Raw genomic sequence first — 144,179 nt, forward strand, 5'->3', positions numbered from 1 at the left:
TTTATTTGGGGCTCCGTAAAAAATTTCGCTTTTCAAGCTAATACAACCCTGTAGCGCGTTAATGAATAATAACGCTATATCTCTTTATATCACGCTACATAATTTTAATATTATACTTGCGTAACTTAATCTGAGCTGAGCTAAGTTTAAACATAACAGCCGGCGGGGTCTCGGAGGTCTGCAAAGTTGTTCCCGTAACCCCGCCCAAAAGCGAGCGTCGGAACACCCCAGGGGTTTTAGTCCGTGCGAGTCGGACATACCCACTCGGCCTCTCCCGGGCCGGGTGGGATCCCTAACGGATTTCCCCTGGGTTAAAAAAAAAAAAAAAAAAGTTTAAACATAACAGATATGTATATCGTAATAGACCTGTACCGCTGGCTATATTTTGACCCCTAGGTTATAAAAATATTAAAGTCAATTCTGTTTTCGCTTATGAATACTTTGTTAAGATGTAAATCTTACATTTTGTTTTGTGTCATATATATAATTTGCTTTTCTAGTAATTTGTTATTTTGTGGTAATTATTTTTTATTTTGAATTATCTTGGAGAAAAAAATATTCGAGAGAAAACATGTAACTGTGTTGCATTTAGGATAGTGTTTTTAGTGTGAAAACATAGTTTGTGTCAATTACGTCCACTGCAATCTGATACTATGTCATAAAATTCTAAATGACACAAAAAAAAATTAGAGTTAAAAAAAATTACTTAGGTCGAATTTAATCGTTTAAATAGGTCCATTAAATGATTTTGTGTCTTATTAAGGCATAGCTTCATAAGATATTTGATGATTTTGTTGTAACAGGCTGTCACCGTTACAAAAGAATATTAAAGATATTAGAGTTTACATCTTATTAATTTGAAATGCGGGATAAATAAGATGTATGAATTTGTGTCACTTGCATCCACTGCATAAACAAATATTACAAAAATATTATTTGCGTTCAAACGAAGCTAGCGGGCGGTCTGAATGGGCAACGGAGGCCGTGCAGGGTGGGGCCGCGGCGTGACCTTGCCGTACGCAACGCATGTTTACTTCGCCTGTGCGCCAAATTAACGGAACTTATTCAAAGAAGTTACGCAAACAACACAACAACAAGCAACAAGCAAGCAAAGAATGCGTCGAATTATCTTTTACCTATTTAAATCTCATAGATATTGTACAATGTCACCATTATGCAAAAGAACTGTAAGTACATGTTTGATTTGCGAGCGAGCTGGCAACATTGCGCAGGGAAATCTTAAAAATATCGCGTTTACGTGAACGCCACATACATTTGTGACAGTGATAGGGAAAAGGTACCACTAAAGTAAAATTTGGTTATAAATACCGAGACTTTCTTTCATTCTTTGATAAAAAAAATTGCTATTTATGCAACAAGTGCGGAAATCATCTTTACGCACGTGTATCATACAATGTTTTACTATGCATTGTGCGAGTAAATAAAAAAACATGTCATGGCAAATAAGTTTAATTATTAAAAGGAGTGTTTTAAATCGACACGAGTTGCGAATTACCTATTCGCACGTGTATCGTACGTTTTACAGTACATATGGCCCTTTAAACTTTCGACATATGCACGGTAAGTGCTCTTTTCCGCACTAGTGCGAGAAAGTAGCACCATATGTACTGTAAAAAAAAATTGAAAACAAAAAGCACTAGTGCGGAAAAGCAGTACTTTCCGCACGACATGGCTCCGTAGGAAACGCACTTTTCGAGCACATGCATTGTAAAAAAATATATAGGACTGTATCTCCTAAACCATGCGTCGTAGCGCAAAAATAATAAAATTTTCGTTCCCCTTTATGTAACCCAAAAGTAATACATGAAAAATACAATGAAAAAAAAAAAGAAACAAAATCTTTATAGGGCTGTATTAGCTGTATCTCCTATATCGTGCATCGTAGCGCAAAAATAATCAAATTTTCGCTTCCCTTTAAGAAGCCCCTAATTAAGATTTAAAAACGCAAAAAAGAAAAAAAAGAGGAAAAAATCTTTATAGGGCTGCATCTCCTAAACCGTGCATCGTAACACAAAAATAATCAAATTTTCGTTCCCCTTAAGAAATCCTTAATTAAAACTTTAAAAAAAACCAGGAAAAAAAGTTTATAGAGCTATTATTGCTATATATATAGATATAATATCTCCTAAACCGTGCTTGGTGGCGCAAAAATAATAAAAATTTCGTTCCCCTTTATGAAGCCCCAAAGTAATATACTAAAAACACAATGAAAAAAAAGAAAAAAAATAACAAAAAAACTTTATAGGGCTGTATCTCCTACACCGTGCATCGTAGCGCAAAAATAATTAAAAAAAATCCCTTTAAGAAACCCCTAATTAAGATTGAAAAACGCAAAAAAGAAAGTGGAAAAAAAATCATTTTAGGGCTGTATCTCCTAAACCGTGCGTCGTAGCGCAAAAATAATAAAATTTTCGTTCCCCTTTACGGAACCCCAAAGTAATATACAAAAAACACAATGAAAAAAAAAAACAACAAAAAAAATCTTTATAGGGCTGCATCTCCTAAACCGTGCATCGTAGCGCAAAAATAATCAATTTTTCGTTCCCCTTTAAGGATCCCTTAATTAATACTTAAAAAAAAAACAAAAAAAAACAGGAAAAAATCTTTATAGAGCTATATCTCCTAAACCGTGCGTGGTAGCGCAAAAAGAACAAAATTTTCGTTCCCCTTTACGGAACCCCAAAATAATATACAAAAAACACAATGAAAAAAAAAACAACAAAAAAAATCTTTATAGGGCTGCATCTCCTAAACCGTGCATCGTAGCACAAAAATAATCAAATTTTCGTTCCCCTTTAAGAAACCCTTAATTAAAACTTAAAAAAAAACCAGGAAAAAAAACTTTATAGAGCTATTATAGCTATATATAGTATATATATAGATATAATATCTCCTAAACCGTGCGTGGTGGCGCAAAAATAATAAAATTTTCGTTCCCCTTTATGCAACCCATAATTTATATTTAAAAAAAAAACGCAAAATTTTAAAAAAAAAACTTTATAGGGCTGTATCTCTTAAACCATGCGTCGTAGCGCAAAAATAATTTAAAAAAAAACCCCTTTAAGAAACCCGTAATTAATACTTAAAAAAAAAACAAAAAAAACCAGGAAAAAAAACTTTATAGAGCTGTATCTCCTAAACCGTGCGTGGTACCGCAAAAACAATAAAATTTTCGTTCCCCTTTATGCAACCCATAATTTATATTTAAAAAAAAACGCAAAATTTAAAAAAAAAATCTTTATAGGGCTGTATCTCCTAAACCATGCATCGTAGCACAAAAATAATCAAATTTTCGTTCCCCTTTAAGAAACCCTTAATTAAAACTTAAAAAAAAACCAGGAAAAAAAACTTTATAGAGCTATTATAGCTATATATAGTATATATATAGATATAATATCTCCTAAACCGTGCGTGGTGGCGCAAAAATAATAAAATTTTCGTTCCCCTTTATGCAACCCATAATTTATATTTAAAAAAAAAAACGCAAAATTTAAAAAAAAAAACTTTATAGGGCTGTATCTCTTAAACCATGCGTCGTAGCGCAAAAATAATTTAAAAAAAACCCCTTTAAGAAACCCGTAATTAATACTTAAAAAAAAAACAAAAAAAACCAGGAAAAAAAACTTTATAGAGCTGTATCTCCTAAACCGTGCGTGGTACCGCAAAAACAATAAAATTTTCGTTCCCCTTTATGCAACCCATAATTTATATTTAAAAAAAACGCAAAATTTAAAAAAAAAATCTTTATAGGGCTGTATCTCCTAAACCATGCGTCGTAGCGCAAAAATAATAAAATTTTCTTTCCCCTTTATGCAACCCATAATTTATATTTTAAAAAAAAACGCAAAATAAAAAAAAAACATTATAGGGCTGTATCTCTTAAACCATGCGTCGTAGCGCAAAAATAATTTAAAAAACCCCTTTAAGAAACCCGTAATTAATACTTAAAAAAAAAAACAAAAAAAAACCAGGAAAAAAAACTTTATAGAGCTGTATCTCCTAAACCGTGCGTGGTACCGCAAAAATAATAAAATTTTCGTTCCCCTTTATGAAACCCCAAAGTAATATACAAAAAACACAATGTAAAAAAGAAAAAAAAAAACAATAAAAAAATCTTTATAGGGCTGTATCTCTTAAACCATGCGTCGTAGCGCAAAAATAATTTAAAAAACCCCTTTAAGAAACCCGTACTTAATACTTTAAAAAAAAAACAAAAAAAAACCAGGAAAAAAAACTTTATAGAGCTGTATCTCCTAAACCGTGCGTGGTACCGCAAAAACAATAAAATTTTCGTTCCCCTTTATGCAACCCATAATTTATATTTAAAAATACGCAAAATTTAAAAAAAAAATCTTTATAGGGCTGTATCTCCTAAACCATGCGTCGTAGCGCAAAAATAATAAAATTTTCGTTCCCCTTTATGAAGCCCCTAAATAATATACAAAAACACAAGAAAAAGAAAGAAAAAAATAATAACAAAAAAACTTTATAGGGCTGTATCTCCTAAACCGTGCATCGTAGCGCAAAAATAATCAATATCCGTTCCCCTTTAAGAAGCCCCTAAACCTAATTAAGATTTAAAAACGCAAAAAAGAAAAAGAGAAAACAATCATTTTAGGGCTGTATCTCCTAAACCGTGCGTCGTAGCGCAAAAATAATAAAATTTTCGTTCCCTTTTATGAAACCCCAAAGTAATAACAAAAAACGCAATGACAAAAAAAAGAAAAAAAAAACAACAAAAAAAACTTTAGGGATGTATCTCCTAAACCGTGCATGGTAGCGAAAAATAATCAAATTTTCGTTCCCCTTAAGAAGCCCTTAATTAAGATTTAGAAACGTAAAAAAGAAAAAGAAAAAAATCTATATAGGGCTGTATCTCCTAAACCGTGCGTCGTAGCGCAAAAATAATCAACTTTTCGGTCCCCTTTATGTAACCATTAATTTATACAAAAAAAAACGCAAAAAAAAAGAGTTTTTTTATAGGGCTTGATCTCCTAAACCATGCGTCGTAGCGCAAAAATAATTAAATTTTCGTTCCCCTTTATGAAACCCCAAAGTAATATACAAAAAACACAATGTAAAAAAGAAAAAAACAATAAAAAAAACTTTATAGGGCTGTATCTCCTAAACCGTGCGTCGTAGCGCAAAAATAATCAAATTTTCTTTCCTCTTTATTCAACCCTTAATTTATATTTTAAAAAAAACGCTTTCACTAAACTGCTGTAACTCGGAAACTTAGAATCCACAAAGGGGACTTTACTAAATTATGACACATATTAAAGCCTGACCAGTAATATATGATCATTGTCAAGAGGGCGCTGTTCATTCTCATGTATAGGGTGACAGTTCAGTATAGTATGAAAAAATATTGTATTTAATGAACATCATCATCAATGTAATTAATGTTGCTTGCCACGCTTAAACATAACAAAAATCACAATAAATTGCGTCTTAAAATAAACTTAAAAAGTCTACTAAAAATCGAAACAAAAGTAATTTTTAAGTCGCTGTTGTGACATTCTCAATCAAAAGGTAGGTACCACTTTGTCGTTTACCATAAAGACGAAATTTGATTATATCTTTATACAAATAACCTGTCAGAGAAAGTGGTACCTTTTCATTAGGAACGTCACAAATGTTGGTCAGTATGAGGAGTGCAGCCTACAGTTTATTTTTAATTATATTTATATACCTACTACGGTAAGATTGATAAGGCAATGTAATTATGCCTCCGAATGAAATAAATACACTGTATCGCAAAACTAAGTGGCGAGACAGCTCATAATGCCATCTCTTGGTTGGTCTTAACAAGGGTAAAGGAGATAGTATTAAGATCTCAGTCGCCAGCTGATATTACGGCAAGTATAATAAGCACCCCACCCGCGTAGGTACCCTTCCCCGCGCACGCCCTTCTTGTTCAATTGAGTTTTATTTTGCCAGATAGTAAAAAAACCGTGGATCAAAATGACCCAAATTATGAATGATGTCTCAATGTGGTATTATAATATTGTAGACGTAAACTTAATAACATGAATTTTTTTTTGTGGCAGATACAGAGTGTTAATTAGAAAAAAAATTTTTTTAAATAAAAGCGGTGGATGAATTTGACACAGATTTGTTTGAATAACATATAACAATGTTCTGTAAAGTACAACACTTCACTTACCGACTCTAATATTTTTTTAGGCGTTTTAGGATCAATATTAGGTATTTATTAAATGCCATTATACCCGTGGATGAAAATGACACAAAATGCGTGTGTACGTCGAAAGCCACTTTGCCTTTACAGGGAAACAAAGAATTTCGTCTCGAATATTTTTTTTACAGAATGCTGATTGAAAAAAGAAATACCTAAATTTCTACCTAAGCAAATACCTAGGATGACACAAAATATTATTTTTAGGTTTAGTATATGGTCTGGAAACTATATATAAAAAATAAGCAACATTAATATTCTTATAACCTCAGAAGTTATTGGTACAGGTCTATAATGAAAAATTGATAGGTACCTGAAAATTTTACATGACATTACCTGAAAATGTAACAAGACACGAAAAATCTTTAATCAGTAGGTACCTATGGTTTCGGTATGCTCGTGTGGAATAGTTATTTAGTACAACGTTTTACAGTACATATGGCCCTTTAAACTTTCGACATATGGACGAAAAGTGCTCTTTACGCACTGTAAAGTATGTTAAACAAGACTACTGATAAACGACGCCGAGTCTAGCCTAATGGAGACATTTCAAGCTCTAATCACTTTTCTTTAATTAACTTTGAATAACCATGCGCATCAAACATTACCTACCTCGCAATTCACAGCAAGTGAAGATGAACTTGTTTTGATTTGAACTTTCACGGGCAAATATATCAGAGGAGAACTTTCATCGCTCATTGGCCAACCGGGAGCGCACTGTGCTGTAATTGGTGCAGCTTGTAACGGGGTATCCGTGGCTGCCTTCACTCGCATCATGCCGGCGCACGGCTGGCGCCATCTTCATTTCTGTCAGTCCGCCGCGAACAACTGTGGAGGAAACGCTTTGTTGGATCGTATTTTAAAAAACCTTACCGGCTTAATATACCGGTATTGATAAAAGTAGATATAAAATAGGCTTTATAATTAAAAAAAAGTGTCAAGTTAATTGATGTTTGTGCCGCGTCTCGCTTAGATATTTTTTCGCAGTGCAATCATAGTGGTTTGATCTCGCGATCTACGTGACTGCATTTCTTTGGTGGAGGCTTGCTGAAGTGTAAAAAGGTGAGTTTTTGCTAGTTGGAATAGATCGTGCGGGTGGATTGGCCGGAGCGGAGCCCGGAGCAGGCCGGGACGCCGGCCGGGACTCCGCGAATCGATTGTCCGGGTAGGTAGGTAGGTATACCTACTTCATTATGCGGGGACCCACCCTCCCTTCGCTCGTGTTGTTCCTTCACGCTGATCTTGAACATGAACTCGGAACTCGCGCCGGTTTTGTTATGATACAATGAATTATTTATACATTAGCACTTATTTATGCTTTCCTACGCTCGTTTTGTTTTTTCTCTGAAAGTAGACGATGCGGTGCAAGCAACGTAGTTATTAACATTGTTTCTAGCTACTGATCAGTTATGTGAAATGCTACCCACATTATCTACTTAAGACTTGACTTGCATGTTTGTTGCTTAGTTTGAAAAATAAACCAAGGAGAGGAGTTATATCTACTAGACCAGAATAATTGATACCTATTAAAAATGTCACCGAAAGGGAGGATAAACTAGGTAATAATTTTCGTTCTTCAAACGTTGAACGAAGGGTAATAGTTATAAGGGGGCAAAGTTGTTGTTTAACCGCTCGTGCTAATATTGATACCCGAGCAAGCGAAAGATTACAAAATCGAACCACGATTACAGACCTAATAGGTACTCATCATCACTCATTTATTTATAAAGCCTATTTACAGGTATACAAGGAAATACGTGGGTAGGCTCACGTAAATTTAAAAATATGCCAACACAATAACTATATGCTTTGCATTGTACCTATAAATGCCTTGGGCGGTCAATGCTTAAGCTCATACAACGACCATCTCGTTAGTGTGTATTACCAAAGAGAATATATAGGATAGAGGGTTACTGTCGAAGTAAATTTTGTAGTCACAGAAAATTTACTGCCATTTCGACACAACTTTCGACATACAAATATATAATTAAAAAAATATATAATAAGTTGACCAAAGATATAAGGGACTGTGACGATATGAAACTATTTGACATGAAAGTGAAAGAATATTTTATTAATAGGCCATACTATTCTATCGACGAATACTTTGCTAATGTATTAAATTAATTTGACATGTCTCCATCCATATTTAAATTGTATATCTACTGTAATTTGTGTTCCGTTTGTTTTTATCTGTGTTATTTTGTATCTTAAGTGAATTGAACTGTATTTGCATGCATGCAACTGTGCTTATAGCAAATAAATATTTGATTGATTGATTGATTGATACGATTAAAACTAAAAATGAAAATTAATAAAAATGTATGGATTAATGATATTTTTATTTGTATTTATTATTTTTATATGATTTTGACCCATGTTCTTTCACTGATAATATGATGTGTTAAAATTCTCAAATAACAAACGAAACCGTCAACGCCATCTAGCCGAGAATAGGCTAAAGGTGTAGGCGCCATATGTCCAAGAATCAATTTTTCTTGATTTCCGAGGCACTTTTTTTCCTTAGACTGTATTCATCTTCGGAGTTATATAGGTCTATGGTATTACATAGGTTACGTTCGGATGAATCGGCGACATGTCCTGTTGCAGCGTTACTGCTGCAGCCCTGACTCGGGCGATGTCAGTGATCGAACCGGATATCGCGGTACGAGAACACTAAGAAAAAAATTATCCCGGCACACTAGGTTAATATCGAATATTTATTCGTCAAACTAAACCTCAAGGGTCTCTGGCAAGCTCGGTTCTCCATACAAACGTAGTTCCGCTCTCATTTTCAAACGACTAGCTAGATTGCTATGAAACTTTGTACTTACAATAGGATGAGGTATAATTAGTCTATAATTAGTTTGTGTAGCTTCAGATACCATAGTTAAAAAAATACAGCGAATTCAAGTTTTTATTAAAAACTTGTTTTTGCTTTATTTCGTTTGTTTTATAAACTGGAGCTATATAAACTTCAGATCTAGATATACCTCATGTCATTGTATGTGCAAAGTTGCGTTACAATCCAACACGTAGTTTTAAAATGAGAGCGGAACTACGTTTGTATGGGAAGGGGCGTCGGCCGAGCTTGCCGGGCTCTCTAGCCCGGCGGACTACAAAGCCAGGAACATCAGTGACTGATGACCAGTCTCATAGGTAGTATGAGATGAACCTATATTCACCCCGCCAGGCTGAAGCCTACGCTACCTCATCACCATCAAACTCTAGACTACGAATAACTTACAGCTGCAGCTTGTTCATGTAATTTATGTACCGTCTTGATCTTTACTTCCGTCATGATCATGTAGGGTGCTTCACAAACCGGGCAGTCGGGCACGTACTAAATCTGATAAACGAGGTAAGTAGGCACTCTTACACACTGAAATGCTATTCAATCTATTCATACACGACGCTGAAGGTTTTATAGGAAGGGCCTCTGTTTTTATATTCCAGATAGGATCCTATTAAATTGACAGTTCGGTCGTAGGTACTATCAAAACCATCGTACCAATTTTTTTACTTAATTGACAGATCGGTCAGACAAATTGTATATGTGGAAATCTATATAGGTACCTATGGAAGGGAAAGGGTTTAATAAAGGTGTGGAAACAAAGGCAAGAGTAAGAAATATGAACCTGAGACGGCTGAGACAAATGAAAACGATGGAGGAAATCAGGAAATACATCTATTGCGCAATGCTATTGCTTATTATTGCTGCGATTGGAAGAAAATGCGTAAAAGGTTACCTACATCTATTCTGAAATATAAATGTTATAAAATAAAACCGGCCAAGTGCGAGTCGGACTCGAACACGTAGGGTTCCGTACCATTACGTTTGTTGTATGGGAGCCCCACTTAAATATTTATTTTATTTTGTTTTAGCATTTGTTGTTATAGCGGCAACAGAAATAGGACATCATCAGTGAAAATTTCAACTGTCTAACTATCACGGTTCATGAGATACAGCCTGGTGACAGACGGATGGACGGACGGACAGCGAAGTCTTAGTAATAGGGTCCCGTTTACCCTTTGGGTACGGAACCCTAAAAACTTGTTTCAAGGATAATGAAAACAAATTTAATTTGTCAAAACTGCAAGTTTTGTTAGACGTGAAAGTCAGATGCGTGAATTCATTAAAAAATTCTAGATTAATGATAATGAATAATTGATGAGGCTGGCGTATCATCAAATTACCATACTTTCGTTTTCTTTATTTATGGCAGCAGTGACAAATGTGAGGAATATGGTCTAGCAGTTTTACTTTCTAGTATTGATTTTTATCTTTTTACCGGTTATTTTGAAATCTATGCGCGTCTATACTGCATATGCATTTTTTATACTATTTTGGTGTTTCTCTTTATAATGTATGCATAAGTATAGGAAAGTAAATTCAAGTTTATAATTATTCCCTGGGAAACTCTTGGGAATACTGTTAGGTTAGGGTGAACTTATTTTTGTTATTCTGTCCCGTCACCCAGATATAGTTTGTTGGAAGAAATGTTACACTACACTACGTTCTACTAATATGCTAAGTTGATGACCCATTACGAAAGGGCTTATAACTGCCATAAACAATGTTTATTTGGTCCTTTTATTAAACTGGTTTGCGCTGCAATATGATTACATAGTTGCACACGCATCACACAAGGAAACTAAACTACAAAAACATAAGTCAAAAGTTCACACCAATCAGTGCAACTCGCAATTAAAAACGGCGAACAAGATCGTTCCAAATCTGTTAGAAAGCACGCAGACGCAGACACAGATCTAACTGGATCGGATTAACGAGTACGTGCGTTCGCGCAGCAGAGCGGCGCGGCGGCGCGTCCTCCGCCGGCGGATCGTGTGTCAATGTGTTTACTAATGATCTATGTAACTGCTACTCGTTCTGGTTGTACGGTCAGCCAATTAGAACCCTACATCATGGAGTTATGTCAGATGTGATGAACTGATGAATCAAATCGGAAGGAAGTTATTTGACATTTTAAGATGCTTCCTTGACGACCCAGGGTTTAATTTTGCTTGTAATCCATGCTTTATACATCTATTTAAAGACGCAAGAATCTACAATAAACCTATTTATAGTAATGCTGCCGAACAAATAGAGATCCTACAGTAAAAAAGCTAGACACTGTTAGTAGACCTAGGGTAACTAAGCTGCACGATAACGATGAGTTTAATATAGGCATTGATGACTATTTCGTTGTAGATTGTGTTGTGTCGGTAGTGTAACAAAAGGGCAAGGAGTGGAGGACAGTACATTACAAAGTGTGTAATGTTTACTTCGTCTCCCGAGTTCCCATTTAGGTTTAGTTTAGAGCCATCTCAACTATCTCTCAATCGAGAAAGAAGATCGTTAAGTAGGTATGTATTTTAAAAAGCATACTTACGTAAAGTAACGTCAATGATTTCCGTTGTGTATGCAAAGCATTAAGCTCAAAAGCATATTATTTAAAATGGAAATCCTTATCAGTCTCCCCGGACCCCGATATCACATTTCATTAAGCAAATTGCCTGTAAACATTTCGGAACTCCAATTGAGTTGGGGTCCTTGGGCCTTTTTAAGGTTACATTTGCTTGATAAGGCTGATTACTGTTGGGCCTCACAGATAACTAATGACATACCATTATCACCTAATTGAGGATGAGGATACTACTGTTTAACGGTTCTCATACGATAGACAAAGTCCAATCTAGGACGAGTTTGAATGAACTTCATTTCTAAATAAAAAAACTTTGCATCGCCTATATATAAAAAATATATAGTGCCAAGAGTTGAATCATGTCGACTCCGACTGCATGTCTTATTTGAATAAAATTGGAGTTGTTTTGATACAAACACATTAAAAATAATGAGTCAAAAACGCAGATATTAATAAAGCGAGGTGAAAGGCATTCAAAAACGGAACTATTCCGAGTATGCGTTCGGAACATCATCTTACTTTCCCAAATCCGCACGCCACGACTTTCCACAGTCTACTCATTACTGTTATCTGTATAAAGATGAGATTTAGTCGCGCTACAGATCACCATTTCAGTAATTATGAACTAATTATGTCGGCGAACAGCGGAACGCTTCTGAACGGACCGCCAAGCGTTCGCATTTCATTTAGGTTTGGGATTTTTCTTTATAAAAAACGTTGTAACGCAACTTATTACACTATGATGTAACTTTTTCAATAGATTAGGTTTTGTTATCATGTCCTTTATTTTATTTTTTTGTTTGGCCATACAGGGTGGCTAAAAAATAAGTGCATTCCCGTTGTTGTCCCATAGTAAAAGTTGCTCAGTATAATCCCAAAACCTCCCTGGCAACGGGAATGCGCTTGTTTTTTAGCCACCGTGTATATCCTAAACTCTGTTTACTTTCACATATCGGTTCGAGAGACTTTGTAATGACATTGCAAAACTGAAGGACCAATAACAAATACCAAATCATTTAAACTTTCTTCTTCAATACAAGGCCAAAAGAAAGTGAAGAAGCCAGTCTATAAATGATAAACAAAATTTGCAATTTATTTTGTTTCATACCATTGATTTGTGTGGTCTTGCATGATTGACAATTGACATATTTATTATCGCGATTATCTTATCGACGAGTCTCGAACCCATCTATTACCTCGCTTATTAGCTTTTTAGAGAGGCTTTCAGCATAGCTGTTTGGGGTATTTATTACATCCTTATCTAAATCGTTAATACACTTATTAGTTTATCAATAACATGTTTTTCCTATTAATGACATTAGCAAAACCGTGTCCGGACTTGATTAGAGTGCAATTAGGAACAAGCACAAGCACCTTTAACTTTATAAACAGTTTCTGTGATGATTGTGATGAAGCATACAGCTGACATTCGTAGAAAGTTAATTGGTGAAAATTCGACTGCTGTTTTTTGTATGTAGTATGTATCATACATATAATGACACCCCTACAAAAAATCAAGGACTGTTTTTATTCACATATTTGCCCTTTGTTATTTTCAAACCCTTAGACCATCCTAGCTTATTAAAAAGCGATAAGTGTACGCCTAAATAAATAAACATATGAGTCGTGTCGACACAATACGGCTAGAAGACATCCGCCCATTGTCGTCGTCTCTCGTACTTACCTACCATATTTACTGTGACTTTTATTTATCTACAATATTTACCAACAATAGTCTTTCCAGTGCTTCGCTTGGCAGCCATTTTAGCTGCGTTCCCACGGCATCTTGCGGAATGTTCATGTCTTCAAATTTCTTTATTGTTTCCTGTTCTTTATATATACATATTAGGGAATTCTATAGTTAATTGAGTAGGTATGTGCCTTATTTTGCCAGTTTCTATTGTAAAAGTAACAAACAAACAAACCATGAAGGTAGTTTTATCATTAATTAGGCAAGGGAAAACAAATTCTTTCTTTTTGCCTCTTAGAAAACTTATTCCGGGATTATAAGTGGGTTTATGCTTATCCGTAGTTCCTGACAGATAAATCTTCTCAATCAATTACTTCAACTACTTGTTCTACTAAAATTTTACTGATAGTGTATTTTTGAACAGTTTTAAATAAATGTTCTTTGTAAGACAGGCATGTGTAGTGTATTGATGTCGGCTTTTGCAAAATTACAGCTTAATCGCATACCCGTGTTAGGCGAATGCGAATAGCTGTTGTGCCAATTTGTGCCACCTAATTTATCTTATAAAATTTTATTAGGTATAGATAGACTAATTAGACTAATAAGCAGTCAAGTAAAACTTGACTTTATTTATAAGTTAAACACTGTCAAGCCATTTACGTCAGTAGAAAAAGCGGCAAATTGAAAAAAATGTAGGCCCGAAGGGTTATCGGCCCATAGAAAATTTGAATTTCGCGCCTTTTTTTCCTGACAAAGTTGTTTGACCGGCTATATAAGTAAAATCCAATCCAAGTAGATAATTGCAATCGAACTCGGTATCAGTAGTCCAATATATAGTCTCTAAGAAAACTCTAGTTAGATAAATATATAAACCTGGCCGATTACATCGGTTGCCATATACGCGCTTACGAAAAAGGAAACAAAGAGTGCAGCTGGCAACACTGATTGGCGCTAGTGTTTAATTTTAGAACGTGAGTACCAGTGCAGTCGCGACGCGGGATTATTGCGCGGTTTTCCTTTTTGGGATGCCATCTCGTTGACATGGTTAAACTGATAAATATATCTGCTAGATTTACAATGGTTGGAGTTACTATTTTTTGAGATTTGGCTCCAATTAGGGTTGCCACCCATACTATAATATATAGTATCGTACTACATTTTAGTCACTTGTACTATATATTATACAAAAACAATATAGTACGAAAAATACTATATTTTCATCACTCAAGAATGGGGTATACAAATGTCACCGATATCGCATCGTATGATCGATATTTTTAATTCGCCTCAAATCGGGCCTATTTTTTTTTTCAAATTTCCCAGTAAATACTATATTTTTTCAATATTTTGACAAAAATACTATATGTGTATAGAAAAAAGGTGGCAACCCTAGCTCCAATAGGGGATATTACTGCAATGTTCTGCCACCAGAGTGCAGGACTAGCCTTTTTAGTGAACCATAGAGTAACTTATACATACTGTACCTTTAACAGATTTTTGACAAGTTTTCAGAGATAATAAAATATGACATTAATGCACCAAGGCGGTTTGTTTACAGAGGACCTACCGGGAAACGCAAATCCGAAATTTCGCTATCTACCTCTTTATCGCTCGAATATGCAAGAGTGACAGAGATGTTAGATAACTAAATTTCGATTTTCTTGTTTTGCGATAGACCCTCAGATTGTGGTAGTGGCGCCACTTACGCAGAGTTTCGCGTAATATTCCCTATTGTGTTAGGATCGTCAAAATTTTCTACATATTTACCGTTATATATTCCATACAGATATTCGTATTTGATCTGATCTGGATTATGTTTTTGGTATGGCTTCGATGTCTGCCCGTCTCAGCAAGCGTTTTTTTTTCTTTGACATATCAATAGCCACCATAACCATATTTTTGTCGCGTTTTAAATATGGAACGGAACATGGCTGAGTGTCAAGGTCGCAGAAGTCGCAGACGCCATTCGAACGTGGCTGAATGCAGGGCCCAAGTAGAGGGCGTTGACTCTTTTATTTTTAATCCAATTTGGGCTACAGCTGCGTTGAGAGAGTATTTTTATTGAGGAGCCATTTAATTCACAATGTGTTTCTGTTATGTTATGGATTGTTAGAATTTTGAAGTGATTTATATTCCAAACTATAATCACGCCTCCAATTTACATGGCTTTTATCGAGTGGTCTAGAAAGTAAGTTGATTGCTTGATAGGTTTGTTAGTGCTACTGTAAATTACTCATATGTATGCATGGTGATTCATTCGGTATAAGAAAAAAATTATTCCATTATATTATTCCTGCGAAAATGTATTGACCTTTAAAATTCACTATTCACTACCTACCTACAGACCTTAGAAAACGGCCAGTAATCTAAGGTTGCTAACAATATTCATCATGCTTTAATACACGATATCTACGTGTAGGTACTTTTAATACACGTCTATCAATTTTTTTTATGGAACCGGTGGCAGTCAAAATCTAGATAGGAATTCGTACCTGAGCGAATAAAGATATGTACTTACATAATTTTATTGTCAAGGGTCTTAAGTCTCTACAAGCCTTTATTGTATATTAAACAGTTAATCTTCAGATACTAATAATGCTAATATCTACAGTTCTTCAAGTAAAGCGCATTTTGTACTATATCCATAACGACATTAACGACTGCTAAAATCACAAAGCCGCACTAAAAATAGTATACTTTATCTGCCATCCCACTATCACCCCGACCTATTCCAACAAGACAGTGACTATAGAAAAAACCCTGGTACTAATACACTTAAATCAGGCCATAATAGACCCTTTGTCATAAATGATATGACTCTCAGCATGGGAATACTGACCGTGGACGAAGGCCACACGCCTCTTGTCGACGGAAATAGCTCACAGAATGCATAAAACATCCATGCATGAGGGTTAACTTATAAGATGTGGTCGTTTCAAATACAATACTTAGGGCCACTTGCACCATTCCACTAACCCGGGGTTAACCGGTTAAACCTGGAGTTACCATGGTTACTAGTACAATTTGACACTAGTACGGTTTAACCGCTTAACCCCGTGTTAGTGGGATGGTGCAAGTGGCCCTTAATTTATCTGACGAAGAATGCAAGTTCATAATCTTCATATCTGATGCATAATTGTAAACATTGAATTCTTACTGTAATATTTTTTTAACCAGTGTGTAACCACAAAAATTTTGAATCGGTTAGTTTCACTAGTCATATCGACCGATCGAGCTACGAGTATCTTCAGTTACCCGTGAACAAGATGTATAAAACCTCAGAATAATGACTTATAAAACAATACAAAAGGTAATCACGATCCATATTCCCGTTCGATATAAGTCCAGTGTGTAGCCGCCAGTCCGCCATACGATAAATAATAAATAAATCTGCCGAAGGGTGACAATCGGAACCCAATCACTATTGTCTTACAATCTGGTGAGTTAAAAGTTAAATAACAAAAACGCGCATAGACAGTCTGTATTTCGTGGTGTTGTAAATTGCATTGATCGAAAACTATACAGAAAACATCGTTTTGATTTTTTCTTACCCAAGCAACGAATTATTTTATAGGTTTTAAATTCAACCTTACGCTTAAACCCTATCTTATACAGGGGAAGATTTCAAAATATATTTCCTGGTTACAATATACGGGAACTCCATCGCTTCTTACATTCTTGTCTCATTAATTTGACGACAACCAACTGTAGCCATTTGGTATAATCTTTAATGGCCGCTTGTCGAGAATTCGAGATTTGTTATCTGGCAATTAGGGTACATTTGATTCCTTTTAATTTATGGGACCAGTCTGTTGTCAAAATATGTGTTTTGATGATAAACTATCCTTATAGCGATAAAAGTGATCGTCTAACTTTTAGTAGTAGTAGTAGTATTAAATCACTTTATTGTACAAAACAAAAATTACACAACTAAAAATTAAATTATACTTATATTTTGCATTTAGATGGATTAGCGCTATAAATTAACCTTTCTCCTCCCGGAATGGGAGTTAGCGCGAACAAGCTCGCCAGCTCCAATAACAAGCATTCTTCGAGACCAATAAACCCATTTGTCCGTAAAACAATTTTCCGTGTACGTCCGTTTTTTCCGCGCCCGCGCAGCCGTTCCGGTCTGCCACAGACGCGTCTGCGTGGCTGTAATTCTTATCACTCATGAGCTTTTGACGCAGCTGAGCCAACATTACTGTACCTCATCATAATGAAAAATACTCTGTTTAGGAGATTAAAAGCCGGCCATTATATGAAGATCTGGTCTCCAGTACCCTTCGTGAGGCCTCCTTTATGAACATTGTGACTTGGGGATTTGTAACTTCCTCCTCATCTTAGCGTATTCCCGGTTGTATCAAAGGTTCCACTCGTTTACACTTCTAGAAATTGACGTAGACGCTATTTCTATAGATCACCAACTACCAAGTGACACTAACTCGGAGAGACATTGAGACCTCTAGTCACTCTAGTCAGGTCTAGGGCTCAGGCCTCAGGCCGATTTCTGTTCTGCCAGAGATTTACAATTTTCAAACAGTCAAATGCCTCACTATATTCCGATAAACGAGATTCGCATATAGGTCCTATAATAACTAAAATACCTTAAATATTTCATCGACTTAACAATCTCGTAGCTCGCAGTGCATAACAAGTTAATTTCGTATGTATAATTGAATTACACTTACCTACTACTAAATAGTTAGCCTGAGATGCTCGCCTGCGATAAGCAATGGCAACAGGTCCGTCATGCGCCGCTGACTGCATGGCTAACTTAGTTATCTGGTCAAAAAACCTCGTACCTCTCACTCTTCGACTGTTTAATGTACTAAAGAAGACAAAAGAATTTTCTAATCTTTGCCATGTGAAATTTTGGGTAATTTATACAGAGATTTTGAGATAACAGTGTGTGTAATATTTAAATTTGCATTAATTATAATTTAATGTACACATTAAAGTGAAAAAAAAGACTGAACACAAATGCTTAAAACAGATCTTTAGAAAGATGCCTACCGATTTTTTTTTTGTTGTGAATTTTATTGTAAGTATTTGTGAAATTCTTTCAATTCACTACTGATTATGCTGAATTGAATACTAATTCATTAAAATTATAGCTTTCGTCTTTCTGTAGTATCTATGTTCGACGTCACACCTTTTCTCTATGATCGGAAGTATTAGAACACACGTTGTCTGACTTAACCTAACATAAACTTAAACGTAAGGCGTTCTAAAATTTCTCATTCAATAATTCTTAACAAGTTACCGTTTATCGAATTCTCCCGAAAAAGTTTTTTCCGAAAAAATCCAATTACTTAAAATAAATGCATATAAATAGCAACAATCAGCGTTGTCTTAAAAAATTGTACAAGGAACACGAGCTGATCATATTTCCGAGTTATTCCTTAATGCGGTTCCGTTTTACCGAGGTGAGATAAATGGCTCGCGGCCGTTCACCTCTAACGGGCTTATTTCGCCGTCATTATCCTCATACACTTATAAATGGAACTAAATATTGGTGTTGGTAAATAAAGCAGAACTTGCAATAATAGCAATTTCGCCACATGGTGTGTCGATGGCAGCAGTTTAATCAATGCACAAATATGATTTTATATTTAACTGTGTGTACATGGCATTTCAAGTTCGTTAGTCATAAACTGATTCTGTAAGTAATTATTATCCTAAACTGACTGTTCTGCATCTGAATTATCTAAACCTGTTGTTAGATATCTAAGGTTCACTGAACAGCATGTTTTTTTTTAATCGTATTTGTCATGTCTATAAGACCGGTTTGCTTCTGCTTTTCTAGGAGACATCCTTAGTCTTTTTAAATTGTAAGTGTTGTCACAAACTAGCTACAGTTAACAATTAAACAAGCCTAATGCAGATCAGATAGTAAAGTTAGATGCAGGCTGCAGGCCACGCGACGCCGGCTCAGGCGCCCCACTTCTCATATTGTTTGTATCGGCTAACTGTTCGCTCTTTCAAATTTAACAGTTACGGCCGTGACTGTTCGGTATTCAATCACTTTTTGCATCTGGCGAGCTTTATATTTTACTTTGCGTGACTGCTCACTTTTTGTAAAAAGTGAATACATATGAAGACTTCATCAAAATTTCGTTTTTGTACCTATTTGCAGATGAGGTGCGATAAAAACTTTAAATGTTATCGACGATCGATATTCTTTAATACTTGTTATTTGTTATGATTGCTATATACAATTATAAAATTAATATAAGAAAAACCATCCCGCCCTTCTGAAGTGCTTTTGCAGGCGCAGTCGATTGAATTACTTTGACATGAAAATTACTTCATAGCCGTATTATTTATTGTAAAAAATCAGTTTTGCTATAATTATAAATATACCACAATAAAAGCAACAAACTAGTAAGACACAAAACTATTCGGTAAACTTGTTCGCAATTTTTGTATATAGCACGTGCCGTGACAAAGGATTAGCCGTTCGGGGCCAGCTACAAATCGAATGACTATACTGCTGTACAATTTAACCATGTAAAGTAAATGCATTTATGTACACTTGATTACGTTTTCGACTGGCTTCTGTCCTTTGCCCAAACCCGTTTCGTACAAAAACTTGACCATCTGACAGTTTGTTAGTAAACTTCACAGCTGGCACAAACCGGTTTTAATGCGGTATCGATATCGAAATTGCGAACTACAGTTATTTACGAGTATATCGCGAATTTAAATGACGTCGCTAAATATAGGACCAATTTCGTACCAATAGTTTTAATTGAAATCAATGATGGTTCTCGTTACTGGATGGTAGAGCTGGAGTGTGGTCTACAAGGTCTAGTAACACAAATATTAATTATCGAAGACCTGCAACTGTGTTTCGTTATGGCTCAAAAGTAATCTAAGGACCTTTTGGTCCTTTGGCTGCACTTTATTGGTACCAGCTTCATCTTGTATGTTACCACCCGACTGCCCAGTTAGAATGCAGTTGATTTTAAACGCAGGGGATTTTTTAAATATAAACCCACAATATATAAATACTAGCTTTTGCCCGCGACTTCTCTGCGTGGACTTAGTAACAGCAGCTAAAGTAAGTATAGCTCCTCGGAAAATTCTCATAGCAATCATTCAATTTGAGCATATTATGCACACAAATTAGCACGCACTTCATTAATTATCTCAATTCCACCCCGCTTTTTACTTTCTTAAGGGATGATTTTCGGGATAAAAACAATCCTATGTCATTCTCAGGGACTCAACCTATCTCTATGCCAAATTTCATCTAAATCGATTCAGCGGTTTAAGCGTGAAGAGGGAACACACAGACAGACAGACAGATTTTCGCATTTATAATATTAGTATGGATTGTTAATATCTCTTAATAATGTAAATAAGGCTAATGGGATGTTTTTCCTTATTTTATTACGAAATGCATTGGGTACGTAAGTGGGTAATTGGTATTATACAAACATCAACAACAACATAATCAATTTATTTATTTTTCCTTTATTTTATAATAGCAGACTACTACATAGAAGGGCAAGGGGAAACTGTTGGTCTGTCTATTGCAGTCTCAACGTAACTTGAACATCACTTTCTGTTAATACAGTGAGAGCGAAATGGGCAGCTGGTATTGCGCAAAGAATTATCCATATATGGGGGGTCTAATGGCCGTTTTAAGGGAGGTTTAACGGTTTTTAGAACCTTTTATAAGTTGAGGAAAGGTTATCGCCCGCGACCTTGCCTTGTACGGAGTATGGAGCCAGGAATCTGAGCTCGCTCGACCCTCGCCCACCCACACGTTTGGGTTACCGCACTTTATGCACATTTACGGCAGACTACCTAGCTTTACTTTACTTTTCACAGCACCAATTACCAAACTCAACACAAGATGCTAAGTAGCAGAAATCATAACTAAATCAAATTACGTGTTCATAATGTTCACCTACACTAGACACAATTAAAGGGACGGATATCAAGTTTTAACGAGGAGCACGATTTAATTGCTCGTAGGCTAGGCAAGTCATACTGAACATCTCTATCTAACCACACATGCTGGTGCACGTGATTTGTTTACCATGTGTGTCTATGAGAATTAACAGGTGTGAAAAGCTTATTTTGTTTACCCAAATCCAACTCCCAGCCAGTCAACGCCTTGGTTATTGTTTACTAAGCTTTATGGGCGGGTCGGAGACCCTTAGTTCGCGTGATAAGGGTATTTATAGAGCTTTGCCACGCTTATCAAGCTATTGGCTTCAGCTTTTTCTCGCCTTTGACTGCTAGTGATCAAAAGCATTTTATTTAATTTGCCTCCGATTTTTATTACAACTAAAACATCATTCTCCTAACAAAATGTAGGTACTTGTGGCCGGCAGTTACTGACAGGAGAGATAGAGCCTAATGTTTAGCTTTTGACCATTCATGTCTTGTATTGCTTACTCACCCAAGTTACATAAGTAGGTATACGAGAAAAGGAGGAGAGGAATTACGGATATGTGCTTACAGTAGCCACGTATACGTAATTTTTGTCAACCAACCAAACATTCCGATACCAACTATATGAAATTTCTCGCCATAATATTTCTGTGTCATCGGTATTAATATGTACGATCAACTTTCCAAATGATGCCTTTCAATTTTAGAGCTTAATATAAATATGTTATGATTCTTTCGAATTGCATAAACATCACTTAATGATAGTACGCGAAACGCGGGAATCGGCCGTTGACCCCCCGCCGGCGGTCTGCCCCCACGGAGTAAACTTATATTACACCTACATTATTTATAATAAAAAAATGCTTAGTTTTACACATGACTGGTTTTAACTGTGTAATAGGTGCTCTATTATTAATATGGCAGTCAGCTGCAAAATATCTACGCTATTCAAGCAATCCGAATTATTTTGACAGTGTCTACATTCTACATCACATCACAAACTATTGTTGATGAAATACGTAGGTACGAGTAGTTCGGCAACTGTAGAGCTTTTTTAACAAACTTTCTGACTCTGATTCCAAAAGGTTCTTATTTCGTCGGGAACGATATCTTTATTTTTGTATGTATGTTAGGCTAGAGGGCCGATTTGCTGGGCCTGTTCTTATCGTGCGTCGTGCTATAATACTTAAGAGGCCGTAGTCGATTTTAGAGCAAAAAATTTAAATTGGTAGATTTAGTCGTTGAAATTATACACGTTTTGTTACGTAATATCTAAATAACAAGTATTGGTTTCTATTAGCACGTCTTCTCATCTTGCCTTTTAATAATGAGATCGCAACGCACGCTTGCTTACCGGTAATATATGACAAGACGGGCAGTTTTTAAAAATTCATCAAAAATTTATGGTGGTAAATTATACAAATTGATGTATAAGAATAGTTTCAACAAATGTTGTAGATTGTTCAAGTATCAAAATAAAGTTGAAATTAAGTCGATTTTCAGAGTAATTGTCACTTGTTTTGAAGTAATTTCTGGAGAAAATTGATTTCGTCTAACTTTCATTTACACTACTTCAAAGTCATAATAATAAAAATGTAGTCTGATACAAGTACAGGATATGTGTAATACAAAATTACCATGTTTAGCTGTCCAAACTTTACAAAATTTACAAATAAGAGCGACAAAATCAGTGCTTTACGCGCGTTTACCTAAACGTCCAACAGAGAAGCAAACATTACTAATTTAGTGAGTCTGTTTTCAACAAATTGATCTGATAAAAGGTAAGATAAGAAGATGCGCTAATAGAAACCAGTACTTGTTATTTCAATTAGGTAACAAAAGGTGTACAATTTCACCGACAAAATCTATCAATTTTACATTTTTGAGACTAAAATCGACACCGGCCTCTTAAAAGAACGGGCACAAAGAACAGAATGAACGTTTATGATTAATATGTACCGTATCTGCAGTATAGTTCCATAAGTCACGTGAAATAGGTATTGAAGTAGAACTGCGTCACTTTGTAAAATTGAAAAAATAAAAAAAAAATTGTTAATGATATTATTTTCAAATTTGCTTTCTTGGGGTTAGACATGAGGATATCACGTATCATTTGTGGTATATTGTACAAAAAATAAATCAGCCATATCGTGTCTGGAGGAGCCCAAACTTGGTATGTTTCGAAAATTCTTTTTGTTTTAATTTAGAAAAAATGCCCGAAATGTAATGATGTGATATATTTTTAGAATCGCCTCAAAAAGCCCTTTCGTATGATACCACACTCGATAGGTTTTGGATTTTTTTTTCCATACAAAAAAAAATGTTTTACCACGCCCCCCCCCCAGCGAAATTTTTTTAGGAACTTCGGGTCAAAAATTTTGTTTTGACATCTAGTATGCGTGTGCCAAACGGCTAACCTGTACATCGATTTGCGGTATTGCTTTGAAATTCGGGTCGAGCGGCTTCCGCTATAGGTCATGGATAGGTCTTTCAAAAAGAATAAGGGTCTTCAAGAACCATTTTTGATAACGTTATTATTTTCGGAAATAATTCGGAAAAAAAAATTTGTGTCCCCTCCCTCTAATGATGTGACAAAAATCGTGAAACAAAAGCTTAACAAATACTTTGAATGTAAACTATAGCGAACATGATCGATCCAGCCGTTTTTGAGCTATTGCAGTCTTTTCAGTAAAAATACCTACAAAGCGCTGCGAAGGTACTCCCGTATGCTTGTAATTTACATGATACTAACTAATAGCCCCCCTTTAGCCTATTCTGTCAGAATGGTAACTACAGAACCCTACACTGGGCATGGCCCGACATGCTCTTGGCCAATTTTTAGGGTTTAGTACCTCAAAAGGAAAAAACCCCTTATAGGATCACTCGTGCGTCTGTCTTGTCTGTCTGTCCGTCTGTCACAGCCTATTTTCTCTGAAACTACTGGACCAATTAAGTTGAAATTTGGTATACTTATGTAAGTTTGTGACCCAAAGACGGTCATGTAACGTAAACAAATGAATTTTAAACAAGGGGGCCACTTTTGGGGGGTAAATGAGAAAATTATAAAATAAAGTTTTTCAAACTATATCGTGTTACATATCAAATGAAAGAGCTCATTGTGAGAATCTCAAATATATTTATTTTATAATTTTAGGATAAACAATTTAGAAGTTATTCAAGAAAATAGGCAAAAAATTACCATTCCCCCCCTTTATCTTCGAAACTACTGGGTCTAAAATTTTGAAAAAAATACACAAAATAGGCCCTTACCTATAGACTACAGGAAAACCTATTAGAAATGTGAGTCGGACTTAATTACTTAGTTTTTTGATCCGACCCCTACGGGTTTTTTAAAGACATTTCACTCACGGTTCACATAAAAATACATTGTTTAAATTGTGTAATCTACGAAACCCTTGAAACGCGAGTCCGACTCGCACTTGGCCGATTTTTATTTATATATTTTTCTGGTTAACATTTCGAGTCATATGAGTCATACCTATCACTTCCAAAGACTGACTCTCTTATTAGCAAGTGACTGAAATGTGCTAATGAGTGAAGACACGAAACCTGTACAAAACTGCCAGTCTTACAGAACCTATCTAACTACTACAGGTATAATTTGTTGACTTCAGGGTGCCTAGCCAACGTGCCAATCGTTTATGCTCCGTAGCGTAGCGTAGTCATCTCTCTCTATCACTCTTCCATATTAGTGCGACCGAGACAGTTGCGTTTCGTTCGCTACGGAGCGTAAACGATTGGCACGTTGGCTAGGCACCCTGACCTAAGTACGAAAGCACTTCGTACATGTTCTAGGGATGCTGATGTGTGTGATGTGCTTGAGGTTTTTTCGTAAACATGTAGGACTAAGTAAACTTTTGCCACACGATCACAATGTTACCAAGCGTAAGATGAGTACACTTATTGCCTACACATCATTTCTGGGCTGCAACATTTATCTATCCCATTATTTCCTTCCGTTAACTTTGTTTTAAAATGTGCTATTAACTTATATCATAAATAAACTATATGAGCATTTGTTATGTTTTTATTATTTTTAAATGAAAACATAGGATCATATTCAGTATGTAAAGGAAGTTAAACAATTCAAACATCATAGTGCACGAAACTGTAGGAGGATACGCTATCTATTGAGTTCAGGCAACCAGCACCAACATTTAATATGAGTAGTGTACCTACTTACTCGGTTTATTTTCTTCTTAATGATGGCTATTGTAGGTACGCCGATTAAGCTGTAATACCTAATGCCCTGCCCCGTGCCCTAGACACTCCCTGCCCCTCCCTGTCATTGTTATTGTGTCCCTGTGTTGTGTTATGCCACAATTGCCTATTTTGTAAAATAGATTGCCGACTTCAACAAAGGAAGATTGAGGTTATTTTAGTCGCATCGCATCACGTTGTTCAACGTTGTTTTGACGAAATGTGTCCTAACTACAACGCGCCAGGCGCCTGACAAATTATACTGTTTTGCCTAAACATTCTAACTAGGCCTTTAGGCGCGGATCCAATGGTCCAGTACAGGAACAATCTATATATATAAACGTAAAAGTCCTGACTGACTGACTCACTTAAATCAACGCCCAGCCCAAACCGTTGGACCTAGAGAGCTGTTTTTTTACAATAGGTAGTTTTTATAACGTTAGTATCCACTAAGAAGGGCTTTTTCAAAATTCATCTCCTAAGGGGTTTAAAAAGGGTATGAAAGTTTGTATGGGGTTCAAGTTTGATTTTAAGCTAGCAATTTAAAACTTGGCAAAAAGATATATTATTAGAATACAAGGAAATAAATTTCAGCGTTTTTGAAAATTCATCCCCTAAGGTGGTGAAAAAGGGGATGAAAATTTGTATGGAGACAAAAATTTTATCAAGTGCGGGACCTGGAGCTTTGTATATGGGCATATTATTAGAATACAGGAGTAATTAAAAAAGTAATTTCAGCGTTTTTAAAAATTCATCCCCTAAAAGGGGTTGAAAGTTTGAATCGATTTCTAAATGTTTAGAAACTTCTTAGAAAGGCATTGTATAAGATGGAATAAGAAGACAAAAAAAAGTTATTTCATCGTTCTCAGAAATTCAACCCCTAAGGGGGTTAAAAAGGGGATGTAATTTTATATGTGGTACGAGTTTTCTTTTAAGCTAAGGAACTTGAAACTTGGTAAATTATATTAAAATGGGCGAAAACTGATTCCACCGTTTTTATTAATAGTTTGCATCGGGAGCGAACCTTTTTTTAAATAAGTAGTGGACTTGAAAATCTTCTAAGAGGGTTGAGAGGGATTATATCGAGAACATTTTTTTTTAAAGTTTGGGGCTTGAATCTTCGTAGTTTGTGAAAGACAAATTTCATGCGTTGTATAATTATTAACAAATGATTAACCGTCCCTACTGATAACTTTTGCAGCATAATGTTCTATGCTCATGTAAAATATATAACCACCAACATACAAATCCACGCGTACGAAATCGCGGGCAACAGCTAGTCGTTACATAAAGCCCGTCACAGACGGAGCGATAATATATAATATATATTAATATACCGACGACGACGACCACACACAACGATACCAAAATATAAATCGCTGTCTGTCTAGCACCTACATTGTGAGAGAGACGAAATATACCAAACTATATGTTATGGCTTTGTGTGTGGACTCTGTTAAATAGTATGTAAAATATATCGTAAGATGCCTTGCTATATCTTTTGGTATATTAAAACTCCGTCTGTGACGGGCTTTACTGCTATGCAGACAAACGCATATAAGCCCGATCATGACTAGTTCTTACGAATCTATATGCCCAATTCATACCTACTAGATGGAGGTCTAAATGTTTTGCGAATGAAGTGATGCTGTAATGTGACATCACACATATAATAGCCTTACAATGACAGGCGGAGCCGGTGACCCAGTGGCGGGGCCTTGGGCGCACGCCGTGACGACCTGGCCCGTGGCGGATCGTTTTCACGCTTCCAGAATCTGATGTTTTCCTAACGCATACACATCGAAACTAACGCATAACATCAACAAAGACGAGTTCAGAGGGCCTACCACGAAAATCTAAAATCGAAATTTCGTTATCTGCCTCTTCAGCCTCTTTATCACTTCAGTTTTTTAAATAGTATACGAGCGATAGAGCAAATAGACGAAAGCAGGGTTTCGTGGTACATTAGTTCATAATAAATAACATAGGCCGTCGATATTTACCCAATTTTGCAGATACTTGTAGTCGGGGCTAGAGTAGTAAATAATATACATACATGTGGTGTATCGACTGTAATTGTATAATAGTATTTTATACAATCGTGATATAATAGAGAGCTTTTCAGTCGAGTACCGTGTTTAAGCAACGAAGCTTGCTGAGCTGTTAGGTTAAGGTACGAGATTGAAAAGCTTGATTATATACAATACTTTTTCTACGAGGCAAAAAAATAATAATTTCAACTAGTAGAATCATATACCTATACTTAGGTAAACAAACCAAAAGTATACAGCTAAGATACGCGAGCTGCCGCAGCCCGCGATACCTTCATACTCGTACGCGCGCCGGCCGCCGGGCCCGGTGCCCCCGGCGGGTTGGTCAACGACACCTCCTCGTAACTCATGAGGCCCTGGTACCTGCTCCGCGCTAAATTCAATTTTAAGACAGTTTTTTTCTCGATTTTGGCCACCGTAGCCTATGGAGACTAACAAGCAACGCTAAGCGGTTTTCGTAGGATATGGATGTTGCTATACGAAGGGTGTCACATGCGCGTTTATGACTTATGAAGCAATTGTTGGCCAACCAATCACAAAGCAGATGCGACGCAGCAGCGTGTTTAAGTAGGCTTATTTGCATTGAATCGAGTCTCCTTAAACAAGAAATATTTTACTGAAATGTATGAAGTTCTATTTTCAAAGTTTTTATACTTGACTAAACCGTATCGATAAAATTCTTATGCTTAAGTCGGAAGTGCCATAGACTATCCAACGTTGAAAAGAGTAAGGTTGTAGTGTTGCATATGAAGTCGTAATACACAGATTATACTCGACGAGTAGAAAAAAAATACTTAATCACATACATGTGATTGTTTTAATTGATATTTCTTTAATATGAAATGTTAGATTTTTAGTTTCCGTGTTCATTGCACAATTGTTATTAACAGTTTGATCTAGTCTAGAACCATGTGTCACATTTCTTGTTGAGCACACTTACTTTATAACCCTAGTCATATCTGATCTAGGCTTATAAACTGGTTCGGCTATAACCTGTAAGACTAGGAAGTAGCCGCCATTATGGCCAATAGCGACGTCTAGCCCACTAGACGGTGACCTACATGACCCCAATAAACGCGCGTACATGCATTCGACTTGTTTCTGAAGCTTAAAGGAAGCCAAGCAAAGTGGCTTCTTGAATATCACAAAATAAAAAATAAATAGTTTTCAAATATAAGTAACTACATAGCAACAGAGTTGGGCAAAATGAGATGGACATTGCTTTCGCTTAGATTACAAAATAGTTGTTACAGGAGTGTAGTTTTCGTTCAATGACTTGAGTGCACAGTACTTTCTGGGAGCATACAGTGTTAACTTATTTTTACGCTTTCAGCGCACACGGTCAAGTCCCCATTGTTGTTGTACTTAATATTTTTGACTTAGACACCTAAAGAAAATTTTTAGCTGTCATACTGTAACTTTTTGCCATTTATATCTGCTAAAAACGTTGTTTCATTGTCAGCTTTATGGTTTCAACTGAAGACATTAAAAATCTCTCAAGTTTTGCGAAATGAACGGCAAACTTAAATAGCTTCCAGTGCCTTTGTTCTGCCTCGAATGTTTTTACTGCTTCTTCTTCGCGTTTTGTTCGAAATCATTATAGTTTTGAGCAGCGGACCGCGGAGATTATGTGTCAATCATTCTAGCTACTGATTCCTTTTCGACAATTTGCGAAATGAATGGTATAGTGAGGTCATTAAGCGCGCGGTTATTTTATGCGATAAACCTGGCGTTGAACGAAGTGAAGATTTGCTTTATTAACTTTTAACTTTTTTTTGTCCCCAGACACCATGAACGGTTTGAACGGTCACGCCAACGGCGAGGTAAATGGCGCCGGCGACATACTCACCCAGAACCAGCAGAAAGGCTGGTGGACCATCGGCCTCATCAACAGCCGGTATCGGTACCTCACCGCCGAGACCTTCGGCTTCAAGATCAACGCCAACGGCACCAGTTTAAAGAAGAAACAAATATGGACCTTGGAACCCGCCTCGGGGAATGCCAATGACAGTAAGTTGACATCTTGTAATTCTTGTATGTATGTAGTGTTGAATCGTCGCACAGAACCAGGCTGGTGAACCATAACAACGGGTACCGTTATTTCACAAAATTAACACGAATGGTACAGTCGCCATCAGATATATCGGAGCGCCCGAGGTGCTCACAAATATCTGAACACGCGCCTCTATTGTCAAGGCGTTAGAGTGCGTGTTTAAATATTTTAAGCACCTCGGGCGCTTCGATATATCTGATGGCGACTGTACCAATCTATGGAATCTGGAATCTAAGGAAGATTTTTATCTTCATCCTCAGGAAATGCCAATCGGTGAATAACTATTGAATGAATGATGCCAGTATCTTATCAATACTTAACGTACCTTCTAGTTAACCTAACTAGCTATTCTACCTAGGCCAATTTTGGCTATGCGAATTCCTCAAGCAATTACTAACATGTCGTCTCATATTGCTCACAAGTTTCACAACATACGCGATTGGGCTGGGAATTAGGTATGCAAAAAATCTCCGATTAATTCAATCGATAAAAATGCAAATTGGCGCTGTATTTATAATTGAATTGTGACGAAAAATTGACGTAAAAGTACTGGTAGCGCACATCAGCCGCACTAATTGAGACAAAAACGGGCCCTCCATACACCCTTCATTAGGGCACGTGGGGTAACTTATGAGAGGTGGCGGGTGTGAATGCAGATGTTTGTATTTGATTTAATCACATTCCATGTTTAAGTTTTTTTATATGTAAGTCAAATTGACGTGATCGTGAAAAAAGCTTTAACGGTCTTATAGAAAGAATTGCTATATAAATATACAAGTAAACGCTTCTCTTAGTATCAATATTGTATTTTATTATAATGGATAACGTTGCACTTGTTTTACAAAGTTGAAGGGATGTAATGTAATTAATAAAAGGCAGAAAATAAAATCAGGTGCATAACTTTGCTCTTTTACTACAAATGAGCATCAATTGCACTAGCACCTAGGCCATTAAAGCATTATTGAAATTGCAACTCGTATGAATCTAATTGCCAACCTGTAGTAAAGTTGTACGTTGGACGTGCGTGTTTCAGAGTCTGTGTTTATGAACTGCGCTTGCGGCCATTGGGCATATGTTTAAATTATAAATGTAGGTTTTTATTTAATTTCATGCAAGCATAATAGTTTTTAGACAATAACTTAAACTGCCTTACCTAAACAAAGCTAAGAAAATAAGTTACATAAATTAAATTTTGTATTACATGTGACAGTTGATCTATCGCGATTTGGATGTGATAATTGATTTCAAAAACGGTTGTTTTGGGTACGTATTGTATTTGTTTATTATGCAAATATGCAGGCCACATTTGAAAATGAAATGAATGTTTGAGTGCTGATAATGCGAGATATAGACAATGTTTATCGTGATAGCTGACATACATATAACTGCAGTTATCTCGATCGCGTTACTAAAGAGGTTTCACGCGACTGTTTTCGATCGTCTTCCTTGCAGAAATAGAGTTTAGAACATCCGGAAATACGAAAGCATATTTGCCCAAGCTGAAATGGAGAACTTCGCTAACGCTCGGTAAATAGATAGATAGATAGATAGATAATAGTTTATTCATCAACACATGGTAATAGATACATTTAAAATATACATCATGTACACAGTATCTGTACTACTAACAAGTGCGACTAGTCAGGAAATTAGGAAAGCAGGAAATAAACGTTTAAAGGAAATAATATTTAAATATAATTATCTGCTTTAATCCTGTAACGTCCCAGGTTCCTAATAATTATTATAAAATAAATTGAAATATTTTTTCTATCATTCCATTTTTAAACAAAACATATTATATAATATTTTTATTGATTCCATTCAAATTTCAGTACGAGTATTCCTTGTATGGAATGGATGGAGAGGCCGCTAGAGCTTGATTCAGACAAAAGTATATAGTGTTATTTCAAGCGTGTACTTTGTGATGTAATTTCCTAATCAAACATCAAGCATAGATTCAATATTGGCTTTTTACGACTAAACTTAAGCTTCACCTGTACCACCATATCCCAATTCGAACTCCTATTTTCAATGGCTCTCGAACCGCCCCGTCATTTACCGATAGGGTGCGAGCGACCCTCGTCAAGGTCTCACAGCTGAGGGGACCCCAAAATCAATACGGGGGACGTCAGGTGTTTTATAGGGCCCGACGAATGTTATTTTCTGTGTCATTTACGATGGTCAGATCTAATTTAAGTACCTATACACGTGTTGTCGATGCATTTAAAATTGAGTCCTTAAGGATCCAATGGACAGACACATTGACAAAAATACAAAATAATTGTCTTTCCTCGGAAATTAATAGCACAGGAGCCTTAATTTTTAGTGACAGAGATGGAATTCTCGAGCGAGAATGATCTTGTGTAAACAGTAAACACACAGTTGGTAGTCTGTTTATTATCATTGGACAGAGAAAAAAATGTGTTCGAGATAATACTTGGGTTGAGATTATTAATGCGTATAGAGGCGTTAAACTTTATGATTTTAGAGCCTTGATTGCCCGGGTAAGATATTAACTATTGCATGAACTGTACCAATAAATGAAAACTAAGTATGCCAACATAATACTTCAACAAGATACTTCTTTCTACTGAAAATGAATATGGACATACTCGTATCTCAATAAATTATTGAAGCTCTGCGTGTCTCTAATAAAGTTATTACTTATATTCGAAACGGCACAAGATATATTCATCTAAAACTTCTCATGGTCGTAATGTAGATTATACTCGTATTCTATAAAATATGATGATTTATGATAGATATCTTAAGACAAGCCATTAAGAGCAATAGTCGGGTGGCTGCAATAATGATACAATTGCAAATGTACCTTTATCTTGGGTATAATTTGAGATACATTAATCTCTACTGTTGCATCGTTAATCTCAATTGGAATTAGATTTTAACGGTTGTGATATGATTACAGACAGTTTCGAAAGTTATACTCTAGTTTTTTATTTAAGTATTATTTTACGACTTAAGCCAGCGGTTCTCAAACTTTTTTGGCGACGGAACCCTTTTGGAAAGCAAAATATTTGTCGAAGCCCCAAATTAAATCGCTTGTCAAATTAACAATGGATCAGAGATATAGGAGAGCTGGTTATTGTTTTTTTTTCGCTTTTTCTCGCAGAGCCCCTCGGAAGGTTTGCGGAGCCCTAGGGGTTCGCGGAGCACACTAAGAATGGCTTGCTTAAGCTATAACTTATTAACTAATTAAAACATATGAAAATAAATTATCTATAGACATAAATTAACTATCCATAGACATATAGATTACATGTTAGAGGAGTTCCGTTGAGTCCTCAACTCCTCATGTACCTTATCATCATCAGATCTCACTTCCGTAGCCTTTGAATTCTGAATTCCTTGTTTGTTGTCCCTGTGACAAATCTGAGATTGCATTTATTATACGTACATTAAGAAGATTTCTCACAAGCATTTCAGTTTATTTGTACATGAATATGATATATGATATATTTGTTTTAGGCATGATATATCTTCGGTCACACTTGGACAAATATCTGGCCGTTGATTCATTCGGAAACGTGACCTGCGACTCCGAGGAGAAAGAGGCGGGTAGCAAGTTCCAGATCAGGTGAGTCTCTAATCTCGTATCTTAATTGTTATTTGGTAGATGCTATGAGTAGGTATTAGGTATTATAAATTAATAAGAATATGATTAGATCAAATAAATGGCCCCGTTTTTATTATCTGTCTTGACGAAACTCGCATAAAATTCTTCTGTAGATACTAAAAAATTGTTCATTTATTAGCTTAATTTTACAGCTCATGTTACAATTTATTGAGTACTTCCTCCATCTATTATAAATTATAAAGTTCTGAGGAAAAATCCAGTTAAAGCTAGACTCACATAATGAACACCCGACACCCGACTCGATGACACTTGCACATTTTATAGAGTATTTCTTGTCCAGAACTGAAGCTTCGTGTCAAGGCGCAAAAAACTATTGAAACGAGATGAAATTGCAAGCGTGTAGTGGTATCGCGTGTTTGTATTAACATTTAATAGGCACGGTGCTGACGGTGCACATTGGATGTTCACGTGTCGCATCGCTTTTCTAGTGTGTACTTGTATCGATAGATTAAAATGTCAATACAGCAAAAAATTCCACTCCATGGCATAATCATCAACTTTTTGCCCGCCATAACTCATGTCATCTTGCCACCGGAAATACATTTTTCACCCCTTGCAGAATACTAATCCGTCTGACTCACAGGAAATGGTTTTAATATATAGCCTATACGATGCAGCATGGTAGCGCTTGCAAATTACGATTAAATAAGGTTTAAAAAAATATTTGGCACCTACAAAAACTTACTGCCTTTTGTAATTTTACACACATATTATAAAGTGAATATTCAAGTTTCAGTAAAATATGTATAAGTATTTTTCAAATTATGTTGAGTATATAAACATAGAAAGAGCATTAGTGTATCTAAGCTCCAAAATAAATGTAACGAGTAACAAATCATAAAGGCTCGTTAATTTACTTAAGGACTATAGTTACCTGATTTTACGTTAGTTAATACATAAATCATGCGATTATAAGAGGTAATTCTAATCAGTTATGTAATAAGTATTATGTTACTATTAAGAGGCCGGTGTCGATTTTAGTCGCAAAAATGTAAAATTGATAGATTTAGTCGGTAAAATTGTACACCTTTTGTTACCTAATTGAAATAACAAGTACTGGTTTCTATTAGCACGTCTTCTTATCTTGCCTTTTATCAGATCAATTTTTTGAAAACAGACGCACTAAATTAGTAATTTTTTTTTTCTGATGGACGTTTAGGTAAACGCGCGTAAAGCACTGATTTTGTCGCTCTTATTTGTAATCGTAAAGTTTGGACTGCTAAAAATGGTAAATTTGTACAGTCTGTCAAGGGACTGTCTCATTTCAAACATAGACAGAGATAATAATACTATCTTTGTCTTAGACTAGTACTAGCACCCAAAAGAAAAGGATGAGTATAGTTTTTTTATTCTTATTTACTGACAAGATTTGCTTGACCAACTATATTACACATATTGTGTACTTGACCTTTATCAGATTACATTTTTTGTTATATGACTTAGAGTTCGGGGAAATGAAAGTTAAACGAATTCAATTTTCTCCAGAAATTACTTCAAAACAAGTGACAATTTCTCTGAAAATCGACTTAATTTCAACGTAATTTTGATACTTAAACAATCTACAACATTTGCTGAAACTATTCTTATACATCAATTTGTATAATTTACCACCATAATTTTTTGATGAATTTTTAAAAACTGCCCCTTCTCTTCATATATTACCGGTGACGCACGCTCACGACCTCATGCCTTTTTAGCTACGAAACTAATAATTTATCTATTGGACTTAACGCACCTGTAGTTACTGAAGCTTTTACGATTATAATTACTGCTAGAATGCTTTAAAGGGTATTATTAACGATGACATTATTATACCTTTCGATTATAGGCGTTTCAGTGTAATTAATTTCGTAATAAGACGATGAAGCTATTACCATACGTTGCATTGGTTTTTTGTGTGCCTACTGCCTAGTTATTCAACATTTCTATTAAGTATTGCCTGACTGACAAAAGAATATGAGTATTTTCTTATATTTATAATATAGGTAAGTAATATTTGCATTAATAATATCTCAGTTGCGTGAGTAGGTAATATCAGCTTTAGATAATATATACATGATTGTTCGAGTTATTAACTACATTTCCATTTCTTTTAAGTTAATGTTTTTTAGCGGCAAGAAGTACCTAACTATTATATTAAAATATATTCTAAACACACTTTATTCAACAAAAATCAAACAAGGGTATCTATATATAGAAATCCTTTGAAATACAACATGCAACCCACTTATTCAGAAGAAATCACAATTATTTAGACGTTCCGCGACTTGCACGAAATCCAGTAGCGTTAATTACTTTCCTTTTTTTATCTCAAAGACAGTGTATACCTACTTGTTATTGAAAGCAGACGATGAGTCAGGATTCGCCGATATAAGTAAACAAAGTGAGTGACTCAGCCAAAGTTCGAAATAACTTAGTGAGAGTAGCTTGGGGAAATGTGTCACTAATGTAATTTAGGTATTTAAGGGAATACTGGTATGATATTGCCTAGACTTGCTATTATGTCAAGTATAATGACTAAACCCGTAAATAAAATATACACGAGTATAAATAATTTTTCCATTCTAAAATGTCAGTGAAATATGCATGTATTTTCCATACTTGAAATACTTTTTTAAAAATTGATAAAATGATCGTTTACGGTTTGGCAAAATACGAAGATACGTCTACACGAAAAAGGGGTAAAAATAAATATAAACACTTATTTTTCTATCACCATAAAAAAATCTTGCTCAGTTGACTTTACCTCTTCATTACGATGTTAAAGCCCTTAAAACAACGTTCAACTAGGGCTCGCGTTCGAATCCGTGTTTCGTTTACACGTTTCGAATACCCGTTTCCGAATAATACGTAAACGGTTTTCTGACCCGTTCCGCACGTTTAATTAAGAAACGTGTAGTTAAGACCCGTGTACACGGATAAACGGGTATTCGAAGATACGTATCTTATTTATCCGTGGCTCCGGACACGTCCTTGACGATAGTAGCGAAGGAACGAACGCCAGCTACAAATTATTAGACAAAAGATTCATGACGAGTTTCTGTCATATTTAATCTTATTCCGTGGGTCATAGAGTCGAAATTCAATAAACAGTTTAGAAAACCCTTTCTTGAGCAGGTAGTTTTTGCTTGCAATAGGTATTACGAGTATTCACGCTTCTTATCAAAGTAGTATTTTATATAGCACTTTAAATAGCTACTTTTTTTACGTTGCGGGTTAGCAATAAAATAAAATAAAAACCTGCTAGTACCTATTTAAAAAAAAATAGAACCTTCGAGTTCAGTATGTAGGCAGGAAGTCAAACTAATGTTCGAAATTGGCATTAGGTATTTATAAAAAAATACATTTTTAACTTGCTTCTTTATTTTTAGGTCAATTTGAGAACATGATATGAAATTGTATTTCTTGTCATATAATGTAGTGTAGGTATACCTTATAAAACAAAGTCCCCCGCCGCGTCTGTATGTCTGTCTGTATGTTCGCGATAACCAGACCTCACCTATGAATGAAGTTTTTCTTTGGGAATGTTTATGTGTATATTTTGTTAAGGTTTTGTTTAAATTGGTAGAAATATGACGATGTTTGCTAATGAAGTTAGAAAAAATCACGCTGGCCAGGAGCTTAATCGAAAACGCTGCCCAATCTATTTGAGATATAACGACACAATGTATGGTGGCAAAAAGTCTACAAAAAAGTGCGCGATGGCTGTCTGTCTATATTTTAAGAATAATTAACCCATTATTAACTTCTAAAAAAAACCGGACAAGTGCGAGTCGGACTCGCCCACCGAAGGTTCCGTACAAAATTTAATTTTAAATTTTAGATGTTATGGCGGCAACAGAAATACATCTGTAAAAATTTCAACTGTCTAGCTATCACGGTTCATGAGCCAGCCTAGTGAGTGGTGACAGACAGGTGGATGGAAGTCTTAGTATTATTGGGCTACCGATGTAAATACTTGTTACAGAATGTATTTTATTATGCTTGACTCTCCTTGCAAAGCCGGAGCGGGTCGCTAGTTATTAATATACACTTTAAATCAACTTGATAAAATTGCACCTTCTCAATAAATTCTTATTGTTTTTGCTCTAGGTACCTCTTACCATAGTAAAACACTTTTTAGTGCGGCGCGGCTACAAAACAATGGAAAACAATTTCTTGTGCAGATGTTTTGACCTTATTACAACGACATAAAGCTTATAATTCACGGTGACACTTGTGATAATAGTTTGGGAACCTACATGTTTTCGACGATGACAAACAAAAGGATATTGGAAAACAATGGATGGATGGACCATTTAAGTTTATTACCTGAACGCTAGTGAGAAAGTGACCAAAGTGAATTATGAATGATTACCAATTTAAAGATCTATCTTAATGTAATTAGCAATATTATCGCAAGTTATCCAAGGTAGTATGGGTTTTTATGGTTCTTGGGTAAAATTCTGCTATTCATTTGAGCATGTTTACTCGATAATCCCGCTTTTGTGTACCGCACTTTTTTGCGCCGTTGGCAGGTTTGTTGTTTTCGCAAAGCAGTAATACACCCGAGATAAAAATAACCACGAAATAATTAAACTGTTATTTTTAATTAATATTGTATTCTGTCTGCACACCTATTATTAACGAAAAAATACTATACCATTATGTAATTATAAAAAAAACTATGATCGATATCAAATTTATGTAATTAGCTTAGAAGCAATCGGTTTTATTAAATGATATAAATAGTTTAAAATAAAAATTATATATACCTACTATTAAACATAGGAAGATGGCTCAGTACCTATGTTTTATCAATACGGTTAAAAACAATTTAAAAAAAAGTAATTGTGCGGTTTTATGAAACCACGATGCAAGTGAAACTTTTTTCGGATTGTAGGCATTTAACTAAAAAATTTCGGAAATTAATTCGAATTACGGTATTAAAATCGCGGTTTTAATGTTAACTTAATAAATTGGGGCGATAGAATAAAAGTTTTACTTAAAAAATCGTACGACAAACGAATTCATCTGAAGTCAACATAATAATAGTCGAAAGTGGACCTTGTTACCATTGTACATTGGCTCAAACTGGTGCGGAGTAATCGGACCCGTTCGGAACGGTCTTAAGTACCCGTGTAAACGGAGATACGTGTCTGAGATACGTTTCTTGGGAACGTTCCTTCGAAACGTTTTCGAATCCCGGCGGTTCCGTGTAAACCGGGTTCTTAGTACCGCCGGGCTTAAGAACACGGGTATTCGTTTCGGCGTGTAACACGGATACCGGGAGCCCTACGTTCAACCCGATCGATCTTGAGCAGACAATCTAACCACACTAGGGTGTCATAGGGTTTTTATCATACTTACAATATAAACCCTATTTCAGTGACATAAGTCACATAAGATACAAGTACTAAAGCAAGTTTCACTTTAACTTAACAAATTACTTTGAGCTTTATATTATAAAATTTAAGATAGATTATGCAACGGCAAGCATAGAGAGTAGAGAAGGGTTGCAGTTTGTAGGGAAGCGTGCCAAGATTATGTTAGTTCAAGTAATTTGTTTTATTCCTCATCACGCTCGAAATGTGGAAGTTAGTGGTGATAATACAATAGGCAGGGGTTTGTTGGCGGTGGCATATTGTATTGTATTTGTAAACAACTATTATATACAATATACCATAGGCCAGGAATTGCAAACTTAGGGTATTTGACTGTATTTAAATTTATTTTAAATTTTAAAATAAATTATTTTACACCATGCATGAAACAAAGCACCAGAAGATTAATAGAGAAACGTAGACAGCAGTTATTTTTAGACACAATTTCTATTTTAAAATCCGTATAAAACTATAAAGAGTAGGTAATTTGATTGAGACGTCACATGCTAGTGTTTCATATAAATTCCATAGTAGCAAAATCGTTTTGACAGTTCGAAAAAAGAAACTGATTTGACTAGTAGTCAAATACCCTATTGAAAAGTAACATTAGCTTTTAGGTTCTATACGAGTATAACATAGGTACGGTATATATCATTTATATACCTTTACTGGTTGTTCGATTTAAAACGTTCAAGAGGCACTTGCCGCTGCTATCGTTGCAATTCGTGACATTTTCATGTTCCCTAATAATGTCAACAAAATGTTAGAAGTGCGAACCGCGAGCCGTGCAACTTTTCCAGCTGACATTTTGGTGAAAACTATAGCTTACTAAATTGTTAATGACTTATTACCTACCCAATACCCTAGGTAGGAAGATTATTTTTGTGGTACCTTTTCGAAAAACCCTACCTTTTTCATATTCGTAATTGGACGAACTTAAAGCAGTTTATTTCAGCGAAAAAAATAAAAGTTTGCAAAATTTTGCATATAATTAATGGTAGATTCGTTTCGAATCCTTCTAACTCTTGCTCCAAAAAGGCTCAAATAAGGATTTTTATAGGTAATAAATTAATATCCATTCGTAAAACTAAAGCTAGTCTCAAATAAATTCTTCGTCAGGAGCTGATTGTTTTGTTGTAATTAAGTTAATTTCTAATATTATTGTAGTAGGATCATGTTGTGTAGTTAGATACTTGCCGGTTATGTCCAACAACGGAATAGATTTATGAGCTCTTAGGTGCCAGCCTAAGGCTTTCAATACCTATTGTTGTCTTTTATGACAGAGGCATCAACACTAAAAATCCTTAAAACATTAAAAATTAAAATTTATTTAATATTGAGGTACAAAGTGATGTCATAATTAACGAACGTACCTACATATTTAAGTAACGATTCGGTTTTCGACTTCATAGAGCCGATAACAATCGCGTAATCACACTTATTAATGAATTTACAAGCCAAGCTAATAAGTCGTCTTGTTAGCGAGAATGCAGCTTCGTTAACACAGATTGTTGGCGGCGCGCGTTCCCGTAACACAAAACAAATATGGATGTGCTTATTTTTTATGGCAATTTCTAAAACACTAATACAACAATACTACCGAATGTACGGAACTGGAACGATAACGAGTATGTGAAGTAGGTAGGTAATAGGTACAGTTACAGGCAAAATATGTGGCACAACATTTCAAAATTTGTATAGCAACCGTTTGCACTTAAATCTCCCGGTAATGTGTCGGGTAATATCAGTTCATTGACTATCAGGTAGTATTGGTTTTCCGTTATATTTTGTTGAACGTAATGTTTTTCATTCACAGACGCATAACTCGCAAGAGCCTGCAATTTCTTGGCGCTTGCGAAGTCTCTGTCCTCTGCCACCTAACACTTGCAACTGCATGTCAATGTTCCGTAGCTTGGGGAAAGTTACTGTACATGATTGCGCATTGAAATCAAATTGCTATCTATAAATAAACATTAATTTATGGTAAATTAGATTCTAGACACATGTAACATTATTCGTATCACGTATGATATTGGATATTCGTAAACAGGGAAATAATATGGGTACCGTTGTCATCCGTTGTCCTAAACTGTCATTGTCCAAATTGTCCGAAAATCGCCTTCCACAACTTCCGACATCCTTTGACGGCAGCCAACAATGCGTACGCTCCCCGTCGGACAGTCGTCCCTTTTCCATTGTATTTCTTGTTGAACTGCTCGTTTCACGGCAGATTGGGTTTTATTTTCTCTCTAGCACAGCTTCTTTCGCTACAAGCTTGAAACTACAAAAGGATTTTAATGTCGGTCTGGATTGTTGTGGTAGGTTTGGTTGTCACTATTTGCAGACTTCTTCGGACTTCTGCCTAAAGTTTTTGTTCAGAAATCTGTGCGTCTGACGCGTAGCGCAACTTAACATTTCAAACATTCTGAAACTTTTAAATTGATAAGTACCAATTTAAAAGTTAACATAACTGTGAGACCCTTCACAGTTATTTTAAACATATGGAATGTAATGGGAAAATGCTACTAAATGTCAATTTAGCCAAACAACAATACAATATAATTCAAGTTTAGTCAGACAGAGCCTAGCCCCGCACGGAAAAAGGTTTATACAATTTTAAATGATCATTACATTCAGTACTTTTTTAATTTCAGAACGTCTAGGTATGTATTTTTTATTTATGGTATTAGTAAAGTATTACATACATTGTGTACATATACAATATGGATAGAAAATAGAAATATGGATGGATAACTTTAAAATGTTGACGCTAATCTAAGGATTTTTATAGGTATAAATCAGAAATGACAGCACAATAAAATGATTCATATATAAATAATAAAATTTGAAGGGCAAGTCACGTTTCGCAACCATTCCGGAATAATCGCTTTATGTCTGTAAGTGTGAAGCGGCGAAGACAATGGCCTGATTGAATTGTCGTCGCGTCTGCTGAATGTTTCATACGTACAATACAACATATACAGGCGTGTGCACTTTAAATTGTGTACGTTCTCTCATTTAGTTTACAATACAAGCGAGTTCCTATGTGTACGTTATGATGAACTTAAGGTTGTTTCTTGCAGTTTGTAGTTATTACGTTATTTAAGTAAAGTAGGACTTTTTTTAGATCTCGCTTGTTAACAGGTCGTCTAAACTGGTCAATGAAGGCGGTCACTAGACTCAGTGGTCATATGAAGATTCCTGTGCTGGGATATTGAATGTTATTCAATTATAAATACCTATTGTAAACCTCAGGTTAGATTAGATAGTTGTTGACTGCTGAAATTCTGTATAAGAAGGTTTTGCATTTACAATTGAGCCTTTAATTTGCATTGTCCAACATGACAAAGATTGGTGGTTACAACATTACATAATATATTTACTAAGCAGCAGCCAGCACTTCAAACATATCGATTAGTTGAGATTAAGACTAATGTTGTCATATGTAAAAATAATAATACTTTGGTGTCTCGATCCCCTATGTAAAATTCGGATCATTGCGGATAAAGGATGACTCACGTTAGAACGGTCTAGGTCCGGGCCGAGACCTTCGACACTTCGTTTGTTTCGGCCTTTCGGGTGATCGGTGATCACGTGACGCTTTCTATAGAAAACTGAAGTGTTAGAAAGCGGTCTAATTTCGATTTTTTTATAAATATAAATATCGCTACCATACATTCGACCCTCGCCTTCTAGCATTAGCCTTATTGTTCCAGCGTGTCTGAAGACAACAGTGGGCGCTGGGCGCTCCGCAACGTCGAGCGAGGCTACTTCCTCGGCTCGGGCTCCGACAAGCTCGCCTGCAGCGCCAAGGTGCCCGGCGACTCCGAGCTGTGGCATGTACACCTCGCGGCACGGCCCCAGGTATTTACCCTGACTTTCATATGAGAGAAGATTCCGGCTGCGGCGGCGAGTTTTTGGCTAATCAAGGCTAGACAACGCTTAGACTATCTGCCATAGCGTAACACTATTAGCCGCAAAAAAATATTTAAGAGCGCACATGCATATGTATGTCAAAGTGTCCCAGAGTCCATTGAGGGTTCACGTTGACCTACTCCTATTACAATTATAAGACAAAATCGCTGCGAGCACTGTAAAATTTAGTCTGAATTTTAGTAACTTGAATACTACAAGACCTAAATAAACCAACAGCATATAATTTCCAGGCGCAGAGCCAAGTCCTGCAATATTAAGTAGCTCAACTTCATTAAGAATTTCGAAGTAAAGTTAAGAAACGTAGTGACTTGTATTATCACTATCACGTTCTTGAACATCTAAAGTATCTAAACGTCATCCTATCATATAGGCATATCCGGTCTACATCTATCTAATCATCACATGCACACTCTCGCGTGTGCACGCCGCATGCCATATCAGATTCAGATGTCGGCACGTTGGGGCGGGTTTACACCTACCGTCCAGTATTCATTTATAAATCTTTAGGGAGGTAGCACATGGCGACTTTTTGCAGCGATTCAGTAGCGATGCAGCCGCGATACAGTATCGATACAGTCTACTCTAGACGCTGTCGATGGTCAAATATTATATACCACTCCGACACAGACACACACACACACACACACACACACACACACACACACACACACACACACACACACACACACACACACACACACACACACACACACATATACACATACACACACACACACACACACGCACATCCATGAGCACACAAGTTTTTATTTTGTTTTTTTTATATTGATTGATTTATTGATTTATGTTGGTGATTTATTTTGTTTTACTTCTAATTTATTGCAATTATGATATTCTACTCTTTTTTATTAGTATTACGAATTGTTAAGCCTAGCCAAGCACGGTAATTTGTTAACCTGCGACCGACCGATCGCAAGGGTCCAATCTGAAAACCAGCGCTAGGCCCTCTGCTTGGAGTGCTTCGCATATGCTGAGATTGGAGCCCATTGCCCAATCATTCATGTTAAATGTATAAAAATTCTAATTAAATTTTACCTATTTTAGTATTTAAGATTTATATTTGTACTTAGTTCTTAAGGTATTTTTTTCGTGGCAATAAATACTTTTCTGATTCTGATATGTAGTATACCCCCGCAAAGGTAAACACGATTCTGCATCGCTAATATCGCGCTACTGAATCGCTGCAAAAAGTCGCCGTGTGCTACCTCCCTTTAGCTTTGCAAGAAATAGACAACAAAAGATGTTGGATTGTCATAGCTTAATTATGTGTAGCTACTCCAGTATAAATACCCAATTTTATATATAATGTATGTAGTACATACTATTTTTAATCTTGACTATTTTTAATCTTGACTTGTTTTATGGTCTAAATTGCAACTTCTAGTTATAAAAATTAAATGAATCACGAAAACCTTTTAGTTTTATAGCCATGGTGCGCTTGGTCAGTTAAGAGGCAAAATATATCGCTTGCACCATTTATGACTCAATTATTAGGCCATAAAGTTTGTCTAGACATCTTCTGTCGTAGTAACGTGCAACAAGTACACGTACTACGTAATTTGACGTACGGTATGTCGACAGAATACGTAACTGTTGTTATTATTTACGGTCCGTCAGTAATATGGTTAAACACGCGTAAAAGTAATTATAAAACAGAAAACATAAAATTCAAAATTCAACGATGAAACATCATCAAGTTAAGTATAATGTATGACGCTTAATACTACTGTATGTATTATTATTATTAGTTTGTATATTGGCGTAAGAATGAGACTAGTATTTGCAAAATGAAATTTTCTCACTGCACAAACCTAAACAAAATTCTATTTGGCCTAATAGTTGACATTAAGTCCGCCTTTTATACTTTATACTTCTTTCTGTGCAATAAAGTTTAAAATAAATAAATATTCTTTAAAAAAATATCTTACTTTACTAAATCGCATTCGCTGCTCGTACGAATGTATAATTGCAGGGATAGAAGGACCTGTCTTATTTTTATTATTTTTTTACCTACATAAAATGTCGCGGGTTAACTGACAGAAACCCGTGCGTGTCTCAGTCGTCTGCCATGCGGTCGGTGTGGACCTGCCAGTGCGTGACAACTACGCATGCGTGGGTTTGTAATAACTATTTCTTTTGCGCATTGACATTTAATTTAAACTGCTGAACAATCGGCGTCAATTATCTGTTATTAGAAGCAAATTCCGCAACTTGAATATAATTGTATTAATAGTTTTTTATCTTCTAGCTTAATGAGATTAAGAACGTTATATAGTCATTGCGTATCTTTCAAAATACGACGACTGTTTTCATTTCGAATAGTTAAATACATATTCGTGTTAGTATGTACAAAGCACAGGAAAAGTTATAAATCTATTATCAACTGAAATAGATGTCATAAAATCTACTCTCTTCCACAATAAGAGACGGCGTTTGCATCTTTTCTCAAAAATACGCGGAAATATTAACTTTATGATCGTGACTATAGGATGCTGTATAGCTACTTCACCGGCAACCCCTTATTTCCCGTTGTCTGTAGTAATGTACAGTTGGTTCCCTAACATAAGCATCCAGGACCCGGGTATGCCCTTAAACTACGTCCAAAAGGACCCGGGAATGTCCTTAAACTACGTCCAAAAGAGAGGTATGGGCACTGTGAATGACATCTCGCTTTGTGTGGTAGGGCACAGGACAGCGGATGTCATTCCAGATCTAGAGCAGAGCCCAACTGGGGAGGTACCTCCACCTTACAGAAAACCGCAGCCAAATAACACTAGACCCTACTAATAGTGTTGTGTTCCTGCCGGTGAGTAAGGTTGCCAGAGCTCGAGGGAGAGGAGTGTTAGGGTCGGCAACGCGCATGTAACTCCTCTGGAGTTGCAGGCGTACATAGGCTATGGAGACTGCTTAACATCAGGCGGGCCGTATGTTTGTTTGCCACCGACGTAGTATAAAAAAAAACCACTTTTCTATACAATTACTATAGCATGCTGGTGACCAAAACTAACGAAAACCTTTTTTCCAGATGAACCTCCGCTCAATCGGACGCAAGCGCTTCGCTCACCTCTCTGAGACCCTGGACGAGATACACGTGGACGCCAACGTGCCCTGGGGCGAGGATACGCTCTTTACCCTAGAGTTCCGCGCCGACGAGGGCGGCAAGTATGCCATACACACCTGCAACAACAAATACCTGAGCGCTGGAGGAAAGGTGAGGAATATTTCTTGACTGCTCATTTGGTGGCAGCTTAGGAGGAAATCTAGGTACCGGTGGATCGATGAGGTTCAGAAGGACCTATGTGACATACAAGCGGCTGAATGGCGTCGGATCGCACAGGATATGAACGAATGGCGAAATCTAGTATCGGAGGCCAAGATCCACTTCGGGTCTCTGAGCCAGCGAAGTAAGTAAGTAAGTTAGGAGGAAGTCTACAAAACAGATGACAATTCCCTTGCACCAGCTTAAGTCCCCGGCAAGCTCAGTTCTCCATACAAACGTAGTTACGCTCTCATTTTAAAACGACTAGCTAGATTGCTTTGAAATTTTGTACTTACAATGGGATAAGGTATATCTAGGTCTGTAATTAGTTTATGTAGCTTCAGATACCAAAGTTAAAAAAATACAGAGAATTTAAGTTTTTCATACAAAACTCTCTATTTCGTTTGTTTTATATACTAGAGCTATTTAAACTAATTACAGACCTAGATATACCTCATGTCATTGTATGTGTAAAGTTTTATTACAATCCAACACGTAGTTTTAAAATGAGAACGAAACTCCGTTTGTATGGGAAGGTGAACCTCGGTTGAGCTTGCCGGGGACTCTTAAGTCAACATTAGACGTTGCTATAATGACCTGGTTTTTAGTATGTATGTAGTCAATTCAATTCAATTTTTATTTATTTAAGACAACAATGGCCCATAAAGGTTAGTAACAATTAAGAATTAAGAGAATTAACAGTAAAGTGAAGTCATCCATTGCTTAAAAAATTAAGTTGGTCGGTACGTCGTCCACTAGCAAAGACCCTAAAGTCATCACTAAATCTCTAAAATCATTGTAATAAAACGAGAAAGTGAAGGTAGTATTACAGGCAGAAAGATTATGACAACGTCACAGGTAGCTATTTTTGTTGCTTTCTCTTTATAAGAACCGCATAATTCTCAAACAAAGAAACTATGCATACCTACTAGGGCTCCCGGTATCCGTGTTACACGCCGAAACGAATACCCGTGTTCTTAAGCCCGGCGGTACTAAGAACCCGGTTTACACGGAACCGCCGGGATTCGAAAACGTTTCGAAGGAACGTTCCCAAGAAACGTATCTCAGACACGTATCTCCGTTTACACGGGTACTTAAGACCGTTCCGAACGGGTCTGAATACTCCAAACCAGTTTGAGCCAATGTACAATGGTAACAAGGTCCACTTTCCACTATTATTATGTTTGTCGTACGATTTTTAAAGTAAAACTTTTTTTCTATCGCCCCAATTTATTAAGTTAACATTAAAACCGCGATTTTAATACCGTAATTCGAATTAATTTCCGAAATTTTTTAGTTAAATGCCTACAATCCGAAAAAAGTTTCACTTGCATCGTGGTTTCATAAAACCGCACAATTACTTTTTTTTAAATTGTTTTTAACCATATTGATAAAACATAGGTACTGAGCCATCTTCCTATGTTTAATAGTAGGTATATAATTTTTATTTTAAACTATTTATATCATTTAATAAAACCGATTGCTTCTAAGCTAATTACATAAATTTGATATCGATCATAGTTTTTTTTTATAATTACATTATGGTATTGTATTTTTTCATTAATAATAGGTGTGCAGACAGAATACAATATTCATTAAAAATAACAGTTTAATTATTTCGTGGTTATTTTTATCTCAGGTGTATTACTGCTTTGCGAAAACAACAAACCTGCCAACGGCGCAAAAAAAGTTAGGTACACAAAAGCGGGATTATCGAGTAATCATGCTCAAATGAAAAGCAGAATTTTACCCAAGAACCATAAAAACCCATACTACCTTGGATAACTTGCGATAATATTGCTAATTACATTAAGATAGATCTTTAAATTGGTAATCATTCATAATTCACTTTGGTCACTTTCTCACTAGCGTTCAGGTAATAAACTTGAATGGTCCATCCATCCATTGTTTTCCAATATCCTTTTGTTTGTCATCGTCGAAAACATGTAGGTTCCCAAACTATTATCACAAGTGTCACCGCGAATTATAAGCTTTATGTCGTTGTAATAAGGTCAAAACATCTGCACAAGAAAATGTTTTCCATTGTTTTGTAGCCGCGCCGCACTAAAAAGCGTTTTATTATGGTAAGAGGTACCTAGAGCAAAAACAATTAGAATTTATTGAGAAGGTGCAATTTTATCAAGTTGATTTAAAATGTTTATTAATAACTAGCGACCTTCGCTTGGAGAGTCAAGCATAATAAAATACATTCTGTAACAAGTATTCACATCGGGAGCCCAATAATACTAAGACTTCCATCCACCTGTCTGTCACCACTCACTAGGCTGTATCTCATGAACCGTGATAACTGGACAGTTAAAATTTTTACACATGTATTTCTGTTGCCGCTATAACAACTAAAATTTAAAATTAAATTTTGTAAGGAACCTTCGGTGGGCGAGTCCGACTCGCACTTGTCCGGTTTTTTTAGAAGTTAATAATGGGTTAATTATTCTTAAAATATAGACAGACAGCCATCGCGCACTTTTTTGTAGACTTTTTTCCACCATACATTGTGTCGTTATATCTCAAATAGATTGGGCAGCGTTTCCGATTAAGCTCCTGGCCAGCGTGATTTTTTCTAACTTCATTAGCAAACATCGTCATATTTCTACCAATTTAAACAAAACTTTAACAAAATATACACATAAACATTCCCAAAGAAAAACTTCATTCATAGGTGAGGTCTGGTTATCGCGAACATACAGACAGACATACGGACGCGGCGGGGGACTTTGTTTTATAAGGTGTACCTACACTACATTATATGACAAGAAATAGAATTTCATATCATGTTCTCAAACTAAACTAGTAAGGGCAAATCGCCTTGCATGGTATGGGCACGTGATGCGGAGGGATGAAAGTCATGTGACAAGAAAGGTATTAAGAATGAATGTGGAGGGAAGTACGAGGAGAGGAAAACCGAGGAAAAGGTGGATGGACTGTGTGAAAGATGATATGAAACTAACGCAAGTGAATGATGAGATGACGGGTGACAGAGATGTATGGAAGAAAAAGACATGCTGCGCCGACCCCAAGTGAATGGGACAAGGGCAAGCGAATGATGATGATGTTCTCAAATTAAACTAAAAATAAAGAAGCAAGTTAAAAATTTATTTTTTTGTAAATACTTACCTAATGCCAATTTCGAACATTAGTTTGACTTCCTGCCTACATACTGAACTCGATGGTTCTAATTATTTTTTTAAATAGGTACTAGCAGGTTTTTATTTTATTTTATTGCTAACCCGCAACGTAAAAAAAAGTAGCTATTTAAAGTGCTATATAAAATACTACTTTGATAAGAAGCGTGAATACTCGTAATACCTATTGCAAGCAAAAACTACCTGCTCAAGAAAGGGTTTTCTAAACCGTTTATTAAATTTCGACTCTATGACCCCACGGAATAAGGTTAAATATGACAGAAACTCGTCATGAATCTTTTGTCTATTCATTTGTAGCTGGCGTTCGTTCCTTCGCTACTATCGTCAAGGACGTGTCCGGAGCCACGGATAAATAAGATACGTATCTTCGAATACCCGTTTATCCGTGTACACGGGTCTTAACTACACGTTTCTTAATTAAACGTGCGGAACGGGCCAGAAAACCGTTTACGTATTATTCGGAGACGGATATTCGAAACGTGTAAACGAAACACGGATTCGACCGCGAGCCCTAATACCTACCCATCAAACCTATATTGTTATTCTCGCATATGCATAGTCACAATCTCATAAATTTAGCATTTACCAGCACTTTCCCACAAAGCCGGCCTCGATTGAACCGTAATGCATACACAAACATCGATTGTGTGATATCTCTCAGTCCCACTTCCATCGAAACCCATAGCAATTGTCTCCAATAATGTGTAAATACGCCTCGGAACTCCAGCGCAGCTGTGTCAACTGTCAGGGCGACGCTGCGCCAACAAAATAATGCAAATTTGTGATAAGTGGTTAACTAATATTCCTTCTATTCTATTTCTGGATATGTACTCATTTGTAAAGTTGAAAAATATGCCTCCCACGGAATAACCACACACTGTCAACGCCATTCCCCCGAATAGTGGGTTACTACAGTACGAGTATACTAATTCTTTCAATATATATAAACTATTAAACCGACTTACACGTAGTAGTAATGCCCTGTTTACCTGAATTCAAGAAACAATACCTATGCCTGGTTTAAAAATATTACTCTTGTTACATTTTGGTCTTATTGTCTTCTGTTTACCTATATAAAATCTTCTATAAATTCCATAAAATTTTACATATAAAACTTCCCACTAACCTACAGAAACCTGTTCGAATAGCATTGCCATTAAGCAAATATTTCAGGCCATGATCATTATCATAATACTGTAGTACATCTAAAGGGGCCCACTGATTATCATGGAGTCCGCCGGACGATATCAGCCTGTCAGTTAGAACAAAAATTTGACAGTTCCGAACAACTGACAGGCCGATATCGTCCGGCGGACTGGTAATCAGTGGGCCCTTTTAGCAATCTTGCCTGATCTAGATTTTTTTTACTATGTGTAGTAGACGCATGTCAGTGACGCATAATTTTCATTGAACACATCCGTTTTCTATGCATAAAGCACATTTATGATTTATCTGGTTTCCATTTGCCAATGACTCTCTTAACAATCTTGTAATGATGAAAACAATGGCGTTTTTAATCATAACAATTACATTGCTGTTGATAACCGAAGGCATAAACGATGCGTGGCACGAACACAGCAAACGATAGAATGTAAACAAGCTGTTTATTGTTTTCTTCCCATGGGGCTACATTAATTTACAAGATGCAACTGACAATACGGGATTAACTCATCGCATAAGCATATGGCGTCGTTATAAACTGTATTGCAGCTAAAGAAAAGCTTAGCAATAACTAGGTCGTTTGTTTCTAATGCAAACTCTCAGTTAAGCATACGAGTTCTAAGCTATTGTTAATGGGCTGACATTCATTCAGATACTTTCTCCTCTTTTCCAAGCATGATTAAAACTAAATAACAACGTGACTCCACACAATATAAGTAAGTTTTTAAGAAGTAGGTACCTATTACGTTCTTAAGAGTTACGTTTGGGCACTTAGTAAGTACCATCATTGCATTGAAATGTGCTATAACCTCTCCTTTTCAACAGCTCCTGGACAGCTGTACGCCCGCCTGCCTGTTCAGCGCCGAGTACCACGCGGGAGCGCTGGCGCTCCGCGATGGCTCCGGTGCCTACCTCGCCCCCATCGGCTCCAAGGCCGTCTTGAAGACGCGCTCCACCGCTGTCACTCGCGACGAGTTGTTCTCTCTGGAGGACAGCTTGCCTCAGGCGGCGTTCGTGGCTGCGTTGAACGACAAATACGTCTCTGTTAAACAAGGTGAGTCTCTTTTTGTGTAGTAAAATCTGTGTTAGCCTAAGCCGTCTTAGGCCGACCTCGCTCCCATAGAGCCAAGGCTGTATTATCACTACCAACAAAATTTGTGCGATATCGCCAGCTTTCTTCATGTTATCTTATGCTCACTTGTAATATACCTACCCTCTGTAATATTTTGTTATCCTATTAACGTGATACGTAACGTTTTCCGTTACCAACAAAGAATAAATACACTCACCTTACATTCATCTTATTTTCTTGAATGTTTAGAGCAATGAAACACCTACTGCTGGAAAAACTCGCCGTCTTATCCAAAGAGTCCAAAGTGCTTGTTTCGGTTTTTGTTGTTCAATCCCGCCGAGAAGTCATATTACACCTTACTTAAACAAAGCGTCCATATTAAACATGTCATCTCGTAGACACTACATCTTGCGAGTCTGCTACTTGGCGTTTTGAATGACAAAAATCCCGAATACCTGTTTACCAAAATTCGTATATCCTCTTTCCATTAACGACACGGTACTCGTTCTACCAGACGATGTCTTCTAGAAGCACATCCTCACAAAACCGTTGCTTTTACAGGCTGCTTTCGGTATCTCGCAACCAGGTGTTGGAACAATATTCCTCCACCTATTCGTGTTATGAAAACTAAGCGTAGATTCAAATTACATTTCAAAAAAATCCTTTTAGAGAAGCAAAGTTTGGGAATTCCTCACGGTTACCTGGTTGATGATTACCGAATTTAGTCTTAGTAATCCTGCTTAAAAATTAAAATTTTCTCTAAATCACATTTGACACTACTTACATGCTAACTTACCACGCTGACACTTCTATGTCACAACTATGTGCAAGCATTTAAATGTCTCTATAGTTTAAACTGTGTCACTAATTATTTATTAATAATTAATTGGGTAAGTACTAACTTTCGACTATTTCATTATTTTCCACTGTTTTTTGTTGACGTGATCTGGTCCTGGCAGAAAATCAGCGCTTTTCCTAATGGGTGAAGCGTAAAGGATGACTCACGTTAGACCGGGCCGTGTCCGGTCCGGAGCTTCCGGCGCTTCGTTTTCTATGGAAAGCATCACGTGATCACCTGTCATGTCATAGAAAAGTAAGCGCCGGAAGCTCCGGCCCGGACACGGCCACGGCCCGGTCTAACGTGAGTCATCCTTAATACTGAGCCACAACCTTTTTGTTTCGCTGCGACGTGCGACGCAACTCGACAGGATTTTTATTTGTATGAAACAGTATTTATATGTATTTTTTCCTTATTTTCTATTATGTAAAAATCTGTGTGACTATTATTTGTTGTTGTAATTTCTATTTTTTTTCTGGATTGTTTTGTGTACCTATGTCATTTTTGTATTTGAATATTTTGTGTGTATTGTGGCAAACAAATAAACAGTTTATCTATCTATCTATCTACTTTAGTCGCACATTAGTCTGCCGGCAGAGCTAATGAAGCAACATGTAGCAAAACAACTAGATCGAAGTAAGTAATCTAGATGCTATCAATAATCCATTGATTCCGTAATTGCGGAACCAGACGGGCAGACATGAAAGTTAATTGCGATTGATTGTAGGGGACTGAGGGAAGTGCATCTGTTTCCTGCAGATTTACGTAAAGCCTTTGTATAATGTCTGTCAATCACTGTACACGCATTGAAAAGAACTGCTACTACGTAGTAGTGCCCCCGCCAAGACGAGCAAAGCGAAGCGCAAGGGCACTACCTACCTTTTCTCCGAGCGCTTCGTCGTTTTGTTGAACCCTCATAACTGTCTGTCTGTGCGTTACCTCTTCACGATTAAACCGCTGAACCGATTTAGTTGAAATTTGACATAGAGATAGTTTGAGTCCCGTAGAAGGTTAATTTTTATCCCGAAAATCATCCCTTAAGAGGGTCGAAAGCGGGGTGGAATTGTAGAGTTAGAAGCTTGCCTCTACAAGAGATCTGACAGTGCGAGCCTTATAGTTTCGTTTTGGCAACATTTAAAAAATGTTTTAGGTTAAAATTAGACGTCCCGGTTTCAATCTGATATGGGCAATAGGTACCTATGTCTAATAATCACCTGTATTTGTTCGTGGATGATTTCTATGTAAAACTAATCTTATACTAGTCTTATCTTCTACATATAATGAGAATTGCTTGGATCTGGATTTAATCTTACACGGACTCATGTTGTTAATGCATTCCCTCATGTTGGGCCAAGAGGCTGTAATCCAATCCAACTTGCAAGTATTCAAGTATTCTTATATGACACTTATACAGATGATAATGTTACAACATGTACCCTGAAAGGGCATAGCATAGTAACTATCCAAACCAACGGTCTCTAGTTCGAATCCCGGAAAAATCACGTCTACGTGGTGTCTTATTTGTTAATTTCATCCTTAAATAGTATGCAATTCTAAGAGTTGCAAAATCTTCCCACTTCACCCAATTTTTCATCAACAATAGCCAATTCAGAAGAACATCTCACGTACCCATTGTCTTACTTTTAAATGCATTTTTGCAATCGAAGCTTCCATGCGATTTCACATTACACCGAATTGTTAGTAAACAAGTGCCGGTACCTCGTCATCTCTATACATCTCGCCCAGCGTCCACTATTGTCTCGAATGTGTTTGCATTTCTCAAGATGCGTTTATGCAGTAACGACGTATTGTTGTGGTTCCACTTAATAACCTTACTGAATCTCTTGTATTGTTTGAATGAAATGGCTTTTAAAATGGAAAATGGCTTAACTCTGGAGAAATGCCGTTCGGATTGAAGTATCGTGCGGTGAAATTATTATGTGGTAACGCGGTGTTGTGGTATCGCATATTAAGTAGTTTCACCTTCGTTGGGCTTAACTTATAAGCGGAATGTAAATAAGTTCAATTCAGTTCAAATATATTTATTTCTCTAAGATTATAAATCACTTAAAGCGAGAAACAAACAAAGTTTTAGTAATTAATAGCATAAATTACAGGTAATCCATAAGCGAGCATAACATTTTTTTTTTTAAATGAATGTCGGTATTTTTAAATTCAATTAATAAGTTAAAAAGTTAAAAAAATTGTTTGTAAAAGTTAAAACCTGGGTTGAAATTTTTATCTAGGCTTTTCTCTACACACCGACTACCTACTATATTATAAGTTATATCATATTTTGTGTGAAAATCTTCTATCTGATGTCAAAATTTCTTCCCATGTCTATAATCTTAACCTCTCATTACAAAAACGACCCGACACGTATATGAAGCTCTTGTTTTATTGTTTATCGTTAGGGATAGACATCTGTCACGTACTAAGTGTGTGTGTATAAGACTGGCGCATGTCTTATCGATCAACGTTAGTTAACAATCACTCAAAGAAATGAATATTTTAACTCAATTGAAAACTAAAGCAATGTGCACTGCACACTCTAATCTCAGGCGGCTGGAGAGGAAGCCATAAATATGCAAATAAAGACAAGTGGACGAACAGCCTTAGCTCTGATGTTTAGTCACGCGCCGCCGCTTGTAGCTCACGACTCGATAGGGAGCGTATATAGCCTGTAAAAGTACCTACAATGTATCGTCATATATGCCTTCCTTGTCAATAAAACTAAGAATTTTTATGGACGAAACCGTGGCAAAACATGTACTTCAAAAATGTCATCATATAACATTATATATTTCCGGCACGCGTCTTTTTCTGTGAAGGTAGGTAGGTCTAGTAGGCACATAAACAAACAGGTACTCCTGTGTAAATGCAAATACAGTCGAGTGGCCGCGTTGCCCTCCCTGATGTGGAGTCACGATCCAGCAGTTAGATGTTCTAATAACAGTAGATATATACATACCTACTCATAGACATAGTAATAGTAGTTATAGACATGAAACCGAGCGACCAGGGGTAAGATAAAGACATATTCATGTATTGACAGGTTAATGTATGGCAGCATAATCCTTTTTCTCTTTCACTCTTATAAATTTCGATATTTCGCCATCGCCTCCTACCTATGCTGCCATAACCCGATCATGAAAAAAAACCCGGTCGGTGATAAGCAATAGCTGTAAGGAATGAGTGCTTAATAATGCAACACTTAATTTAAAATACGTTGTCATTAGTGAGGTACGAATACTCACATAGTTTTTAGGTTTAGTTTGTAGATTACTCTAACAAAATGGATCTTGTTATCTAAATAAATAAACGTTTTATTATTATTATTATAAGGACAAAGCATGGCACTATTTTCTCTTTCCTCTTATAGGAATCGCAATAAGACTATCTTTCTCTATCAAAGAGTGTCAGGCCCTTGTACCTACTAGAGTTGTAATTCCATAAAACTGTATTGAACTCTGAAGGGAGTCTTGCCAAAGACACAGCACCTTCCTTAACCTTCAATTTTCTTTTGAAGGCTCACTTAAAAAGTTATAATTACACGATCGTTTCGGTTTTTGTATTAGTGTCATAATTAACCCACAGCACACTTCTTTTTACAAAGCTCTATAGGAAAAATGAGATCTAAAGTTCTCACGTCAAGAAATGAAGAAACACCACATGGGTTATTAAACTTCATTTTTAGGGTTCCGTACCCAAAGGGAAAAAACGGGACCCTATTACTAAGACTCCACTGTCCGTCTGTCTGTCACCAGGCTGTTGTATCTCATGAACCGTGATAGCTAGACAGTTTAAATTTTCACAGATGATGTATTTCTGTTGCCGCTATAACAACAAATACTAAAAATTACGGAACCCTCGGTGGGAGAGTCCGACTAGCACTTGTCCGGTTGTTTATTTTCATATTGAAAACAAACCAAAGGTAGGTACTGGTAAACGTTCGTGGTCAACGGGTGTCACCCGGTGACACCCGTTGACCACGAACGCTGCAAAGGGTTCGAAACGTCGGGATGTATTATAAATTCAATATACGCGATATAATCCGTTTTCGTAGTTTTATTTCATGAGTAACTATCGCGGTAACCGAAAACTAGCAATTGTTGGCCAGGGATTACATACGAACCGCGGTATGCAAGTAAAATGTTAACGATCGCATTTCGTTTATTGCCGGCTCAGAGCGGCTCTTCTTTGTACAAAACTGCTTACTAATTAGCTTTCCATTGCCTTCTCTTGCTAATTTTACAGCCAGCCACATATGGAAATTAGGATCAACGTCAGCATCTACTTTTCTTTAGTAATTTCGTGAGAGGCTATTTTTATGGCTAAATACGATACTTACAAGACTTCAAAATGTATTCTACTTTTTCGTCTTCGTAAATAATTATATTATTAAATACAGTCTAAAGTCGATCAAGTTTCTACCTTGAGCTAATGTATTTTAGTTAAGACCGCATAGTCATACATCGGAACGAGATAAGCTTTATTTCGATGGTGGTTTGTATATTAAATCGGTTTAACGTCCGTTCGTACCATGCGATCATCTATCGTTATGATCTGGGATAATAAAAACAATACACTTGACTAAACTAAGCTTTGCTGTGAACCACACAGTCTCTTTTGATACAGTGATAAAATTATTGGCATAATACCAAACCTAGGAGTACTGCCGTTATACATGGTATTAAGGATGACTCACGTTAGACCGGGCCGTGTCCGGGCCGGAGCTTCCGGCGCTTATTTTTCTATGACATGACAGGTGATCACGTGATGCTTTCCATAGAAAACGAAGCGCCGGAAGCTCCGGCCCGGACACGGCCCGGTCAAACGTGAGTCATCCTTTTCATGTAGGTAATATACGAAGCTTGGGCCAACATATACATATAAATTATTAATGAACTTCCTTCCTTCCTTCAGTCATGGATGCCTATGATGACGAATGACGACCAATCTTCTCACTGTTGACAATGAAACTAGCGAACAGCTCGTTCGTTTAGTCTTTCTGTTTATTCGGTTTGCAGACTAATTTTCGGGGTTGCATCGGGGTAATCGTCCAAATACGGTCTAATTAAGGGCTTAAGTAATGATGATGATATCTTGCCATAGCAACACGTCGCGAGATCGCGACTGCGCAAAAACCGCGCAGCGCATTGTGCGCGCTTTCCCGCGTTTCTCTCACGGATGCCTGCTACGCGCGAGTCGATCTACATCGTTCATTCATTATATCATACGTAATTGAGCCATATTAGAATTTGGGAAGTTGGTCTTTCCCCAGGTACTAAAATTATAATTTTCACGAAGGCGTATACAACATTGGGAACTAGGTAAATAAGGTTCTGACCATAATTACGTTTTTATTTGTGGATACTAATCAAAGTTACGAACGTGCATTTTTCAAAACAGTTGAATTTTCAGAAGAGATGACTTATGACCACAAATTTCGCCTATCCCGTAACCGTTGAGTACTACTTATGTGGGTACCTACTGATCTAGGTATATTTGAACCATGGAAGTGAGCATCTAAAGTACCTAAGTAATGATTATGAACCAATGAAACAAAGTAACTGAAGTAATAAAAGCTCAGTTAATTACTGCTCGGTCATTGGCACCTGATATCACTATCGGACTTTGTTGTATAGCATAGAATGTACACATACACAGTAGGGTCAGTAGGTAACTAGGGCTGGCATTTGAGGCCCACATTAGGACGATTTTGTGAAGTGTATTTTTATTTAAACCTACTTAGGAATTGCCAACTTAAAAACTTGCATTTATTGGCCCCATACATACATATAAGAGCTGCACGTTACTTCTGCGATCGGTCAAATTTTATATACTATAACTGAACAAACGGTACAATCTGTACAGTTTAACTCAACGTTCTCGACTCGCTCTTAACGTCGCATTACAAGGCAGTCGTTGAATTCATTACCACTATTACCAGTAAAGCTAAGGATAATGTCTTTCGTTGTAACGCATAAAGCGTCTTATCAAGCGCGGCGCTGCGCGGGCGACGCCCGATCAAGCGATGCGCGTTAGAGCTGTCACAACTGAAATAAAACCAGGAATAATCAATCGTGAATCGCTAGTGTACTTGCAAAGTAATGTTTTGGTTTGTACAACTCGACGACGATGAACGTGTTTTGAAAGAGGCCATAACTGATGATCTTAGTTGTTGTATGTGAAAGCAGTCGATAAAGTGACACAGCATTTGAAATAGCTTAATGCCCAATAAGGCCTAGTGACCCTTTCGTTTGATAGTTAGATAAGTATTGAGTAGGTACGCATAAAAAAAAACTATGTCTACGGTAATTCCTAGGGTCCGGTAATTCCAGCATCTATTGGACTAGAATTTTAAACATCAAATTTCTATGAAATTATGAGGTTTAAATAGCACTTACACAGTCTGGGCAAGGACAATAGAAGACAAGAGAGAAGAGAAGAAACTCTTCTATTGTCCTTGGTCTGGGCTATCAAAATTGCTGCCAACTTAGCTTGGTCTAACTCTACGATCCTTTGGCTACAACCAGAAAGTTTTAAGATGACACAACTTTGCTTTTTTCATGTGTAATAGATACGTTCAACCCTAACGAACAACGCCATTCGACCTCAGCAATGCATAACTGCAAGCTCACCGATATGGCAACAGTCTGCACGACGCGGTTCACTATTCAACACAATTTAATGGGCTTTCGAAAGTAGATCCTTTTGAGATATACTATTAGTTTCCTGCTAAGATTTTATCATGGGAACCGACAAAGCACGACGTCGTTGGTTCTATAAAAACCTAAGTAGGTAATAAGTAGAAAATAATCTGAATCGTGTTAACATTGCATGAATTCTTTAAGCGCTAACATGCCAATTAATCAGTTTAATACAGTCGCCATGAGATATATTAGAACGGCCAAGGTGTACACAAATATCAAGACGTTAAGAGGGAGCGAAAAGCCAGGAAATAAGAAGGTAATATGGCCAAGGGGCGGGTTTTTACGTTTTATCTGAATTAGTCTGAAAATATAATTATGTTTAAAATGTTGCTCGTCAGGTCCCTCGGTTATATTATATACCACTAGCTATTTTACCATAAAATTATACTGTTATGGTTATGGTATGCAGGGTAACGATTAACGATATTTATATTATTACTACTTAAAAATAAATGAAAATTAATCATGTTTTTGTTTTGTTTGATTGTTTCTTTGGAGCCAACTTTAACCTTTTAAGGCTTTGATTAGAGACTGTCCTTGCAAATAATAATATAGTTTCCGTGTGATTTTTTTCATGACATGCGCTTGATAGTCTCAAAAAAAACTTAAAACGTCTCAAAATTATACTTAATATATTTATAAACTACAATTTTGGCGTTAGCCACTTTAGTGCCCTCTTAAAGTGTTTGTTCGGATATTTTTTTACCTTAGGGCGCTCCGATGTATTAAAATGGAGTGTCTAAGTAAGCAAATAATTAAGAAGCTCGTAAATTACTATCTTTGTAGAGGATAAGCTAATAGCATGATTAACTGCCTGCAGTCGTCAAGTCACTATGTATCTACCAGCCTCTTGAATCAATCCTACAGTCGATTAGCTCCGTTACTCGGTCCGGTGCTTGCGGTCCGTGCATCTCGTTTGACGATGACGTCTAAAACAAACCACACACAAAGTGTGTATACAACACTTGTGTTAGATGACTGTAACGGAAGGTCATTGTCGCATCGGGAGTTGAAGTGTTTGAGAAGATGAGGTATATGTTAAAATGGCTTTTATAATTGTCTGGAATATACTACTTATCGGTAAACGAACTAAAATGAATAATTTCAATTTTGGCTACGTACTACATATTACGGTCTTCTGGAATGGAAATGGTAGTTTTGGGGCCTTTGATGGTGTTAGGTAAATACTACCTAATTGAACAGGGGCATTTTAGCATCAATCCTATTCCTATTTCAATTGATTATCGAAATGATTGCAGTAATTTACTACCTCAAACATTGAAATAGGTACCTACCTCTTGCTACTTTGACATAGGTTCTTTGTCGGTCCCTCATTACTGAGCATCGTGACCACTTGGTTTTGCAGCTCCTGTGATTTGTCTCCATCGGTCTCGATCTTCCGTCAACGCTTGATGGAGTTTGCCTGAAGTGGCCTAGAATAGATAAAAACTTGCCTTTTCTAACAAGCTTTCTCACCTTTCCAGGTGTGGACGTAACAGCAAACCAGGATGAGATCTCATCCCACGAGACCTTCCAGTTGGAGTTCAACTGGGCCACGAAGCGCTGGTACATCCGCACCATGCAGGACCGCTACTGGACGCTCGAGACCGGCGGCGGCATCCAGGCCGCCTCTGATAACAAGTAAGGACATACATATTGTTACATGACTTGACGAGTGACGGGTCTTTATTGTTTCTCATAAAGTTTTAAGTCATAATGTATTGTTTACCCGAATTTTCGTTAGTCATAAATAATTTGGTTTTTCTAAGAAACGCGGAACTTTTCAGGATTGCCATAAAAAACCTAACCTAACCTATCTACAGGATAACCTCACGAAAATCCTGAAATGTTAACGGTTTCAGAATTATGACTAATGATAATCTGACAATCATTACATTAAGACTTTCAATAATTATGTTAAACAACGGGATCCCCGAGTGACAGGTAGCGTGGGTGGTGTTCTCCAAACGATAGACATAACTACTATGAGTTGTTTTCTAAAGAGGTCCATGTTAATTCTTCTCACTGTAAAGTAAAACTGTGTATTAAATATGTGGGGTGATATCACTTCACTGTGGCGAAGGCACAACCTCTACGTGTGATAATATGGCAAGTCAAAAGGCTGTCTCGTAATGCATCCTCGATTAAAGTTGAACTGTAACATTCCAGGTCGTCGAACGCTCTGTTCGAGCTGGACTGGCAGGGCGACGGCGCCGTGGCGTTCCGCGCCAACAACGGCAAGTACCTCATGACCAAGCGCTCCGGACACCTCTACGCCAACGCGGACACCATCGACGACAACTGCAAATACTACTTCTATCTCATCAACAGGTCAGTTACAGTGCAGGTGACTTACTTAGTTATGCACTATGCAGTAGTTTCGAATGGACTCTATTCAATATCATTTGTTCCACACACATAAGTTTACAGTACAAAACCAAGTCACTTACACGGTCTATATATAGGTGCAAGTGGTAAAACCTTAGAGGATATAACCAAACGGAGTAGCCATTAACAGGCGTTCCCCTCTGTCGAAAATAGTCGGCCAATGGTCATACACAATATATGGACTGACGTTTATCTGACATGGCTATTTTGACGTTACGTATACATTTGACGTTCCCCTCCCCCGCAAAAATTGGCAGACTTTTTTGAGTTTTTTGTACAGCAAATTACAGACAAGGCGTTTCCGTTGGTTATATCCCTCAAGGGTAGAACCATAGCTCCTTTCTGAGATATACTGAAGTTTATATCGCCCAATATTTAATGCCGGATTGATCGAGATTGTTATGTGACGTGATCTGTTATCTTGCCTCTCAGTGCTGCCACCTAGTCATTAGTAATAAAAACCAAGAACCATAATATTGTAGTTACATTATGAAAAACGCTAAATTGTTTTCTACATCTTGCTTAACTTGATTTCAATTAAATTCCAAATTTGACCCATCGATTATTGACGATAGCGGTCCGCCTCGCAATGAAATTGCACCGCCAAGCATTTCTGTCTAGAGACCTGCCTAACGCGAGACAAAGGCACGCGGCCGCAATGCCTCGGGCGAGGCCAATTTCCTTGCAGGGCGGCTTGTTCTGTGGGCGCCTAATAACAATCTTGTTCGTAATATGATCATAACGAACAGTATATTAAAGATGTTTCTGAAACATGAGAATTCAAACGCCTCTTAAAATTTCGCAGGCCTATTCTGGTGCTAAAATGCGAGCAGGGCTTCGTAGGGCCGAAGGGCGTGCGACTCGAGTGCAACAAGGCCAACTACGAGACAATACAGGTGGTGCGCGGACCCAAGGGAGCCGTCTACTTCAAGGGTGAGTTACTTATCTCTTTAAACAATGACTATTTATTATATCTAAGTTGACCTAGAGATTTTGTAAAAGTGGAAATATAAATGGGTAAGAAATGAACCTTCATTTCTTACCCATTTATATTTCCACTTCTACAAAATTTAACCCATCATATTGTAAAGCCAACGCCAGAACTCCCGCAGCGAGAGATGCTAATGTCCCGTACAAATAAAAAAATACATGATTGGATTCCGATAAGGTAATAGAAATTACACCTACTTTAGGACTAATCAGATGTGATGTATCTTTAGAAAGGTGGATTTATGTTTTGCAATCATAACTACCGCAGTAGAAGTATGGAGTCCAAAAATCTGGAAAGTAGGATAGTCTGTAGGATACTGGAATCGACCAATAACGGAACTCGCTGCGGCAGAACGGACATTTGACAAGCTTAACAAAAATTGAAATTGATAATGCTATCGGAAAAAAATAACGATTTCTTTTACCCCAGGATCAAACGGCAAATACTGGCACGCGGACGGCGAATCAGTAACCATGGACTCTGATACCCCACAAGGCTTCCACCTCGAGCTGCGGGAACCCACCCGCCTCGCCATCCGCGCCGCCGTCGGCCGCGAGTACCTCGCCGCCGTCAAGAACGGCAACTTCCGTCTCGCGGGTAAATATCAACCTTATGTCACTAGTGTTAGAGTTGCTAATGGCACCCGGGCCCCCACTTCAAGCTCGGCGCCCACGACGTAAAAAACCTCGTAAGTCCCACTAGTACTAGGGACTCTTAAACATTTTGTATGAAATCGCGTGTGCTGGGTGGGACTTAGAGGTAACTTTTCGATCGTCCGCGGGATTCGAGGCGATACATTTCCTAAAATACGCTTACTTACAATTTTTATTTTGTACCAAATTATTCATCTTTTTATTATCCCTTTTTCGCATGATTACAAAATATAAATTAAACTTTGCCTAGATGTTTTTTTTCTTTATTTTATCGAACTTAAACTATCGTGAGACATATTTCAAAATATTTAGATCAGTACGGTTTTTACTCACTATTATTTTTGGTCGCTTTTGGCCGTACTGATCTAAATATCTTTATTTTATCGTTTGCCAATTAAAAAACGAATTTTCTAATTGAAACGTTTTATTTGCAGGCACCGACCTCAGCATGGCCACGCACTGGGAGTATTAGATACGTCATCAACAAGAGATTCCTTTGGACGAACCAGCGTTGGATACTCACAGCATACATTGCTGATGCGATCAAGACCCCGTATTAAAAATCTATTTAAACCTACTAAAAATCTTGTTGAAATATTGGTAAGAGCGTGACCAATGTTTAGGCAAGTTTTTTGGAACTCCACTATGTAATTTGTTTATAATTTTGACTACAACAACAACAGTATCAAAGACTGTTTTAGGGTCTTTCAGACGTGGATCAATGTCCATATTCACTATAGTAGTAAGTTTTTTGATAGATTTTCTACGGCGTTAGTTTAGTGGTTCGCTCAAATGAATCTCCATAGAAATAAACCGTAAATTACAAACCAGTTCACATAATCTTCCATAGCATACGAGACTAAACATTTGGCTATCGAATTCCTGTTCCCGCGAACCGTGAACAATCGTGTGTCCGCTCAGTTGACGCCATTTTGAAAACCCAGCGGCCATTTTGTTTCAACAAGATGGCGGCCTCCGAACGACCCAAACAGCTGGTTCCATGGAGAATCAAACTGCCAATAGTTTGGTAAAGAAAAAAGTAAAAAAGGGAATGTTGCTCAATGTTTACTCATTGTCGTTATACATTTCGGCGAAAAAAAATAGTAGAAAAAGGATTCAACTGCAGCGGCGCTCGTTTTTGCATTTAGTATGATTAAGGTACTCTCCGCGTCGCGGATGTGATTGTTCGCTTCACTATAATCATAATTATTTTAACATAATTTAGATCTGTCTACGCTTGCTTAAGATATTTTACCCTTGACCATCTCGGCTTCGATTATTTATTATTAGAATTATATTTGGGACGTATATTTTCGAGATTTATAGGTAGTGTCTAGTCGGTGGTTTATACGGTATCATGAGACTGAAGCCTACAGCAGTGAAACTCTGTCCTAAGTTGCGGGCTCACGCAATACCGGCCGCGCGCGCTGTGCGTTCCGGGTCTACTCAGAACCGCTACATTTGATCACCAGAGTTGATGCGATTGAAATGTTGCCAGCATTTTTTAACCTTCTACGTTTTGGGTACTCATATCCAATATTTCTATAGTCGGTAGGCCCTAAATCCAGCCCAGCGCAAGCGCGTCTGGCTAACTAATAAACTAAAATAACGATAAGTAAGTTAGGTTATTTAAGTATAGAGTAAGGCGAATGCCGCTTCCAATATAATCGTCCATTCCACGCTTCATGGGGTGTTTTATACATTTATATAACCGGTGCATTGTATATAAATGATCGACGTTTACTCAGATAATCTCTGTACTTACTTGGGAGTGTTTTTTTATAATGAACAAAATATGTTTATTGATGTACGCTGAATGCTGATCCTGGATTAATATTTGTTCGATAATGTCTTTGTAAACTATTTATGAATAAATTATAATCATATTGTAAAGTGATGTTTTATTTTGCTTTAGTGATTATGAGTGAACTGTAGGCACACTATAACATAAAATTAGCAGATAAAATTCAGTTCACGTTCACCCATAAGGGTATTGCACTCACAATATAGTTAAATGTGGCGAAGGGCCTAGAATCGACAGTGTATTTGCACCAATAAGAAGACCTTAAAATACTATCCCATCATTCTTGGCTAGAATTTTCTGTAAATCATGGGATTATCCTTCAAATTTTACCAAAAGAAACTCCTAGTGATACTGTAGCAAAATCCAATAGAATGCTTGAAATTAAAACCATTCAGTAAGCGGAAGTCTTTCCAAATAAAAGAAGGTATAAAATAAATGTGTCGTTTCCAAGCAAAAAGTCCCACTTTGTCACTTGCCATAACGACGCTTTGACAGGTTATTCGTATAAAGATACAAGTAAATCTCGTCCTTATGGTAAGCGACAAAGTGGTACCTATGGCTGTAGTATTTTTATTATCATCTGGGTCTGGCAGCTGTTCATCGGTGTGGAGGTAAGAAAAACTTCTGTTGAAAAAAAAAGAACGTCAAAGCACGAGAAAAGTTCCGAGGTTGTCTTTTTTTTATATACTGGTCCTATATTTTATCATTAAAGTAAACAAAATTAGGTAGTTACGCGTTAAATATTGCGGAAAACACGCAGACTATGACTATGAATAATGTTAGACACCTGTTTCCCCTAACCGAACTTCTGGCAATACTTATGTTATACTTGAACAGAACTCCCCTTAATTAATACTTCACCAAACCTAGAACTTGCATTTTTTCTTACATTTTCTAACGAATTTTGATTTTCTAGCCCAGAAAATCGAAATTCGTTAGAGAATGCAAGAGAATATGCTAGTTCGAGAGCTCATTCTGGGAACCCATGGAGGAAACGCTCAGGAAACGTCAATCGTCAAGTAATCCAGTGTTGCCAGATCGTCCCAAATAGGACGATTTTCCGTCCTTTTGACGCCACACTGTCCCTTTGTCGTCCCTTCCGAACGACTGTCCCTTTTGGGCATCGAGCGTCCAGTATAAAAGATTTTGAAAATCTTTACCGAAATACCGTTCGTCGACGGTACATATCGAGTACCTAAGAGTGCCTTTCAAAATATGAAGAAACTGTTGACGAACAGGAAGATTAATTTACACTTAAGGTGGCGAATGGTGAAATGCTATATTCTTCCAATCCTCATGTATGGCTCCGAAAGCTGGACGCTAAGGAAAAATTTGATCAGTAAATTACAGGCTTTTGAAATGTGGATCTATCGTAGAATGCTTAAGATAAAATGGACCGACAAAGTTAGTAACGAAAGAGTCATGTTATTAATGAAGAAAAAGGTGGAAGTCGTAACAACTATTAAAGAAAGGAAAGCTTCATATTTCGGACGTATATATAGAAACGCAAAATACGACTTGTTAAAACTAATAATTGAAGGGAAGATTGAAGGGAAACGAGGACGTGGCAGAAGGAGAATATCATGGACAAGGAACATAAGAGATGGTTAGACGTGGACAGTACAGAAAAACTAATTCGCATGACTACGGATAGAACGGCATATAGGCATAAGGTCGCCAACCTCTGGGACGGAGAAGGCACTTGAAGAAGAAGAAGAAGTAGCATGTGCCTGTGTATTTGTCTATACATCGATAATTTGCCTGTTTTGAAGAAGCCTGATGTACTAACAACGCTCTAACATTGATAGTTTTGACCATTTGCATTGATCGCAGGTACACAAATTATGATAAAAATGTTCCAACTTTGTTTTCGTCCCATTGTGATAAAAACCGTCCCTTTTTAGATTACACATCGTCCGAAACTGGGGATACGGGCTGGTAACACTGAAGTAGTCAAGAGTCAAGTGTCAAAATAAAGTTGAGTAGTGAGCTGTTAAAGCAAAAAGCCGGTACGATCGTTTTCTTAAAATTATTAATTAAAATAACATACAATTTGCTTTAAAAATGCTTCTCAAGAAACTATTTACTATAGTTTTCGTACGTACCGATGCCCAGGTACTATTAGGCTTGAAGAAACGTGGTTTTGGCGTAAACAAGTGGAACGGTTTTGGCGGTAAAGTCGAGCCCAATGAAACAATAGTTGAAGCAGCTGTGCGAGAGTTGAAAGAAGAATGTTGTCTTAGCGTTAAAAAGAGCGATATGAAAAATATTGGCCACCTAGAATTCACGTTTGAAGGTGAATCGACAATGATGGACGTGAGAGTATTTAGTACTACGGTTTACGAAGGGACTCCTACTGAAACGGAAGAAATGCTCCCTAAATGGTACAATAATGATGACATCCCATATAAGGATATGTGGCTTGATGATGAGATATGGTACCCATACATGTTGAAGGGTATGCTTTTTTATGGAAGGTTCCATTATCAGGGACATGAAAAAATAATAAGTCACAATGTTGAAGAATTGAAGTCCATGGAGGAATTTTATGCTAACAGGAAATAAGTTTCAAGCTGGAAACAAGTGGCAGTGTTGATTATGGGTTGCCGATTCTGACTACTAAGATTTGATATTACGTTAATTTTAATAAGAATATTACCATCACAAAATTGTTTATAACAGAAATATTTTCTATTTTAATCAAGAGATTTATCATGTGACAATTGTTAGTAATTATAAGATAAGTTTCTTAGGCCTGTGATTCAACTGTTGTTTGTGTGATTGTTTGTTAGTTGCTAAGTCTGATTCAACTTAGTTGTTCCTAATAATATTAAAGTACTTAATTAAATACCATTAATCTTATACTGTTCCTTTTCTTGTCTTCTCTATATATCGTGATTTAAGTGTTACTTCCTAAAACAACCTCAGTCCCATAATAAAGTATTGAAGGAAATAGCGACTAATAAAATTATAGCTGGCAAAGTTCTATTTGGGTTAGAATTTTGTACTAGTTTACTATACTGGCAAGAAGTATTCTATGACAACGGACATTGAATGCATCAGATGTCACCAAAGTAAACAAGAAGAATAAGTTTTACACAATTATATATACTTTTGTCACAACAATACCGAAATAGACTCCCAAATTAAGAAAAATGATTTAGAATACAATAAAATAATTACATTCTAAAGTCAAGAGAGAGTATTTAATGGAAGGCCTCTTAAACCAAGAATAAAGACAGAATATCTGATTATGGCTAAAACAGCCGATTGCAGATAAAATGAGAAAAAAAAATATTTAAAAAGTATGAAAGATTGCATAGTATTTTGATAAACAATGCTTTGAAATTGGTTGATATGACCTGTAGTAACATTTTATTTGACACTGTAACTATAAGGCTGTTACAGTGACACTAATCTCAGGGCCAGAATCTTGTCAGGTGATAAAAATTCAAGCTACAGAAATAAAATAAGTCACACAAAAAATATTAATTTATTTCACATACAACAATATACAACCAACCATTCCATTGTTTGAAACAAGTTAACTTTACACATCTTACTTAAATAAAATTCATTCACAAAATTAGAACTAAAATGTCTCAAGGAAATCTTAATATGACTGAAACTAAATACACAAATCACCGACTACAATTTTACATCATCATAACTACCATAAAGCTGTCATCTGTTTACACATACCAAAATAAATGACATCATAGGCTATTGCTGTAACATTGAAAAGCATAACACGTGTACCTGTTACAAAAATCCATACTAATATTATAAATGTGAAAGTGTCTGCGTGTTACCTCTTCGCGCTTAAACCGCTGAACCGATTTAGTCGAAATTTGGTATAGAGATAATTTGAGTCCCGGGAAAGGATATAGGGTAGTTTTTATCCCAGAAATCAACCTATAAGGGGATGAAAAGGGGGGTGGAAGTTTGTGTGGGATTTCGATAAAAAGCAGATTGGATAAAAAATAAGCTACCCAAAGTGCTAACTCTACGCAGACGAAGTCGTGGGCTAAAGCTAGTACTTAATAAAAAAAAAGAGGTTTCCCAAAACGTAATTTAGCTCTCCTTACAGTGCTGAGACAGTTGAAATTAGAAACTTAAACTTCTTGTTTATTAGAAACTTCCATTAAGTAAGAGCTATAGTAACAAGTCCACATACTGTACACATAATAACTAACGTGCCCCTGTACATCTGATCAACTGCTGCATTTGGCTGTCAACAGCACCAAATCAAGTTGATCTATCTAGTACAAAGCACTATAATACCAAACAATCACAGCTTTGCTGATTATACTTCCCAAGGTTAAACTTAGTTTCATATTACGTTGATATAATTTAATTTAGTAAACCAGCGTTAGCCATGAATGTAAATGCATAAGTAACTTGCTTTAATTTTGTACAGTTGAACTACAAAACTGATTTTCATAAATGTAAAAAGATAGGTTATGGGGTGAAGGGAGGAGATACGGACACATATTATGATTCCTATGCGGGTCGAATCGGGGTCAACAATACAATAGAGTGAAATTTTCAACAGAGAAAATTTATGTGAAAATTCATTTAAATACATTTGCCTCAGACGAAGCACATCTACTCTACACAGACTGAGCTCGGCAATTCCGTGCGAGGCAGGCCGTTCTGTGTGGATCTGCCTAACCAGTCCACCAGATTAAAGGCCAGTTGTACCAACCACACTTGACGACCTGATTAACGGCAATCAGCAGTAAAATTTCAACCTTTAACTAGTGAAGTGTTTTTACGGTAAAGTCGGTAAACAATTAACTAATAAAGACTTAGGGTCGGTTGCACCAAACTGTTTGTCATCGTTAAAGAGTTCGTAAATTTTATTGTATGGAAATTTTTATAGTAAAGTTCCGCGGTGCGCCAGGTGACGTTGATCACTGTCAAGTGCAGATGGTGCAACTGGCAATTAGACGACGTACCACATTCTTTCGTCTGTGGTTAAGGGAAGAGACAGGCGGCTCAGTGCAAGCGACTCTTGTGTAGGTCCAACCGTCATTCCTCATCCTTGACGTCCTGCAGCAGAGTGCGGGCCAGGTTGCGCGCGCAGGCCAGGCGCAGCAGCTCGGCGCGCTCGCCGGCCAGGCTGTGCGCGCGCAGCTCCAGGCACAACATGATCTCGAACGTGTCCGCCGACGAGAACACGGGCTCGTCCGACTCCAGCAGGGGGAGGGTGTCGAGGAGGAGGGTTTCCCAGAAGCTGTTGGAAAATACAACCGTTTAGAAATGTCATTGGATCTGGGCACTGAGTAGCCTATGAAAAATTCAAGTTACAACATCTTCATACTATTTGACAGTAGTTATATAAATTATATAATGTGTTCCATACTCGCTAGGTAGAGTTTATTCACCCATGTTATTTCTTTCTGTCTCTAATTAATTACAAAATAATGCTTTAACTATCCAGGCTATCAAGCTTGCCAGCGTTAAACAATTAAACATACTATTTTTTTTTTTATTATTTACAAACAGTACTCACTAGTCTGGTGCAATTTTTGAGGCCAGTAGGGATATGAGCAACTTGGCAGCTTTCCTGAATTCCCTGTTCTTGTATAATCTGTGGAAGTCGCAGTATTTGCCTGAAAAAAATTAAAAAAAATTAATCGTTTACCTCACCATGACTTACGTCGGCGGCTAATAAAAAATATGCAGTCTTGCGTGGATGATCTGTTTGTAGGATATTTTTAGTATAAAATGGTGTAAACTGTTACTAAGTAGTGAGGTTTTTGGCGTAGTATTTTACAAGTAAGAATTAAAATATATGATGTCGCAGCAGATCCGTCCCTGCTACGCCCTGATTTCCACTGCTACGTTTAAGGTTCAAATTAAAACAAGGAATCTCACTTATTAACAATTTATTTCTACCTTAAAACGTCGCGAGCCTACGAGAACGTCGAAGGGTCAAAAGTCCGATAAGCCGTCTGATTTCTATTCCCGGTTGACGAAAGTAGTTGCTCCCACACGTTAGTACTTCCCTGGACCCGCTGTGTTGCTGTGAGCGATGAAGTGCTGAGGGACGTCAGCCGTGTTCAACCAGGGTCAGCACCAGGTCTTCAGGGTGAGCGCGCGCGTGTCATCGTCGGCCTTCTAGCCGTGTTATTACTGACTCTAATATCAATACATGTACTAAACGAGTACAGAAACTCAGGCAACTAACTACGCCTTTTTAAAATTTAACTTCGTATCGCCGCGAGTGCTGCGACGTGCACGGACGCTGCGAGAGAGCGACGTGCGTCTACGTTGAGCCTCAGAAACGAACGGTAGCAGGCCGCACGCTTCAGAATCTCAAATATGAGATTAAGGCCTAGCTCACTGAATAATACCGTTCTATGATGCAACACTTGCAGCAGGAACCCCACTGGGCCACTGCCGCCGCTGCCGCCGGGAGCAGATCCCTCGGCGGCAGACTGCCACACGAGGAATAAGTTCGTAGCGCGGTAACCGCAGCGGCAACGGTGGCCATGTATTAATACATCACTTACCTAACAGCAGCGCTCTGTGATGCAGCAGGAGCCCAGTGCCCGCCGCCGGCAGCAGGTCCCGGGCCGGCAGCCGGCCGCACGCGGTGTAGGCGCGCAGCGCGGCGTCGGCTGCGCGCGCGCACAGCGCCGAGTCGCGGCCGCGCATGCCCCACGCCAGCGCCGCGCCCGTGCGCCCGGCGGACAGGTGGCGCGCGCCCACGCACAGGCAGATCGAGCGCACTGGAATAACACCGTAATGCCCCGTTCACATCTATTCCAGTAGCACATATCTAATCCAGTGATCGAATCCAGCACTGAACTGGATCGAATCGTTTACATTGATTCCAGTCATTTTCATCATCCAGTGAATTTATGGAGACTGTTACCAAAAAAACAATATGTTTTAACTTTTTAACGTTTAATCCAGCACTGGATTGACGGTCCAATAGTAGTACCCCATAAACTCGAGATGCGGAAATCCTTTCCTTCAGGATTCGGTTAACACAATTTAGAATTAAGATTACAATTTGTTATAAAAAAGCTTTGGAGAAATGGAACACTTTTGCCCAAAACTGAATTATTTTAAAGCCATGGTAATGCCTAATGGCGTTATTCATAAACGCGTTACTAGCCTGAATTAGCTATGAATCGTTTGCCTTAATCTGTCATTTTGACTTATGTATTTGTAAGAAAGGGATAAGATAAACCATAATTTAACTAAATCAGGCCCATAAAGTTTTATGAAGTAATTACTTCAATTTGAGTGACTTGCAGTTCACTCACTTTACCGTACAGAACAGCACTCACCGACATTGTGTAGCCCGTACTTCTGCGCCTCAGCGGCGACCCGCAGCGCCCTGGTCTCCGTGGGCACCGGCAGGCGCGCCAGCAGCAGCTCGGCCCGCGCCGGGCCCTCGGGCGCGCACGCGCACAGGTACGACAGCCCCGAGCTCCACAGCGAGCCGTGCTCCATGAGCAGGCTGCCGTACTCCAGGATCAGGCTGTCGCGGAGGCGGCTGGTCACGCTGGAACCACGGTTCGAGTTCAGCTTTCGAATGTAAAGAACCTAAGCTAATGTACAGTCAACCAATTCGATTCCTAGTCTATTACTATTTACATGACAGCACTGTCATAGAAGATAAACAAACTGATTCATTATGAAATGGTTCTAGAGTTGCCTGGGTATCAAATTGGTTGACTGTACAGGGCACTGCATGGCTTAGTAGGATTTATTATGACTTTACACAAATGATTCAATCGATGATATTTAATCGGAACACACCACTACTCCTATGTTAATAAATATGTGTTCGTATATATTTGGCGACATTTTTTACTACCACCTATTTATATATTTTGTTGCAACAAAATAAAGTCTAGGTACTAATGGTCTGTTAGTACATTATTATGCTACAAGGTATCAGTAACCTTAGTGCCAATATGGCCTATATTTACGTAAAAAAAATTGAGCACTTACTCAGTCTGATGCTTATCTAAGATCTTCAGTTTGCCACAGTGGTACAGGATGTCTGTGAGATGTGTCGCGAACCAACCGTTATCTGATATCTGCTGAATTTCGTGAATCACCTGAAAATATTTAAATAATTGCGTTTTGTTGACAGCTCGTAACTATCGAAATATTTTTTAATATTAAATGTATATCTTGGTAATAAGTCTAGGTCATCCAGATGTAAATAGATTTGGCTTAATTTATTTTACATCATTACAGAGGACGGAAACGGCAATTCGAGAATGCTATTCCCGCAGAAACTTATACTCTGTCTAGCCATTTCCGTCAGTAGAAAAAGCGGCAAAATTAAAAAAAATTGACGCTAAGGGTAATCGTCGTCTCATAGAAAATTTTAATTTCGCGCCTGTTTCTACTGACAAAGTTGTTTGACAGACTATATTTCTGCATCAAGTATCCCTCAAATCTTAACTTCTTCCCGCCTTAATCGTTTTTATTTTTATACAAAATAAACAAGTAAAAAGTTGAAACTTTTCAAGGCAATTTTATGTAAGGATCAAGGCCTATTAGCTTCCTTGGAAAGATATGACCCCTTGTCGTTGTTGTTTGTTGATATATAGGAGTGCTTTGGCCTCCTAGAAAAAGTTGCCAGTAATAAAAATAAAAACATTTTGCTACAGCAACATTGCTCCCAACTCTGATTAAAATTTTCACGAATTTTAAACATTATTAATTATAAAACGGGACTTAAAACACTTAAAACTTAATTACACGCGATCAAGTACTGTTTTATTATGAATATTTGCTCCCAACTGTCTTTGTCTATGTTCATAAAATGTATGGAGGGAAGAAGGTAGCGGTAGAGCGGTACTACCACTTAGACTCTGAATCTGGAACTATGGACTACAGCAATGCATATAGAAAATGTGCTAAATGCGGAGCAACGGCTGTTGAAGATACATATTTGAGTGAAAACCACGACTTTAGTGACTTTAGTAGTTATAGAATTTAGAAGGAATCGTAACATAACTGGAAAGCGTATTAACCGTGAAGAAATGTATGAATGCAAGTTGGAGATCTGTGTAAAACGCCGTGTGTAAAGTTTAGTGTATCTGTGTGTGTGTGGTTATACTGTACTTTGCAAATACATATACGACAATAGTGTCAGGGTAGGCATGGCTAAAGTTATTTGTATTACTGAGAACCTTGTGAATGCGCTTTAATAAAGCCTATTTTTTATTGTCAGGGTATAATTTTCAGTGTATATTTCCATGTAAAAGGATCTTACCTGGTGCAGTTCCCCCTCGACCGCAGGCCGCAGCAGGTCGTGCAGCGCGCTGCGCCCCGCCCCGCGCATGCCGGCGCACGCGGCGGCGGCGGCGCGCAGCTCGTGCCGCTTCGCCCATGGCATGGTGAACACGGTCCAACCGCCGAGAATGTAGAGCCATGAGTCGTATTTGGATAGGATGCTCTCGAATGCAGAGTAATCGCCAGTTACGAGCTGGAACAAAATATGAAGTTTGAATATTTGTTTTGATACCATCAGGGCACATTCATTTATACGTTAACCACAGCATGGGCCACACAAATCTCGAAGATTTTCTAAATAATTCTAAATATTTTCATCTCAACACTTCTTTAAGAAATACAGAGAGCAACGAGAGCGCGCAAGCTCTCTGTATTTCTTAAAGAGGTGTCGAGATGAAGATCTTATTCCTACATGCGTGAAGATAGCTCCGTAGAAGGACATTATCGGCAGTGAACGCATATTTCGCCGGGCGAGTGAGAGATTACTGCGCAAAATCATCCAATTTTAAATACATTATTATTATTATTATAGCCCTTTATTCCATAAGAAGTTTTATATGGTTTTTGTATTTGTAATTTAAATGTTATCTTCTATATGGATCCCTCTTTGGGTGTAGGCCTCCTCCAATTTTATCCAATCATCTCTCTGCTTCGCTTTCTCCATCCATTGTTTTCCAGCTGTATGGACTATGTCATCTGTCCACCGTTTTTTTGGTCTTCCTATGGACCGTTTGCCTGCTGGTGCTTTCCATTTAGTGGTTATGTTGGTCCACCTTTTGTCAGTCATTCGGGCTACATGTCCTGCCCAGCCCCATTTAAGTTTTAAAGCACTTGTGAGGGCATCAGCAACCTTTGTTTTTTCTCTTATTGTTGTGTGTCTTATTTTTTGTATCTTCCTGAGTCCCATCATACTCCTTTCCATGGCTCTCTGTGTTGATCTTATTTTTTCTTTTACTTTATTTGTGTACACCCATGTTTGTGAACCATAGATCAGGCATGGCAGAAGACATGTGTCACTCACTACTTTCTTTAGGTTCAGGCTGTAGTCACCCTTAAGAATTTCTTTTAGTGACCAGTACTTATTCCAGGTAATATTCGCCCTTCTCGTAACCTCTTCTTCGTTGCTTGATTTTGAGAATGATACCTGCTTTCCTAGGTATATGTAGCTATTTACATACTCAATTGTTTTATTTTCCACAGTTATAGGTTTTTCATAGCTATTGGTCATTACTTTAGTTTTACTAGTATTCATCTCAAGTCCAACTTTACAGCTTTGTTCGGTTAGTGACCTTACCATGTTTTCTAGGCTTGTGGCGGATTCTGAGAATAGCACTATGTCGTCCGCAAATCGTAAGTGGTTTAGGTAACGACCATTTATCCTTATTCCGGTGTTACTCCAGTCCAGATTCCTGAATACTTCTTCTAACACAGCGATGAAAAGTTTGGGTGAGAGAGGGTCACCTTGCCTCACCCCACGTTCTATTTTTATTTCTTCTCCTCTTCTATCAAGTTTCACTGTGCTAGTGCAGTTTTTGTATACATTTTTGAGTATGTTGATGTATTTAGTGTTGACCTGAGCTGATTCCAGTGCATTCCATATAGAGTTGTGGCTTATAGTGTCGAAGGCCTTGCTGTAATCTATGAAGCATATATAAATTGGTACATTAAACTCTTTGTATTTTTCCAATATTTGTTCCAACGTGTGTATGTGATCCATAGTGCTAAACCCAGAGCGGAAGCCTGCTTGTTCTACCGCTTGCATATTGTCGATTGCTTTGGTTATTCTCCTTAGAATGATCGAAGTAAATAGCTTGTATGTGCTAGTTAGAAGGCTAATTGGCCTATAATTTCCTATATTCAAGGGGTCACCTTTTTTGTATATAAGGATTATTTCTGAGTTTCCCCACTGCTTAGGTATCTCGCCTGTGTCTAATATTAGATTAAACAGTCTTGTTAGGTAGTTAAGGAGTATCGGTCCTCCTATTTTTATTGCTTCGTTAGTTATGGAGTCAGGGCCTGGACTTTTTTCATTCTTTAGGAGTTTTATGTGGTTATACACTTCTTTCTCCTGTATACAGAGATCTTCTCTGAAAGTTGTGTTGTCGTAGCTGGTTTGTTTTGATTGTCCATCACTCTCTCTTCTTTTGTAAAGGTTTTTGTAGAAATTTGTTGCGGTGTCTATTACATCTTCTCTCGATTTTGTTTCAGTTCGATCTTCTTTTAGTTTTTGTATCCATGTGTTATATGTTTTTAGTTCTTTCCAGGCACGTTTCGTACTTCTGAACCTCTTAAGGTTTTGGGTTATTATAACTTTTCTGTGGTTACTGTAATCTTTTCTGATTGATTTGCTAACTTGCTTAAATATTGTGCTAAGCTCATGCCTTATTGCTCTAAATACATAATCAACATTTAGTATTTCATTTGGAGTTTGGAGACTTTAGTTGAAGTCACTTGTTGCAAAAGGCCAATTTAATTTGGATGTTACATTGGTATGAAATGGTTAAAGTTTTATTGACATGTAGGTATGTAGTGGATAAATTATTTGAAACTCACGTATTATTAAGTCGAATAAACGCTCGACATGTTCCGATCTAATTTTCGAGGATCTTCTTCTCAGAGCAATGACAATGAAAATGTTTGAATTTCATGGAAAAGGGATAAAAAGCAATCTATGAAAAGCAAACATTACTTTTGATGAAATCTTTATGCAAGTTAAACATTATTGCACAAACTTATACATATGTTGAGAAGTAATATCCTTAAACTCACCCTCATTATGAGTTCTAGGTGTCTCTGTGAGGCGACACTCCGGCTGCTCAGTTTCGAGCGGCACTCGGCCTGCCAGTGCTTCCAGGTTATTGTGAATTCTCCAGTTGATAGACCTCCATATACCTACAAATTATTAAAATCAAAAGTTTTTTGTTTAAAGCATAAGCAGCTATAAGTTTGTAATCAAAAGTGATATACATTAAATACATACTGGATTATAATTACTAACCGGTAATTTGATAAGTTCTATATTCTGTTGACATAAACAAAATTGCATGTTTCTAATTTGATATTCATTAGATAGATTTATATCTGTACAAAAATACATGGAAGAATAACTAGGATGTATTTTGCATGATGCAAAATAATGTGTGAAAAGACCAACGCATTGGCACACTATGCAGAAAATATATTTATGATACTTACACTGTAAATTGGCATACTTTTTAAAGAGTTATCAACCAGTTTAAACTCAGTAGTATCCGTAGCGGAGTGTAGCTTCAACAGTGCCCGTGCCACATCCACTCTCCCCTGCACAATCATGCCAATGACAGTGTCCCAGTACTCCGGGTGCTCCTCGGAGCCCCGCTCGCATGCATCCAGCAGTTGCGTCGCCATCTGCTCATGGCATGGAAAGTGGAACCGGACCCATTCAAGTAAAAATGGTAGTACATAATCTCCAGGGACATTGTCCACGTATAGGATCTCGCACAAGTGCCACACACACTCTATAGAGTAAAATATTGTTATACAAGTTAAGAGGTTGTTCTTTTCAACGCCATCGGTCTCTTTGGACGCAGCTTCTTGAAGGTTTTCAATGCACACTCGAATGATTGAACGATATTGGCGAGAGTGCTTCAAAAATTCAACATGGTTATCCAAATTTTTATTCGCTTCGGCTGCTGTTTGCAGGGACAAGAATGTTCCGTTGGATTCGTTTACTAATTTACGTAAAATTGGATGGAAAAGTAATATATCTTGACGAATGTTTAGAATTCTGTCATCACTCGTTGCTGGCGCACTTTTACTGGTAGCTTGACTTCTTGAAAATATTGAGAACTTATTCCCTTGTCTCCAAGTGCATGCTGCACGTCTTTCGAAACATTTGCCCGGCAAAACCTAAAAGAATTAGATTAATATTAGGAGTTTCATAAACATAACCTTAACTTAACAATCGGGTACTTACAAATGTTTTAGCACGGTTTATGATCTCAATTTCACAAGCATCTGCTGGATTTTGTAAGAAACTGGAAATATTCATTTTCTTTGATACACACAGTTTATTTATGACAAAACTGCTAATTCTTTAAAGTTTAAACGATTACAATCGCTGGACCGTTTCATTTCATAGTTTTTTTTTTTCGCCCATACATCATAGATATTTTCCATAGATGTGCTACGCGTGCGCGCGGGACAGAACATACACAATGCGATAAAATTAAAAACACGTTATAACATTCCTGACAACATACCAAAAACAACCTACGTAATTTGGTCGGGTTATTTGTTACCTCACCATAAAATAGTATATAATAGTAAGTGACATTTGAAAGTTTATAAAGTTGGTCAAGCAAATCTTGTCAGTAGAAAAAGGCGCGCAATTAAAAATTTCTATGGGACGTTATCCCTTCACGCCTACATTTTTAAAATTTGCCGCCTTTTTCTACTGACAAGATTTGCTTGACCAGCTTTAGTTTAGTTTTTCTTAATTCTTATTTACTGCCAATTTGGTTTTTTTTTTGTTGTACTAGCTATCAAGTCAGGCCCTTGTTCATTTCGTAAACAAGTTCTTTGACAATCGTGTGAAAAACCCTTTACTGTTCAAAACAGCTTTCATGATCTTTCGTATTTTACATTCTATGGAAGGATTGGAAGGAAACAGTCAGTGAACATTCGTAATAATTAGTATTTACTTTTTAACATAATAGTTTGGTGCAACAGTTTCTAAAAGCGGATTACAAAAATAAAATACTATTAATTATGAAACCTTATTGTGTTGACAAGCAATAACTTCAAATAATTTTTTACAAGACAGATGTTTGACCGGAGGACTTGTTGGAGGACATGTTGATTTGGTCACGAATGAAACGATATTTGTCAATTCGTCAGTGTAATTGTTTAGACAGGAATTAAACAAAATTAGACAGTAAAATCTGAATAATATCGTGTTGTGTTACGTGTTAGCCGTATAATGTGTGATTTTTATTTACGGCGATAAGTCGGACAAAAGGAAACGTTTACTAATCATCAGTGACAATCTTACTTGGTGAGTGTTTTTGGTGTTGCATCGAAATTTTGCCTGTCACTAACTTTCTATGTAGTAATTGGACCGCGGAACGGTTTCTTGCACTGTATTTTAAGAACCTTCGTCCAGCTATGTGATTTATCTTGTTCCTATAGTCACGTTACCTCAACAAAAAATATTTCTCAGAAACTAGTAGATACAGTGAGTAACAGTAGTTAGATGAGTATTCAGGACAGGGTATCCTCGTATGTAGCCGAGAATATTTTTCCTGACGTCACTCCTTAGCAGTATTTAGCGTTCAATGTAGTGATAATGTTGATAAACTTTATCTGTAAGTGATAGTGCTATCATGTATGTTTTACAGCACTTAGACATTATTCAGAGGTGACTGTCAGTTTTAATAAAACAGCCTTGTTTACTGTGGTAGTGATTTGGATCAATTTTACAAACGTGTAAGTTTATAAATACACATTTCTTGGCTTTAACTGGCTTACCTAATACAGTAACATTATTTATTACTAACTTTTTCCTTGCACTAGTCAGTTATTTACCTTCATTATAAGAGGATTCTTTATAATTATAAATGCATACTCATTCTTTGTTTTAATCAGGTTAATTTGTAATAATAAATAAAATAAGGACTTTAAAACCCTCTATTTATTTTATTCATAAAACCTCATAACATAACTCATCTGTTTTCTGCCAAATTTAATACCTATTTTTATGATTCAATAACAAATAACAATGTAAATTAAAGACAAAAACTTACTAACTTCATTGAATATTAATGTGAAACACAAAGAAAAATCATTGTTGGCTTCAATTGTACCATGAAGGACATAGTTGCAAAGTCAGCTGATGCTCTTAAAAAACCATCACCATCTTTACAACAAGTTCTTTGTAAATTAACGCTGACAACCTGTTTTATTAATTAGTAAACAGGTTTTAGATTATTACTTTTTAACCTCTAAATCTCTCTAAATGGATATTCTACCTAGGTACCGCAGTTTGAGACTTGTCTATACATATACATGGCATTAAATATCTGAAAACGAACATTGAGGTCATTTAAATAAACTCATTATTAAAGAGTTTTAAACTTATAGGACATTCTTACACAGATCGACTAAGTCCCACGGTAAGCCCAAGGAGGCTTGAGTTATGGGTGCTCAGACAACAATATATATAATATCTAAATACTAACACATAGAAAACATCCATGACTCAGGAACAAATATTTGTGCTCCTCACACAAATAAATGCCCTTACCGGGATTCAAACCCAGGACCATGGGCTTCACAGGCAGGGTCATTACCCACTAGGCCAGACCGGTTGTCATAGTTTAAAGAACATAAAAATATTTACTTGCTTTCAGGTTTGCATATAGTTATCAGAATTGACTTAATTATTAATTGCATGCAAAGAAATTAACTTATTATTTCAACAAAATTAGATACTACACCATTAAAAGTAAAGTTATCAGGCCTAAAAAACAGTATATGCAAATCAGGGTAAAACAGGCAAATCCATTTAGTTCTGAAAGATTGGCCTCCCATAAGACCCATTTTGCAGCGCCTAAAATAACTGACTAAAATGTCATAACTGTCAACTTTGGCAGTAGCAAGATGCATATAGCTTGTTTACACTCTCTTCAAAGTCTCTTTCCTCTACAAAGCGGGAAATGCTGAGATTGGCTACAACCATACCGCTACGAAAACGTTGGCAGTGAATGCGTTAACTCTGCACCAACTTTAACAGATCAAAATTTGGGCATGTCATTATAACTCATCTCTTCATAGAAATTTGAAATGAATCATGCATGCAGAGTTAGCTTGGTCCGACCCGATTTTGTAACTGGCTGGCTCATAAGCCGTTTATTTTTTTTGTTTATAATTAAAGGTAATAATCTAAATAGCGTCAATATATTACAATATTAATATAAGTATAACATTCTGCTGTGATGGTTAAATCTAGTAAAGCAGGCCACTGACGAGCTTTTTGAACAGCAACAGGAAATATTTGGTTGAACCATGATATTTCAGTAAAGTAAAAACAGTAAAATCACCTATGTGTAGCATGTATTCAGAACAATACAACCCATTGTGTACAGGACATCTACCCAGTCACTATAACAAATGTCATACACATACTTAAATAGCGTGCGAATTTCTAATACGTTTAAAACAACCAAAGACATGTAACTCCGTTTAAGATGAATAAGGAAAAAACGTGCCTCGGAAATCAAGAAAAAGTCAGTCTCTAATAGATGGCGCCACACCTTTGGCCTATACTCGGCTAGATGGTGTTGACGATACCGTTTTAATATTTAACAATTTTAACACGTATCAGTAGAATGGGTCAGTCATATAAAAATTATTATCAATCATCATTGTCTATAGGTAGGTTAAGTCCTACTGGTGGGGCCTGCGTCCTTTTACGAATGAAAGTGCTTGGGCTGTCACCACAATTGCCTGGCTAAATTTCCTCATAAATACACTTTTCTATCACAGGGTAAATATGTACAAAACATGATTCATATAAGCTTAGAAAAACTTTCATGCAAGCCAGGATTCGAACCCACAACTCCGGTTTCAAAACACTAGTACCTATGCCTAACTTGGCTGCCATACTTAAATTATAAATCAGAGCCTCAGAGGTCCAAATTAGACCTCAGAATCCTGACTATAAAACCATTCTGTTTTGCCAAATTTGGTCGCAAAGGAAATTGATAAGGCACGACTTAGCCGATAAGAGTTTAGAGGTGAATAACACCGATGTTTGTGTCACATTCGCATTGTTAGCGACATTAAGCACTTACTTAAATTACGTGCCAGTACGTAAATACCGAGATTTTGTAAAGCAAAATTTGGTTTGGCTTGTTTTTTGAGACGAAATACAAAACAATCAAGTAACTACATAACTATTTTCTGCAGATATTTAGATTATGTATAGGTAGTAAATTTTTAGCTAGTAAATTAGCTACATTGCCTTAAAGACTTCGCTTTCGCCTTGTCTTTGATTAAATCTTTTATCGAGGTTCCATCTGTACACGAAAGGTGCCAAAATCGTCGCACTAGGCCGAGGGCGGTATTGTCATTTGGTTGGGCAGACCTACCACCCCGTTCTCGTACCCTTGTTGAGACCCGAGATATGCGTTCAGATCTTCCCGCCATCTCGGCTTTGGCCTGTCACGTCGTCACCTTCTTGCCTTGAGAAACCTTACTCTTGGTTAAACCCAGAATTGTTCCTCTAAAGTTAATATACTAACGTTAAAAGACAACTTTATTACCAATGTTACAAGCACTCACGAGGTCGGCTAGTTAGCACCGGAGCCTTGACCTCTTACCTTATGCCTCGCTCTATTGATTTCTCGTATCACACCTATTTTTAGGTAAATCTGATTTGCTGGCCTTGATGGTATAGCCGAACGTTTAGAATGAACTCTCAAAAGGAGGATCATTGTCTCGAAAAATTTCTCTGTTACGGGAATATTCATCGTTAACAATAACAACGCAAGGAAATTTGTGTCTCTCAATTTTTTTTGTGTCTTTTCTAGTTTCTCTTATCTACGAGTGAAGGTCTGTGAGGTGTGTGCTACTATATTGGCAGATAATTATAACTCCAAAGTACTCAAAAACACATGAAGCTCCCAATTCAACATTAGTTGCGTGAAGAATGACGTGAAACATGACGTACGGTTCTATCGCCAGTACAAAGTGCAATCTGATAGGTATTTAGTCACTGTTTACTCGCCGTAGAGGATGCGGAAATTGGAAACTCATTTGCGATCCTTTTTCAAATCTGCAATATGTACCTAGTCGGCTCATAAGTTCTGTCACTGGCCTTTAAAATTTAAATTTGGAACTCCTAAAACAAAAACCGTTCTGCATTTGAATTTCGAATCTTTATTACATATTTGAGTAGTATAATTTTGCAATTTTCTGTTTTCTTCAACATGGAGTGGACGCTTAAAGATAGCCGTACCGCAATAATTGCACTATATCGTTGTGGTCACTCGCCGACTAAAATTTTTAAGCTACTTGAAAATTTAAAATTCTCTCTAAGATTTGTGTATCGTACCATAGAAAGATACAGTGAGGTCTCTAGTTTAAATGACAAGAAAAGAAGCGGTCGTCCGCGTACAGCTAGGACTCCAGCGGTTGTACAAGCAATTAGGGCACGCATTGCCAGAAATCCCGCTAGGAAACAAAAAGTTATGGCCCTCCAGATGGGTTTGAGCAAAAACACGGTGAAAAGAGTGCTTAATCAAGACATGAGACTTCGTGCTTATAAACGAAAAACTGGCCATCTTCTCAATGGTCGGCTTAAAGCTTTAAGGCTTAAAAGATCTAAAGCTTTATTGAAGAAGTACGCTAAAAATAAGCACCGTTGTATACTGTTTTCGGACGAGAAAATTTTTGACATGGAAGAAAACTGTAATAAACAAAATGATAGAGTGTACGCTCGCAATAGTAAAGAAGCGTCTAATAGCATTCCCCGTATTCAAAGAGGTCATCACCCTTCATCTGTGATGGTTTGGCTGGGAGTTTCTTATGCGGGCGTCACTAGTATGCATTTTTGTGAGAAAGGAGTAAAAACTAGTGCCAAAGTGTACCAAGACACGGTGTTGACTAATATTGTGAAACCACTATCCCATACGATGTTTCTAAACCAGCATTGGGTTTTCCAGCAGGACTCTGCTCCGGCCCATAAGGCAAAGTCTACACAAGCCTGGCTCGCCTCCAATAAAATCAACTTTATACGGCATGAAGATTGGTCCTCCTCTAGCCCAGATCTTAATCCTTTAGACTATAAAATATGGCAGTATTTAGAGGAAAAGGTGTGCTCAAAACCTCATGCAAATCTAGACTCGCTGAAAAAATCTCTTGCTACGGCAGTGGCCAATATCGACATGAAAGTGGTGCGTGAATCCATTGACGACTGGCCACGAAGACTTCAAGCCTGTGTAGATAATTATGGCGGTCATTTTGAATAAATGTTATACATTTAGATTCTCTAGTTTATAAGCTTTCAAACGCTGTACAAATTATACGGAATAAACTTAAACTTTTGATTTTATTTGATACTATGTATATGACAGAACTTATGAGGCGACTAGGTAATACTGTTTCTGTATAAAAATATAATTGGTCTTTTGACTTTATTTTTAAATAATTTTTAGTAAGTAATATAATTTTTTATTTTTTATTTTTATTTATCGTATGGCGGTTACACGCTGGTTACCAAAAAATACAATAAAGATTCAAAATGTACAAGTAAGCAGATAATAAAAACAAAATTTTATTACGAATGACTGACAGTCTATCGGTCCACCTCTTAATTTTGGAAGCCCAATTAGCCACAATCGTACAATTACGTTCTCTCTCAAATGGAATATTAACTAGACCAAAGATAGATATAACTCCGTAATAGATGTTTACAGTCTAAGGAAAAAACGTGCCTCGAAAATTAAGAAAATTTGATTCTCGTTCAGAGGGCGCCACTAGTTTTGGCCCACTGTCGTATAGATGGCGTTGACTGTTTCGTTTGTTATTTAACAATTTTAACGCATATCAGTGAAAGAACATGGGTCAAAATCATAAAAATTATTAATGCATTTAAAAAAAATCATTTATCTATATTTAAATACATTTTATTTTATTTATTATAAATACATTTTATCGTATTTTTATAAATCTTAATTTTAAGTTTTAAAGTGTGTCGACAGATGGCAGTGAATTTACTGGGGTTACAAAATTTACTATGACAGTACCGCTCTAGTATAAGGTACTCTATGACTAGACGAACGTAGGAACGTACAAACTGGGAGGTACGTAGATTTCAAAGGGTTTGTATTGCAGCAGTTTCGTTCAATCTGATTCATACGCTCAGACGTTCACAACATTTGTTTGCAACCTTTAGTCAGTATACAAACGATAGTCCATTGGAACGCGATCATAACATTCACAACATAACTCTCAAGACCCCAATGATAACGCTAGTACGCTAACGCAAAACGGCAAATAGGTAGTAGGTACGAGCTTTTAAAAATGACTTGTCAAACTATCAAGCTAGGAATAGCTTTTCGCAGCATCACTGAATCTATGGGGGACTTGGTCGCTTAGGTCGTTTTCTACCCAATGTCGGTCGTCGACCTCTGCGCTCGCGCACCTGTACCGTAACACCTAGGGCTGATGTTGCGATGGCGTGACGTTCGCACTATGTGGTCATTTGTCAATTCTGATTTGCAAACAGACTAAGTTGGACTTTGGTGCCTTAGCAATTATACAGTCATGGTCACGGTCACTTTTCACTTCATTTCAATGAAGTAACGTGAAAAAGTGTCTACGCGTTTATGACCGTAAGCTATACCGTGTACTTACATTCGTCTTGCCTTTCCTTCCAATCATTGGTATAATTTCATGAAAAGGGGTGTTACAATTGCTAGATTTAGGTGGATACATTATAAATAAATGTCGTATTTTCTATAAAAAGGGACCTTATTGTCGATGGCGCTTACGCTATTATTAACGACGCTCCGATATAAACACAATGCCGCGCGACGCTGTGCGCCGTAAGCGCCATCGACAATAAGGTCCCTTTTCATAGAAAATGTCCCAAATTAACTTTTAAATTAGAAAAAAATAAAAATTAAGCAAAATAAAGAAATAAAAGATGCATTACTATACTAAATAGTCATTGGTTTTGTGGCTAAACGACGATCTTTTCCACATTGATTATCCAAAATAACAGAAATAAGAAAAAATACTGAACAATTAATACATCTCTATAAGTTTATGGAAAAAAATACGTTCGTAGATTATAGTACCCAAAAAATTGTTTCTTAAATGCAAGTTACCAATATTGTAAGGAAATGGTAGGACTTACGTCCAATGGTACTGAAAATGTTTTATTTTTTGTACATTTACGACCTTTTGCTATTATAATAAGATTAATAAGGTATACATTCCAATCAGTTTAAAAGAGCTCAGAAAGCTAAGAGCAAGCCATCAACAGGCATCAGTTTATTCAAAGAAACAAGAAAGTTATGATTTTTTTTCTCGAAACTAGTGTTTTTTGGCTCTCCTGAAAAATCGCGTTTTGTCCCTTTGAGCCTACGGTAGTCGATATATTATCCAATTAAAAACACATTCCTTCATAATATTATTATTTACGATAGCTTCGCCTTTGGCATCGCTCAGGGCGCGCCGTCTGCGTCGTAAGGCTTCCTCCCACTAACCGTGTTAAGTCACCCCTCTAAGGCTTGTCTCACATAATTCAGCACTTTATAAGGTTTTCATCGCTTTTTGCTTCGATCGTAACAGCTGTCATTTTATTAGAATTTTACAACTTAAAAGTAATTTTAATGAGATAACAACTTACGGGCAAGATTGAGGGGAAAAGACGCAGGAAGGCCCAGGCCCGGGCTCACATATCTCAGCCAAATAAAAGATAAAGTCTCGGTCGTGTCGTACGACGGAGTCAAAAGGCTGGCCCAGCAAAGAGAAGAGTGGCGGTTACTCCACCGACAAGAACATAGCTCTTAAATATTGATGATGATGAACAACTAACCCTCAGCAAGCTATTAAGAATGCACGCTAGTTAGCTTATTAATTGCATGGTTTTCATTGGAATTATTGTGGATGTTTATAGTATTGCTTCAATATTAGAGATAAGTCAATTTTACAATTTTAGTTATCTATTCGTCTAAGAACAATAGTTTTAACTTTGACACGCTTGTAGCTGGAACGCAATAATATTTAACGAAACACGTATAGACGATCACTGGCATTAATATGATACCGTGGATGTTACATGCATGCTTTTGTAATTGAAATAAATCCACCTACATTTTATATAAAAACATGTATACCAAAATACATAACTATGAATGTGCAGTACATATTGCGTTAGAGTTAGAACAAACGAAGTTGGCAGCGATTTTGATAGGCCAGACCGGACCGTGCAAGTGTTATTTAAACGTCATAATTTCATAGAAGTTTGACGTTTAAAATAACACTGACTTGCAGAGTCTGGGCTATCAAAATCACTGCCAACTTAGCTTGATCTAACTCTTATGAATGACTTCTTGTCTATCGGGAGCCAAAATACTATGAGGACAGCGTATGAAGCTAAACTACTTTCAACGCTAGTGTTTTAGGTATATTTATTATAAATATGCGAACCATAATAATTTATCTTATGTTGCACCTAATGTTCAGTGTCAACCAAGCTTAAGAACCGCCTTCGCTTCACTCAGTAACCCCTAGCCTGCCGGCTCGCTACATTTCGTGCACAAATGACAAACACTTCTTACTTTTGGCTAGTTGTGCGTAGTTTTCAGATATATATAATTATAATTAGAGCATGTGTGTACATTATTATAGTGATATAGTATAAAATGTTTAACGGTGATTTATTTATTTACTAACACATATGATGGGTTTTCTGCTTATGATGCGGCGTCAAATAATTTTTCAGGCTTTTATTTAGTTTAACTACTCTCTATTGTTTGTCTGTTTGTGATTAAACGAGATAAATATCCAAATTATGATGTCTAGTTGGACTAAACATTTGCTTATTTGTTGCGGATCATAATGTAATATTATAATATTATTATACTGGCCATGAACATGATAGTGACGCCAAGGGACTTTTTAAACATCAAATTTGCTACATAAAATTGTTGTAGATCAGTCTGTAGAACACCAAAGTCCAAATCCTAGTTTAAATTTCCTAACATTCCGAAGCCAGAAGAGTCTTGGTTCTGGCTCTGAGGTGTAAAACAAATATAGAAAAACAGTCGGTACTTATACCGATGCTATGCTTAAAAAGTCCCAGGGCCACATATGTAAAATTGGACTGCGTGCCTAATTGTTTACAGGAGCTTATATTACAATTGTTACTCGTACTGAAAAAACTTGACGTCAGCATGTTGTTATTCTGATATCCATTAACAAATGGTTTGCACGTTGTATATTCAAATTTGTATGAATGTTTATGTTGTTGGCAGAAATCGCGGCACCACGTTACTTCGGCGTTTTTTGAGTTAACAAATAACCGTGAAAAGTAAGTCCAAAGTAGTAAATCTCAACGTTTATCCATTTAGACATTGCACTTTGTCAGCTTCTTAATGCTATAAAGAATTGGCGTAACAAATGTTTGACCGTTATCATGAAAATTATTTTCTTTATACACATCTGTTTACAAAGTTATCATTTTATATCAGTTAATGTACGTATTGTAAACATGACTCGTTTGATTTACAACACCATTTTTTCTTATATTATTGCCATGAGCACGCACACTATATTTACTTTTATTTATGACATAGCTAATAGATAATGTTCGTGACTTCGGTTTCGTTAATCAATAATCACACTCCCATACAAACTTTCACTACCTATTTTAGTACTTTAGTAAAAGATGATGTTTGAAATCAAAATGTGTGCCAAATTTTATCTACACTTGCTTAGTTGCTAGAAAGAGTTCCAATTAAATATCAAACATCTCTCCATCGTCACAAAATTATGCGATTGTGCCATCATTAAGGTATTCCAAGAATATGAGTTGATACCTCAATTAAGTGACTTAAGCCTGTTAATTATTTTTAGGGTAATAAAATAAGATAAGGCATTGTCCAAGACCTAACAATATATGTAATGTATTAACATAAAACTACTAGTAATATAGTGGAACATTAATATACTAATGCAGGCACGTATTGTAGACAATACGGCCACATATCTGTAGTAAATGTTCTCATAGAAATGGCCGTAAATTCCCTGCCTGCGTGCAATTCAGTAGTGATAGCATCAATATGTAAACTTCCGCTATAATCACCAATCAGGTCCATTATATCTGCGTCCCGCGGGTCACTAGCCGCGTAACCGTCTTTGTTTACGCACACCCGAAACCCGAAATAGTCTCTTTGTAGCTTTGTACTGCGGAACATGGATTTAAATAAATATAACAAGGTTGAATGCTTTGCCTTTATCCTGGATTCAAAGTTAAGTGAAAATTGTCATATGTATTTGCAAGGCGTTCATCTCCGTGGGCTGTTTCACAAATCTGGCCCTAATTGGCTCAGCAGGCGTATTATGGAAGCGCGTGCATGACAGATATTTTGTTTATTTTACGTATATGGTTTCTCAGTCTTAAGTCTCATAGGATGTTCTTATATTGGAGGTATGTAGACTATGGATCAGACATATTTTAAGATACGAAAGATGTGAAATGGTATCATAGGGAATCTATGTAATTTAATTTAATCTTACCTATCTTAAGTTGGCCACAATTGTTTACAAATAGAATTACTGTATGCAATTAAATTTCACAATATCTTTCCAAAGCTAATCCAATACTTCTATGCAATTAACGATGTCAATTAATCTGCCAACAAACTGTCTTGCAGTTTGGCAGAAGAATTAATGTAAAAGAAAACAAAGCGGTGCGCTGCTGCGATCCCCGGCGTTGCGCGATGAAAACTACAAAGTTTCATGATGGTATCAAAATCGCGCGATTTTTACACATTCAATACGATTTTTAATACAGTTGCTCAAAAAGTGCTACTTTACGTAGCTGTTTAGCGTTCGCAAAATTGGTTTTTGCGAACTAGTGCTTTTTACTTTTCCAGCTTTTCTACCTATAAATTAAATTTTCACCGTAATCGATACGTTCGAAACAGATGTTCGGTGTTCAAAAACTTTATATTATATGTATGTATTTTTACTTTTATTTTGCCAATAGACATTTATTATTTACGTACAAAAAGTATTGTTACACGCTATAAAGTAAATATTTCTGTCGTTTTCAAGCAAAAGGTTCTCTCTCAAAACGCTCTGACAGGTTATTCGTATAAAGATACAAGCAAATCTCGTCCTTATGGTAAGCTACAATGTGGTACCTTTTGCTTGAAAACGTCACATTTATTTGTTATTATATAAATGAAACGTTATATTATTTCACATAAAAACTTTTTTATTATTTGGCTGAATGGAACCATCATTCATCAATCATCATCAAAACCGGCGCCCGCTATTTTCACTTAAAATTTAGTTGTATAAAAATAATTAACTTAAATTGCAACTGTAAGTGTTTTTGAATGAAATGAGTTAATGTGATTAATTTTTGCAATGTAAATCAACGTTGAACGTAATTTATGGTGCTGAATAATATAGAATTTACAATATCATTCAAGTTCAAGGGAAAATTCGTAACTGTAAGTGTAAGCGTAAGTATTCGTAATTCATGTAACCAATATTTGTTTTATTGTGACTTTTTCGCAAATGTATTAAAAAACGTCCTTCAATGTACGTGTAAAAGTGTTACTATTTACTTGTCCCGTGTCTTTTGAAAAGACATCTCGGGACTCGTAAATAATAACACCTTTCCACACTCGCATTGAAACGTACTATAGTGTCAATCTAAAGCGTTTATGCGCGTTAGAAAATCGCGCGGAAATCAAACAGTGCTAAATCGTGCAGTATGTAGCGCCTCATCCCTCCGAATTCTCTGCGGTTTTTCTTGGTCTTTAGGTCTTAGATTCTTGTTTAGTTAGTAGATTGGTTTGTATCATTTTAGTAGCCTTCGTGAAGAAACCTACTGTAAGGAATGTGTGGCAATGTAAGTACTGTAAGTAGCTAAACATTGTGGAATCCCTGCCAATGATGGAAGGTATCTCCTCGGAGATCTAATTGGCCTGCCTCATTTACGTCAAAGTCAAACAAACTATTTCGACAATCGGAATAATAATTGTTAACAACTTTCATACTTCGAGAGCCTTCGTCTTGTTTGATTTGCGTATCAATTGATAAGATAGCTTGATGCAAAAACAAAGAGTACGTAATCGGTCACAGCGGGTTTGGAGACAAAACAGCCGACCTCGAATAAGGTCGATTATGCTTGACAGGATAATGAACTGACCTGGGAAGCGGCATTGTATAGGTAGATGTCGTGGCAGCATCATTGTTGTTTACCTGTTGTTGAGGTGAAACCACTACTGAAAGGAACCCTGTCAATGGTGTCTCCCATTTCTGATATAAGTATTATAGCGTTCAAGGGGCAGGACAGGTTATAATACTTATGATGCGTAGGCCTTCTCTAAAATAAAATAATCTTTTGAGTAACAAACCCATAAATAAACCTTGAGTTAAGTAGTTTCGTTTTTTAGTTTTCCTTCCGTATCTTTTGGCACTAGCAATAACATTAAATTATATTAGTTTAATGTACGTCGGGTAAAGGAACGCACTAAGGAAATTTATTGATTATATTAGAGGAGCCTTGAGCAAACCAGATTAGGTATGTATACTACGTTTATAGATTGGAACCCATTCCTAGATCATGTACTTGTACCCAATCTAGTCTAGGACTATTTATATTCCAACAGTCAGAGAGTTCATTAGACATTTTTTGGGTCATAGCAAACTTTTCTAGGATAAGCTTGTTTTCGTTAAGCCGTTCTTTCGCTTTGGCTTTTGCTTTATGTACTTTTGCTTCTTAAACTTTTAAAAGTCCCGTGACTACTACAATACTAAACGTTGAAAAAAAGTGTTTAAATGTGACCATGAATTCACAAGGAAGCGATGCCTCTACCGATGGCGTTTGTTAACGCGGAAGGAAGGAAGTAACTACGTTATTTTTAAATGCCTACAAAGTCAGCTCGCCTTGGACAACATACAAAACCATTATCCTTAAGAAGTGTTATCGGCGAGTATAAACGATGTTTTTAATCAATCGGTATATGCACTGCATTACACATTAAACGCTGTTTTTTACCGACGTAGGTTGCCAGGTACTACTAATAGTATTGCATTGTCTTTAATTGCTCTTGCCGGGCGATTTGATTAAACTAAGACTGAGGCTTAATTGATTGTGGAATATGTGTATGTAGAATAAGTTATCTTTTATGTTCCTATATCAAAATCTGTACTTTTTTATCACGTCTCAATTTTGTTTTTCATCTATGCTGTTAGAAAAGTTTACTCTTCATGTGTAGATAGCCAAGTGGCGTAGCAACTGTATAGCCAGATGAAAAAAATGCTTTTCCCTCCCTAGGGTCTACCTACCTACCAATACCTACTACTAATACCTACTTTCTAAAGTAGGTATTTTTTACTATGTACATATTAGAAACTCCAATTTGATTTGTCGCGTGATTTGAATTCTAATGTGTACGTAAATCCTGCTTCTTTTCCTGATTCCAACGGAAACTAAAGCATACAGTTGATAATAATACTCACTGTGCGTTCTATAGACTTATTAATCCCTCAACTCCCAGGGGTCTAAAACCGATCGAACGCCCCTTTTTAATTTAGAATAGAATTTAGATTCTCCTTGCTGACCCGATATGAAGTCGGGGAAAAGCGAGGGGTTAGGCAAGTAGGAGCATTCATTGAAAACTGTATTGTGTTTTTCAGATGCCCCGGGGACGGGACGATATGCAAGTAAACGTGGCGGGCCTAAGGAGAAATATTAAAAACCTCGCGCACAACTATTCCGATGCCCAGGTAAGAATCTTTACTGACCCTGATTATGGGTATAACAAACTTATCATACCACAATAACATTTTATACTTACAACTGACAGAATAAAGAAGTCGAATGCCGCATTTAGACTACGAAGCTTCCTGAGTCTACGAAGATAATCTTGCCATAGCAAGCGGTTTTAACTTATTGTCCGTTCCTGCTTTTTAACTTTCACTTCTTGATCTTATAGACGCCCAAAACACCTAATGTCTAGTCGTAGAGAATACTCACATAATGGCGTGTTCTAAGATAAAGTTGTTATGGGGTACGCTGTCAATGTAACCATGATAGGTTCGAGTAAGCTTTATATTTGCTACACAACCTTAGCGTGTGAGTTTCGTTTTTGTGTATAACGTATGGCGTTCAAAAGGTTAAGTCCTTAATCATCCACTAAATGAGCACTAACTCCTTCAGGTAAAAGTGCGCGAGGCAACATCAAACGATCCATGGGGCCCCTCAAGCACGCTGATGGCGGAGATCGCCGATCTCACCTACAACGTGATGGCGTTCACGGAGATCATGCAGATGATATGGAAGCGGCTGAACGACCATGGCAAGAACTGGAGGCACGTCTACAAGGCGCTGGTGCTCATGGAGTACCTCATAAAGACTGGCAGCGAGAAGGTGGCGCTGCAGTGCAAGGAGAATATATTTGCTATACATACGTTGAAGGATTTTCAGTATATGGAGGAGTGGAAGGATCAGGGTAAGCAAGCTTTTTAATTTGTCTGGTATAACTACACAATAAAAAATCAGATAACATAAAACTCGGTGGATTCACGGGCACTTAGATACGGTAAAAAAAACCGGCTAAGTGCGAGTCGGATTCGCGCACTGAGGGTTCCGTACCATTACGCAAAAACGCCAAAAAAACCACGTTGTATGGGAGCCCCACTTAAATATTTATTTTATTCTGTTTTTAGTATTTGTTGTTATAGCGGCAACAGAAATACATTAATTTCAACTGTCTAGCAATCACGTTTCATGAGATACAGCCTGGTAACAGACGGACAGACAGACAGCGGAGTTTTAGTAATAAGGTCCCGTTTTTACCCTTTGGGTACGGAACCCTAAAAACGATCACTGTCTATAATGTACAGATGTAGTCAAAGAGTAAAGTAAAATAAGTATATAGGTAAAAAGAGCGCTCTGGAAGCATTTTATGGAAACTCATTTCGCCATCTAAAAATACAGGGTATTCTCTTCGGGCGGTGTGAATAAGCAAAGCGTATTTAACAACATTTTTCGATGCGTTTTATCTGATGGACTGTACAGTCTACATATATATATTTTATGGCAACTGCAGATTCGATTTGTGTAGACAAAAATGTGTATCGAGAGCTGTACTTTTAGCACAGGAGCGCTCCGACAGTATATCGCCCGCGAGATAGACTACCTGTCTTTTGCTAACTGTAGGTATTACCTAATAGAGAGGGACGGGTAGTCTATCTCGCGGGCGAGATACTGTCGCGGCGCTCCTGTGCTAAGCCGGTATCGGGGCCGAGTGGGGCTTCCCTGAAATTCCACAAGCTGATGCACACACTGTTCTTACAACAGTGAAAACAGTAACAAATAAATAATTTGAATTCCATACGTTGTTTTCCAACAACTTTATTTGTTTTGCCACTCAGTTTCTTCACGTTCACATATCATAAATCAAACAGAAACATTATTTCCAAACAAACCTAATACTAAGCCCCGAAACATATCTCACGTATTAGTCACATATATCTGATTTCAGCAAATTACGTGAACGAACGCACATGCTACACAGCTTCCAAAGGCAAACAGACCTATATCTACACCACTTGCTTAGATCATACGTCCTTTTGGTTCAATAACTCCCTAATCGCATCCAGCTAAACGGCCAGTTATCAGATAGTGTTACGAAGTTACATTAATATTCGGATCGTGGCCTTGTGTTACTCATTCTCATTTCACTTTTAATTTATGCCGATGATAAGGTTTATATGTGTCATGTCTCATGTCATGCGTATAAAGGAAGCTGGATTTTTGTCAAAATGATGATGATGATGCTCTCATAAGTATGAGTTATGTGATAAACTTGTGATATATCTTATTTAGAGGAATAGCTATGACGCATATTAAAATTGTTTTTGATGGTTGTTTAGTTCCATAGACAAAAGAAGGGGGGAGGGGGGGTTCGCATAATATAATTAAACATCATTGTTTACCTGAGAACAATGGCTATACATTTATTAGCTTACTTTCAGGCATAGATAAATAAGTAAGCACAGAGTGCTCACTCCATACATAAGTTTTTTAGGGATCCGTAGTCAACTAGGTACCCTTATAGTTTTGCCATATCCGTCTGCCTGTCAGTCTTGTCCGTCCGCAGCTTTGCTCGGTGGTCGTTAGTGGTAGAAAGGTGCAATTTGGCATGGAGATATGTCAATTATGCCGACAAAGTGATAAAATAAAATCTAAAAAACCATTTTTTTTAGGGTACCTCCCCTTCACCATAGAGAAATATAAGCAAAGAAAGAGTGGGAACTCCATACATAAGTTTTCGCGCCTTATTTCGTAGTCGACATCTAGCGTCAAGTAGCGGAACTCTCAGTACTGCTACTCGACAATAGATGTAGCGGCAAACAAAAAGTCTAATGCTCAACGATTTTCAGCTAATATTATAACCAGAGTAACCGGAACTCTATTTTCAACTCCTACGGTTACTCTAAATACTCTAATAAAGCAGCAACCATATTTGACTTGCCAAATAGATCTTTATTTGCCAGGTCAAAAATGGTTGCTGCTTTTTTACAACAATACTTTATCATTAATATTCTTACAATCGAGCTTAAACTACCGTGAGACATATTTCAAAATATTTAGATCAGTAGGGTACGGGAATCCGAGACATGTTCGCCAAAAGCGACTAAAAATAATAGTGAGTGAAACCGTACTGATCTAAACTTGTTGTTTCTATTATTCCAGGTCTAAACGTGCGCGAGAAAGCGAAACAGCTAGTGAATCTGCTGAAAGACGACGAGCGATTGAAGAACGAGCGTGCACGAGCATTGAAAGCGAAGCAGCGCTTCGCGCAGAGCGCGAGCGCCTTCGGCAGCGACGGCGCGCTGGACACGCCCTCCAGCCCGCAGTACCCGCCTGTTGAAAACGTAAGTGAACTAGTCATTTATATAGTTTGCCAAGCCATTTCCGTCAGTAGGAGAAGGCGGCAAATTAAAAAAATGTAGGCGAAACGTTGTCGCCCCACAGTAAATATTAATTTCGCGCCTTTTTCTACTGACAAAGTGGGTTTGCCAGAATATACAAATGTATACGGTGCTGACTGCGAAGCAAAGCGTCACGTAGAACGCAAGCACATGTAGCAATGGCGCGTAGAGCACGCCCTCCATCTAGCCCTTCGTGGGCCTGACAGTGACAGCGAACCAGTTCACAACGCAAGGACCTTTGGCAACGATGGCTAGATTCGCCTTCCAGTTCGCTGTATCGGTCCGCTGAAAACCTAATAAACTATAAAACTACTGGGGTTGATAGGGAAGCAGCGCTTCGCGCAGAGCCCGAACACATTCGGCAGCTATGGCGCGCTAGACACGCCTTCCAACCCGCAGTACCTACCTGTTGAAAACGTAAGTTAATTATATCTACATTTATTTAATACTTTGTCACATGACTGTGTTTGTCAGTAGAAAAAAGACGCGAAATCCTAAATTTTTCAAATAGGCCGCGTTTTTCTGCTGACAAAACTGGCTTGCAGCATATAAATAAACGCTTACCGGAGCAGGGTTTCGTACTGCGGCAAATGTTAAAACCACGCCAATCATAGGCACGAACTGTGAACTGTCGATAGTCTTAGGGCCGGTTGCACCAACCATAATTAACAGACTGATTAACGTCAGTCAGCAGAGAACTATGAAACTTTCCATACAATAAAATTTAGCGAACGGTAAAACGGTGACAGACGGTTTGGTGCAACCGACCCTTAATACGTGATATTCTTACAGTTGAACAGCGAATCAGCAGAATGGCACGGGCGCGACGCGGAGCTAGCGCGGCCCCTGACCGCCGGCGAAGAGGAATTACAACTACAGTTGGCTTTGGCCATGTCCAGGGAGGAAGCGGAGAAGGAGGAGCGACGGCGGCGCTCAGACGACGTGCGGTTACAGCTCGCCATCAGCCAGTCGCAACATGATCTGCAGTGAGAATTATACTTTATTTACACCCTTTTAAAGTCTAGTTTACGATTACAATGACTTCATTTGTGACTGCGTCCATAAATTGGTACGAAGCTGGCTCTTCGACTTCGAGTGCGAGTGAAAAGTTAAAGCACATATATTAAACAGTATTTCCTGTTACTCCCACTAAGCAACGAATCAGTGACACCGGAGTAATTTTTCGTTAGCTCTCCTTTGTAAATTAATAAATTCTGCAATTATTACTCAATTTCTAAAGATCAAATTTTAAGAGCGTTTCAAAGTTTTTTATGGATCGGCTATATCGACATACAAATATTTCGTCAGAATCCCTACTTTCTCAAGTACAAGTTACTACTACTCCTTTTCCTAACCCTTCCTTTTTCCCTAGGCCGCGCCTATACCCCACGCTACAGAATCTAGATGTGCCAGAATACTACTGGATCTACAACTGCACGGATTGCCATCGCTCTGTACCGTTAGTCGTTCGATTTATGAATCCGAATTATGTATAAAGTAAATTTGAAAAACTTATTCTTAATTATTGAAGGTAGTATAAAATATCTGTGTATTTATAAATATTCTTTTATTTTCCTTAATATATGTAAAATTTAACATTTTTACCTAAAATAATCCAAAATATACCAAATTGTGTATGTTTGAATGTTTTTATTTGTCTACAGGTCTTTATTTCAAATTGGGTAAATAAGAATAACCTAGATCGCCAAATTCCCTTCGTAGCTTTGCTCTCTTCATAGCCAATACTTTTTTGCCCTATCCATTGCAGGAAAATAGTACAGCCGACACGAAATTACGGCGTACTTATTTTTTATATTATAATGAAAACTTCAAGTCTCAAGACTCTTCTCATACGGAAAATAATATTTGACTTATTTAGCTACGCTCAACATTTATGTCGACTGTACAAGTCTTGTCTTTGGTACAATTCAAGTTTTTCGGAAGCAAACATATAATAATAGAGTTTAAAAAAAACCGGCCAAGTGCGAGTCGGACTCGCGCACCGAGGGTTCCGTACTTTTTAGTATTTGTTGTTATAGCGGCAACAGAAATACATCATCTGTGAAAATTTCAGCTGTCTAGCTTTCACGGTTCATGAGATACAGCCTGGTGACAGACAGACAGACGGACAGCGGAGTCTTAGTAATAGGGTCCCGTTTTTACTCTTTGGGTACGGAACCCTAAAAAAACCACTTTTTACGCGGTGACACATTACTCGCCGAACTAACGTCAAATTTATTAAGTTAAAATTTGTCCTTGCTTCCGTGAAAACAGAATTAATTCCATATCAAGACTTTTAGAGAAAGTTCTCCTGTCATATTGTAGTGTTGTTTCTAATTCCTTATAACAACTGTTTGATTTGCGAGTGGTTGAGTAATTAACAACTTAATTCAGCATCTTCGTAGTTTTTCGTTCATCTTAACGCAGTCGTTAGTTTACTTGTATCAAATTATACTTATATATCAAATTACTAACTTGATCAAAAGCTTGCTTGTCTTCATTCTTTTAGGAAATGCTAGTAATAGTAATATATACTTATAACTACGAGTATAAGTTATCAGTTAATAGTGATTAGTTTTTGACCTATCATTTACGCAACTAATTATGTCTGTGGCTGTGCTGTGTCAAGTGATTTTAATTAATTACCTGTGTCCATAAGCTTCCGACGGGTACACGATCAAAAGGTTGGAGATCCAAATACTTCATTACACCATCGACCCAACTTGTCCTCTAGTCATCACTATTTTTCCGCAATTATTCACCTCACCTCACCAATTATCTCACCTATGGATCCTCATGTATTTCGTATTCCAGGACACCAGGAGCGGAGAAGAAGCCGGAACCAGCCCAGCAATCCCACTTACTGGACCTGCTGGACGTCAACCTCGGCTCGCCGTCCGCGGCCAAGGACCCGTGGGGCATCTCCAACTCACAACAGAAACAGGTACGAGTATATAATTGCAATAATAGTGCAATAATTGTGTTTTTGAATTTGGAACTTTCTTTTATTTCTATAAGCGCCATTTGCACCATGCCACTAACCCGAGATTAAACAGTTAAACCGTTAGCCCAGTGTCAAATTGTACTGGTAACCATGGTAACTCCAGGTTTAGCCGGTTAACCCCGGGTAAGTGAATGGTGCAAGTGCTGTGGGCCTAAGAGTTCATAACTCGAATTGAATTTGTACTTGTACAAGCACGCAGGGACTTCAAAGTCAAAGTCACGACGATGTGCTTATAATGCAAGGCGCACTTGTGTTCTCAAGTTCAGTACCCATTCGTAAATTCTGGATTTAAGGTGATTAATTGCAAAATAGGCAAACTAGAACATTAAGTAATATTTTTTTCTGCTCCCATATTATTAGCCCGAGGATTTGGAATTCGGCATATTTTTCGATACTATGGTAAGGAGTGGAGTATTGTACTCATTCACTTAAATTAGTTTGCTAGATTATAAAACGTAAGTTGTGGAGGGACGCCTTTAAGACGAAAGTGGAAACCCGCGCGAAATCCCCGTCTCATACAAACTTAGTCCTCATTTTCCTCTGGGTATTAACATTATTGAAAATATTTTCACACAATTTGTTTGTATATCAACTATCAACAGCTATGCCGCGATGTTTTTTTTTTCGAATTTTTAATTAATATAAGAGTTAGGAGCATTTAATTTTTTTTTATGAAATATGTTTTTCGCTCCTAATATACATCTATGGTTAATATACATCCAAATCCAAATATTTAAAAATATTTTCCATAATGTTAATATCCAGAGATGAAAATGGGGACCATTTTCCTCTTAAAAAATGTAACAAATAGTCGTCCATAGAACATTTCGTTCCGAAGTAATACCGATTGAATACTATTTTGGAAATTTTAAGTTTCAAGTTTTTAGACATGGAATGCTGATAATGATAACTAACAGTAACACTTAACTAAGGTAAAAATTTAGATTTATTTTTTGTGAAATCAGATTAATTTACGCAAACTAGAAACATGGAGTAATATTTTATTGCTCCCATAGTATCAGCCCGAGGAGTCGGATTTCGGCATATTTTCCGAGTCTATGGTAAGGAGTGGAGTGGAGTATCGTTTGCGCTGCAAGTTGGTTTGCTACGAGTAGACGGTTTAATTTAAAATTACGGCTAAAATTTTTGTATATGGCAATAGCAATAACTACTAATCATAAAATACCTGTTTCTCGGCATAATTTATGTAACGTTTTTGTAGATCACCAGCTATGATACTGATTTTATTGATTGAGGTTTACGGCACATTTTCTCACATTTACAGCTAGGATCAATATTCTATGTTATCTGTGTTAATTGTTTAGTGTGTTTATAAAATTGGTTAGTGTGTTTATTAGTAGTTCGTTTTTCGCGTATGGGTTTGAATATTCTATACACGTGTGTGTCGAAACCGAGTAAAGTTAAGCTAAATATGTCACATTTTTTATGCCAACATTCGGGTGAGAAGTATGGCGTCCCGCTCGTATTGTTGCCGGGCACATATCGCAGTGCAATTAAGATCTTTAGTGAGTACATGGTGTTATCGCAGGACACGATGCCGGACGCGTGGTCTGGCGTGGGCAGCCCGGCGCGCGACCCCTGGGCGCCCGCCGCGGCGCCCGCGCCCGCGCCCGCGCCGGCGGACCCCTGGGCGCCCGTGGCACAGGTACCCCACACTATGCCGGCTGATTGAACCAAATTTGCCATCGACGGCAAGTAGCGCCCGGAAGTTGGTAGCGACCGGCGTGTTTTTCCTTCACGTAGGTCGCTACTTACTTTATCGCCGCCGTTCGGACTACTACGCTCGCTTATGGCATGCCGTTAAATCATTTTGAATCCTTAATAGAATGCTATAAAATAACCACGTTGAACAACGCTGCAGTGAAAGATGATAACTTATTTTCAATAGCAACAATTTTTTTTTTATTTTTTATTATTCAAATTAGTTACACAGCATTACAGTATTACTACCAAGGCACTGCGAACTACAAAACAATATAAAAATACAAAGATACAAAGCCCTACGAAAAAACACAAAAATTTAAGTATTTAAGATTTGGGCGACGACATAACAGCGTGGCTCCGTTGCGTCGTCTGGCTTGGTGTAGAATTCGGCAAGTTGCCCCGGAACCGCCGAAACACCACACCCTTCGGCCAGAAGTCCGCGCTAGCGATGGTGTCCTGCAGCGGCCGCGGCACGCGCACCACAAATGAACTGAAGTGCACATAGTGACGCGACTGTAGCTGGTGCACCCTCAGCGTATAGCCAGTCTTCCGGCGGATGTACTCCACCACCTCGTCGGCTCCGGCGGAGTAATGCAGTCGAGACACGTAGAGCGCCTTACTCGGTGTTGCAATTCGTAGACCGGAATTAACCGGCTCCGCAGTGCCACACAGAGTCTTACGGGGCGACCTGCGTGCCTTTCTCTTCCTTTCCACCAGTGTGAATCCCTCCTTATCCATATTGGTGCGGGAGGACTTCTCTAAAAGGGGAGCCCGTGATTTACACGCCTTAGAAGGCGCGTTGGCCCGGTTAGCTGCGACAGACTGACCGGCGACGTCAGCATAAGCACGCTGACGTGACTTGGAGGAGACAGGAGGCGGTCGCTCGCGCGGGGGGTGCGCGGGCGGTGCAGCGGCGCGTGCGGCACATTTTGCAGTGTCAGCAGCACGTAAACTAACCGACTCGACACAAGTGTCAGGTCGATAATCGCTCTTGAAATTTGAAACCGCCGACCGAGTTGGAGCATTCCGCAAACATGTAATTTCGTCACGTAACTCGGCGATAGTGACTAGGCTAGCTTCAAACTTCATAATAACTTCGGCTAATCTTGTATTTAGGGCCACGATTTCCTTAAACAAGAGGCGAACGTCGACATTATCCGGAGCACACGACGGAAGGATAGGGGCACCCGTCGCCACAAACTCCGGAATCCGATCCTTGTTTTCACTCAGGATTTTCATTATGTCCTCAAGGGACTTCTTCCCGGCTTCATCTCCTCTCCGGTGAGGTACATATGTGCCGACGATCCCGAGGGACTGGCACAGCACTTGCTTCGCTGCACAGATGTCTTCCACGGTGAAACTCGACGCACGCGAACTCATCTGGACAGCAGTCACAGCATCCATCGCTCCTTCCTGCACCAGCTTGTTTTTTAGTTGCAGGAAGGCGAGGAACTCATTCGTGATGGGTTGAGTCGGTTCGGAGTCAGTCATCCCGTCAATTTCCGAGCGGCGGCCGAGCCGCGCTAATTTCGCAATTAATAATTTAATTACATATCAATGCGTCTATGTCGCTGCGCGCATTGGACGCGACTGTGGACAATGACGTCAACTTTCATCTTTCGTCTCCAAAAAATCAGGTAACACGCTAGCTCTGTGGCACAAGATTAGATCCTCCTTTAGTAAAATAGGCTATTTTAAATAGCTGTCTTTTTTTATACTAGTCGGTGGCAAACAAGCATACGGCCCGTCTGATGTTAAGCAATCTCCGACAGCAGTCTGTTTATAGTTTATGGTGAAAGTGCTTTACGAAAGATAGTAATAGTAAATCTGGTGATGGGTAACATTAGAACTAACCCACACCTTTCCTTACAAGGAGCTTACGACAACATTGCAGAGCAAGTCGCCGCCGTCCGTGCTGTCGTCGCCGTCGTCGGAGCTGGAGCAGTTCGACGCACTGTCGCAGCGGCCCCGCGCCACCAACAACGGCAACCACCACGACGACCCGTTCGACCTCACCGCGCTAGGTATGACAAACTATGATCGTTAATCCGAGTTGATATGTTCTTAGCGTATAATTAAACTCGGCGACGCAAAATTCCAAGCTTGGAATAGTGGACGACTTAAAAGGAACAACATTAGGGCCGAACGTACCAAATCATCAAACCGTCTATTAACGTCACGTACTTCGTTAAAATTTGGTAGTTTTCGATGGGACGACAGCCGCCGTTGTTTTTCACATTGATTAGTTAGTCGATTGTAGGCAATGGGATTGCACTTAATGCAGCAGTATTATATATAATACGACGCAAAACTGCCTCGCTCTCGTTCACGGTCCTGACATGCAGGAAGTTGATTTAAATAAGTTGTTCGCCGCGAGAATTAATACGTCAGGGAACTCGCAGATAAAATAATGATTATCTGTGGTGATTACAACCAGTTTGTAGTCGTGCCTCGTGATTTCTCTGTTAAAGTTCGAATGGGCCAATAATAATGTCAGAGTACATTTTGTAATGTATTGTAACGTATGGTTCCAGGTGACAACCTAGCGCCGGCAGCGAGCGCGTCACCCAGTACGGGCGCCATAAAGAAAAGTCCGTCGGCGTTCCTCGGCGAGAACTCGTCGCTCGTGAACCTGGAGAGACTACTGCAGCCGGCTAGCGCCGAGCCGCCTGCGCCCAACCCCTTCGCGCCCGAACCCGCGAGACAGATGTTCCTGCCGCCCATGCCGGTAACACTATACAAGACTGTTTGCGGACCTAGACAAAGCTAACGAAAACACTCCACTCTATACATAGATATTTTTTTATTTTATTTTTTATTCTATTAATTCAAAAAATTTACACAGCATTACAGCGAACTAATACACTGAGAAATTTATAATAGAAAGTATTTATACAACTAGGTACATGATACAGTCTAGAAAGGACAACAGAACAAATGTAAGAAAGAAAAACTAATACAAAACAGATGACTCACGCTTATCCATCGCCTCACAGTACTTCATACATTCTTTACACAGATCCATCCAACTACTATAAATCACATTCCGGTGCTGATGCGAGGAGCGCGTTGATATATTGTAGAGCGCGGACAAGTGGTGATTTGCCATGAGACATAGTGCGCGTTTTAGGCACAGCTAATAGGTGAGGACTTCGCGGACTTCGCATTATCACCCTAAATGTAAGCGTGACGGACGAACAGATAGAGAAAAGTGTGATTTCTTCCCTATTCGATTTTTATCTTACATCGCGATCAATGATTCTCGAAATCCGCAGGCCTATGATGGATGACGTTATTCACGTGATAAAATTACCGTCGCTTTTTAACATCGCGCGGGAGGTTGGAAAAGACGGAGAATGTAGTTAGAAAATTGAGGCCATCTCGTCCGCACAGATTCGTCATCTTAATAAAGTACCCTAAACACAATACTATAATGATATCCGAATATAAATTTGGCATATACACCTTTTGTGGCACATTATCATTATAATAAAATGTATATGTTTTCAGGCTAAGCTGTCCATCAACGAGCTGAAGCAGCAACAGATGGGCCTCAGCGGGATGTCGTTCCCGACGGCGGCGGCGACGGCGGCGCCCGCCTTCCCCGGCTACCCGCCGCTCCCGGCTGCAGGTAATGCACCACATTATTAATATGGTAGCACAAATAAAACCTTCAAGTCCCAACCGTAAAAAAAAAAAATCTCGTCTGACCTAACCATGCCCCAGGGGTTTTTGACTTTCTTTACATTTTGTATGAAATATAGTTTAAGAATTTATTTCTCCAAAAGAATTTTTATTTTATTTTATTTCAAATAAAAATAAATAAAAAGAATATTACAATTCACTTATATAGAGAAATACAAACAAACATTATATACATTATTTACAGTGTGCACGAACAGCATAAAATATATTCTAAAACAAAACAAAGCAACTTATTTATTTTTGCAAGAAATCGCATGTGTGATATGATATCGCGTCCGTGGGATTTAAAGATTCTGCCGACGCGATATTGCGTCCGTGGTACACGAAAGATTGATTCACGAAACCTCGCACGAATGGAATGAACGAAACCTTAATCGAGTGACACTTGTACGGCCAGAGCCTTAATTTTATTGATTGGTTAATGTGCCAGCTAGAGACTTTTGTTATTCAGTTACAAGCGGGCATAATAAGCCACACTATGATAAAGTGATCGACGCTTTTTACTGGCAGTCGCGATTAATGGCCAGTAGGTTAAAAATATTAACTCAATTGTTAATTAATAAAAATATCTAGATCGCTACGGTTACACTCACTAGTATTTTTAGTCGCTATTGGCGACATGTTTCGGACCCTTTGGGAGTCCTTCCTCAAGCTCGAGTGCCCGCGGCGGCTGCACTCCGTGCACTGCGCGCGCGCTGACAGGGCGGGGACGGGGGGCGCGGGACAGTCCGCAGCCGGAGTCGTCAGGTGAAGGTCGGGTAGGGCGGCTGTATCGACCGAAGTCGAGCACACTGCACTCACTGTCAGTCGCCCTCCCCCCGCCCCCGCCTCATCTGCGCGCGCGCAACGAGTGCAGCCGCTGCGGGCACTCGAGCCTGAGGAATGACTCTCTCAAAGGGTCCGAAACATGTCGCCAATAGCGACTAAAAATACTAGTGAGTGTAACCATAGTGATCAAAATATTTTGAAATATGTCTCACGATAGTGTTAATTATTAATTGAATATGTTAATTATATGTGTAAATATTAGAACGCTTTATAGTCACTCAGAGAATATTGTCTCGGTTTACAGTAAGTCAGCGGATGAGCCTGCATCTGCAATGATGTAATGTATGTTGTTACTTGCAGCGGCGATGGACCCCTGGGCGGCGCCCGCGCCCGCGCCCGCGCCGGCGCCGCGCTCGCAGTCGCCGTGGTCGCCGCCCGCCCACAGGCACACGCCCAACCCCTTCCTCTCCTAGCCGCCCACAGGTACACGGTACACGGTACACGGTACACCACCCACCACTATACGCACGATACTGCATCCAAGTGTACCACAATACTGCCTCGCTCTACTCTACTTATTTACGGTCATTTTTTTGCTGACAAGTTTAGATGACCTAATTTTAGTTAGACCTTTGGAGATTGAAGGAAAATACAAAATATGATATGATTATTTTAGTGTAGTTCGAAGTTTTGGTTTGAAGCTTAAAGCTTAAGCTTTGGGACTATTTAAAAAATGTCACGTTAAAAATATCTGTCAGAATAAATAAAATGATTCGCAATATTGTAGTGAGAGTAGGTAGGCATTAATGATTATCTTTAACGCACAAATTACGATCAATCTGATGGTATATTTTCTCGTCACATGATGAATGGATTAAGTTGTTGTAAAGTGAGGCAAGGTGGAGGCAAGACTATTTTATGTTTATTTTATTCACACATACATATATACTACAATGTTATAGCCCTATAGCAATATTGATCGTCTCAATATTCTTCTATTCTGCAGCAGTATCTATAATCCAAAATAATTTTAATTTCAGGTCGGTAGCAATGAACGCGCCCGCGCTATGACCGCGCCTCGTGCGCCCCGCTACCTCGCCGATGACGTGACGCCTGCGCGTGCGCGCCTGACCGCCTGACCGCCTGACCGCCTGACCGCGTCCGGCCACCGTCGAGATACGCCGCAGCCGCATGCAAACATACGCCCACCTTAGGCCCGCACCACACGCATGGATGTTACCGGCTCCCGGTTTCGTTTCGGTAATGGGTTATTTATTGTAAAAGAGAAAATGACTAAGAAAAAAATCGTGCCCCTAGTTTGACAGCTGAAGTAAATCTGTACGGCGCCTTTGTAGTAGCTGGATTGTAAACTTTTGTTAGCCAGTTTCCGCGTAATCTAGGATGTTATTCCATCTGTCCAATATCTTGGTCCGATGTGTATTTGCGTCTCACATTTTGCCTAATGAGAGTGAGACGCAATGCACATTGGACGATGGAATACCATCCTTTACGCGTTAGCGCCGAACGGCTATGTACATCGGCTGTCAAACTGAAAGCACGAATTATTCTGAGCCTTTACAATTCTTATATAATCATTAACTCTTTGGTTTTAGAATCATAACGCCTTCAGGTGTCTCGATTTGAAAATGCTAAGCATTATTTAAAAAGTGGGTAATTCACCAGTTTGACTAAGCGAAGCTTGGTTATTACTTATTATAGCGACTTTAATAACAAGACTTCCGTGAGCCACAGACATTAAATATTATTAAAAACGGGTCACTCACGTCACGACCCGTTTTTAATATATTTACTATAGCGACTATTACTATTCAAGTATTCATTATTCGTGATACGTAATGCAACACAATCATTATCACAAAATAGACAGCGTTTTTAACAAGATTTTTCCGACAGTAAATTTTTTATAGATCTTTTTAATGTTGAATATATCTCGGCGGGTTGTGACACGGAGCCATGGTCTGTAGGCCGATTTTAAGTTCTAATTTCTTCAATTAACTCTTGAACAATTATTAAATAAAGTAACGACTCTGACACATTGAACTATACTCTGACCACGGGCTCTGGTGATCGGCATTAATCAAAATAAATAAATAAATAAAATCACAAATGGTGCCGTTCTCAACTAAAAAGTACCACATTATCGGTTGTCGATAAGGTTGATTTTAAATTGAAGCTTTCTGGAAATAGCGCCTTATTGACAACCGACAATATGTACCCTTTGGGTTGAAAACGGCACAATATATCGTCAATAGTAACAACACGCCAAAATTGACTAATGTTGACTATAGTTAAAGTCAGCATGAAATGGATAGTGTCAGCCAAAGTGGCCAAATATATCGCAACATCTCTTTATTATGCTAACAGAGGTGTGTTGCGATAAATTTCTGTACCACTACTTCATTACTGCTATTCCCTGTGTTAACTTTAAGTAGTGAAAAAATGATATCTAAATAAGTAATAATTTGAACATATGCAGTGTTCAGTTCACCAGAGTTAATGCTCAGTATACCTAGTATTTCTTCGTCTAATAAATCTCTTGTCATTAGCACTATTTAAATTATGTATATCAATTATGTTTACTTCTTTTTGCGTATGGTGAGTGGGAAACATGTCAATACAGCCAGTGGGGTGGTGTAGGATAATCAATGGAGATTGAGGAAAAACTACCATAATACATTCTATATTTACTGCAAATTATATCTTATTCTAGGTGGATGTCAGAAATTTTGTAAATAAAATTGCAAATTATGGTGTTTTTCGTTGATTACTATTTAAAGGTAAATAAATTACACAGTATGAGGTATACATTATGTAAATGAAGTTTTTATATAGACTGGATAAAGCTGTGACGTAGGGTTCTAACTGTACGACAATTTTGGACGTAAAAAATAATAAAGAAAAAAATATCGAATAAAAACAAACAAAAAGTTGTGTCGAAGCTTATTTCAAATTGATTAAAATTATGAATCATCAACAAAGCAAGGTGATTCTTACTGGTGGCGAGAATAATGGCTGTTGAATCATTTTGAAATGAACTTTAAACCTAACATAGATTGTAGTTCTAAAATTAAATTCAACTTTTGTAATTTTTAAATTGGTATTTGAAAATAATTGGTTAGAACAGGCTCGAGGTCGCTTCCGTGTTTACTTCAGTCCTTTAGCCTGGCCCTTAGGCCTTCCTCACATTAGGCTATAAAGAACTAAGATAGCCTTATGTTTTTACTTATTAGACATCCTTTAAACATTTTCTCGTGATACCATAGTGGTAGTCACCTGCAATAATATGTTACACAACGAAGGCCGCAAAAATATCTGACACGATCTTATTTGTAGAGCCATAAGAGCGTGTCACATGTTTTTGCGACCTTTCAAGAGTAACATCTTATTGCAGGTGACTGTGACCCTACAAAAAACTTGAAAAAAGATGTAAAATAACGATTTGTCATTGATTGGCTTATTGTGAGGACGGCGTTTTTAAATCGATTGTAAAATTAACTTAAGGTTCTATAGGGCTATTGCAGTACATAGCAGTTTGAGAACCTCTATCATACATGCATTTGTATTAATAGTACCATTCTTTTACCCTTGGGTATAAGTAAGGGCTGCATTTTTAATATATATTTTATAAAGAGCATTGGAAAAAAATGCGAGACTGTTAAGAGGCCGGTGTCGATTTTAGTCGCAAAAATGTAAAATTGATAGATTTAGTCCGTGAAATTTTACACCTTTTGTTACCTAATTGAAATAACAAGTACTGGTTTCTATTAGCACGTCTTCTTATCTTACCTTTTATCAGATCAATTTTTTGAAAACAGACTCACTAAATTAGTAATGTTTGCTTTTCTGATGGATGTTTAGGTAAACGCGCGTAAAGCACTGATTTTGTCGCTCTTATTTGTAAATTTCGTAAAGTTTGGACTGCTAAAAATGGTAATTTTGTATTACACATATCCTGTACTTGACGTTTATCAGACTACATTTTTATTATTATGACTTTGAAGTAGTGTAAATGAAAGTTAAACGAAATCAATTTTCTCCAGAAATTATTTCAAAACAAGTGACAATTTCTCTAAAAATCGACTTAATTTCAACGTAATTTTGATACTTAAACAATCTACAACATTTGCTGAAACTATTCTTATACATCAATTTGTATAATTTACCACCATGATTTTTTGATGATTTTTTTAAAACTGCCCCTTCTCTTCATGCATTACCGGTGACGCACGCTCGCGACCTCATTATTAAAAGGCAAGATGAGAAGACGTGCTAATAGAAATCAATACTTGTTATTTAGATATTACGTAACAAAACGTGTATAATTTCAACGACTAAATCTATCAATTTTACATTTTTGCTCCAAAATCGACTACGGCCTCTTAAGGCGAAGTTGATAATTATGATATTTGCCAATTAATTTTACAAGGATATAGATTAGCCGATATAAATTACCTTCTCAGTAGGTATTAGATGGCAGCAGTTTACCGACTATCGTATTGCTCAAATTTAATCAAAAGTTTTTGTTAATTAATTATAACAATTAATCAGTTAATATGTTATGAGTTACTAATTGCATTTTTCGTAATTAATTTGTATTATTTTACATGAGGATTAATACTTTGAGAACTTTGATTAACAAATTATTCAAAACGAAGACAGATAAATGATCAAATATTTGTCATAAACAGATTCATAAAGCCTCTCGAACTCCTGCTTGTGAAATAATTTGGTTTATTTCATTATTTAGCTCTTGTGTTTCCATAACATTTAATATTTCCGTATTATATTAACCCATTTAACACATTAATTCTTTTACACATTTGCCTACGTACAGTCAGCAATACTGTTAGCTTAGCACCTTACCTTTACCTTTTCTCTGCAGCTGACTATACCATTGAATCAATTCGTTATTAAGCTGCTACGTACTGCAGTGGCCCAGAGAACACGTCCACGCAGGCGTACGATGTAAGGTCCCATGTTGTTTGACGTGCCTTAGACTCCATAACAATTGTATCGTATAGGACATTTCTTGATTTTTTGCAACTACAATAAAAAAATAAACTGCCTGGTGGCTCGCGGTTGCTATGTACCCGTGTACTATTAATAAACAATACTTTAAATACCCCTTATTCTACGGATTATTTTCCTATTATAAAGTAATCATAATGTCCTATTTTTAGGACATACGGGGTTGTGTAAAGTTTTATTAGCAGTCGAGAAAAGCAAGAAATTGTCAGCGAAACATGTCAATATTAAATTTAAAGTTAAGTTAGAACAGTGACATCTCAAATCCTGTGGACTTGCCCGAGGTATTCCTATAGCTATCGAAAAATACGGACATTATCACAAAAGCATGTTTATAGTACGATTTGCTAGTACTACGAGGTTAGTCCCAAAATACTAAGCTCTGGAAGCTAGGGTAAGTGAGTGTTTTATTGATTAATAGGTAACCAATGTCAGTTTTGTTTTAAAAAAGAGTTTCACTTTTCATGAAACAAATTGTTTCGTCTGTGTTTTCTGTAGATATTTAATAAAATTAATACTACCTACTTATTCCCTTGCGTAAATTGCCCTAGCGTCTAGATGGCAAGAAAGGCAATTCCACAGGAATAAGCTTCTACGTCCAGTTCAAGGATCTTGTATTGTATGATACGGCATTCTCTACCGTTTAAACATTGGCAGAGGCTAATCCATCATTCAGAATGAAGATTATAAGAACCTAAAATATTTGGAGCACCGTATCCAACAATATATATACGCAAGATACTTAGCTAGGTTAACCCTCCTTGTTGAGTTGCGTTGCGTACAAATTATTCCAATTTATAATGTGTATTTAATTATTTTACCACCCTAATATATTAGTATTGATCGTGTGAATTGTATACAGTTTGTACGACTGTGTTGCCAGTAGAGTATCATCGCATCCGCATTTTTATAATATATCAACTCAACACCAGTAAGCAATATTTTTACACGACTTTTGACACGCTTGACTCGGCCTCGCTTACGCTGGCAACACGGACTTTTTTCGCCTTATTAACTTTAGAACAGGTTCAAATGGTTATTGATTTATGATTATGTTTACCGATTATGTAGATAAATTATTTTTTAATATATTAATTTTTGACCAATAAAATGCATCGATGCGTCACTAGCCTAGGGAGAAACTGTAAAGATTAATGTAACTATTTAATTAAAATATATAAGTTTTTCAATTTGGTGTGTTTTTATTACTCGATGTTTTGTGTGAACCTTGTATACAGTGCTGGACAAAAATAATCATACACATGCACAAAAATATACGTCTATTACTTTAATTAAGTACTCATTACTTGTCTTTTTATTCGGGTGAAAGGTAGATTGTTTAATTCGGGTGAAAGACACCAAGAATCATTTCATCCCTTTGTTAACAATCTTCTATAATAGCTCCGGCTTAGGAGGACGGTAAGGTAACTCCGGAACCCTTCACTGAGCATGGCCCGACATGCTCTTGGCCGGTTTTTTTTATGAATAGATTTTACTACTGAGGTTTTAAGAAAATTAGGAAACTTTCCTTCCAAAAATGATTGATTTATAAGCCATGTCAGTGGATGAGTTAAAAAAATTAAATTCATACGTGATATAATCCGTTTAAATTAATTTATTTCGAAGGATATAATAAACTTATTAATCTTCAAATATAAACAGAGCAGGCAGGTGGACTAAAATGTTAACGGAATGGTGGCCGCTTTTGAATGAAAGAAGCCGCTGGCGTCCGATGGCTCGTTGGGTGGACGACATCCGAAAGATTGCGGGTCACTTCCAGATGAGATTAGCTCTGGACTGGCACAAGTGGCGTAGTGGAAGAGGGGCCTATGCTCAGCAGTGGGCGATAAAGGGCTGATATGATGATGAAGTATAAACAAACGAGGGAAACTTCATATTGATGAAGTTAAATCGGAAACGGCAGCGGAAATTAATGGTGCTGTTATTGAACAGCGCCATTAATTTCCGCTGTCGTTTCCTTTGTCTAACTACTTGTTAGATCTCATTGTGAACGTTAATGCGGTTGATTATCGTTTCTCCTCTTGATCGTATGTTCTTGTGTTTAGTTATACGGTTGCAACATCTGATTCAGTGAAAATATAAATCGAATTATTAAGAGCTAAAAATGATCAAAACCAATCAGGCTGCCTAGCCAACGTGCCAAGCGTTTCGCTTTGTAGCGTAGCGTAGTCATCTTTCTCTATCACTCTTCCATATTAGTGCGACAGAGGCCGTTGCGTTTCTTTCGCTACGGAGCGTAAACGATTGGCACGTTGGCTAGGCACCTAGGTAAATTAAAAATGTATAAGGCGCGTAGCGCGCATACATACCTTTGAATAGTCTGGCAAAAAAGAGTAGAAATTAAAAAGTGGCAACACTCTAGTGACGTCCCTTTCAAATCAATCTAAGAAAAACAGGACGACACTACAGTGTTGCCACTTTTTAATTTGTAATCTTTTTTGCCAGACTGTAGGCGGTAGTATAATCACGCCATAAATAACAATAAGTTTCCGATTAAAGCTTCATTTATTTCACTACTGTGAATATTTTTCTCATTTATTACCTACCAGTGGTAAGGTGGTAACTAACTAGGTACTCGGAAAAATATCCCAGTATAGTTACCATCAATGAACTTTAGTAGTAACAGTTATCTAAGATAATAGAAGTATTAAAAAACCGGACAAGGGCGAGTCGGACTCGCCCACCCAGGGTTCCGTACTTTTTAGTATTTGTTGTTATAGCGGCAACAGAAATATATCATCTGTGAAAATTTCAACTGTCTAGCTATCACGGTTCATGAGATACAGCCTGGCGACGGAGAGGCAGACAGACGAACAGTGGAGTCTTAGTAATAGGGCCCCGTTTTTACCCTTTGGGTACGGAACCCTAAAAAAAATGTATCGGGATGTCAGTTGTTAAACGGAAAGTCACGTCACGTGACTATTTATCGTTTGGTGTTTTTTTTATCAACGATTGTAATCTTGTCTAAGCACCCTTATCAGATATACCCAATTGATCTCCTTGTTCGAGCAACTTAACCCACGCTCCAGTACTAAGTGTAATAGGGAATAATACGCGAAACTGCGTAGGGGCGGGCGCCACTACCACAATCTAAGGGTCTACCGCGAAACAAGAAAATCGAAATTTCGTTATCTAACATCTCTGTCACTCTTGCACATTCGAGCGATAAAGGGGCAGATTGCGAAATTTCGGATTCGCGTTTCCCGGTCGGTAGGTCCTCTGTAAACAAACCGCTTTGATGCATCAATGTTATATTTTATTATTTCTGAAAACTTGTCAAAACCCTGTTAAAGGTATAGTATGTATAAGTGACTCTATGGTTTACTAAAAAGGCTAGTCCTGCACTCTGGTGGTAGAACATTGCAGTAATATCCCCTATTGACGGATCAATATCTTAGATAAATCCTAGTTAAGATGATTGGTAATTGATACGGCGCCCTGACTAACAATCAAGCTCGTCTAGGTATTGCGATACAGGCATATTACGCAATAGATAATTTGAGCGATTGAACTAGGTACTATTGAATTAAATTCCCAATTAGGCAAATATATCGGTACAGAAATAGAAGAGAAATGTTTTCGAATAAAAGTTAATAAGGTTAATGTTCCCAATTAAAGCTTTTTAGATAAAATGCCCATAATCATAATCATAAATCATTTATTCGTAAAAACATAGGTACAAAAATTAGGTCTTATAAATAAACATGTTGTGGAACACTATGTTTTGCCTGTAGGCGTAGGCCCAATACCAGGTAGCATTTACACGTCATTATGACGTCGCTGACGTCACTTTGCTACCTGGGTGATACCTACCTATTGGTGTTACGTTCGGTTTTTAATCAAGGTAAGGAGGTACCTATATCCATTCACCAAATCTTCATGAATGACGTGAACGAATTATCAACCTGTAGGTTTTAGGTGTAGGTACAGTCGCCATCAGATATATCGGAGCGGCCGAGGTGCTCAAAAATATCTGAACACGCACTCTACGTCTTCATTCATTCATTAACAAAAAATAATACCTATGTAACATATAAATAGCCTTTACTTAGAGTAACTGTCTAACTTAAGTAACTGACGAAAGGGACACCGTTGTCGAATTTTAATTTAACCCATTCAGCACTAATAACGACACGTTGTCGTTTTGTCTCTACCAAGCATTTCCGCTACATACCGGGAAACCCATGTTATCGGCTACGACGTAGCGCTACGACCGTAGCTCAGCGGTGACTGTGTTACAATAAGAACTTAACTTGGATTGTTTGGCGGCGACTAGATTCAATGTTACTCTTAAGCCAATATTGTAATACCTAGTAGGTACTAAAGTAGTTATTTACTATATTATAGTTATTGCGCATCAACTATACCTTTGTTACCATAAAAAAAGTGTCTGATCGCGGCTATTAGCTATTAGGTAATTTAAAAAACCGGACAAGTGCGAGTCGGACCGAGCCGAGGGTTCCGTACAAATTACATTTTTAGTACCTATTAGTTGTTATAGCGGCAACAGAAATACATCTGTATGTTCGATGTTTACATGATATCGTATCGCATTTATTTGCAAACCATTATGTTGATTACTCGATTAGAGTCGATATCTTTAATGTAGGTATACAGTTTTATAAATAGCTATGTGCTTCTCAACGAGACAACGAGTGTGGTCATTATCATTTCTAGTTTCTGAGTGCGTAGACCAGTTGTTGTCCTTATCGTACAAAGTAAGTACAATAAAAATGATCTTCTTCATTTATACTAGTATTTCGCCCTAAACTCAGACCTCGCGATTCGTAAAAAAAACAAATAGTGTATGTAGTGTGTGTGCTACGCCTCACCCACACACAAGCATAGCCTTGATATTGTATATGCATTTACGTGTTATTTAAGCCGAAAGTCAACTAACCAATCTAAGAAAATAATCCTTTTTTTTTTAAATATAGTAAGTACCTACTTACGAAATCATTTTCCCATTCTTGTCTTTTTCTATTTTATTATGCCGTATCTATTACAAATTATATATTGTATCTTCTTGCTGTGTAACGTGTTTTTTTTTCTTATTTAACTGTGTTTACTGTCATGTTATTATATGTCTTTTTTCTTCTTGTCTGTTACCTTCCGTGATTCTTCTCACTTGATGGTCTCATCGGAAGATCAGCGTTAGAAGCCACCAGCAATATGCTGAGGTGAGGCCATTTCGTGGCACTTTAATCTTATGCTATGTTTTATTTTTATATTATGTAATGTTTGTTTGTGCTTACGAATAAATTTTTATTATATTCTATATTCTATTCTATTTATACATAAGTTTACTTATGTACTCACTACTTATGTACTTACAAGTGCATGTAATGGTCTATGAAGTTAATAATAAATAGCTATTTGTCTGAGTCTGGGGCGATTGAGGATTTCTACTCGAATCAGCGCCATCTAGCTTGTAATTCGATAATTAAATAATAAAAATATTAGTCATCATCCCTAGAAAAATCTTAATAGCGCGATTCAGAATTTTTACTACACAGAACAGTATCGTCTAGCGTGAAATTCGGTAACTAAACACAAAATATGAGCCTCTGGGTCATTTCATTATCCTATAAAGTAGAATTTTGAGAGCGCGATTCAGCGTTTTTACAACAAGGAACAGCGCCATCTAGCTTTTAGTTCGTATACCAAATGAAAACGTACGGGGTCATTAAACCTTCACATTATCGCAACAATAATGTTCTTGATAGTGCTACAGAATAAATAATAGTACTATGAAGTAGTATAGTAGTACGAAGTTTGACAGCGGTTCAGGGTCGAATCATGCTATCCCTTTCTAATATATGGCACTATCCCTTTCGGCTATTTAGGGTTGTCAAAATTCAAGACATTATCTTATCTGTGGTCGTGCACACAAAGGGACGTCAAGTTGTGCCAACCCTAGTAATTGCTCGGAGCAATGCTGAGCCGACCGGAGCCGAGTTTACCCGAAGTGAGGAGATTCGCAATTTCGCACCCCTGATAGTGCGCTGTATTTTATTCAATATAAAACTTGCAAGCGAGTTTATATGCGTTTAGATGAATCCCACAACAGTTGAGTTTGCCCAAAAATATCGATACCGAGCTAATTAAATTTGTTATTTCCTTATATTTTCCTAGGTTAGCATTCTTATAAAATTATTATTAACTGTTATTACATTCATTTATATTATAATACAAATTCAGTGCTTTATACTCATACCTTCTTCCAGTAACAAGAACCATGGTATGCCTGGAGCATCCCTGTGCTTCCTACAGCCAGGGTTCTGCAGGCACCGCGTTTGGGAACCTGATCACCCAACTCCTGGCTGCGCAGTGCCTGCTTACAGAGGATTGGCCGAAGGACCATTCAGACAGAGTTTCTGGTGTGTACCTGTGTACTATACCCGAATTACCTGTAAATTTAATAAATAATCGTCAACTAGAACATATTTCACGATAAAGGGGATAACGTCAGCGGGAGGCCGAAGGAGGGTAGTAAGGCTTAAACTTCATACCTTAAGACCGAACCGACCCACCTAACAAAAACTGCCAAATTCGGGATCCACCTCTTGGCTGTTTTAAAAAGATAGCATACAATATTATTTGTAACGCTCAGGTGCCCTAGTAGTTTCTGGGCCCACTCAATATTCGTTTCCCATGTTTTACCTAATACCTAAACCTTGTTAAGTACCTATAATCAGATTTTCGAAAAACATCTTCATCTTATCATTACTTATACTATTTATAGTAGGTACCTAGGTATTGCATTAAAAACTAATTAACCCAAGCTAATTTAATCTACGATTATACGATAAATGTTATTCTCAGTAACATAAATTTGCTTTTCAAATTTAAAGTCAATGCGAGTGCAGCTAAAAACGGGAACCGTCGTGGAAATTTTGTAGGTACGTTTCATAAGCTTTAACGTACTTACCCTACTGAGGCTTGCAAATTACAACTGAACTTTTTTGCGTATTCTTTTAAAATTGAATAATATTACAATAAAGTACTCGTTTTATATTAAAGATGGCACCAACTTCGACTTCATCATTGTGGGTTCGGGTACGGCGGGGTCGTTGCTTGCGAATCGTCTGACGCAAGTGAAGCACTGGACGGTTCTCCTCATTGAAGCAGGCGACGACCCACTTATAGAAAGCGTGGTAAGTAATATAATCAACTAATCAGTATATATATATATATATATAAAATATTTTTAAATGTTTCGTAATAAATGCATTAAATGTAGATATCTCATAAAACTAATCACAATTTCAGATTCCCAATTTTTGCGGTGCGACACATAGGGGTCCACAAGCATGGCAATACTATACAGAGGTAGACGAGACGACTAATAGGGGGTGCGTCGATGGCCGTTCGTTCTGGCCCCGCGGCAGACTCCTAGGTGGCACTGGCTCTATCAACGGTCTCCTGCATATGAGAGGAAGCCCTGGAGACTACGAACCTTGGAATTTCAACAACGACTGGGACTGGCCGACGATAAAAGAATATTTCAAAAAAAGCGAAAATATTATCGACCCATTTATATTAAATAACCCCGAATTAAGAGCAGATCACGGCACCAATGGAGAGTTCATTGTCGATCAGTTAAATTTCACCCATGCTGGTGTAGCTGAAATGTTAACACAGGGCTATCAAGAAATGGGTTTGAAATTTTTAGACGACTTGAATGGAGACAGTCAAATGGGAGTGGGGAAAATTAGAGGAAGCAACTACAAAGGTAAAAGAGTCAGCACTGCGACTGCTTTTCTAAACCCCATAAGAGAAAGAGACAATTTGTTTCTTCTGAAAAAAACTTTTGCATCCAAAATTATTATGCAGGATAAAACAGCTAAAGGAGTTAAAGTTACTCTAAGCAACGGGAGTAAAGCATCATTTTTTGCAAATAAGGAAGTTATACTAAGTGCTGGAGCTGTAAACACGCCAGTTATTCTGATGCTGTCAGGCATTGGACCTAAGGCACATTTGAAAGAATTAGGAATTGCACTTGTAGCAGACTTGCCAGTTGGAGAAAATCTTCAAGATCATGTCAGAATACCTGTACCTGTATCTATTGATACTGGAGCTAAGAAAAGGGATGATACGTTTTGGCTTAAAGCTGCAGCTCAATACCTGTTAGAGCAGACTGGCCCATATTCTACCAACTATGACCAACCGAACATCAATGCCTTCTTGTCGGTCCCCGGTAATAAACTTTTGCCTGATGTACAAATTGACCATAATTACTTCCTTCCGAATACCTCTTACGTATATACCATGTGTACAAACGCTTTGTCGTTTCAAAATGAGATTTGCAAACAGTTTTCCGAGTTCAATGCTGAGAAAGAGATGATTATTTTCCTTATATCCTTATGCAGACCTCATTCGAAAGGTAGAATAATGTTACGAAGTACAAACCCTGGTGACTTTCCTAAAATCTACTCGAAATATTTCAGCGATGAACGCGATATGCAGATTTATGTGTCAAATCTTAAAAGAGTACTGGAGATCCTAAGCACACCAATTTTCAGAAAATTCAACGCGGAGTTGCAAAGGATCTATTTTAAGGATTGTGATGAAACTGTATTTGAAAGCGATGAATATTGGGAGTGTATGGCTAGAACTTTAACATACAATGTATATCATCCAGTGGGAACTGCAAAGATGGGGAAATCTGGAGATCCCACTGCTGTGGTCGATAGTAAACTTAGAGTGCTGGGTTTGGAGGGAATTCGAGTGGTCGATGCGAGCGTCATGCCAACGATATCTAGTGTTAATACAAACGCTCCTACAATGATGATTGCTGAACGGGCTGCTGATTTCATTAAATATCAATATGCAACAACAGAAAAAACTGAGTTATAACTGCCATGGTGCGATTAGAGTAGAACAGACCTACACGGTGTATGAATGAGGTAAGTCAACAAAATCCGATTAGAGTCAGACCAAGACAAGACGTATTACTGCAATGTTCTGCCACCAGAGTGCAGCACTAGCCCCTTTAGTAAACCATTATACATACTGCGCCTTTAACAGTTTTTTGACAAGTTTTTAGAGATAATAAAATATTGACATTGATGCATCAAGGCGGTTTGTTTACAAACGACCTACCGGAAAACGCGAATCAGAAATTTCGCGATCTGCCTCTTTATAGCTCGAATATGCAAGAGTGACAGAGATGTTAGATAACGAAATTTCGATTTTCTTGTTTCGCGATAGACCCTCAGATTGTGGTAGTGGCGCCCCCTACGCAGAGTTTGGCGTTATATTCACTATTGTTTAATAAATTATTTTAAAAAGACGCAATTTGCCCAACTGGGGCAAAGGCATCTTACCGTTATAAAAAAAAGTCTATATATTTTAATTATAGCGCAACGAAAAAGTTACTTCACGAATTATCTTGATAAAGAATTGTAGAAACCACACAGCAAAAGAATATTTCAATACGCTTATTAAATATTTCATAATATGGGGTTAAAGGAGAGGAAAAAATATAAAAAAAAAACAGTAAGTAACGCGTTTACCCCGGTAGACATTATGTTGCACATGGAGTTGTTTTCATTCCACTGAAAAACAACTGAGAGAACCAGAGAGAACTTAAAAATCAAATCTAGGAATCAAAGAGGATAAAACCTAATGGCTAAGTTTTATATCCATTAATCAATATTTTGACAATGTCATCCTAATGTTTCAAAAGAAATGTTTATTTATTTCTTGCTTTTCCTTAATTATATGTCCAGAGAATCATTTTCTGTAACTATATTTTCTAAAGGAACTCTTCCTCTAGACAAAAATTCCGTTGCTCTGCAATTTTACTTTAAAATAATGAACGAAAATCATGCTCCATGTTGGGTAGGCACCAGTTTTAAAAGGTGTTGTTCTATTGAAAAAGATCAGGATTGCAATTCTATGTTTCTGTACGGAAACCACGTGCAAAAAATTATGCCAGGAGGCCAGGAAACTTTAGTATTCGTGTATCCCTCTGTTTTTCATCACGATAAGAGGGGTATTTGTTATATTAAAGTGACGTGTAAGTGTGGATATAAAATGAAAAGAAAAATATTAGAAATTCCTTTTGATACAAGAATTACAAAATTAAGCAGAAAATCGCGAGAGTTAAAAAGGTATATTGGACAAAAAATAATAAGAAATTGTGATTCTATTGATGAAGATGCTTTGGATGACTGTTCTCCGGTAGATTGTGGAGTGAAATATATGGACGAAAAACCATTTTATGATGAAAATGTGAACAAATGTGTCAGAGCAGCAACATGTATTGGAGATCTCAAAAATGATTTACCAACGTCAGCCTATCTACCGACAGTCAATTTATGTAGAGATTTAGAGCACCCGGTAGAAATTCAGGACATCTATGCCATCAACAATGGTATGAGTATAGTTACCGACATACCGAAAGTTGCTTCAGATTTAAAAGCAGAAATAGAGTCAAACTGTTCAACTCTGTCCCAAAAATTAGGTCTCCTTGAGGACATAGTACGGGGAAAAATGAATCCTAATCCGAAAGGAGTAAAAGTAGATTACAGCAACACATGCAAAATTACAATACTATCTATACTAGGTTATATTGTATGCTTATGTGCATTTATTGTGGCCTTCGTCTGCTGCATGCATGGCTTGAAATGGATGCTCATGAAATGGCAAAATGGCGAGTTTGAAGATGAATGGAGGAACATGAAGCAAACAATTCATAAAAACTGTTCAGGAAAGAAGCAGGATAAATGTGGACTTGGTCGGAGTACCCCTCGAGCTGTCCCTCGGACTACAAGCAGAGATAATGTCAGAGATGGGTTGCTCCGTGATGTTATCAATTCTAGTATACCATTGGAATTGAGGAGTAGCGTGATAGACGTGTGTGGCAGGATTAAAAGAGAAGTGAAATGGAAGAAGAGGTATCGAGTAGCACAGACGGGAACACCGTTCGAGTGCGACGGAGATGGAACTATATCAAGTGCGTCGTCGGCTGATTCGCTGAGAGCCAATACAAGTGCCACTAGTGAAGACCAAAAATTGTTGGAATAATCTGTGAATGTAAGTGAATAAATTTGTATCTGTATTTTTTTTTCTATTCATATGGACATATGTATTATGAGGATATATAATCTCTCCGGTAGAATGAGTAAATAAGTGTGTTTATTATAGTTACGATTGATTTTCATTCATTATTCAAAACACGGAACAGAATTGGTACCTACTATCTGATCAGCCTCGAAAGAAGTCGTAACAAAATTTGTAGCGCTTGGGTGGCCTGTACATGAAGGTACATGCATAATACAAAACCTGATTCAATAAGGTCAAGATCCTTCTAGGGCTACAATTTTAAATATGGCAATGTTAGATGTTGAGGATATCTCAAACGGTCTTTTAGTTTTATTTTTAAATATCTGACAAGTGACAGATGGTTTGCCGCGGTTTTGGACAATAATGACATTGACAGGGGATTAAGTTAAGACAGAGAGAAAAACGCAAGTTGTTGGATAAGAGATTTGTATTGCTTTAATTATAGAAAACTCAAAATAAATAATCTATTGTAAACTAATTTGGAGTTTTAGTGAGTGTCTTATAGCAATAATAATAAAAAAAATGCTAAACCAGAAATAAATAATTATGTTACAATACAACAATAGGAAAAAATGTTTCATCTCAGCAGCTCGAACAATGGTGATTTGATACCTCAAAACAGTAAGCAAAATTCGACTTCAGCACAGATTAATAAATAGTTACTACGTAACAGATACATCATTCCCATACTAAAGCGAAAATACCTACGCTATAATAGCCTACAAAATCTTAATAATAATACCTGCTGCTCAGGACGAGAAGAAATGTACCAAGTACGCGCACAAAGAGTCGACACTGCCTTGCTCGCCGTGCGAGTCACGTGCCAACGCGTCATCGTAAGAATGCGCTAGGGTTGTACTGTTAATTATGTTATTATTGTAATAAAACACACACATGGAATACTGTTCTCATCTATTAAAATATGGGCAGGGGCACCCCAATACCAGCTTCTCCCTCTGGACCGCATCCAGGGAAGAGCAACTCGAATTGTCGACTACCAGCGTATTTCGGAAAGGCTTGACTCCTTGGCGCTGCGTAGAGATGTGGCCTCGCTCTGCATTTTCTATCGCGTGTATAACGGGGAGTGCTCCGAGGAATTGTTCGGATTAATCCCTGCCGCTTCTTTTCGCCATCGCCCTACGCGACAACATTACCATCCTCACCACTTAGATGGTTGGCAGTCCTCAACTGTGCGTTTCTCTAGAAACTTCCTGCCTCGCACAGCTAAACTGTGGAATGAACTGTCGCCTGCGGTATTTCCGGACCGATATGACCTTCAAACCTTCAAGAAAAGAGCGTATACGCACTTACAACCCCTCTGGTGTTGCGGGTGTCCATGAGCGGCGGTAATCGCTTACCATCAGGTGATCCGTCTGCTCGTTTGCCTCCTATTTCATAAAAAAAACGAATGTTGCGAATCAACCATATTTTTTATTAGTCAATCAAATATAAAAACAACCTGACTCAAAAAACTCCTTAATTTACGATTTACCTACTTATGTTCAAAGAAATAAATGGTGACAAAATTCATAGATAGATTTAAAACACTACTCACCTTTCTTCGTCTCTCGGAAATGAAAAAAGATTTTTTGCACTTCGTACCTTAGGGCCTCTTGCACGATCTATTAGGATTAGCCACTAACTCGGAGTTAACCGTTAACACAGGGTTAAATTGTACTGGTAACTCCTGGTTTAACCGGTTAACCCCGAGTTAGTGGCTTACCCTTAGAGTCCTAACTTGCTACGCTCGAATTGTATTATAAATAAATTAGCTTGCTTGAGACTTAAGGCGGTTCCCTGAACCAGAAGGCGAAAAATCTTCTTATATGATCATGTTTTTCTAAGAGGCGTTGATATTCGTAGACGTGGAAAGAATATATGTAGTTCTTGACTATGTTATCTTTAACAACATAGCTTCCGATACACGAATTATAACACTTCGCTCGATACATTTAATTCCCAAAGTAACCTCTAACGCGGACTTTTAATCCAACTTTACTCGGTTGAATAGTAATTTCATAGCTTTCGAATTTTGATATTGTAAGGTAACGTTTTTAAAATAAATAAAAATCGACAAAATTCGATCAAAATTGACACTTGGCGCGCATGATCTTTCCCGTTCTTTCTTGCGAAATGTGACAGTGACAGCGGCAAACCGATGGAACGGCCTTAAATTAATTAGCAGTCACAGCAAAAACGAACTTAGCACTCTTGTTACACAAACAATGTTAAATAAACACAGACGGTAGCTATTGTTAAAAATTGGTAAACTAACGTCACTATATGTCTAACTATTTCAAGTTTCAATTTCTGCTCAAACAGCTTATCGTAACGTGTCGTAACACTCGTAACGTGCTTATTTATTGTGACATTCCATTCCTCTCTATATTAATTATCTTTGATACAAATGAATAATTGATTATAATAATGTCTGGAGGCAATAACTTTCTCGGCTCGGCTACATATCTCAGGGTTGCCAATATAAATGCAAATATTATCTTACAAATAATTTCATGGTTGGGAAATGAAAATATTTAGATAATTTAGAATGATTTTAACAAGAAGACTAGAGTAGGTATTAATATACATCATTCTAAAGTTAAATTACCAGCACCAGAAAGTTAAATTTAAAAACAGAAAATTTAACTTTCTGGTGTGCTCTTTCATACCCTACTCGAATTTAACCTACTGCCTATCTACCTACCAACTACTCTAGTCTTTTTGTTTAAAATTATGAATATATTCATCAATTCATGAATTGGTAGCTTAGCTGGTGATACACTGAATCCGTAGGGTTAATACTGCACGTACCTCCTGAATCCTGAATCACCTGTACGGCTACCACCAGTTTGACACTTAAATAAGTGACATATTCGCTAGCGTGTGCGTAACTTACTTTTTATGCATCTCGCTCGTACTCGCATATTAGTGCAAAGTATTAGAAAGTAAGTTACGCATACGTTAGCGTAAGGTACTGTAGAGGAAATTTCAACCAAAGATAGATATAACTCCGTAGTAGATGGATACAGTCTAAGGAAAAAACGTGCCTCGAAAATCACGAAAATACACGAATACATTTTGTCGTATTTTTATAAATCTTAATTTTTAGTTTTAAAGTGTGTCGATAAATGGCAGTGAATTTACAGTGGTTACAAAATTTAGTATGACAGTACCGCTCTATAATATTATATCCTCTTAGGTTCAACCCATACTGGCAACTAACACCGATAGTTCAGCCCTATCGGACAATTTATGAAATGGCATTGATTAATGACCGTTTCCACTCGCACGGCTTAATTGCTGCGTGTTGGCGACGGCGGCGACGGTAATGCCAGCTAGCTTTAAGCGTGCTGGGGCTAGGCTGCAGCGATGTAGTCCTAGTGTCGACATACAATACCCAGTAGATAACACGTTCCTGTCAGCTCTATTGACAATGACGTTTAAAGATGACATGTACGGGGATAGTGATGAGCTGATGAGCACTGGGATGCCTACCTTCACGGCTACCACGAGTTGGCATTTGACATTTACGTTAGCGTCTGTATCCCCTCATTCCCTTTCTATAGCACCAATCCATGAGTGCGAGCGAGATGCGCTATGATCAAGTTTACGATGTCGCTAACGTAACTTAGCAGTTATCAAAATTCAAAAAAATAAGGTACTTCGTGTTTTTGCGCAACTTATACAACTAGCCGAGCTTATTGACCCAACGGTCATACAACTAATTTAGTGTGTTTTTAGGACAGAATTTCGTAGGGTTCGCTATTAAAAACTTTTTTGTACAATTTACATGACAATAGAAAATTCTAATCGAAACTTAAGTCCCCGGCAAGCTCGGCCGAATTTCACCTTCCCATACAAACGGAGTTTCGTTCTTATAAAACTTCGGGGTGGATTGTAATGAAACTTTGCACATACAATGACATAAGGTATATCTAGGTCTGTAATTCGTTTATATTGCTCCGGTTTATAAAACAAACGAAATAGAGCAAAAACAAGTTTTGTATGAAAAACTTAAATTCGCTGTATTTTTTTTAACTATGGTATCTGAAGCTACATAAACTAATCTCAGACATAGATATACCTTATTCTATTGTAAGTACAAAGTTTCAGAGCAAACTAGCTACTCGTTTTAAAATGAGAGCGTAACTACGTTTGTATGGAGAACCGAGCTTGCCGAAATAATGTTGTTACGTGGCTTTTCGTAACATCCGTCTACCCGATAAATTATTACTTTTCGTTTGTTTTTTTAGGGTTTAATACCCAAAGGGTAAAAACGGGACCCTATTACTAAGACTTCTCTGTCCGTCTGTCTGTCACCAGGCTGTATCTCATGAACCGTGATAGCTAGACAGTTGAAATTTTCATAGATGATGTATCTCTGTTGCCGCTATAACAACAAATACTAAAAAGTACGGAACCCTCGGTGGGCGAGTCCGACTCGCACTTATCCGGGTTTTTTAACATGGACAACTTAGTCGACCGAACAAATTCCAACCCTATTACTCTTTACCCTTGTTACTTTTCATTTGGCGTTTGACGATATATGATTGTTATCTTGGCTGGACCCCCAGGTCTTTAACATAAATATATAGCCCATAACTCTAACCTTTATAACGATAACTTGCTAAACATTTTATAAAAACATTGTTTTTGTGGAATTTTAGCTTTTTGTACTTCGAGCCCCGCGCTTCTTTCGTGGCTCACTCATAAGGATCATTCAATTGTATATACATATTTAATATGTAGTGGAAGAGAAAAGTGGACAACCGCACACAAACCGCTTTCAATATAAACGTAGTTCCCATTTTCCTCTGGTTAATGCAGAACTTAAGCCCCTGTTTAATTTTTTAATTATTATACAAGTATGGAAAGTGTTTTCGCTAGTAACTCCTTAAATAAACGAATGGGGATTTGGGGTATAGCTATTATAACTATACATCAAATTGTGTAAAAATATGTTGTCATTATGTCAATATCCAGAGAGGAAAATGGGGACCACGTTCTAATAGAGTAGCCGCTTCTTTGTCGTCCGCTGAGATCGTCCACTATCGTCTTGATATGGTCTTGTTATTCAATACTATTAACATAAAATAAAACACATTAGACGGATTATTTCACATAACTATTAATATTGTGTAAGATGAATTAGTTACATTACTCACTCCGACGTTTCAAGTCCTTTCGAACGCTTAAACAATGTAAGTTATGAATTACATTATGTAAATGGGCCAATAATTTCAATATGAACGGCTATGCATGGTGGTTTTGGCACGGCTTTCTGACAAGCGTTCAATTAAGAACTCGTTAACAAAGGTCAATAATTACACGTAATTACGGTAGGCGCTTGCTCCTTTGATCTACGATAACTCCCACTGGTTATGGCGCCCGCTTTGTGGGGAAACCGCGACCTGAAGAAACCACGTAGCCTTCGATGTACCTTTTCATGAAATAAGGCAACTACATAACATATTTAACTCATTTTATTAAACTGTATTTCCTTTTATAAATGTGACCTGATAATGTAGGTATTTACATAAAGTTAGTTTTAAGCTTATTTGAACAAATGTCTATTTCTCATCATGTTTCTCTGTATTTATCATCTCATCTCATCTCATCTTATTGATAAATTTACTGAATTTCCTAGTCCTCACGACACAGGCTTGATCTCGTGTGAGGGCTACTGCTAACCAAATTGTCATATTTGTAAGTGAAACCGATTGTTTTATCCTATATTTCATCTATGCCTGGTAACGAAATAAATTTTTGTATTTGTATTTACAACTGGGTTACCCATTGTAAACACTTGGGATAGCATCAGATTACATTAGCATATCCTATTAAATAGAGGATTGTAGCTGTTTTTATTTAACATAAACCTCAAGGTACAGATCTTGAGCAGTTATTTACCAACATTTTGAGAAAGGGACATTTTGTGTATAAAGGTACCTATTCTAAGAAAGAGACTATTCAAGTGGGAATGTTTTGCTATAAGAGAGGTTGAACGATTTATTAGAGGCTATAGAATGGAATTTTAAAGGATATTTTGCGGGTGGCCCCTATGACCTACAATATGCCCCTATATTATGGGCTCTTAGAGAAAGGTTTTTAAATATACCTATGTACAGTCGCATTCAGATATATCGGAGCGGTCAAGGTGCTCACAAATATCTGAACACGCCTCAATTGTCAAGGAGCTAAGTGCGAGTTCAGATATTTTTGAGCACCTCGGCCGCTTTGATGGCGACTGTTCATTTAAACAAAGCAAGAACGTTCTTGCTGGAATAAATAGGTATATACTTAAATAGCTAGGTGGGCCAATAACTTTTTTTTTAGGTTTCCCTTATAGTCCCCACGCTAGCCTAATAGATATGGGACTTTACGCTACACGCGTCAAATATAAGCATGTAAAGCATGTTGATTGTTGGTCTCACCGTGGCTTACTTCGCCGTCTCTGACTTAGTTACTTACAAGTTCCTAACTCGACATGAAGCCGAATAACCGCACTTTAACTAGTTCTAATTGAAAACAAATTGAAATTGATAAATTATGCTAAACATCAACTTACACGCAGGGTTGTCACTGAAATTATTACATCACTAATTTCGTGAACCTTTAAGTTTAGACGGCATGTTGCGTACCCAATAACGGCTCAACTTTTATGGACTCGTTTTTCATCGCTAACTTTCTTTCTCATCGCTACTCTGTTCAATAGATGGCGCTAATATGTCAGTTCCCGTACAGCTACAATTTGTATATTCGCGATCAGGGGCCTATTTCTCGAATGGTATTAGCCTAATATTATTAGTGCGTCGCCGTGGCAACCCATACGATTTGACAGTTCGTGGACTAATGCCGTTCGAGAAATGGGCCCCAGATATATCGGAGCGGCCGAGGTGCTCACATATATCTAAACACGCCTCTATTGTAAGGCATTAGAGTGCGTGTTCAAATATGTTTGAGTACCTCGGCCGCTCTGATGTATCTTGGCGACTGTACAACTTTAACGCGCACTCGGAGCTCTTAATATCGGCAAAAATAGATATAACTCCGTAATAGATGGATACAGTCTAAGGAAAAAACGTGCCTCGAAAATCACGAAAATTTGATTCCCGATCAGATGGCGCCACTAGTTTTGGCCTACTCTCGTATAGAGGGCGTTGACTGTTTCGTTTGTTATTTATAATTTTAACGCATACCAGTGAAAGAACATGGGTCAAAATCATATAAAAATAATTAATGCAAATAAAAAAATCATTAATCCATATTTAAATACATTTATCGTATTTTTATAAATCTTCATTTTTAGTTTTAAAGTATGTCGATAGATGGCAGTGAATTTACAGTGGTTACAAAATTTACTATGACAGTACCGCTCTATCTTATTATATCCTCATTGATATCGGTTTGATGATATTATGAATTATGATGAGTAAACTAAACAGTATCTAAGTTACTTTCATTAGGCTCTGGTCCGGTCTTAAGGCAAAAAAATATGGTTGTCTGTAAAGTTCGTTTACGGACGATAATTTTGCGTGATAACGTCATAAGCCCATAAGAAAACAATACTTTTTCTACGAGACAAACAAATAATACTTTCAACTAGTAAAATCATATAGGTAAACAAACCAAAGGTATACAGCTAAGATACGCGAGCTTACCGCAGCCCGCGATACCTTCATACTGGAGGCCGTTAAAATTGAAGCTTTTAACGGCCTCCTTGCTGCCAACCCTGTATTTAGCGTGCCCGAAGCCCGCCGCGGACGCTTAGCAGCAACTTGGCGGCTGTAGCAAAGTTGAGGACAACAAAGCAGCTAACTTAATAAGTTAATAACAACAACTATCATACGTGTAACTTTAACTTGCAAAGGCTCTGCGTATAATATGCCGTACCTAAGTGTATAAATATTCCAAAATGTATGTATTCCTTGACAAAGTGACGTAATCTGAGTGGTCTAAATTAGTGCACCACACCGAACAAACTGTGACTATTGTAATTAATCATATGATAATGATATGATATGATTTATTTATCTCACAATATACAATTCCACTTAAAATTATACATGGTAAATTCTTAGGAATTTATATTGTGATTGCCATTTCTTTTTACATTATGTATAATTGAATAAATTTTCACATAATTACTCCAAATTGCATATATGTATAAGCTCCCCCCCATATATCACCCCACCCTAAGCACCCTTATCATGGTCACTGAAAGTGTCAACACTGACATATATACGCTAACGTCTGCGTAACTTACTTTCTATATATCTCGCTCGCGCTCTATGAGTACGAGCGATATGCATAGAAAGTAAGTTACGCACACGCAAGCGCATATGTCAGTGTCCAACTGGTGGTACAACAGAAATGTATGGTAAGTCTTCAGTGACAATTGTCAGCATGGTTAAACAGGGACCTGATTAAGTACTTATTTTACAAAATTTTATAACATAATTGATCGATGCGGCTACATAAATATGATACTAATGACAGCTAAGCTTGAAATCGCAGCAACATGAATGAATTAAATCGTCAGGTGACAACCAAAAGTCACTAATTACTAAAAAATATTAAACAAAAATCAACCTTATTTACGTATTAATATGGTTCACTATGGCTATCATACTTGTGGTAGTAATTAGTGTTTTGGTCGTCACCTGACGAAATATTGTCGCTGTCGCTCTACGGTGTCGTTTTTGTCGTTAAGGCCTGAAAAACGTAATGGCGGTAAAAGCAGGGGTGCGAAACTCCTCGCTTCGGGCAAATTCGGCTCCGTTCGGCTTAGCTTTATAATTTCACGCTACGGCTCTGTAGCTATTTGTGTGCCATGTGGCGAAACATTGTGATACTATATTATACATTTAAGACCTGTTGTACATACCTATGTTTAACAAATAAATAATTTGGAATTTGGAATTTCGAATTAGCATTGCTCCGAGTAATTATTAGGGTTGGCACAACTTGACGTCCCTTTGTGCGCACGACCACAGATAAGATAATGACTTGAATTTTGACAAACCTAAATAGCAGAAAGGGATAGTGCTATATATTAGAAAGGGATAGCATGATTTGACCCTGAACCGCTGTCAAACTTCGGTTTTGTAGGAAGTTTCCTTTCTGTGCGATAGTACTATTATTTATTCTGCAATAAAAGTCAGACTGGGTAATTTTTCTCTCACACGGTGTGGGGCTAATGTGACCAAGATAGCTGCAACATCTGTGAAACGTTGCCGTTTCGTAGGTAGGGTGACCAAAATGTTTTCTAGTGTCGGTATTTTGTCTAGAATTCTTCTAGAAATCGATTTTCGCTCATGTCAACTCGGATATGGGTATATTTTTGGTATATTTAGTATCAATGCATTCAGTACGATATCCTGAACACAAATATATGAGATTACAAGCGCCAAATTTTTGGGGGTAGTATCTGTGACGTTATAAAGTCGGCGGGGCAATGAAAATTTGTTTTTTCATTTAAAGATACCATGTGATTACAATTATATTGCAATTCAACTTGATGTACTTTTCTTATTTTTGGATATATCTGGTTATTTTTTTTAGACCTTATATAGAGGACATTCCCATCCCAGTCATATGTAAAAAAAATGGAATAATCCATTCAGATTGTGAAATTTTTGAACGTTTTCTAATAATTTGTCAGACCAAGTAGTGAAAATGTTGTAGTATGTTATATATTCGTGATCTACTCACAAAGCCCTTTCATTTGGTATCCCACATGGTATGTTTAAAAGAAAAGAAAAAAACTGCACTGCCGATATCTAATGGCGACTGTAGATATCGTCGCGTGGAATAAAAACAAAACTGGTTGACGAGCAAGTGTGATGAGAAAATGTTGCTTAGTAAAAGTATTTAATAAATCGAGACCGGTATACAGATTCAATCGAATGTTTTTTCTAGGTACCTATAGGCACTTAACAGATATTATTGGATATTTAAATAGTCCACAGTATTTAGGTATGTGTAGGCATGGAATGCGTACACATTGACTAATAATTGTAAAACATCACGAGATGAACAAACTACCTAGTTACCGAATATGAACAAACTCTAGTAATGACCCAGGCAAATAGCTAAGTTAGGTCGCGGACTGGACCCAAGCGACGCTGTAACGGCAAGCGGCAAATTAAGGCCATTTCAAATGTATGAATGGCCTTGATTTGCTGTTCGCCGTTACAGCGCCGCTTGCGTCCAGTCCGCGGCCTTAAAAGCTAGAACTCTTATCTAAGCTTTCCAATGCGCAATATACATAAGTTACACAACGTAAAATGTAAATATACACGTGCACTATTCCATTAAGGTGTAACAGCATGGTCACTGGAGACCGCTCCCGCAGATTGCCGGCGAGATGAAGGCCCTGTATTATGCATATTTCCTTTCGTAAGAGCACACGTGCTAAACATGAGGTGAATATCTTTATGGCCACTACATAAAGCCGCTACCATAAAAAAAATTTTATGCCAGGAATATTAACTTGGCCGTATTTGCCCAAATATTATTATTCTCTTATAATATGACGAACGGAAATGATACAGCTATACAACGCAATGCGGTAACAAAACACGAAGTGAAGTTTTGGCATAAATGTAAGGTGCATTTGGCTAACTTCTGAAACGGAGTACTTAATTCTACTAAAATATGATAATACACTTTTACACTCCAAAAAAACTTTTCAAGGCAGCAGGTACCTAATCAGTCTTTTAACGGCTAAGACACAAGACACTGAAGAGGATTTTATTATTCAAACTTTGAATTTCAAAGCTGGAGGGAATATCAATCTTGAAAGGATATTGAACTTTTGCCGCCTGAGGGGATATCTGTTTTGGCACCTATAGTCTGGTAAGACAACTTTAGTTTGTCAGTAGAAAAATGTAGGCGTCAAGGATTGGTCTCCCATACAAATTTAGAATTTCGCACTTTTTTCTACTGACAGTTGGCTTGCCAGAGTACTTGTATAAGTCACCATTTTTCCGGCAGCCGAAAGGTATCGTGTGACTGCTAAAACCGGAGGTCGTGGTTTTATTTCCAGCTCATACTAATGCATTTCTAGAAACTTAACTCAAAATATTTGGTAGTTAAAACTAGCGTAAAAGGCTTATTCTACAAATTTAAGGCGGCAAGCAACTCAAGTTATAATTTGTTACGCGAAAAATTTATTTTTCTCATAAATGTTTCAATTAATGACTTAATGCCGTTCCGCACTGTTTATTTTTATTTCATTTGCGTGGCGAGACGGGTCCTAATTTGAGTTTTGGTTTGATGTAAAATAAGCAATTTAATAAGCGAAACAAATTTATTTAATGAGTTTAAATTGAAATGTGTACTGTAGAGTCGCCATCAGATATATCAGAGTGGCGAAGGTGCTCACAAATATCTGAACACGCCTCTATTGTCAAGGCGTTAGAGTGCAAGTTCAGATATTTTTCAGTATCTTAGTAAATAGACAATATGCAAAACTACAATAGTAGATTGTTTACCAAGGGATAAAAGGCACTCATATCTGCCGAGGTTGTTTGGCGCTCAAACATAGTGAGAGCGCCAATAGTCCGAGGCTGAAATGATGCCTTTCACCCGAGTTAAACACTACTTTTCTTCTCATTTCAAAAAAGGTTTTCTACCGAGCTCATTCATCACAGTCATCACACTACACATTAAGTGCAATAAAACATTTATTCAGCAAATGAGTCTCCAAAATTACAAAAACAAAAAACTTATGAACAAAGTAACTTAACACTACATAATAAAACTAAAGAAAAACACTAAAACTAACTAGAAAATACACATTATCTATACTAAACATAAACCCCATTCCGACCCCCACCCTGTCCAAACGTGCCAAATATACTTGCGGCATTGCCCCGCTGGATAGCAAGCGATATTTGTTGGACCAAGTAGGAGCCTGAACGGGGATCGCACCCTCTATCACGCAAACGCCGCCCCAAGTCCCTTACCAACTTCTTCGCTTCCAAGCACCACGGCCCAGCCGTCTCCACCGCGACCGGGACAAAGTCGTACGCCGGTTCCAGATTGGCGTATTTAGCCTCGCGGCATTTTCAGCGGCCGCGCCTGCTAGCCTACTGGCGGGAGCTAGGTGAGTAGGTGCAAATGTACTCACGCACGTAGCGTCCCACAGCAGGCAGCGGCCTCTGGCCCACGGAACCAGCGTCAAGCCGTCTGGGCGCTTGCCGTCTGTACGACTTAAGCCTTGAGGCTCCAGAATGCAAGGCACGTTCGCCGAGACCATGTTACGACGTATTAACTCATTGATCGCATGGTGTCTCGGGAACCGCCCCGCAGACCGGGAGCAGCTCAGGCCGTGGTGCCCATTCGCTTCAACCAACACTCCACATATACAGCGATGGGGCTCACACACCTTGGAACCCAGCCTTAGGGCGACACCTACTCTCAGGGTATCGTTGTCTAGTAGGGTCCCCAAATGCAATAATAGTTTTGTCATATATGGCCTCTTAAATAAGGAAAATTCACCCAAGCATTTACACCGCCTCGTCCGAGTACTATGGAGCTTGCACGATGGCTTGTGCATATTTCAGAGGCCATTAAACCGTGTCGTCTGCACGGCGTCCAACTACAGAACGGCCTATTTAAATGGTATCACTTTTGAAAACTAAAATGAATCGTAAATACTAACATTAAGACTCTAATTGGCGCAGTCAGTAGGATGATATGCATTTTTTCACATCGCTATATAACTTGCATCGTTGTTATTCTAATTTGAACTTAAATGCCTTGTAATTCGGTTGAGAATGGAAAAAAATGAAATTATATACAGTTTCTAGTAATATAGAAAGAGGTTAGGTAATGTATGTCAAAACACATGAACAATTTTAATTTTTGCGAATGTGGTTGTAAAGTTAATTTTATGAATATTCACAGAAAATGCATCATTAGTGTGGCCATTTTAGTATCATGCTATAAGTCAACTATAAGTACTAACTTTGGGGTTAACCATAAAGCTGAAATTCCAAGTCCACTAGCGGCATTGCCATGCGGCTTTGCTGCAAGCAGCATTTCTGCGCGACAATTAAACCCTTAGCGACAAACTTCGATTGCAGTAGTTTCTATCAAAAACTCCTACAACAATTTTACGTTAGTCCGTCCATGCCGAAATTTTCGATTACCGCCGTTCATGTACCTATCCCAAAAAAACCGGTCAAGTGCGTGTTCGTTTAACTCGCGCACCGAGGGTTCCGTACAAACTTTAAATTTCTTATGTACCTAACCATAATGACGAAAGACTTGACCAGAAGCAGAATTGTAATGGCTAAGCATAATTGTGTACAGCGCCATCTATCGGCAAATTGGCTAACTAATTTGCGCGACCTGTATGTATGTTGGTTTTTCAGGGATAATTCTTTATCATGTGAACCGATTTCAACAATTTTTGATTTATTTGAAAGAAGGTGTTTATAGTGTGATCTCATAGAAATTCAATCAATCAATTATAATAAATACCTGCATAGGGGCTTAATTTGCAAATTAAATTAGTTAATGTTTTTTGATATTTAAAAAAAAAAGTTTTCTAGATAGAAGTGTGATTATATTTTTCCTGTAATATTTATAATAATGATATTATTATGTAAAAAATTTATAATTTTTCGTTGGTAAACTTTGGAGATAAGGGTGGGGGGGGAATGGTATTTTTTTCACATTTTCCTTCATAACTCCGTTTTTTTCACTACGAAAAAAAAAACCGCTTTGTAATGTTCACTTTGAGCTCTTTCAAATGATATCCCACTTGACCTGCTACTAGAGTTTGAAATTTTGCCCCCTCTTTAAATTGGGTATTTTCCATAATTAATAAAAACAATTTTAAAAATACACTTCCAAGAGGTCTTGGTTAGCGTTGTTCATAACTATTCCAAATTTCAAATCGATTAGCTTAAGTAGTTCTCGAGATATTAAGCAATGTGACAGACAGACGGACGGACGGACAGTCGCACCATAAGGGTTCCTTTTGTACCTTTTTGGTACGGAACCCTAAATAGGGAATGTCGACAAAACAAAAACGTACGATATTTTTTGATGTTTTATTCTATTTACACCTCGAACTTCAAATAAGCTAAGACGTCTACTTAAAGAAGACAGCGGAGCAAGTTCAGCCTTAGCTTAGGAGAGGGTAAAGTCAAAGGAAAGATAGAAATAAGAATTCACAAACACTGTTTGGTGTTAAGGGGAGTTTATGCTGCTAGTACAATATTTTTAACGTAATTTCTATAGTAAATTGCAGTTTTGATTATGTGCAAGGTAATGTTCAATTTGTTCATGCGAGAATATTATAATTTTTAAGAAAAAATAACCGACTTCAATGGGGAATGCCGCTGAAAGTTCACTTATTGTTGATGGTGCACTCTTAGATTCCAGACAATGAAATGAAAAAGACAGCATCTTTTGCCTAACTAAAAGGAGGTAAAACCACCCACGTTTCTAGTAGCATTTCGTTTCTGTAAGGGTCATAGTTCTAATCTAACCTAACCTAATGTTCTGATAGCATTTCGTTTCTGTAAGGGTCACAGTTCTAACCTAACCTAACCCACTTTTCTGATAGCAGTTCGGTTCTGTGAGGATCGCAGTTCAAAAAAAAGTCCAGGTCCAAGTTTGGGTCTGGGTCCATAACGAAGAGAATAAATCGCCAAACGTAAACTATGTGTCTTTGAAGAGTTCCATTCTGATCATCATCAGCAGTTCCACTTCATCAAATGTCACTTTTTTAAATGTAAATGCTGGATTTGTTGATGAAAATACAAAAATCACTATATGTATGCCTTTCACATTTGAGGAGTTCCCTCGGTTCCTCGTGGGTCTCATCATCAGAACTCGAGCTTGACAAAAATATGTCTTAAAAACTTAAGTTGCTTAACAATCATAAAGAAGAAGACAAATCGCCAAACGTAAACTATGCGTCATTAAAGAGTTCCATTCTGATCATCATCAGCAGTTCCACTTCATTAAATGTCACTTTTTAAAATGGAAATGCTGGATTTGTTGATAAAAATACAAAAGTCACTATATGTATGCCTTTCAAATTTGAGGAGTTCCCTCGATTCCTCATGGATCCCATCATCAGAACTCGAACTTGACAAAAATGTTTCTTGAAAACCTAACTTGCTGAACAAACATAACGAAGAGGACAAATCGCCAAACGTGAACTATGCGTCATTGAAGAGTTCCGTTCTGATCATCATCAGCAGTTCCACTTCATAAAATGTCACTTTTTAAATGTAAGTGCTTGATTTGTTGATGAAAATACTAAAATCACTATATGTATGCCTTTAATATTTGAGGAGTTCCCTCGATTCCTCATGGATCCCATCATCAGAACTGCTTTTTGACAAAAACGGGACCAATCTGTATGTATATACTTATAATCAAAAAAAGAATTTTCAAAATCGGTCCAGAAATGACGGAGTTATGGAGTAACAAACATTAAAAAAAAAAAAAAAAAACACAACCGAATTGAGAACCTCCCCCTCCTTTGAAATCTTGAAGTTGGTTAATAAGCCTATATAAAAACATATTTAATAAAACTTGTTGACGGACGGCAGCAGATAGGCTAGGTAGATAGGTCGTAAGGTATAAGAGAGAGCTAAGTTTTATAGGTATGTTTTAAAAAAGAAAATACGAAATTTTAAGTCTGTTTTTTTTTTACGATTTAAGTACTAAACTTACTTTTACTTTCAACGAAAAATCAAACGTGTACAACTTCCCTAAGAACGTACTCCTAAGCTCGGGTAGCCAATATGTTGTTGTAAGCCGCGATAAAAGCTTACCTTGTCCCTAACCCTATTCTCAGAAATGAAAGGACCAAATCTGCACAATCCTTCTCAGATATGAGGGCATTGTTAGCTCCTGACCCCCTAATCCGCAAGGAATTGTCAAAAGAATTTATTGAGTGCCATTTCTTTCTGCCGATTTGTTTTTCAAAACAAGTTTCAAACGGTTTGGTCTACCTCTATTGCATCTAAAAGTTCTGAACAATAAAGGGATGATATTAAAACATACCTAAGCCAAACTTAGTACTTACTTCAGAATTACAACGTTATTTCGGTCCATATGAATCTACCGAATTGCAGGTGTACCCAAGGTGTACACGGCTCACGAAGAAACGTCTACAATAGCCCTATTATGCCGCGCCAGTCAAGTGGCAGCGGCGTGTCCTTTGTCCTCAAATTGATTTATGCACCCGACTGCGTCCAAGCTATGTAGGTACTTCCAGTGTATTGGACAGTCCATTTGCACTTGCATTGCTTGCTATCTGACCTACATCGTAGCTTCTAGTTTCTAGTACCAATACTAGCTTGATTTCAGTTTGGACGTAGGAACTGTAGCTAACGTCGTCCATAACAAAAAGTTCTATAGAAGAAATAAATAAATTTATTAATTTATTATTTAATTATATCCAAATGTATATTATACAACACACAGTTCATGATCAGCAACGCAACCTACTAACAAATGATATAATCCGCAACAGGCTTTGTCAATCTTAAACACTAAATTAAACTAGGCCAAGTCCCCACTTCGGATCGTAGCTGGTCCAAAAGTCCCCATGACACTGGCAGCGTTGCCCCGTTGAATTGCCAAGGAGATCTGTTGGACCAGATACGATCCGGAGCGGGGATCGCAACCCCTTTCTCTTAGTCGCCGACCCAATTGCCACACAAACTCCTTAGCCTCCGCACCCCAAGATCCTGCAGTCTCCACCGCCACCGGTATGAACTCATACGTTGGTTCCAAGGCAGAGTACTTTAAATGCTTCTGTTTGGCCGCATACTCCGCAGCTGAACCAGCAGTACTGATGGTGTGATTCAGATGGGACGGGGCAAAGGTGCTAACACACGTTGCGTCCCATAAGAGGCACCGGCCCTTCTGCCAAGGAACCAACGTAAGACCATCTGGCCTTTTGCCGTCCGAACGGCACAAACCCGGAGGCTCCAGGACGCAGGGAACGTTGGCCGAGACCAAAGCCCTGCGAACTACCTCATTTATCGCGTGGTGACGCGAAAAACGACCAGCGCACCTCTGGCAGCTAAGCCCATGATGTCCGTCCTCCTGAACCATGGCTCCACATATACATAAATAAATTGTGAAAATTGTCTCATGAAAGTACTAACTATTGAAGTATTTTGCTTTTATTACAGTACCTTATTAAACGAAGAATGGTTTACCTATCCTAATATGTAATCCTAATAATCCTAAAAATGTGAATGAGTTACTTGTAAGAGTCATGGTATTACTTGTAAGAACTTGAAGAATTGGCAAAAAAAGCAAAACATCAATATTTTTAAACTGTATAAAAATTATGTCGTATACTTACAATTCGTAAAAAATTGAGAAAGAACTTAAATAACAGGCGACAAAATGGCCTCAACATTGAAGTTTTGAGTACTATTTTGTACTGAAAATTAGATTTATGGTTCGTTCGTTGGAAGCTATCTAATATCAAGTTGCTCATTGAGCCACTTAAGGCAGAAAACGTTATGACAACGTTATAAGGTGATACAACTCCCTTTATAATTCTAAACTTATGTCTAATTGTCTAGAAAAGGTTAGGTACATAATATGGGTACATGAGTAAGTAAGTAAGTAAGAATCGCTATAATCTATATAATATAATAGCTTAGAAGTGTGTCGTCTTTGTCACTTTGAGGGATCTTAAAGATGTCGGGACACTCGGGACAGGACTTCCGCTCCGACGACGAGAATGCTTTGTCTTAATAAAAAGTTATTTCTGCTTCTATGTTCTACATATTTGGTTATATGCTTGTCTTAATAGAGTTCTAAGTGGAACCCATAGGTTTATTTGTAAATATGAGAACGTTGAAACCTCTTAGGGCCGGTACAGACGGACTGCAACCCGACTGCAACTTGTATGGGAACTGCACGCCGTTACAGTTGGCGTGCAGCCGTGCAGTATCGGCCCTTAGCCTCTTTATATTATAATATATAATAAAATGGCAACATCAAAATATCAAAAATAAGGATATAACCCCAATATTATAAAACTCTACCTTAATACTATGGATGGTATAGAAAGGATCGCAACATGGAGACTGTATAAAGGAGCCAAATCTCGATGTATGAAAAGTGTCCATCAAAAAACAGTAATTAGGCGGCGCCACCATACACCGAAATACTACCAAAAACAACCTACGTAATTTGGTCGGGTTATTTGTTGCCTTATATGGTTCATGTTATACTCATGTCCCAGAACCTAACTAGCGCCACCGGAGAGATTAGGAACTAATATTTAAAGCTTATCGCGGTCACTTCTATAACAATTCTGCCATAAGAGATTGCGATCCTTTCTATACCATCCATAGATCGCAATCTCTTATGGCAGAATTGTTGTAAAAGTGACCGCGTTAAGCTTTAAATAATAGTTCCTAATCTCTCCGGTGGCGCTAGTTAGGCTCTGGGACATGAGTATAACATGAACCATATAAGGCAACAAATAACCCGACCAAATTACGTAGGTTGTTTTTGGTAGTATTTCGGTGTATGGTGGCGCCGCCTAATTACTGTTTTAAGATGGACACTTTTCATACATAGAGATTTGGCTCCTTTATACAGTCTCCATGCTTAATACATTGGAACTTGAAGTGTTATAATATAACTTATATTCATAATCATAATCGTTTATTGCAACCATGGTATTACAAGGTGTTGGTTCTTTTATTAGACAGTACATACATGGATCCTACTAGGGCGTGGCAAAAATTTTAAAAACCTTAATTAATCTAAAACTAAGTTGTATACAAACATAAGACAAAGATAGAATATAAAAATGTAACATATCTAACAAATCACATAAAAAAGTCGATCAAGTTTATTTTGAGGATTAAATTTAATGTATGTATATATATATCAAATGGTCTTAAAGAAATACAAAAGTCACTAACATAATACGAATGATGGACAGTGCTGGCACCCGCACTTTACTGACCAAAACGCTTCTAACTAAAATGGCAACACATCGTGACGTCACCATGTAACGTCGCTTTTGCTTAGAAGCCGTTTCGATGTATTTTTTAAATTAAAAGAAAAGAGGATATAATAAGATAGAGCGGTACTGTCATAGTAAATTTTGTAACCACAGTAAATTCACTGCCATGTATCGACATACTTTAAAACTAAAAATGAAGATTTATAAAAATACGATAAAATGTATTTAAACATGAATAAATGATTTTTTTATTTGCATTAATTATTTTTATATGATTTTGACCCATGTTCTTTTACTGATATGCGTTAAAATTATAAATAACAAACGAAACCGTCAACGCCCTCTATACGAGAGTAGGTCAAAGGTAGTGGCGCCATCTGATCGAGAATCAAATTTTCGTGATTTTCGAGGCACGTTTTTTCCTTAGACTGTATCCATCTATTACGGAGTTATATCTATCTTTGAAAGCAAAGAGGATATAATATAACGGAGTTATATCTATCTTTGTTAAAAGTAAGGATTCGAATAGTATGTACCTACCATTTTTTTTTTGGAAGTTACTGGCTAGTTTTTTTATTTTTTATTATTCGCGTATATTTTTAAGTCACCATTTTTAGGGTTCCGTACCTCAAAAGGAAAAAACGGAACCCTTATAGGATCACTCGTGCGTCTGTCTGTCTGTCTGTCTGTCCGTGTGTCATAGCTTATTTTCTCCGAAACTACTGGACCAATTAAGTTGAAATTTGGTATACATATGTAAGTTTGTGTCCCAAAGACGAACATGTAACGTAACCAAATGAATTTTAAACATGGGGGCCACTTTTGGGGGGTAAATGAGAAAATTAAAAAATAAAGCTTTTCAAACTATATTGTGTTACATATCAAAATGAAAGAGGTCATTGTGAGAATCTCAAATATATTTTTTCATTAATTTTAGAATAAACAGTTTAGATGTTATTCAAGAAAATAGGCAAAAAATGACCATCCCACCCCTTCCCCTTAATCTCCGAAACTATTGGGTCTAAAATTTTGAAAAAAATACACAAAATAGTTCTTTACCTATAGATAACAGGAAAAGCTATTAGAAATGTGCAGTCAAGCGTGAGTCGGACTTAATTACTTAGTTTTTGATCCGACCCCTACGGGTTTTTTTCACATAAAAAATACATTGTTTAAATTGTGTAATGTACGGAACCCTTGGAACGCAAGTCTGACTCGCACTTGGCCGGTTTTGTTATTATAAATTACTTTTTTCTATCTATTTACTCCATGAACTCTTGTATAATCATATGAGTTACTCTATGGTATATGGCGTATAAGTATAACCAAAGATAGATATAACTCCGTAATAGATGGATACAGTCTAAGGAAAAAACGTGCCTCTAAAATCACGAAAATTTGATTCTGGATCAGATGGCGCCACTAGCTTTGGCCTACTCTCGTATAGAGGGCGTTGACGGTTTCGTTTGTTATTTATAATTTTAACGCATATCCGTTAAAGAACATGGGTTAAAATCATATAAAAATTATTAATGCAAAAAATCATTTATCCATATTTAAATACATTTTAACGTATTTTTATAAATATTCATTTTTAGTTTTAAAGTATGTCGATAGATGGCAGTGAATTTACAGTGGTTACAAAATTTACTATGACAGTACCGCTCTATCTTATTATATCCTCTTTGGTATAACTAGCACTTTCTCACTGTTCCATAGACATCGCTGTTCTATTGAGTTCTATACCTATATACAATGAGCAAAGAGTACCTACTTAATATGTTTTTTTTGATATTGTTCCGTAATTTTTTTTTACTAAATGTCAAACGGTCTGACAGCCAACTGTTGATACCGTACAAAATTTATGGTTGTTTGTTGATATAGGCCTTTTTTTGAATTTCACCGTAACTCGTAATTATTACCAAGTAGAATAGGAGTAAAGTAGTATTAGTATAATGGATGTTGAAAATGAGAGCGTAGGAACTTACATGTCAAAGGAGTCTTCCTTCGGAAAAGCATTGGCTTCTTCAACATTCAGGTAAGGCAACAACGCATTTTATAATGTTTCACTGTCCACTAAATACCTCACCTTGAAAATGTGTCCAGTAACTATTGGACCCGTAGTACAATCGGGCTTCTAAACAATAAAAAAAAGACTTGTATGGGAGGTACCCTAAAAAAAATTTTTTATACTTTTTATTTTACCGTACTGTCACAATGCATGATTTATGTATCCACGCCAAATTTCAGCTTTCTAGCACTAACGATCACGGAGCAAAGCCTCGGACAGACAGACGGACATGGCGAAACTAACGGTTTCTAGGTGGCTACAAAATCGTAAAAATACCATTTCCAGTGTTGGACTTCTATAGGCTCTCAGCTGATAATTATGATGATAATGAATAACTTGCAGTGCACCAGAGCCAGTCCACGTTTTCAGCGAATTCGGTGACGGAGATTGCGGAGAGCCCCTGGAGGCACATCATCTTCGCTTAGACTTTACCCCCACGGACGACGACGATGACAATTCCCAAAAGAAATGCTGCGAATTCTGGAAGTACATTGAAAGTAGAAGTGACTTAATAGGCATGATGGTTCTGCCGGTTAGTGACAGTTATGTAATATATGTATGTATCCTTGTTATTTCCGCTAAAAAGAGACACACGGAGTCCTTAAATGAATATAATACCCTGTGGGCTACATCAGAAACTGAAATTTGTCATTGACACTGCGCCAAAAACGAGGGGATTCTTGTTCCTATTCCTAAATTCCTTCGCCTAATCTAATGAAATTTACTCTTGGTTATAGGAAAAAGCAAAACCTACCCAGAGTACTGATACTGACACAGTCTCCATCCACAAACCAGCTATGAAGGAGCACGTATCAAAGCCAAAGACAGCCGTCTCAATGCTTCAAATAGTCGAAGAGAAAGGTACTATGACTACATTGCCATTGTTACTTAGTAAATAATCTCATAAAGTGAAGCTATACACATGAACATTTTTACCCGACAGACACACGAACAGACGAATACGTTCATCTCTTGTATGAAAAAATATTTCTGTGACATATTATATTATGTAAATATTTATCTTTTCGAAGTACAACTATCGACGATTAGGCGGCTGACGTTTGGTGACAAGAAGAGTTAACTAAAGGTATTATTACGATTCCAGGTTTAATAGATCGAGCTTTCGAAGCGAAGATGCAACAATCGCGATGCACACTGGGTTCTCACGACTATGAACTGAGCCCGAATGCTAAACAAACAAGTGAGTTAAAGGTGCATCCACATCGGGCGAACGTGCCTGTTTGCGGAAATCTTGTTAACTCCTCCTAATCGCATAAGTTTAAGTCGAATGAATGTCGAAGGTATTTGGAATGGCGCACGTATGAGATGGACACATATTTACAATGATATGCAATGAGGCAATGAGGGAACAAGAAAGAAAGTATAAAAGTGTTTGTAGGGGTAAGCAATGAGCAATAATCTCGCCTCTAGAATTACATTTTGACTACGTCATGTGACAGACATGCTTATGCATACGAATTGTAGAGCATTTGTTGTCACATAGCATATAAAAAATATACTTCATATTGGCGCAGATTGCATAGCATTCGACTTGTATAGAATAACGCGTCATATAGCATCCTAATTGATATGATTGTAGTACGGCCCCGTAGTTCCGACATTTTCGCCTTCACCCCCGCACGCCCCACCCGTCTCGGAGTAAACTACTCTATAAGCGTGATTATTTTTATTTTAAATATTGTTTGCAGAGTGCCCTTGTCCCTATCCCTGCGTGAAGTACCCAAACGCTTCTACATCTACCGCCCGTGCACTTTGTGAGGAACTGGGGGCTTGGGATGTTAACCATCCAAAGTAAGCCCACATTGACTCCAGCTTGTAGTAGTAGGATTAAAGATAACTGTAGTTTAACTTAGCTCAAAACAAAATATGTGTCAGTCTAGTCAAAGGTCCCACTTTGTCGCTTTACCATAAGGATGAGATTTGCTTGTATCTTTATACTAATAACCTGTCAAAGCGATCTTATGACAAGCGACAAAGTGGGACTTTGCCTGCAAACGACATGTATAATTTAGAGTCATCTACGGAAAGTCTAGTCAATTTGTTGCTTGCCGTTGATGACACAATACTTAATTGACACGGCGGCAAAAAGGTTTTTAATGTCGATATCGTGTTGTAATAAAAGAACGGAAAAAATACGTATTTTGTGTGACTGAATATAA

At 37.5% G+C, this 144,179-nt stretch overlaps 7 protein-coding genes across 12 annotated transcripts; 6 read left to right on the forward strand and 1 right to left on the reverse strand.

The window, feature by feature from the left end:
- The first annotated feature begins 7,018 nt into the window (after window positions 1-7,018).
- LOC134744299 (protein singed) lies at window positions 7,019-64,679 on the forward strand. The gene is made up of 11 exons (XM_063678071.1): window positions 7,019-7,279; window positions 29,302-29,526; window positions 33,056-33,164; window positions 42,304-42,451; window positions 45,570-45,755; window positions 50,954-51,182; window positions 60,239-60,395; window positions 60,924-61,085; window positions 61,948-62,075; window positions 62,563-62,730; window positions 63,221-64,679. Exons 2-11 carry the CDS (start codon window positions 29,307-29,309, stop codon window positions 63,256-63,258), a joined length of 1,545 nt encoding a protein of 514 aa, XP_063534141.1. The 5' UTR covers window positions 7,019-7,279; window positions 29,302-29,306; the 3' UTR covers window positions 63,259-64,679.
- A 1,882-nt stretch (window positions 64,680-66,561) lies between these two features.
- Window positions 66,562-67,452, forward strand: LOC134743901 (oxidized purine nucleoside triphosphate hydrolase-like). Its single transcript, XM_063677534.1, has one exon. The coding sequence runs from the start codon at window positions 66,655-66,657 to the stop codon at window positions 67,153-67,155; it is 501 nt and encodes a 166-aa protein (XP_063533604.1). The 5' UTR covers window positions 66,562-66,654; the 3' UTR covers window positions 67,156-67,452.
- A 616-nt stretch (window positions 67,453-68,068) lies between these two features.
- LOC134744297 (nuclear pore complex protein Nup85) lies at window positions 68,069-77,985 on the reverse strand. Its single transcript, XM_063678064.1, has 9 exons — window positions 77,822-77,985; window positions 77,062-77,754; window positions 76,636-76,758; window positions 73,847-74,059; window positions 72,568-72,677; window positions 71,898-72,115; window positions 71,112-71,330; window positions 70,109-70,208; window positions 68,069-69,829 (listed from the first exon to the last, which is right to left on the reverse strand). Exons 1-9 carry the CDS (start codon window positions 77,894-77,896, stop codon window positions 69,625-69,627), a joined length of 1,956 nt encoding a protein of 651 aa, XP_063534134.1. The 5' UTR covers window positions 77,897-77,985; the 3' UTR covers window positions 68,069-69,624.
- A 673-nt stretch (window positions 77,986-78,658) lies between these two features.
- Window positions 78,659-111,039, forward strand: LOC134744298 (epsin-2). Of its 6 annotated transcripts, none has more exons than XM_063678065.1 (15): window positions 78,659-78,901; window positions 87,894-87,949; window positions 92,299-92,388; window positions 92,822-93,113; window positions 95,363-95,544; window positions 96,394-96,587; window positions 96,974-97,060; window positions 98,416-98,545; window positions 100,155-100,271; window positions 102,204-102,354; window positions 102,865-103,058; window positions 103,841-103,961; window positions 105,164-105,286; window positions 105,844-108,490; window positions 109,215-111,039. In XM_063678065.1, the coding sequence occupies exons 3-13, from the start codon at window positions 92,299-92,301 to the stop codon at window positions 105,274-105,276; spliced, it is 1,671 nt and encodes a 556-aa protein (XP_063534135.1). In that variant the 5' UTR covers window positions 78,659-78,901; window positions 87,894-87,949; the 3' UTR covers window positions 105,277-105,286; window positions 105,844-108,490; window positions 109,215-111,039. The 6 variants fall into 6 exon arrangements, with proteins under 6 accessions (XP_063534135.1, XP_063534137.1, XP_063534138.1 ...); XM_063678067.1 differs by having other exon boundaries at window positions 78,660-78,901; window positions 102,225-102,354; XM_063678068.1 differs by lacking the exon at window positions 96,974-97,060 and adding an exon at window positions 97,266-97,283 and having other exon boundaries at window positions 78,660-78,901.
- A 5,064-nt stretch (window positions 111,040-116,103) lies between these two features.
- On the forward strand, window positions 116,104-118,885 carry LOC134744304 (ecdysone oxidase-like). The gene is made up of 3 exons (XM_063678078.1): window positions 116,104-116,250; window positions 116,894-117,027; window positions 117,143-118,885. The coding sequence occupies exons 1-3, from the start codon at window positions 116,109-116,111 to the stop codon at window positions 118,727-118,729; spliced, it is 1,863 nt and encodes a 620-aa protein (XP_063534148.1). The 5' UTR covers window positions 116,104-116,108; the 3' UTR covers window positions 118,730-118,885.
- Window positions 118,886-119,284: 399 nt separating this feature from the next.
- On the forward strand, window positions 119,285-121,215 carry LOC134744305 (uncharacterized). Its single transcript, XM_063678079.1, has one exon. The coding sequence runs from the start codon at window positions 119,564-119,566 to the stop codon at window positions 120,902-120,904; it is 1,341 nt and encodes a 446-aa protein (XP_063534149.1). The 5' UTR covers window positions 119,285-119,563; the 3' UTR covers window positions 120,905-121,215.
- A 20,625-nt stretch (window positions 121,216-141,840) lies between these two features.
- Window positions 141,841-143,815, forward strand: LOC134743997 (uncharacterized). The gene is made up of 5 exons (XM_063677628.1): window positions 141,841-141,966; window positions 142,342-142,531; window positions 142,737-142,860; window positions 143,105-143,200; window positions 143,709-143,815. The coding sequence occupies exons 1-5, from the start codon at window positions 141,884-141,886 to the stop codon at window positions 143,813-143,815; spliced, it is 600 nt and encodes a 199-aa protein (XP_063533698.1). The 5' UTR covers window positions 141,841-141,883.
- Window positions 143,816-144,179: the final 364 nt, after the last annotated feature.

This window comes from Cydia strobilella, chromosome 9 (genome assembly GCF_947568885.1).
Source record: "Cydia strobilella chromosome 9, ilCydStro3.1, whole genome shotgun sequence".
NCBI lineage: Eukaryota > Metazoa > Arthropoda > Insecta > Lepidoptera > Tortricidae > Cydia > Cydia strobilella.

Bases quoted from the DNA above. Each gene is read 5' to 3' on its own strand.
- LOC134744299 (XM_063678071.1), top strand. From the start codon at position 29,307: ATGAACGGTTTGAACGGTCACGCCAACGGCGAGGTAAATGGCGCCGGC. The intron at 42,452-45,569 runs GTATTTACCCTG...CCTTTTTTCCAG, and splicing joins ACCTCGCGGCACGGCCCCAG to ATGAACCTCCGCTCAATCGG. The intron at 51,183-60,238 runs GTGAGTCTCTTT...TCACCTTTCCAG, and splicing joins ATACGTCTCTGTTAAACAAG to GTGTGGACGTAACAGCAAAC.
- LOC134743901 (XM_063677534.1), top strand. From the start codon at position 66,655: ATGCTTCTCAAGAAACTATTTACTATAGTTTTCGTACGTACCGATGCC.
- LOC134744297 (XM_063678064.1), bottom strand. From the start codon at position 77,896: ATGAATATTTCCAGTTTCTTACAAAATCCAGCAGATGCTTGTGAAATT. The intron at 76,759-77,061 runs GTAAGTATCATA...AATAATTTGTAG, and splicing joins AAAGTATGCCAATTTACAGT to GTATATGGAGGTCTATCAAC. The intron at 72,116-72,567 runs GTAAGTGCTCAA...CCGTGGTTCCAG, and splicing joins TTAGATAAGCATCAGACTGA to CGTGACCAGCCGCCTCCGCG.
- LOC134744298 (XM_063678065.1), top strand. From the start codon at position 92,299: ATGCCCCGGGGACGGGACGATATGCAAGTAAACGTGGCGGGCCTAAGG. The intron at 93,114-95,362 runs GTAAGCAAGCTT...CTATTATTCCAG, and splicing joins GGAGGAGTGGAAGGATCAGG to GTCTAAACGTGCGCGAGAAA. The intron at 98,546-100,154 runs GTACGAGTATAT...GTGTTATCGCAG, and splicing joins CCAACTCACAACAGAAACAG to GACACGATGCCGGACGCGTG.
- LOC134744304 (XM_063678078.1), top strand. From the start codon at position 116,109: ATGGTATGCCTGGAGCATCCCTGTGCTTCCTACAGCCAGGGTTCTGCA. The intron at 116,251-116,893 runs GTGTGTACCTGT...TTTATATTAAAG, and splicing joins CCATTCAGACAGAGTTTCTG to ATGGCACCAACTTCGACTTC. The intron at 117,028-117,142 runs GTAAGTAATATA...TCACAATTTCAG, and splicing joins ACCCACTTATAGAAAGCGTG to ATTCCCAATTTTTGCGGTGC.
- LOC134744305 (XM_063678079.1), top strand. From the start codon at position 119,564: ATGTTTATTTATTTCTTGCTTTTCCTTAATTATATGTCCAGAGAATCA.
- LOC134743997 (XM_063677628.1), top strand. From the start codon at position 141,884: ATGGATGTTGAAAATGAGAGCGTAGGAACTTACATGTCAAAGGAGTCT. The intron at 141,967-142,341 runs GTAAGGCAACAA...AATAACTTGCAG, and splicing joins TTGGCTTCTTCAACATTCAG to TGCACCAGAGCCAGTCCACG. The intron at 142,532-142,736 runs GTTAGTGACAGT...TCTTGGTTATAG, and splicing joins TAGGCATGATGGTTCTGCCG to GAAAAAGCAAAACCTACCCA.